The sequence below is a fragment of the Bidens hawaiensis genome, unplaced genomic scaffold, assembly GCF_021521415.1.
Source record: "Bidens hawaiensis isolate Kalapana, Puna unplaced genomic scaffold, B.hawaiensis_p1.1 tig00014913_1, whole genome shotgun sequence".
Taxonomy (NCBI): Eukaryota; Viridiplantae; Streptophyta; class Magnoliopsida; order Asterales; family Asteraceae; genus Bidens; species Bidens hawaiensis.
The window spans coordinates 286,562-430,740 of NW_027492324.1; the positions used below are offsets into that span (position 1 = coordinate 286,562).

A 144,179-nucleotide genomic window follows, 5' to 3' on the forward strand; every position below is an offset into this window, starting at 1 on the left:
AACACAGCTGCTATCTCAGTAACTAACAATCCCGTGAAGCACAGTAAAACTAAACATATTGACATACGTCATCATTTTATACGGGATTGTGCTGAGAAGAAACTGATTGTGCTTGAAAAGGTGGATACGCTTGATAATTTCGCTGATCTTTATACTAAAGCGTTTGACAAAACAAGATTTCAAAACCTTATCGAGCTGAATGGGATGATCAATCCCGAGTAACCATGCTTTTCATGTTATTTAAAAAAAAAAAAAAAAAAACGTCACTATCGCTTAAAATATGTCGGTTACCTCAGTTTGAAGGACTTGTCTTCGGAAACGTTTTGGTCCTCATTTTCTACTTGTAGATTTTGAGGATAGCCATTAACCAGATGACTGAAAGTGACCGGGGCGGTTTATGATGAGTTTTCATTCTTTCGCTTATAATTAGTCGATTATATTAATTAGTTAGAAGGACACATACTAGTATGTGGTCGGTCCAGCTGATCCATTGGATCTTCGGGATAGCCGTTTACCTGAAGACTTTGTTTTGGTCGGGGCGATTAATGTTAAATTTTTTTTAAGGGAAATGAAATTATTTTTCAAGTCTACTACTTCGTAAGAAGTTCGTTAGCTATGTTTAACAGAAAATTGATCCAACCTTGGAAAATGATAGATATACTGATTCTGTGTGCTTAACTAGTGAAGTTATTAGGCTTAAAAGGCTTTAGGACAGTTATTGTATGTCATGGTAACTTTTTATGGTGCGTAAAAGTAGATGTGATACAAACTAAAACTACTTGATTTTACGTGGAAACTCCTTACGAGTTTTGCATGTCTTCATATATATCTTTCCGAATGATAGGCAGAAAAGCGATTACCCAGTCATACAAGAGCCCGTAAGTGTTCTGATTCCCGTGAAGATAGCGTTTCAAGAAACTGCAGTGATCCAGATTCGGGACTTGCAGTTGTTTACTACTCTGAAGTCTATGTAAATGTTTATCATAAAAAAAAAAAATTATTATTATGAGTTATGAAAACATTCTAGAGCTAAAAATGTCAAGACTTCTCAATCATGGAGTAAGAAAGAGAACGGGAAGCAGATGAAGAGTACTTACAAACTTAATCAGACACTATGGGTCGAGGTCAATTCGGGGTGACTTGGGGAAAGCCAAATATGCTTTGAGAATAGATAGGAGGCATCATAATCTCTGAGTTGTTGCCCACTTAATTTTTGAGCTTAATTGAATCTAACTCGTATCACAGAAACGATGAAAACCATCTTAAGTTATTTACCTGCTTACAACCTGTATCTATATGTCATAATACAGCTAAACACGGATCTATGTGACAGTCACGTAATTAGTATGATTCCTGTTCGGATCTTTTCTAAAACGTAGTAGTCCCTATCGAGACTGAAATTTGATCCCTTATACTTTAATTGTTAAAGTTTTCTTTTTATGTAGTTGTATGCTTTTATAAATGGTTATTTGGACTTGATCGTGTCATTTAATTCTTAAAGGGAAGTTTTAGAACTTAATTGCAAAATGTTCAAATTATAAGGGTTGATTTTGTAAATATAGGCGATGTTGTTAAACAGGCGAACTTATGAATAACTTCGCCTAGGCGAAGTTAACCGTAACTTCGCCTGTGTAACTCCTCCCCTATATAAAGAATACTTAAGGTCAACAGTTTCATTATTTTCAAACTCAGCGAACTTAGCGAACTCAGCGAACTTATTCTCTCCGAGATCACAGCGAACTTATCGATCTATCTGTCAATCATCTTTGTTTTCTTTCTTCGATTTCAAACCGATTTAAAGGTTGGTTGGGTCATTACATCGTGTTATCTGTTCTTTGATGTTAATCTAAGGTTGTTTCGATAACCGGTTAATAACCTCGGCCGATCGATCCTTAAAACCGATTTCAAACCTTGTTTTCACGTGGTCATGTACAACCTGGTCGTCTAGTTATCCTTAAAAACATGTGTTTCAGAGTCCTTAATCTCCACAATCGTTAAATTCGCCAACGGCACGTCGTTCGAAATCCTTACTGTCGCCGATTCAGATTCAGGCGAACTTAAGGTTTAGGCGAAGTTATCCGTAACTTCGCCTGAGGCTCAACTTCGCCTGAGGCGATGTTGTGGTGAGGCGAAGTTATCATTAACTTCGCCTGGACCTTTTAATTTTTTAATTATTAGCCAAACTTAAAGATGAAGCGAAGTTGTTCCTTACTTCGCCCCAACTTTAACTTCGCCTATACAGATTTTATCACAACTTCGCACATGGTAACAAGCGAACTTGTGGTACGCCTTAATGTTTATCTAACTTGGTTCGTTTGTTGCAGATATGGCTGCAGCAGCAGGTGCTGGAGGTGCTGGAGGTGACGATGGAGATAATCAGAGACAATTTTTTCCGGGTCACAATATGTACATTACCTTAGACCCGGAAGCGAGCGGAGTTGAAGACTACCGTGAGATCATCACATTCCTCATTCGCTCGAGGATATTCCACGCAATCACGACGACTCTGCCGATATCCTTACCCAATATCGAGTATTTCTGGCAGACGGTGGAATACGATTGCCGTGTTGAGCCCCCGGTTATGCGAGCAACCGTCAACAACCAAGAAGTTCAGTTCTCGTCTGAACAAATACGGGTGGCGTTACGTTTTGGAGAGGAGACTCGGGACGACCCAACTGACTTTGTGGCTCCGTTTCGTGATGGAGCATTCCTACGAATGGGATATTCTGGTCCCTTGGGCGATACCCAGAGACGGAAGGGGTTCCTGCTCGATCAGTGGCGCTTCCTCATGAACGTCATGATTGTGTGTATGTCTGGGAGGAAGGCGGGTACTGACGGAATGGGTGCGACCATGAAGTCAGCAATGACTGCTCTGACCTATAACAAACGTTATAGCTTTAGTCAGATGGTCTTTTATGAGATCGACAGACAGAGGAGGGCGATGGCTCGTGAGCGGTTCATAATGTATCCAAGATTCATCCAGATGATCTTGAACCATGTGGCTCCAAATTTGCCTCAACGACGTCCAATACGATACGTGGAGAATGTGAGCAAACGTATCTTCGCTCAATGCCGCACATCCAGTGCGAGGAGCAAGCCTGAACTGCGTCCAAGGCATACTCCACTCTTTGGGTTCTTAATAAACCCGGGGTATGTGCCAGCTCGGGGGGATGAGTTCAGAGACCCTCAACCACAACAGGCAGGAGCAACTCGAGATGTACCTACTGTGCCTGTGGTGTCGGCTGAGGAGGATGTAGACCTTGATGCTGCATTTGGCGGCCAAGGATTCTTCGACATGGACCATTTTGATCCACAAGAAGAGGTGCAGGTCTCTGCTGCACAGGTTCGGGAAGTGAATGTTACTAGAGCAGCTACGACGGTGGCTGACTCAGATCTTGATGATGTTATGGATGAGGCGAGAAGGATGTTGGTGACTCGAGAGAGGACGTTAGGGAAGAGAAAGAGGACAGTTGATGATACTGAGTCAGAAGAAGAAGAAGAGGATATTCACAAGTTGATTCGACGATCAAGACGTGAAAGGATAGGTGCAGGTATGGGAGCTGGAGAGACTTCCAGAGTTGTACGTTTTGCTCCATCCGCACTGTCAGGTATGTCGATTGTTCCTACATCTGTCCAGGTCACAGGTTTAAGCGCCGCGGAAGTTCCCGTGGTGGCTACATCAGCTGTCGGCATCCCATCAATCACTACTATCCAGCTGACGACTCCGGAGATTGTGTCTTTACCACCTCCAACGCTTACTCCTTCAGAGGTGGTGGCACAATTTGTAGAGTCGACAGTCGTTGCAACTGCAGGGTTGTCGGTCACGATACCACCTGCGGTTACGTCCACAACTGCTTCTGATGTCCCGGTTACATTCGAGATCCCTGCTGAGTATACTCAAGACACATCTAACATGAGGTTCGATTTCGATGCAACCCTCTCAGACTCGGAGAGAATAGCTGCACTTGAACGGGTCGTGGCAGAGCAATCGAGGATAAACTTTATTCAGACCCAGGCTATTCAGCGCCTTGTAGCAGAGAATCAACTACAGTCGTCCCTCCTGGTTGAACATGGGCGAATTATAGATGCTATGAAGGAGTTCTTGGCATCTCAGGGGAAGACAGGCTGTAGAGGCGACGAGTTAAGGACAAAGAAGAGAAATAATAGAGACGATGATCCCAATGCATCGAAAGATACAGGTGGTGAGTTGCCAAGAACTACTCAAGCTCTTGGGACTTCCACAGCTCAGGGGGAGTCTGCAGGTGCAGTTGGTGGTGATGAGGTGGTGATGGTTGATGATGATGATGATGTGATCGATGCGTTGAAAGAATTGGATGATGATATGCTAGAGGATGATGTGATGTTTGATGATGATGTGCTGCCTATTGAGGAGATTGAGAAGATTGGAGCACAGATTGTGATTGAAGATGAGATTGAAGAAGGTGAAATAATTGAAGAAAATGTTGAACACGAGATCCCAGATGTTGAGAAAGCCGATATGGGTACTGAGATGGAAAATGATGAGACTGAGTGGGAGGAGCAGCCTAGGTGGAAGGAAGGCTGTGCTCATTGGTTTATTAAAACTAAGAAGCCTGCTGTTCCAACCATGTTCAAGAAGAGTTATAATATCAAAGGCTATGCTGAGTCGAAGAAATGAATTATTTGTTGGCTATATGATGAACAGATAAAGTTGTTTGTGGTGAAACGTTTTGATGGGATTCAGTATTTTAAAAGAACGTTGAGATCTCTCAATACATTTCCTGAATGTGAGGTGAAGGATTTGGCTAGATTGGGGCTGATTAATAGAAGCGACGACAACATGGCAAGGGTTATTGGGAAGATCGTGTGGAAAGAAAGCATAAAAGAGAAGAAGTTTGAGTTATTAAAGCCACAGAAGGGAAAGCTAGTGGAAGATAAAGAAAGGGGAATGAGAGCAGATGGCAAGCCATGGATGGTTATGAAGTACAAACCGATTCGATGCATTAAGGAGGTTCCAATGAAGATTATGCCTCAAGATGTGTTGAAGTATCTTAAATGGTGGTATGTTGATTGCCAGACTGCTGAAGCCGTGATGGAAGACGAAGACGAACAAGAAGTGCTGAGGGTGTATGATCCGATGCATCTTGTTAACTTATCGAAAGCTGATCTGCAAGTGTTGAATGAAAAGAAGATATTCTATATTTCTGCTTGGAAAGACGAAGCGAGGAAGTATCAGCGAGTAGTCACGGTATGTGTTAGAGAAGGAGTGCATGCGTGAAGATTACAAGACAAGTGCTTAAAGATCAAGATATGAAGCTACTGCCAAGGGGGAGTCTGTTGGTGCATAAATGTCAGTAGTTCATAGTCTAGTGTCTGTAATCGAGTCTGTAAAGTTATTTATGTTTTTGTTTAAGCGAAGTTGTTAACAAGTTCGCCTCGGCGAACTTGTTGAACAAGCGAAGTTGTCGTGTATTTATACTAGGTTACGGCTTAGTGTTTAAGATTAAAATTGAGTTGATCTAAGCTGGTTTGAGTTCATTGTAACGTGAGGACGAGAGTCTGTATCAGTGATTCATATCACGTGAGTTCAGTTATTAATATATAACGTGTTTCGGTTTATTCGTGTGTGTTTGTTTGATTTGCTTTCTACGCTCGTAACGATCTACGCAGGGATTCCGCACTTGAGTAGACCGAGATATCTCGTGTGATCCGTCCAGGGAACCTACAAGGAGTTGCAAACTCAACATGGTCTCATTGTTGTTTTATTTGAGATCCATGTTGAGTGTTCTTTGAGTCACAACTCCAACTTTTGCTAGGATTACAGCTTCCGATCCGAACACTAAGCTGTAAGGTGTTCATTTGTGGCTTGTTTTTTCGGTTGTTCTTATTGCCCATAGAACTTTTGTTTCCATTATTCGTGACCAACACTCCTGGCAGCCCAGAGCGACAAATGATGTTTTCCCATACAAAGTCGATGACTTGTTTGCCCGTTATTTTTGCAAGTGGTTTGACTTCAGGCCAATTGGTGAAGTAGTCCACGGCTACTAACAGAAATTTTACCCCACCCTTGGCTTGTGGGAATGGACCAACGATATCCATTCCCCACTTGTAGAATGGACAAGTCGAGGAGATGGGAACTAGATCATGTTTGGGGCTTTTGGGAACCGGTGCATGAATTTGACAAGCTTCACATTTCTTAAGTTGTTCTATTGCATCGTGGGCCAGAAGTCTCCGAGGTTCATTAATTTTGCAACCACCGTTCTTGGCCCAAAATGAGCTCCATATATCCACTCGTGAACCTCTTTGATCAGATATTGGCTTTGTTCAGGGCCCACACATCTTAGTTGTGGTGCAAGGTAACCTTTTTTATAAAGGGTTTCTCCTTGCAGCACATACTGTCGGGACTTGATTCGAACCCTTTCAGCCTCTGTCTGGTCAAGAGGTAACTCACCATTTTTGAGGAACTTTTCTATGGGAGTCATCCAATTGGGACCTTCTTCAGTGATTACATCTTGAACCTCCAATTCTTGAATTGACGGAGTTTTTAACACTTCTACCAATACTTTCTTGGTGAGGTGTGCAAATGTGAGGGATGCAAGTTTGCTTAGGGCATCGGCTCTTTTGTTTTGTGATCTTGGGACTTGTTTGATAGTGCATTCTTGAAACGTGTTCATCAATTCATTTGATTTTTCACGATACTTCTTCATGTTGGGCTCTTTTGCTACATAGCTATCATTGACTTGACTTGAAACAAGCAACGAGTCTATGAAGACTTGTAGTTTTTGGATCTTCATCTCTTTGGAAATTTTCAGACCAGCGATCAATGCTTCATATTCAGCTTCATTGTTGGTGGTCTAAAATTCAAGTCGGAGAACATATGTGAATTCTAACCCTTCGGGGTTGATTAAAATGAGCCCAGCTCCTGACCCTTCAATGCTGGAAGCTCTATCGGTAAAAAGCTTCCAGGTTTCAGGGTCAGAAGGTTCAGTGGCAGTGGTATGTATTTCCGGAATAACTTGCTTCGGGATTTCTACAATGAAATCTGCCAAGACTTGGGCTTTGACAACTTTTCTTGGGATGTAGGTGTTGTTGTGTTCACCTAGTTCCACAGCCCATTTGGCTAATCGGCCTGAATTTTCTGGCCTTTCAAGCACACTCTTGATGGGTTGGTCGATGACCACTTGTATAGGGTGTGCTTGAAAGTATCTTCGAAGCCTTCAAGCAATTTGAATTAACGCCAGACAAAGTTTTTCCAAAGGAGGATATTTGATCTCTACCAGTTTTAATGTTTTACTAAAGAAATAAATGGGTACATGAACTTTGTTTCATTCGATGGTTAGAACTGCGCTTAATGTTTCTTCAGCTACTAAGAGATAGACAAAGATCATTTCTCCTGTTTCGGGGGCTGCAATAGCTGGGAGTGAAGCCAAGTGTTGTTTCATTTGATTGAAGGCTTCTTCTGCTTCTTCCGTCCATCTGAAGTCTTTTTTATTGGTGCAAACCTTTAGTGTTTTGAAGAAGGGTAGGAATTTCTCAGCGAGCTTGGAGGTAAAACGCTTCAAGGCTGCAAGCCTTCCGTTCAGACTCTCCACTTCTTTTTTGCTTTGTGGAGATTTGGTTTCAAGAACAGCCCTGACCTTGTTGGGATTGGCTTTTATGTTTTGTTTCCCTACAATGTGTCCCAAAAACTTGACTTCTTCGAACCCGAATGAACATTTTCCGGGATTGAGTTTCATGTTGATCTTCCTCAAGTTTTGGAAGGTTTCTTGTACGCCGTCGAGCATTTGATGCTCGGTCTTGCTCTTGATTACCAAATCATCGACATAAGCTTCCATGATTTTGCCAATTTGGCTGGCAAATTCTTTGTCAATCAAACATTGATAGGTTGCTCCGGCATTTCGTAGACCAAAACGCATCTTTTGATAACAAAAAATATCCTTTTCCGTGTGGAATGCGGTTTTTTCTTCATCTTCCACTTTCATGAGAATTTGATGATAACCCTTGTAAGCGTCGAGAAAACACTTAAAGGGATGGCCGGTTAAAGAGTCAACATTGAGGTTTATCTCGGGTAAGGGATAGCAATCTTTTGGTCATGCTTTGTTCAAGTCTTTGAAGTCGTTGCACATCCTCCAAGACTTGCCGGGCTTTCGAACCATGACTATTAGAAACCCAAGATTGATATTTGATCTCACGTAGGATCCCAGCTAGGACAAGCTTTTCAACCTATTGGCATGCTGCCAAGCTTCGTTCAGGAGCTAGGCTCCGTTTCTTTTGGACAACAGGCTTGACATAGTTGGAAGGTATGTTGATAACCACAAAAGTGAGTGGTTTGGTTTTCTTCATCTTGCCTTCACTAAAACAGACATCAATGGTTAGTTGGCCCAAAGGCTTTAAGGGTATATCGGCGATACCTTTTATAGATGACCCAGAGGGTTGAAGCCTTGAAGGTTCTTCCTTGCTTAGTCGGTTGAATAACTTTTCAAACATGATTTCTGTGGCCGTCCCTGTGTCAATGTAGGCTTTGTTTGTTTTGATTGTTCCCATGTCCGCTTCTACCATCAAAGGGTTTGAGAGTAAGTCACCTTGAGGTAGCGGGAAACATACGCATTGAAGCTCCCAGGCCTCCAAGCGTTGTCGTTTGTGGGGAACACCTTGGTCTATATTCACATATTCACTTCTTTGCTTTTTCTTTCGGCCATCTTGTCCTTGACCCCCTTTACCAAATGGGTCAATTTTCCGGACTTAACAGTTTCCTCAATTCTTCTCTTGAGTTGAAAGCAATCGTTGGTGTGGTGACCTTTTTCTTCGTGGAACTCACATAACTGGGCTGAGCTTTCGTTTTTCTTGCTTTTGGGCAAGGGTCAGGAGGTCGGAAGCTGTATTTCACTTCTTCGATGGCAAGGATCTCCTGAGGGGTTTTGGTTAGAGCTGTGAAGTTCACAATCTTTTCCCTGCTAGGAAGGTTCCGACCTTCAGGCCTTCGTTGATCTGAGCTCCTTGGATGTTTATCATAGGGACTGAAGTTCCCTTTCTTTCGGCTGGGGTTGTTGCCTCGCCAACTAGGAGCTATTTTTCTTTGTTCTTTGATATCAACGGCCACTTCTCCTCGGATATGAGCCTCAGCTCGTTCGAGAGCTTCTTCAAGGGTTTTAGGCAGGCACTTGTTAAAGTCCCTTGTGAGGTATTTAGAGGTGATGGCGTTCATGAAGCCAACAACCCTTATTTTTTTCGTCGGCCCCCACATATGTCAACCCTTCCTTCTAATATCTTTCGATGAACTTTCGAAGGTTTTCATCATCTTTTTGTTTTATCTGAAAAATTACCGTGGCATCCTTGACGTACCTCCATTGTTGTGAAAAGTTGGCCAAGAATCCTTTGCTCAGATCATCGAAGCTTCGAACTCTTTGGTCAGGAAGGTCGTTGAACCATATCCTGGTTGATCCGACAAGTGTTTGCATGAACATTAAACTACATTCAACGTTGGACCACTTTTCAATTCTGGCAGCACTAGTAAAGATCTGGAGGTGGTCTTCAGTGTGGGACCACTTCAGGGTCCCATCATACGTTTTTATATGGGATGGCATCTTGATTTTCGTTTGAGAGTCATAATCAACGATTTGTTGAGAGAAACAGGATAGGTTACCGGACTTGTAGGGTTTTGCAAGGTCTTCTTCTACCCTTGTAGCGAGATTATGACTTGTTGCTCCTTGATGAGTACTCAGCGCTTGGTTGATGAGCTGGGTCCAAGGGAAGTGTGCCATCATTTGATCCAGCATCTGAGGCATGAGGTTAAAGCCTTGAAGGCTTTCAGTAGTTGTTGCTATTTGGTTTGTTCCCATGGGGGTGCTCATTGCTGCACTCCGAGCCAAGGGCAAGACCGTCATGGCTTGCTCCAATGTAGAGGCTGTAGGATGAGGAACACTTGAAGCTGGTGATTTCCATATTTTTTCGAGAGTGGTTTCATGCCCGAGGGGTTGTGAAGTGAACAAGGGGAAGACCATTGGACTTGGCCTCCCGTAGGCATAAGGAGTTGGGTTAAAAAGTTGGCAGGTCACACTTGGACCAGCTTCTAAATGAGAAGCAGCTGGTTGTGAGCTGGTAAAAGGGGAAGGTGGATGTCCGATTGACAGTGAGGGTTCCAGATCGTCATAATCCAGCTTTATTCTATCCCTTTTTCTCTTTCTTGGCTCACGTGTTGGTTAAGAAGAGATCTTAGTTGTAAGAAATGTTGTGATACCCCTTCCGGTGTCAAGTTGACACACTCTGGGATGTTTGTGGTTCCTAGGTGAGGAGAAGGAACTCCAGATCGTGAAGGGGTTGGAGTTCAGAAAGGTGAAAACTCGAGGAACAAAGGTCCCATCGGAGTACCTCCTGGAGTGGAAAAAGGTGTGGTTGCAGCCGGAGTTTGCTGGCTAGCATTCGGTGTTGGTGTTCTTGACACTTGGTCGACTTCTTCGGTAGATTCACTTTCCGACATGATGATTTTGATGAAAATGGAGCTACACTACTGGTCTTTAAGATAAAGTAAGCGGCGTAGCCCCACGGTGGGTGCCAACTTGTGCTACAACAATTATAAGACCAATGATAGTGAATAGACTGGTTAGGCTAACATGATTCAAGGGTTACGGTTAACCTAACGCAGGTCGTCGGGTCCCTCTACGTTTGCAAAACGTAGAGAGGTTCACTAGTTTAGTTGTTATTTGTTATGATTCACTAAGGATCCAAGACCGAGATGTTGGAGTCGGTTTTTGGATGTAAGTTCTTAGTGAAGCGATGTTATTTTTGGAGTAAGAAAGAAACATGCAAAGTGCAAGTTTTCAAGGAAGAAGAGAAAATTAGAGAGTGTAAGTTAACTCCCAGATCTTGTGTGTTTGTTATGACTGAGTTACATTCCTTTTATAGAGAAGGAATGTAAGGCTTTTGTCCCGTGGTTATACTAGTGAATCTCTGTTGCAGTAGAGGCCTAGCCCTTTTAGGCGCGGGAGGTTATTGACTTGTGGTTAATAGTATGCTTTCTGAGCATGTGTCCTTTTTACAGCTGAGAGACAAGCGAACAGTGATGTGATGCGTTACTATTACATGCTTTTTACTGTTCATGTACTTGTTCTCCTGAATTGGCGGTAAACGAACCTTTTAACTTTTTTAGCGTTAATGTGTGAAAGTCATTTTATCGGGCTTTGGGCTACCCCCATCATCACTTTCTTACTCCAAAAACAACATAGCTTCACTAAGAACTTACATCCAAAAACCGGCTTCAACATCTCGGTCTTGGATCCTTTGTGAATCATAACAAATAACAACTAAATTAGTGAACCTCTCTCTACGTTTTGTAAACGTAGAGGGACCCAACGACCTGCGTTAGGTTAACTGGAACCCTTGAAGCCTGTTAGCCTAACTAGTCTATTCACTATCATTAGCAACAACACTAATGAAAACAACTTATCTCATGATATTTATATTATATTTAGTTAGCCATATAACAATTAGTTAAACTTGTGACGTCATTGCTTATATTCCCTGGTATTAATCATTTCAATAATCGAGTTACAATTAGAAATTATCGAACAACAACGTTTCATTTATTTATAACTAGTTTGGCATTGATTTAATTTCACACCCCAACTTCAATTTTAACAATTGTATTTGCATCTACAATCAAAGAATTTATGGCATTTTGCGGTAGCTCCATTACCAAAATTTGATTTGCATGTGTTTCTACATATACTTTCAAAGCAAGCTATTGTTGTGATATCCTTCGTACATGTTGCTGCATTCGATATCACGGCCCCTGTGTTTTTATAATCACAAGACAAATGTTTATAAATTAATATTTCATAACTACAAACTAAAACTTTAGTTCTTATTATAGGAATAATACTAATAATTTATAATAATATATAAATATTTTTTAAATATAATTTGCATAAAAGAGTTTCGAAATATATTATATAACTAATTTTTTAGTTGAAGTTTTGAAATTAAAATAAGCATATTTGAAGGGGAGAAGAAATTTACCAAAAGCGAGAGAGCTTATAAGCACAAAGATGACAAGAAATGAGATATTCTTCATGGTTTATTGCAATGTTTTCATACTTGGCCCGTACGTCGACCCAGACGCCTTACCGGGTCAAAGGTCAGACTGACCCGGGAGGGCGGACCGGTGTTGACCCGGATGACTGTATATATATATATATATATATATATATATATATATATATATATATTTACTAATATATAAAACATAAGCCTAAAATATAAAAAAGTCTTCCAAAACATACAATGATTTAAACAATAATTTAAAAAAAACAATGATTTAAAACAAATATATATACAAACCAAAGTTTCCATTTTAGAGGAAAAAAACAACTCAAACTAAAACATATAATAAAAATATATGTTATTATAAATATTAAAAATATATTATTCTTTAGCCCCACTGTTAAATAAAACTAAAAGTCCAAATAAAATCAGAACACTATTCAGCCCATATGATATCTCAATCTTAGGCTGAGGGGTGTGGGGGGCTCTAATGGGGGCGCGAGTGGGGGCTCCAGCCAATAATATTGTGACGTGTGGCAGAGAGAGAAACTGGATAAGGGGGTGTTGGAGCCCCCGTTGGAGCCCCTGGCCCTGGTGTGGAGGGGCTCCAGCGGATTTTTTTTTTATTTTTTTATAAATATATTCAAAAAACGTATTATTAAAAAAACTCATAAATTATTAAAAAAAACACACATTAAAAAAAATACATTAATATCTAAAAATAAAATAAAAGTACTAAAAAAAACATTATTCTTATTCTTCGGCTTGGTCTTCTTCGATCAACCTCTTTCGGATACGTTCCTTTTGCTTTTCCATTAGCATTTGATCGACCGGATTTAGGTTACTGAAGTCTCTAGTAAGGAAGTCGAAATCTCTCATTCGACTTTTTTCCTTTTTGTCATTAGAGACCACCTCCATGGTTTTGTTGAATTTATTGAGGGATTCAACAAGATTGGCGATGTTTACGGTTTCCCCCTCAGCCGGTTTTTTCCCCTTGGCGTCCCGTCCCAATGGCCGCCTCCTCGGCGGTGAAGACGTTTCCTCCCCCGCAATGTTTAGGTCGAATCCAACACGGCAATCCGACCCGGCGGAAGTGCTATACGCTCCAGACGAACTAGTTTTAGTCCGTTTCGGCCCTACTTCCGCATCAAGGTCCGGCGCCACCAGCTCAACCCACTTGGAACACCTTTTCAACCTCTCCCACAACTTTACATCGTCCCACGTCTTCACCGTCCCATACCTCCGCAAACACTCCAGCTTCCACTCTTCGACAGTGAAATTGTAAACCGCCAAATCATCACTGCCACTTGGTCTCATACGACTGCTGTTCCTGTTGAAAAGATTAGTAAACAAGCCGACAAATTTTCTGATTTCGGACCACCGACCCGAAATCATATCGGCGTTCCGCTCTGTACTCCCAACGAGCGTATAGAACGTCTCCCTAACCTTTGTCCAAAAAATCTTGCTCTTTTGGTAGTCGGCTGCAAAATGAATAAATAAATTTGTAAGTCATTTAACTTTTTTATTAAAAATCATTTTTAAAAACGTTAAAACAATTACCGCAACGCCGATCCTCAGAAATGACTATCCAAGCCCGACACAAGGCTTCCTTCTCATCCGATGACCACGGAGTGGTTTTCCGTTTCGTCCTCGGAGTCGAAGCCGGTCCCGACCCGTCCGTTGCAACTTGTTTTTTCCGGTGGACGCGTCTTCTTTGTCCCGTAGCTTCACCGTGTGATTCTTGTGTCTCCGGAACAACAAAGTTAGGAGACGGTTGTATGTTGGATGGTTGAAAGCCGGATGATTGTTGCGGCTCCGAATAAAACATCGGTTGGTCCGGTGACGACCATAAATCGTCGTCAATATAATCTGAATCTAGGTTTGGGTACCAATTTCCAGCTATGTTTTTAAAAAAAAGTTTGGAAGATGGGTTGATTTTGGGTTTTTTTTTGAAGTTGTGATAATTGTTTTAGATGAAATGGGTTATATAAAGGAAGAAAAAACTTTTTTTTTATTAAATAATAGCCCAACGGCTCATTTTTAAGCTCCAACGGCTCTTTCACGTTTTCCCATGCCCCTTTACGCCATATTCGTCCCGCGAAGGTGCTTGCGCCTGCTTTGTTTTTCGTGCTCGCGCCCCTCTCGCGCCCCGGGGGTGTTGTGCTAGCTCCTGGGGGCGCGAGCGGAGTGGCTCTAGCGCCCCCATTGAAGCCCCACACCCCTCAGCCTTATGTTCACTACCAACCATAAATTTTTTTCATTTTTTTTACAAAAGGCTCTGCTCATCTTCTTCTCTCTAGCTTCCTACCAAATTCAAAATTAACTAGTTTCAATCCCCATCGGCCCATCTCCTACTCTATGGTCCATCATCTTCTCCCTGGCTCTATTATTTGAGCGGTGGATTAAGCAGCAAAAAATCCACAACTTTTTCACCGCTGGTGGCACCAAAAAGATGGGGGTGGCGTTTGACGGCGGTGTCGCTAAGCCAGCTAGACGTTTAGCCGGCAAAACAACATCCACATTCCAGACCGTTCAGTCTAGCAGCGGCGGTGGTGTGAATATATCCAGATCTTAAAAAAGCAGAAAAAAAAACAAAAACTGCCGGGCTGACCGCCGGGTCACCGGGTCCGGTCCAACCGGCGCCCGCGCAGACCGGCCGGCCCAATAGAAAACGGGTTATACACCCAGACCCGGACCGGTATTAAGGCCGGTCCCGTTCGGACCAGTCCGTCAGGCCGGGCCTGGCCGGGTTTCAAAACCATGGTTTATTGTGAATCGTTAAGACTGAGGGGTGTGGGGCTTCAACGGGGGCGCTAGAGCCCCTCCGCTCGCGCCCTCAGGCGCTAACACCACACCACCGGGGCGCTAACGCGAAAAACCATGCAGGCGTGAGCCTGTTAGCGGGAGAAGAGAGAGAAAAGCTTGTCTTGGTTTTAGAAAATGAGCCGTTGGGCTCTTATTAAATTAAAAAAAAAATTTCCTATATAATACCCCATTTCACCCATTTTTATACCACAACTTCAAACCTTCACCCAAAATCAATTCATCTTCTCAACTTTTTTTAAAAAAAATGGCTGGAAATTGGTACCCAAACCTTGATTCAGATTATATTGACGACGATTTATGGTCGTCACCGCACCAACCGATGTTTTATTCGGAGCCGCAAGAATCATCCGGCTTTCAACCATCCAACACACAACCGTCTCCTAACTTTGTTGTTCCGGAGACACAAGAATCACACGGTGAAGCTACGGGACCAAAAAGACGCGTCCACCGGAAAAAAAAACTTGCAACGGACTGGTCGGGACCGGCTTCGACTCCGAGGACGAAACGGAAAGCCATTCCGTGGTCATCGGATGAGAAGGAAGCCTTGTGTCGGGCTTGGATAGTCATTTCTGAGGATCGGCGTTGCGGTAATTGTTTTAACGTTTTTAAAAATGATTTTTAATAAAAAAAGTTAAATAAAAAAGTTAAATGAAAATCTAATTTATTTATTCATTTTGCAGCCGACTACCAAAAGAGCAAGATTTTTTGGACAAAGGTTAGGGAGACGTTCTACATGCTCGTTGGGAGTACAGAGCGGAACGCCGATATGATTTCGGGTCGGTGGTCCGAAATCAGAAAATTTGTCGGCTTGTTTACTAATCTTTTCAACAGGAACAACGGTCGTATGAGACCAAGTGGCAGTGATGATTTGGCGGTTTACAATTTCACGGTCGAAGAGTTGAAGCAGGAGTGTTTGCGGAGGTATGGGATGGTGAAGACGTGGGACGATTTAAAGTTGTGGGATAGGTTGAAAAGGTGTTCCAAGTAGGTTGAGCTGGTGGCGCCGGGCGTTGATGCGGAAGTAGGGCCGAAAAGGACTAAAACTAGTTCGTCTGGAGCGTATAGCACTTTAACCAGGTCGGATTGCCGCGTTGGATTCGACCTAAACATTGCGGAGGAGGAAACGTCTTCACCGCCGAGGAGGCGGCCATTGGGAAGGGACGCCAAGGGGAAAAAACCGGCTGAGGGGGAAGCCGTAAACATCGCCAATCTTGTTGAATCCCTCAATAAATTCAACAAAACCATGGAGGTGGTCTCTTATGAAAAAAAGGAAAAAAGTCGAATGAGAGATTTGGACTTTCTTACTAGAGACTTCGGTAACCTAAATCCGGTCGATCAAATGCTAATGGAAAAGCAAAAGGAACGTATCCGAAAGAGGTTGATCGAAGAAGACCAAGCCGAAGAATAAGAATAATGTTTTTTTTAGTACTTTAATTTTTATTTTATTTTTAGATATTAATGTGTTTTTTTTATTAATGTGTGTTTTTTTTTAATAATATATGAGTTTTTTTAATAATACGTTGTTTGAATATATTTATAAAAAAATAAAAAAAAAATTCGCTGGAGCCCCTGCTGGAGCCCCTCCACACCAGGGCCAGGGGCTCCAACGGGGGCTCCAACACCCCCCTTATACAGTTTCTCTCTCTGCCACACGTCATAATATTTTTGGTTGGAGCCCCCATTAAAGCTCCATTAAAGCCCCCCACACCCCTCAGCCTAATGTGAGTATAATTTTCCAACCCAAGGTTGAATTTATACAAAAAGAAAATGTCAACCAAACTAATTAATGACTTCCTTTCGTGTGTGTATATTATATTTTCTGTCGGTAGATTATAATCATTAATTAAATAACTTTAATTAGCTACCAAAGACCCTTTGGCATAACAGTTTCAAAATGTTGTCTTAAAATGTTTTAAAACAATACGTTTCAAAAATATAATATTAATGTTAATTAATGTACTCTCTTTCACTCATAAGTTACAACAAAAACAATAAATATATTTAAATACTTTTATAACGTGTTGTACATACCTAAGACCATGGGATATACTGTAACCTATTATGACTCCACATAAGTATAGCATCAATAATTTTTCTTTATTAATTTCACTCCATCTCATCCAAAGGATATGGTTTAATATTTTTAACTTCATATATATCACCCATATTAATTGTTGATTTAATGTAGTGTTCTTTGCCTTTTAATCCGTTAAAAGCATAATCCAATGCCCATTTTTAACAAATTTAACATAAGTGGAGAGTGATTTAATCCATTTTTAAAGTGTTATGTCATTTTAACCTATGATATTAGAGTATACCTCATGGCCTAAAAATGTTTTATTTAATTAAAAATATTAGTTAAATCTATACAAATATGTGAGGGGTCAGACTAAATGTACTTTCTTTTTTACGTGTCATAGCCCACCCCTTAGAGCATCCACAACAAGCTTATTTTTCCTATGTTTTAGATTTACATGGCAATTGGCAAACTTGGGATACACATACCTCCTTGTTTGTGGAGTGAATGTTTTTGGTGTAAAGTCCTTCCCGTGCAAACTTGTAAAGAACTAGTGATGTGGCACCCCCTATCATATGCACACACACACACACACACACACATATATATTATATGTATACACATTTAATATTATTTTAATGGGGGTTTTTGGAGGTTTGTTATTGTGTAAAAAAATGATGTTTTTAAGAAAAGTTTGAAATATGATGTGTGATAATGTGACGGTTTATATGAATTTATTGTTGTAGATGTTCTTATAAAAACATTTCAAAACTCGTCATATTCTACCATTAAAGTTTTTCTAAATGGTGTATTTTTAGAAAAAAAAAGTTTCAAAAACACTTTATTTAAAAAAAATAAAAATATTTTATTGAACTAATAAAAATGTTTTATAATTTATAAATAACTTAACTTTTTTTTTAATTTAAAAACGTTTTAATAACATTTCTCTAACTAGCATTTTCATTTTTTTATAAAATGCCTTTAAAGAATAATGATTATATCTTTACAAAAATGATTAATTTTTTTGTTAGATTCGAACGCATAACACATGAAAAAATAACCAAACTTGTTGATCAAGTCGTATGTTATTTTATCATATTTATCTGTTAAAAACAATACGCTTTTTTTCTTAAAATATATAAGTTGTCTCCAAAAAAATATCTTTAAAAAACACTCCATATTAAACATTTATAGAAAAATATTTGGTTATTAGAAAAATAAAACACTTTATAATAAGTATAAATAGAAAAATAGTAAAAAGACTTCAAAAAATGTTTTTAGAAAAATAATAGTGATAATAAAAGATTGTTAGGATAAAAGTGAAAGTTATATTTTCCAAAGAAATTTAAAAAGGCACAATATTGAATATCATTTGTCTAAGAGTCGGACCAAAGAGAAAGGGAAGAAATGTTTATTCTTTCTCCACATGTAATCACATGTCAATTAGTTTATTTTTTTAAATGACTATATCTTTATATACATTATTCTTTCTATAAATAATTACACCATAAAACCGTGCGTTTTTTATTTTTAATATAAGTATACTTTTGAGGAAATAAAAATTCAAAATCCTATACGCGTGAAACACAACAGACAAGTCAACATACTAAAACACAATGGAAAAAGACAATGGACAAAAAACAAAAAAAAAAAAACACAATGTACTGAAAACCTAATTGAAAAATATAATGACCAAAACCTATAACACAATGTATAAAAATCTCAATTGAAAAATATAACGGCTAACCATTAACATAATATATAAAAAAGCCAACAATATTTTTATACGCAAATATGATACTCATATTAAAGATAAAAAGATGTTTGTTATTATAGTGATTTTTTAACAAAAAAATTCGTATAAAAAACTATGAAGGTTTTGAAATAATAAAAGAATTGACATGTGTATTGTATATGGAGAGAAAGTCAGCAAATGTTTGATACTACTTTTATGTCATTCTCTCTCTATTTTTTTTTTCTCTTCAAATTACTATCACCCTTAAATTTTTTATGAACAGTTTAGAATCTTGAGTCGGGTTATTCTATACAAGTGAACAAAAATAAGAAGAATTTGTGACAAAAAAAATTAAAAAAAAAAATCATAACTCAAAATTTTTTTAAAAAAGTGAAAAAACAATAATAATTCTCCCGTCTTTCTCGTTCAAAAAAAAAAGACACAATGTTGAGGAAAAAAGATCATTGTGTCTTTTTGTTTATCAATATGTTTTTTAGTTATTTTCGCTTTTGATTGTGTTTTTTTTTACATTATGTTATATTTTGCAATATATTGTGTCTTTTTTAATTTATAATTGTGTCTTTTGTTAATTTTCATCATTGTGCATTTTATCTCGGCATTGTGTCTTTTCTTCGATTTCTTTTTGAACGGGGATGGCGGGGGAAACATTTTAGTTTTTTTTTTTTTTTATTTATACTTTGAGTTATGGTTTTTTTATTTTTTATTTTTTTTTAATTTCTTTTTGGGGTTTTTTTGTGTGGCCACATATCCTTAATTATCACACTTCTTATTTTTGTCTCATTTTGTATTTTAACATTACCCTAAAATCTTTGCTATATCTTTTATACAAATATCATACTTCTTAGTTTAATCAAACCCAATAAAAGATAACATAAATTGAAAAGAAATAAATAATAAAAAGGTCTAAATCGTACTAATCGGGTTTACTAATTCTAACAAGTTTTACCGGCTAGAGAGTTTTGCTCTTTTAGCGGCATAACGATTGTCAAGTGGCAGTCGTTCGTATCTTTTTCCGAAGGCACGTCTAAGCCATACTCTAAAGTAAGAGTAGTCTCGATTAAAATAATATAGTCAGGCAACACATAATTCAAACTGCATCCAAATTTAGGTCAAGACTCATGCATGCATGCTCCTCAAAACACGCTAGTTAATTTTCACCCGATTTTTACTCACATTATACCAATTTCCGGATCACCACACAACCATGCCCCCATTTCATTTCATTCCAATCCAAGAATTCTTAATTTCACCTCTTAATTTGTCTTTCAATCTCTTCAGTCCAACAATCTTTTTTTATTTGCTCAACCAAATTAACATCCACGATCCGCTACGTTGTGAACAGATTCTGTAGGATTTTTGTGGTGGTGTAACCTTGCTCGTCGTCCGTACAGGTATCCTCAACCCTAAAGTATACGTGTGCTTGTGCTCATCTTCTTTGAATACTTGGTTCTTGATCGTTTGTTGCACTTCATTGTTATCGGCAACAAACTATTTGGACCTACAACGAGTATCCGTGTAATTAACTCATACTTAAAATTTCAAATTTACCAATATTACCCTTGTCTTTATTCGGTATAATTGATATTATAATTTTAGTCTGAGTAAATATGATATTGCATAAGTTTTGAGCGGATATACGAAATTATCTTCTGTTTTTTTCTTATTGTGAGGAAATTTTGGTCCTTTATTGTTCAATCTCATTGGTCCTTTATTGCTCCGAATGCCGTGGACTTTTTGAACAGAGTTCGGAAGTCATGCATAGTAATTTATCGGCCCATAAGAACCAAAACTTTGTTTTTTGTAAAATTGAGTTTGCTATCCAAAAGAGGGTTGCGGCGCAGCTTGTTGCCCGCTTACCTGCCACTTCACTGTAAATTGTTTGGATGTTTTTTAATGAAAAGTTGGCTTGTTGTGCCAAAAAAACAATCTTATTTTTTTCTGAATAATGTGTATTGCTAATTTCATTGTATTATAACTATTTAATGATCTTGTTTTGTGGGTGATCTTAAAGATTTCACATTGTTCTGAAATTCCAACACAACCAACATGGGTGATGATAAAAATGAAGCAAAAGATGATGCTTCTGAATCTGGAGGGGTTCCAAGTACAGAGCCCAGTGAAAGCTCTTTTTATGCAACAGATGAGGATGAAGAGGCCCGTTTAGAATTGGGCCCGAAAATAAGCATTAGAGAGCAGCTTGAGAAGGATAAGGTTATCATTAACTCCTTATTCTAGATTATGTTTAAACGTGGGAAAATGGATCGGTCAGACGGGTTGGGTAACGGGCCAAACGGGCCAGGTTGGATCAAAACAAGCCCGGTTGGGTAACGGGTCAAATTGGCGAAATCCGGTCTCGTTGAGAAAAATTAAGGGAAAATTGTGAAATGAAGAAAATACCCCTAGTTCTGAAGCTTATATCACATTTAAAGTTGTAACATGACTAAAATTGCCAATGAATATACTCAAATAGAATCAACTATAGATATTGATTGTCAATATAGTTAAGTAAATGCAATGGCTTTTTCGTCATTTTACAACTTTAGCTAATGTAAGGGTAAACTTGTCTTATAATGTAACGGCTTCTATAAAAATTGTGCAATATATTTAGCCGTTAAAAAAATGTAACGGCTTCTAAAGGTTGTTATGATAATTGGCTCACCTTTGTGAAATTAAACTTTCGAATACTTGGATGACCTATGTGTACATAATCACTTATTTATTTGACACGTTTTATATGAAATGCAACGTAAATAAGCCTTACCATAAGTAAATATTGAAATTGTTACATTTAATTACGTGTGTTGTTTCAGGATGATGAGAGCTTGAGGAGGTGGAAGGAGCAGTTGCTTGGAGGTGTTGATGTCAATGAGGCTGCAGGTATTTCTTTAGGTGTCATGTTCTTTGATAATAATGGCATATGTTATGACTAACATGCATATTATATGAAAAAACTTTTAAATAAAATAGTTGATTTTGATTCTATATAATGTGCTGATAAATTTAGTTTTTATTAGGTATTGAAGAGCCTGATGTGAAGATCTTGAGTCTTAGCATAGTCTTTGAGGATAGGCCCGATATTGTTCTTGAGATTCCAGAGTCTGGGCACCCGAAGGGCCTTTGGTTTACTCTAAAAGAAGGTAGTAAATACAGTTTGAGGTTTTCATTCAAGATCAGCAATAATATAGTTTGTGGGCTCAAGTACACCAACACTGTTTGGAAAAAGGGTATTAAAGGTACATTCTTTTGCAGATTAACTAACATAACCCAAGTTAACCTATTTATTGCTAAACGGGTTTAAACCGATACCTTAAGTTGTTTAGATTTTGATCTATAATTTGACAACAAAACAAATATTGTAGTTGAAAGCTCGAAGCAAATGCTTGGAACTTTTAGCCCTCAAGCCGAGCCTTACATACATGTTATGACTGAAGAAACTACTCCTTCGGGTATATTTGCAAGAGGATCGTATTCTGCAAAAACCAAGGTATTAATTAATGTTCAAAAAGATCAAGATTTGTGCTTTCTTATGTTTAATGATGCTTTGAAAAACATCAAGATTTGTGTTTTTTCATTAGAGGTGGTAAATGGGCGGTCGAGTATAACTCATCAAAACATAAATTTTGTTTATTTGATTACAATGCACCAGGTTTAACCCGCTAACACATTCTAGTCTACTTTTTATTATTTTATTAGATTTGATTTTAAAAGCTATATAGTTAAAATAATAATAATTATCATTAATTAATTTTGTACAAAAGTCAGTTAATTTGTTTCATCTATGTTAACCTCATTTAATTTGAATCCAGTTTCTTGATGATGACAACAAGTGCTACTTGGAGTTGACCTACACGTTCGACATACAAAAAGATTGGGCCAACTAGACCGTTTTTTCAAGAATCTACGCTGTTTTTTTCTCGACTCATGCTCACTAAGAAAGTTTTAGGCTTCCGGCTACTACACATTCGGCATCAAGAAATATAATCTTTCACATTATCTTGTGGCGATCTTCTATACACGACTGGTATATCGTAACAAAGCATAGGTGCAACGTGCGAAGCTTATTTTCTTGATATTTTCAAGCAATGTAGCCTTTTCTCTAGTTTGTTTGTGGAACTTGATTTTCAGTTTTAATGATCACTGATTTGGTACCTAATATTATTGTTTTAGTTGGAAAATCAGTGATATGGAAGCTGTTACTTATGGATAATAAGGGTCTTGAGTTTAGCATTATTTTTAAGTTAAAATCGATTACTTTTATTTCTTTAATCTAAAATATGGTTATACAAAAGGGAAAATTTCCAAAATAAGCGTTTATGAATACATTTTTCAGGTTTTAGGTGTCATTTCCAACAAATTTCCAAAATAGGTATTATAAACTAGTCGTGACGAATATTTTATGATTACCCACGAGTAGTTTGTATAACCAATTAAAACTTGTCACGTGTCTATAAACTAACCGTAACGACCAGTTTCACTAATCATCTACTTGTAAAGATTAAATAAGTTTTAAAGCCTCGTAATTAACGCACACGAGTAAATAAGAAATCCTTTAGTCGCGACGAGTAGATTCTAAAACTTTACGAGTCACGAGTAATTTATCAAACTAACCACGACGATGCATTTAATTACCAAATGCATCGAACCAGTTAGTTTTACAAAATGCTAACCGGAATGGTTAGTTTGATTGGTCAACTAGTCGTTACGAGTAGATCTTGGTCAACGACTAGTTTATATTCACCATACGAGTATTTTATTGTAATTAACTCATCTCGATAAGTTTACACATTATGCATACGAGTTGTTTATATGTAGTTAACTCGTCGTGACTAGTTTACCTTGTTTACATTCCCGATACGAGTATTTTATTCGTAGTTAACCCGTCCTAATAAGTTTACCTGATTTACATTACCCATACGAGTAGTTTATAGGTAGTTAACTCGTCGTGTCTAATATCCACCGGATAAAGCTTACCCGATTTACATTACCCATACGAGTAGTTTATACGAGTAGTATATTCATATATTATTATAACCTTGTGTATATCCACCGGATATGAGTAATTACAGAACTTATAAGATAATTTTCATCCATTGATGTGCGGGTTCAAAACAACAAGAACATGACGTTTATATAAAATCAACAACTTCTAACAACATTGTAAAGACTAATTTAGACTATAAAGTAATGAGACGAGTAGATTGTTACGTTAAACTAGCCAAGACGAGTTAATTACTAATTAACTACTCGTATAGGAATGTAAACAAGGTAAACTAGACACGACGAGTTAACTACCTATAAACTACTCGTATGGGTAATGTAAATCAGGTAAACTTATTAGGACGGGTTAACTACGAATAAAATACCCGTATCGGGAATGTAAACTAGTCACAACGAGTTAACTACATATAAACTACTCGTATGCGTAATGTTTACTAGGTAAACTTATCGAGACGAGTTAATTACTAATAAAATACTCGTATGGTGAATGTAAACTAATTGTTGACCAAGATCTACTCGTAACGCATCGTGGTGGTTAGTTTGATAAACTACTCGTGACTTGTAAAATTTTAGAATCTACTCGTCGCAAGTAAAGGATTTCTTATTTACTCGTGGGCGTTGATTACGAGGCTTTAAACTTATTTAATCTTTAGGAGTAAATGATTAGTAACACTGGTCGGTACGGTTAGTTTATAGACACGTGACAAGTTTTAATTGGTTATACAAACTACTCGTGGGTAATCATAAAATATTCGTCACGACTGGTTTATAATACCTATTTTAGGAATTTGTTGAAAATGACACCTAAAACCTGAAAAACGTATTCATAAATTCTTAATTTGGGAATTTTCCCTATACAAAAACATGTTATTCTAATTAATTTAATCAAATTATTGTTATATAACTTGTATTCTTTTAGTTTATTTTCTATAACTTGAAAATGCACAACTGTAGTAATTTAACAAGCATTTTTAATAAACATTCTCAAACACATACCCATAGGCCTTAGGTAAGTAATAAGTTGGTGGTGGTTAATGGAAATTGAGGTGAGACACTACCATATACTTTGATAGATCTAACAAAAAGTCGCTATAAAATAAAAATAAAAATAATCCAAAAGATTATTATGAGTGATGTTCTATCCTTTAATGACATTCCTAAGAAACAAATTTAGAACAAGCTTGAATCTTATTCTACTCATATTTTTTGTATGCTTTGATTAGTATACATTTTGAGGTAGATGGAATTTCCTTATAAATTATATAATTTCAAATAAACAGTTATAAAATAATTGTGCAAACCTCCAAACGTCGAATCCGCATTACTTTCTTAACCGGAGCTATTATCAAACCAGCCATCTTGCCAATTAGTCGTTAAGCCGATGTAAATAATGAGATAGGATAATTTGAAAGAAGAGGTCCCAATTCGGCCCCTTTACTTATTATATGAATGGTTTGATTCGGGCTATGGTTGACGATTAAGTCCTTGTACCAAATTTTATATTTTGATGTTCCCAAATTTGAAAGCTAGTAGGGTTTTTCTTCAAAAAGAAATACCAACAAAATGGAAGTGACCAAAACCAGAATTTTGAAATTCATACATCCTAATTTCTAATCCATAATTCATAAGCCCTGAGTTTGGTAAATGACATTCTATTGTCACATGAAAACTTGAAGTAAGTTATAAGGTTTATGAACTTATGCTTAAAGCCTTAAACTAAGTTAAAGGGTACTCGGACGTTGAAAAGTTTATGCTATTTTATCCGGACCACCATAAACATAAAAATCATAAAGTAATATATAAACGTAAAATAAAATAAGCAAATAAAAAGTAAAAATCATTTTAAGCTATTAAAAACACTGATGAACTTAAAACTAAAAAGTAAAAATCATGTTCTCTTCCACGGTTACGACCCTTGGTACCTGGAAGGATCGGTTTTTCTTTGTTTCCGATTCTATTGTTCCCTTTAAGCTTGTTTGGAGGCAGCCCGATGCCGTTTTGAATGAGACGGAGCCATCTGATTCAGAGTTAGGCGATCTGTTTTTGAAATCCATTAGGAAGTGTCCGTCACGGCTTCGCCCCTTTCCCGAACATCTTCTCGTTTTGTTAGTACTTAGCAAGTTGTGGGATAAGTCTAATCGTGATCCCATGCTTATAAGAAATGATAAGGGTATGCATTTGCTTATCTTGCATTGTTTTGTTTCCACCGTATGCTTATTGACAAATTTCCTTTGTTTTTGTAGCCATGTCTGCCTTGGACTTTGTCAAAAGCGATGATACTTCTGATGTTGTAGTTGGAGATGTTACGGCTACTGTTGGTGAAAATGCTGTTGTTCGAGGGGCGAAGCATAGGTTCGAAGGTTCCGGTTACGTGGGTGTTCCAAATGTTAAAGGTTTCACCAAGTCTACTACTCCCAAGGTTTCTACCCGCCGTTCCAAATGGCGTTTGTTAAAGTCCTCTGGTCCACCGTCTTCACATGATCTTGTAGATGTTGGTGATGATGTTGAGATTGCTGTGGATCATGTTCAGAGTGTTGAGGCAGAGAAAGAGCAAGGGTTGGTTGTGGCTAAGAAGAAGAATTCAGTTGGTAAAAAGGTTGCGGCACCCACTGTTCAAGGGTTGGGTGGAGACGAGGTTTATGTTCTTGACTTAAGTGTTAAAGTTGGTGATAGCTTTAAGGACCCGGAGGTTTGTGCTGAAGTTTTGGCTAACTTTGCTCCCCCCTGGAGTTCGTAGTACTACATCTGAGATGGAGGGTGATATCATGCTCTCAAGGTTGATTCTTAGCTCTTGCAACCTTTATGCCCTTTTAGCTGAGGGTGTTACTCGCTTTCGGAAAGGGATGCAAGAGTATGACGAATTTTCCAAGAAAAAGGAAAGGACGAAAGCCTCCATGGCAGCGATGAAGAAGGATGTCGATGGTTTTTCGAAGAAGGAGGAGGATTGGGTGAAGAAAATTGATGAACTTTCCCGTTATCATGAGGTTGAGATGGAAGAGTTGAAAAAGAAGATGGAAGCTGATAGAGTTCAGCTGGAAGCCGAGAGGGAAGCCCTGGAGGCTCAAAAGAAAACCTTCGCTTTGGAGAAGGAAGGTTTGAAGGCTTCCGTCGTTCAAGCTACCAATGACAACCGATGGCTGATTGAGCATGGGTTTCATCAAGTTGTGACTTACCTACTTCACTCGTCCGAATTTAACTCAGTGTTGGGTGGTGTTTACTCAAAGTTGCTGAACTACTGAAAACACTTGGTTTTAGTTGCTGGTTTCAAACTTCATGAGTCTGGTCAAACCTTGGAGAAATCACCTATGTTCAACTCCAAAGCCTCCAAGCTTTTTGCGAATTCCGTTCATGCAATGGAGAGGCTTACTCACCCCTACGTGGGTGAAGTTTCTTCTTGTTTTGGTAAACCCATTTCTGTTTTGCAGGGTTTAAAACCAGCTGGGCTTGATGAGAAGATTTGTTCTGAGATGCTTGAGTCTTTATCCAAGAAACGTTCTTGCTCGGGTGACAGTGAAGAGACTTTGTCTGGAGATACTGGTGGATCTCATGCGGCCAGTCTCTAAGGTTCAGCTGTTGTTGGTGGTGACCCGAAAGTGAAGAGGTTTAAGAAATGCACGAGTAGTGGTGCCAGTGTTTCAAAACCTGCTTATGATGTTTGAACAATTAATTCGTAGCTATCTTAGCACTTTAAACAATGTGATGTACTTAAACAATTTAGGTTTTGCATGGAACCCTTAAGGTTTCTGCTCTGTGGTTGTGGTTGGCCTTGTTGGCCTTTTGAACAATTTTATGGGAATCTTTGTGATTTCCTTGTTTAGCCTGGATGGTTGTTGTGAACAATGTTGGTTATGGCCTTTAGGGGCCTTTTTATGAATCGTAGCATTTAATGTTTTGTATTTTTGTTGCTTGTCTTGTTTGTTTTATGTGTTTATTTAGCTAATTTTCCTTAAGAAGTTTTAGTGATGCAGTCACTTTAGCTTCAAGGCTTCATTAGGTAAAAAGCACATGTTATCTATCCTTTTTATCATTACTTAGTGTATATTTGTTTCGTAAACTTTTTTCAAAGCTTAAGGAACGAATTGATGTAGGCTGTTCAGACCCGTCTATGAGACAAGTTTTGTTTGAAAATATTTTCTAAGTCTCATGGAGTTTGATTGATATAGGAACTCACCCCTTATATAGGTTCATTTAACCCTTGAACCTATTGAGCGATGTGGCCTGGGAGCTCAGCTCTTACATGGCCCTTGCCATGGAGTCTCTTGCTAGGTTCTCAACCTGATTATAGGATAGTAAAGACAAGTTATAATAAAGACTTCATCATTTATTCAAGAGGTTTTTTTGTTTACAAAAAGGAGAATTCTACATCTCTTGAAATACATTTTAAGTTCTTGACTAGGCATGGAACCTTTTAAGGGTTTTGCCGTTCCAGTGTCTGGAAAGATTTTTGCCTTCTGCGTCGGCTAGTTTGTATGATCCACCTTTGTGAGTTTCAAGAATTGTATATGGTCCTTCACACTTTGGGCCGAGCTTTCCTTGGTTTTCTTTCTTGCTGGCCTCGTTGTTTCGGAGTACAAGATCTCCTGTTCTGAAACGTTCATGTTTCACCCTTGCGTTGTAATAAGCTTCCATTTTTTGTTTGTACTTAGCCTCTTGTACTGCTTCTTGGTTACGGATTTCTTCAAGGAGTTGCAAACTCAACATGGTCTCATTGTTGTTTTATTTGAGATCCATGTTGAGTGTTCTTTGAGTCACAACTCCAACTTTTGCTAGGATTACAGCTTCCGATCCGAACACTAAGCTGTAAGGTGTTCATTTGTGGCTTGTTTTTTCGGTTGTTCTTATTGCCCATAGAACTTTTGTTTCCATTATTCGTGACCAACACTCCTGGCAGCCCAGAGCGACAAATGATGTTTTCTCATACAAAGTCGATGACTTGTTTGCCCGTTATTTTTGCAAGTGGTTTGACTTCAGGCCAATTGGTGAAGTAGTCCACGGCTACTAACAGAAATTTTACCCCACCCTTGGCTTGTGGGAATGGACCAACGATATCCATTCCCCACTTGTAGAATGGACAAGCCGAGGAGATGGGAACTAGATCATGTTTGGGGCTTTTGGGAACCGGTGCATGAATTTGACAAGCTTCACATTTCTTAAGTTGTTCTATTGCATCTCGTTGCATCGTGGGCCAGAAGTCTCCGAGGTTCATCAATTTTGCAACCACCGTTCTTGGCCCAAAATGAGCTCCATATATCCACTCGTGAACCTCTTTGATCAGATATTGGATTTATTCAGGGCCCACACATCTTAGTAGTGGTGCAAGGTAACCTTTTTTATAAAGGGTTTCTCCTTGCAGCACATACTGTCGGGACTTGATTCGAACCCTTTCAGCCTCTGTCTGGTCCAGAGGTAACTCACCATTTTTGAGGAACTTTTCTATGGGAGTCATCCAATTGGGACATTCTTCAGTGATTACATCTTGAACCTCCAATTCTTGAATTGACGGAGTTTTTAACACTTCTACCAATACTTTCTTGGTGAGGTGTGCAAATGTGAGGGATGCAAGTTTGCTTAGGGCATCGGCTCTTTTGTTTTGTGATCTTGGGACTTGTTTGATAGTGCATTCTTGAAACGTGTTCATCAATTCATTTGTTTTTTCACGATACTTCTTCATGTTGGGCTCTTTTGCTACATAGCTATCATTGACTTGACTTGAAACAAGCAACGAGTCTATGAAGACTTGTAGTTTTTGGATCTTCATCTCTTTGGAAATTTTCAGACCAGCGATCAATGCTTCATATTCAGCTTCATTGTTGGTGGTCTAAAATTCAAGTCGGAGAACATATGTGAATTCTAACCCTTCGGGGTTGATTAAAATGAGCCCAGCTCCTGACCCTTTAATGCTGGAAGCTCTATCGGTAAAAAGCTTCCAGGTTTCAGAGTGAAAAGGTTCAGTGGCAGTGGTATGTATTTCCGGAATAACTTGCTTCGGGATTTCTACATTTAAAGAAATGAAGAAATAAAAAGTAAAAATCATTTTAAGCTATTAAACATAAAAATCATAAAGTAATATATAAACGTAAAATAAAATAAGCAAATAAAAAGTAAAAATCATTTTAAGCTATTAAAAACACTGTTGAACTTAAAACTAAAAAGTAAAAATAGTTTTAAAAAAACTCTTTAAAAAATTTTAATTAGATGAATGTATAGCTTGACAAAAGTTTTGAAGTGACCGTAGAGTACAAAGTTTTAAGTTGTTTGAAAAAGTTACATTAAATATCTTTTTTTCTATATTTAGAGGATGTTTGGAGGAGCTTCTAAAATTTGTTTATTTGTTTTTTGGTTTGTTAAAAAACAAAAGGTGTTTGGCAAAGCTTCTTCAAAAACTTTAAAGTTTAAATTGAAGTTTTTTAAAAGGTGTTTTTGCTTTTCAAAAAGCAAATTAGCAAATAAGCAAATTTAAAAGCTCACACAAACACCCATTTAAAGTGACCACAAACTTCTACTTCTCATCCTTTTCGTCACCCTGCGCGATTTATACGATCCTATCCTAATTAATATATTAATTAAGTTTATTAATTATTTGGTTTCTTTATTTTACTTTATTTTATTTAATTAGGGTTCCTTATAGTTTATCTCTACTTATCTTTATGCAATGTTTTCATATATATTGTAATCCCCGTTTAAGAAAAAGAAAAAGGAAAGGTAAAATAATTAGAAAAATTATCTCAAGTTTAGTTTCTCTTATTCTCTTTTATTCTTGGAAGTTTTGAGCATACCCACTCTACGAGTCTATCGGAAGATTGATCATCTCGAATCAGTATTCATCAGCTATTATATCCATTTTCACCTGTTGCGGTGTTAATATTTCCCGGAAAAATTTCAGGCTCATATTTTATTCAGTTTCTCGCTTCATTTTACCTACTTTGCCTGCAACTGCACCCCCCCCCCCCCCCCGCGGTTCCGCCAATGACTTCATTTATGTTATAATCCTTACTATACAATGCATTGGGTGTGGTTGACTAGCAGTGGTGACCCTAACCGACTAGTCCAAAATATTATTTCTCTTAGGTCTTAAATGTCTTAATGGACTAAATAATGTAAAATAGTTTTTTTTAAACAACGATTAAATTTATATGAATAAACGTAACACTTAGCACAATCATGATAATAGACTATATGGTATAGGTGATCAAATCGGGTTGGTCAAAGGAACCGGAACCGGTTCAGAACCGGTTCCATTAGTCAACATCACTGTTTAAACCGGTTCCATGGTCGAACCGGTTAGGGAACCGAACCGGTTCCCCAACCCTCGGACCCGGAACCGGTGGAACCGGTTCTGACCGGTTCCTAAACCGGTTCTTACACTGTAACCGGTTCCAACCGGTTACAGTGTAAAATATTATTTTTTTTTCGTTTTTTGTTTCCGCTGCTTGTGTAGGTGATGATTTGTGTTCTTCTGATTTCTGAAGAGACTCATGCTACTTTTGTTGTTCACCCACAGAGCAATGGTAAACAACATATTGAACTTAATGCTATGAGTGTCAGCGTGTTTGAATTGATTAGTCTGTATCGTGTATCGTGTAATGGTGAACTTAAATCTGTATCGTGTTACATTTGTTGATTGTGAGGCAGCCATAACAACAAATATGAATATAGAAGAAGAGAAAACAAGATATTAGAGAACTCAGAACGTTGTAATAGCGTTTTTTTGTATTTTTTTGCGTTCGGGTTTGCGTTTTGAGTGTTGTGATGAACCCATTACACCAAATACCTATTTATACTAGTAGTGGGGTGTTTGGGGAGCCAAAAAACGGCCATTTTTGACCCCAACGGTCAAAAAACGGCCATAAAACCGTTTCCCAACGGCTAGAACTACTCCAACGGCTAGAACCGGTTCCAGAACCGGTTCCGGTTCCTACCCGGTCCACCTCCAAAAATGTCAAACCGGTCCCGGATCGTCGGGTTGAAACGGAACCGAACCGGTTCCTACGAAAAACGGGTAGGAACCGATTCGGTTCCGGTTCGGTTCCACCGAACCGGTTCCAGGAACCGGTTTTGTTGTCCACCTCTACTATATGGTATAGGCATTGAAATGCCGCTCTTTAGATGACATGGCAAGCGGTGCCAGCAAACACTGCCCCGTTGTTGGGGCCGCCCAGCGTCGAAAATGTTGTGAAAAGTTCACCAATCAAAACGCCGCTCACATCCACCTTTATCAATAAAAGAATCAAACTTTTTCAATATGCTCCTCAATGTATTATTTCAGGTAAGAAGAAAAAAAAGAAGAAAAACAAAGAAGCCGTTAAAAAAACCAAATAAAAAAAAGAGGAAGATAATTGAATAAGATACTAATTTTAGGGTTTTGACTTTTTTAAAGTCCAATTTTATGTTTTTGGCCGATCTTAATCAATTTAACAGCTCCTTTTTGAAGCCTAAATTTAGGTTTAATTAAGTTTAATGAATGTAATTTAATTTTAGTTATATTAAATTAATTAATTTTAGTTATATAAATATTATTATTTTATTGGGAGAAAAAGAGAAGCGGTGAATTGGTAAATTGGTGACCATTTTCATGGTATTGTAAAAGATAGTGATGTGACGCTGACGTAGCACTGTAAATTGGAAAGCAAAATGACATATACATCCATTAGTCTTATAATACTTTATCAAGACGACGAACTTATAAATATTTGGGTATTCTAAATGTATATACATAAAACTGAGGATTTTTAAATTATTGTGCCTATGAAAAAACGTGGGCACCCACATTAGCGTTGTCACTAACCTAACCCGAAAAAACCCGAACCCGAACCGAAAAACCTGAACCTGAGAAAAGACTAACCCGAACCCGAACCGAAGTAATTCGGGTTGGTTTTCGGGTTTGATTTATAAGTTTCGGATCAACCCGAAAAACCCGAATAAAATTTAGTTTTGTAATTAAATATATATTAGGTATAATAGGCTTAGTCTTATCCAACTATTATGGATCGATTGTTTATTGTTAATTTATGTTTTCCGTTTATTACTAATAGCAACCATAATCTAACCATCAAATCACGTCCGATTGAAGAAGATTATGGTTCCTTTTAGTTACTTAGTTTTATTCCTCTTTTGAATTATTTTATCAAATTATGTTGGTTTATTATTTGATTATTTGCGTTATGAGCAAAGAAGAATATGTTGTTTTAACTTTAGCATTGAAGTTTTTAAATTTTTTTGTTTTGTTTTGTTTTTTTAGGATACTTGAAGTTGAAACCCGTTTAACCCAACCCAAAAAACCTATGAGAGATTTGGGTTGAGTTTCGGGTTAAAATTTAAAATTTTGAAACCCGAAGAACGAACCCAAAAAGCACCCCTAACCCACATTGCCCCTTTCCAAGGCCTCCCTTGTTGACTAGTTGGCAGTTGCTATGTTGTGGCAATGATGAATTGAGGTAATATGTTTGATCCATTTTAACCCTCCTATACTACTCTATAAAAGAAGAATGGGCCAAATTAAGGGGAAAGCCCGTGTTCCCCAAGGCCTTCCGTGTTGACTAGTTGCTAGATGTTTGCTTCTTGTTTTTTAAATCGTTCCGGACGCTTAGAAACGAAGTGTCTAAACTTATCACACTGTTAGCACTTAATTTTTGAGACCCCATTGGCATTTAACCTTTTTCTTTGGATCGATATCTTCGTTAGATCGATCTTGCCCAGTTTCTCAACCTCGACCCCTTCCACATTCTCGACCCCTACTTGTTTATAATTGCTATATATAGACCAAGCATAAACACATTAGGCTCCAATTAAAATTAATGAGCAATAGGATTAATTAAAAAAGTAAACTTATCCTAATAACTTAAATCAAGTAATGGCCTTATATCCCATCAACGTGCACCTAAGTTGTGCTCAAGTTTAAGTAACATATGTTTACGTAAACGACGATACACAATTAAAAATTAGTACTCAAGTGCTAACTATAAGTCTATAACGATACATGTGTACTTTAGGAGTGAGCAACATGTCTCACCCGTAATACTTGACCTGGATCCCATTAATGGTGGTTAATGGTATTCTCAGGACATGGGGCCATGTTATAGATAATAAGTTCGGATGAGCTAACGAGTCTTACCCGCCAGACCGACCCGGGCCAGGTTAATGATATTCCTAGGACCTGGAAAATCGATCCTATTATAATATGGTCTGATTGGTTTGAACCCCATATACATGTAATAAATTTGTTTTTACATAACACATACACACACAAAGATATAGGAGGAAAAGGGGACACGTGTAGAAATCTCCCAGGGTTCCGCGTTAACGAACATTAATCGACATGCATGCATGCATGCAGTTTGTTTGTTTCTTAAAATTAACAAAACAAAACGACGATGAAAATTAGAGGCGCATTTGTACGTTATCTGGTGTCCTCTCAATCATTCATGCCCTCATGAATCATTAACATGCATGCATGCATGCATAGCCCTATGGATGGACGTAATTCTTTCAAATAATTAATTGTAATAGGGATTTCATTTACGAATGTTTGATTCTGCAGGTAAGGTGTTCGATCAAATGCCTCAATGACTTTCGTAATTAATATATCTCGATCTTTGTTTTTTAGATTGCGGTTGTGGTACGTAGATTGGATTGATTTCATTTGATTTGAATTGATTCTTTCCTGGGTTTGCATAAAATTGTGAACTTTGGAAAGAAGAAGAAGAAGATGTCTAGATTTGAGGGTGTTCGTGTTTCTGATCAATCTATTCAGAGTCAATTCTCCCAAGCGCAAATTCGCAACCTTAAATCCAGGGTATGTAATCAAAAAAAGGTAGCGGTGTTTGCCTTATGTTTCGACGTAATCACCACTTTTTAAATAAATTACATAGTATTTTCCTATACCAAATACATGACTGGGTAGGAAATAACATGTTACATGATTACCAACATTACGTGTTTCCATCGCATCACGTGGGCACCTCTCTAGTATATTATATATATATATATGCACACTCCTGAAAGAAATATATAGTTATGTATATATATTTTAATTGTTAACCATCTTTATCATTTTAATTTATTTGACATAAACTAACGATTGTGAAAAAAGTCCGTTCAAACCGTCAAAACAGAACCGTTAAACTGTTGTAAACCTAGCCAAGATCGTAACTAACGGTTTGGTCCCGAAACTTTGTTGAATTTTAGTTGTCTTTATCATTTTTAATCCCGTTTTTGACATATAAGTCATGTTTTGTTTGGTTGATGTGTAGTTTCTACATATAAAGAAGGCAAATGGGCAAGTTACCATTGGTGACTTGCCACCATTGCTTTCCAAGTTGAAGCCGTTCAATGTAATATTCAAGGAGGACGAAATAAGGGAAATATTATGTGAGCCTGGTATAGATGAAGGCACCAAACTCGATTTTGATGGCTTTCTTAAGGTAATTTTGCTATTTAGTTAATTTATTCTTCTTAATTTAGGTTCTTTTTTTTAACAACAATTCCTAGCTTTTCTAGGATAAATACACCACAGCCTACACCCTGCAAGATTTGAACCCCGAACCTTTTGTTTGTGGCGGGCACACCACCAGGATGTCGCCTTGGGACACTAATTTAGGTTATTTAGCGCTTTCAGTTCGTAACCACTTTTATTTAGATGTAAAATGGAAACCCTTTTACAATATCTTTCACATTTTACAACCAAGTTACATTTTAATACTTAACCGGCAGTATGCCATTTTTCGTTCATTTTCAAAATTGTTAACGTGACATCTTATTTGTCATTTTAGTGCACAAGTATATGTCATGTGGCATATGATGTGAAATTTGTTGGACTTAATCGGGTTTTTCACTTGTGAAACGGGCTGGTAAACTATTTGACGAAGAAAAGAAGCTGTGAGGAAAGGGTTGATTAAATTAAGGGCGGTTTAGTTTACATCTGTAGTTATCTTTTAGCATTAACATATTGAGTCTTTCTTGAGTTTCCTATATAAGTTGATTTAGGGTATCTTGTAATTCAAGTTTGAGTCTATTATATAATGGGCCATGGAATCTATGGGTTTCTAAGTTAATCCCAGTTTTCATCTTTGATAAATAACTTCGAGGCGAGCAAATGTTCTTGTTATTTCAGTTTTGTTTTGTGCCTAATATAAAGTTGGTTGTTAAACTTATAAAAAAAATTTAAAATTTCATTTCTATTCTGTGCAGTTTGCCTTTTAAATAGCTGCAAGCTTTTTTTTTCTTCTTTGGATCAACTTTTAACCAATTGAATTATACTTGCAGGCTTACATAAATTTACAAGCGCAAGCTACTAAAAAAATAGGCAATTCGAAGAACGCGTCTTCTTTTCTCCAAAAGTCCACAACCGTACACACTGTGCAGAATTCTGAGAAAGAAGTTTATGTTGCTCATATTAACAGTTATCTAAGAGACGATCCATATATGAAGCAGTTTCTTCCTATTGATCCATCCACCAATCAACTGTATGAGCTTGTTAAAGACGGAGTTCTTCTATGGTATTTAATCAGGGTCTGCTGTTGTACTCTACTTTCTCATGCTCTTTAGGAGCCAACTGGTTTTTGGTAGTTTTTATTAGAGTAAATAGCTTAAAAATAGCTTTTTAGTCCAATAGCCTAAACATTATTTTTTCTGACTCTGATCTTTCATTCTCATTGCTATCAAGTCCAGTCCACTAACACCATCCAATTTTTACAAAATGACTAAATTACCCTTGGACTAAAATGGGACCGACCTGCTTATCAGTTCAAGGGTGTTTTGGTCATTTTGGAAAAAATAACAGAAAACTTGGATGGTGTTACTGGACTTGACTTAATTGCAAAGAGAATGAAAGATCAGGGGCTCACAAAGCAAGTTTTAAACAAATGGATTGTTATAGCTAGCTGCTTTAGTCAAACCACAGGGACGAAAACCGCAATTTGCTCTTTTGTATATTATAAATGCTATTATCATATCTTATTATGATTTTTAATGCAGTAAACTTATTAATCTCGCGGTGCCCAATACAATAGATGATCGGGCTATTAACACTAAAAAGGAACTTAATCTTTGGGAAAGAAATGAAAACCATACTCTTTGTCTTAATTCTGCAAAGGCTATCGGTTGCACGCTGGTTAATGTTGGCAGTCAAGATCTGGCTGAGGGAAAGGTAAGCTGTTTGGCTCCTTTTTTCTTTATTATTTTAGAGAGTGTTTGGATGCGGGTTTTATTGTTACTAAAGGCGGAAGTTTTGACCCGTTTGCTTATAAACGGGCGTTGTGTTTTAACGTAAATCTTGTCAAATGAGTGCAACAAGTTGTAACTTTAAAGTCCAGTTTTAATGCATCTATCCATACACCAAAGCTGAATAATCACTTTGTATGCACATCCAAACACCCTTAGTTGAGGCTTTTAGTTTATATAGTCTCACTTTTATTTCCTCAAATTAACTTGCAGCCTCATTTGGTACTCGGACTAATATCTCAAATCATAAAGGTGGGTCCTTTCAATTTGAGCAAGTCATCTAATCCTTTTATACCTTCTTTTTAGTTCTTCATTTTAGATGTTTATAATTTGCTGTTGTAATGGTGGGCCCATCAGATCCAACTTCTGGCAGATCTCAGCCTTAAAAAGACACCTCAGCTTCTTGAATTGCTGGATGATGATGATGTAATTCTTAACTTTTCTTTCTCTTTCTTGTTTTGTCATATTCAACATGCGGTCGTTTAATCGTATGTACATTTTTTCTAGGATCCTGAGGAGCTCGTAACATCATCTCCTGAGAAAGTCTTACTTAAATGGATGAACTTTCATCTTAAGAAAGCCGGTTACACTAAAACTGTAACAAATTTCTCAGCGGATGTAAAGGTAACCACTTTATTATAATTTTTTAATAACTTTTTTATTCTTCGTATAATAATGCCATTTGCTACATTTGTAGGATGGAGAAGCTTATGCTTATCTGCTTAATGTTCTTGCACCAGAACACTGCAACCCGGCCACACTCGATACCAAGGACCCAGCTGAACGGGCCCAATTGGTACTTGAACATGCTGAAAAAGTAAAATGTAAAAAGTTTTTGACTCCTAAAGATATCATTGACGGGTCAACAAATTTGAATCTGGCATTTGTTGCACAGTTATTCCATGAGAGGTTTGAGATGTCTATCTATTTTCATTCATTAAGATGCTACATGTAGCAAAAAATTGGGCGTGTAGGGCGGGTTCAGTAATGGGTCAAATCATGTAAATGTTTCAACAGGCCAAAACAGTCGAGTTGGTGTGAACCTCAATATCTTCTCTTCTCCATCTTTTGAATTCCATGAATTATTTATATATTTTGCTAACAACTGTCTTTTTTATTTTTGGTTTAACTACCAAGCATATTGTTTCCCTTTATGTGATATTTGTCCATCTTCCTATTGTGTTTTTGTCTTGTTACTTTATACTGGCTGATTTATATATTATAACCCAAAGAACATGCAAATTATTTACCATATATTAATGTTTTCTTTTCATAAACTACCAACGTGCCTTATCATTTGTCTTGTTCTCGCCACTGTACTTTTTTTGTAGATACGAGTGATTATATATGGTTGTGTATTGTTTAGGTCGTTTGTAAATGATGAATTTTATTTTTATATAAATTGGAAATTTTACATATCTATATAAAAACTATCATTTTCTATAGTTGGCTTTTTGCATATGAAGTGACTGAAACTAGGCACAAAGTCACTTATAAAGATAATATATATGTAGGAATGGGCTATCTAATGATAATAGCAAGGTTTGTTATGCTGAGATGATGCAAATTGATGAAGAATTGTCCAGGGAGGAACGATGTTTCAGACTTTGGATTAATAGTCTTGGAATTGCTTCATATATTGATAATGTTTTTGAAGATGTCAGAAATGGGTACGCATACGTTTTTATACAAACATACATTAGTTATTTGCCTTTATGTACATGCATTTTAGATTTCATATGCTACAAAAACTTAATGCACATAATTCTTTTAAGGGATTTGATCAACGTAGCCCTTAAGGCTATGGATAACAACTAAATAACCAATTTTTTTATTACTTAAGAAAAGTATTTATCAAAGAATAGTTATTGTTAACTACATGTTTACAACATTGTGTTCGATTTTTGTTGCATATTGAAATCAGAAACAATTGAGTGTGACTCTTAATTAGTTCATGCAGGTGGATTCTTCTAGAAATTCTAGATAAAGTTTCTCCAGGCTCGGTTAATTGGAAGCAAACAACTAAACCACCTATCAAGATGCCATTTAGAAAAGTTGAGAATTGTAATCAAGCAATTAGGATTGGAAAATATTTAAGATTCTCCCTTGTGAACATACAAGGTCCTGATATTGTAGAAGGAAACAAGAAGCTCATCCTAGGTGACAACCCATGACCTTCCACTCGTATTATTGCACAAAAGTAGAGGTCGCAGTTTTGACTCGTTTACTTATGAATAGTTTGATTCGGGTTTTGTTTATCTCAAACGGGTCAAATAAAAAATAGTAATAGGGTTAATAGTGGCAAAAACCAACCAACTTTCAAGATTATTTTTTATATCCCATTTAAATCTATGTTAAATGATTGTTGAAATATGTTATTTAAACTTTTATTTAAAAGTAGTGTTGAAGGGTTAAACCTCCAAAATGTTAAAGGTTGGTTGGTTGTTACTGACTTACCGTTATTAAACAACACTTTTATTCAAAGATTTAGGTGAGTATTGTAACAATATTGTTTTTGTTATCATATAATATCACACTAGTTTTTATAGAGATTTTGAGTAGTGGACGGAAAGGTGTTTCAGCCCGCCTCGCTCCTACTGAAATTGACGTACCCAATACCACTATCCGTATTGCCACCTCTACATGAAAAATAAGCATTTTTAACGTGTATATTATATATCTTTGGTATAATATGATTCAGCTTTTAAAGCACTTGAGAACTCGCTCCCAAGAGATCACTGATGATTATATTTTGAGATGGGCGAATCGAAAAATAAAATCCACAGGCAGAACTTCACAAATGGAGAATTACAAGGTCAATTATTAAAAAAAAAACAAGTTTTGGTTACTCGTTTATTTGTCTGTCATTGCCATAATATTGTTAACTGATTACAATTTTTTTGTTGATGGTTTTTGCAGGATAAAACCCTTTCTAGTGGGATTTTCTTCCTTGAGCTTCTCGCTGCAGTGGAGCCTCGGGTTGTCAATTGGAACCTTATAACCAAGGGTATAACTGGTATGGTATTTTACTTTTTAGCCCTGCTCAGTATGTTAGATGTTTGAACATTTTTTTCTTTTTGAATTTCATAAATAATTGATATGTTGAATATGGTTGCACATCAGTTATGTACACAAATTATTAAAAATGGGTGAAGTGTTTGCAGGTCAACCCGCCCCAGCCCATTTGACCAATTTTAGAAATAACCCATTTATGACTAATCATAGATGTGGCAATGTTGACCCGTTTACCAAATAATGGGTTGATTCGGGCCGGGTTTATCTCAAATGAGTCAATGGGTCAAACAAATAAATAGCTAAAAGGGAAACGGGTCAAATCGAAGAATATCACTCAAATCTGTTCCAACTTCCTAAAACGTGCATCAACTATGTTTTTGATTCTCAACCACCATCTTTTCATGATGCTGAAATTTAATTATTATTTGTTAATTGTGGTTATAGATGAAGAGAAGAAGTTGAATGCAATTTACATCATCAGTGTTGCCCGAAAGCTTGGTTGCTCAATCTTCTTGTTGCCAGAAGACATCATGGAGGTATATTGCAGCCCTTACGTAAATTATTATTGGAATTGCCTCAAAAATCCTATTATTACAATAATAATAATAATCTAAACTTCTAATATAGTGGTTTATAAAGATTTACGTGATGATTGTTTTGACAGGTGCACCTGAAAATGATGCTTGTGCTGACAGCTAGCATTATGTATTTTTACCTTCAACAGACTGACGAAGAACCCGAATCTGCAACATCATCTATTCCAGCCACACCGGATTTATCACCAGGGCCTTCTATTAATGGTGACGAAGACATTTTCGCGAATGAACATTTCAATATGACCATTGATGATGCCGCCTCAGATACCGCATATGCTACAAATCTTGAAGATATTGCTTCACTGTAAATCTTGTTGGTTTACATACATTTGTGAACAGATAACTAAATAGGCTAAAGTTGTAGATTTGATGAGAGTACAAAAAGGTCAAGGTCAGTTTTTCGGGTGGTGTGGGGGTTGTTAAATCTCTATTCTTCCATGTAAGTAATGTTTGGAGTTTAAACTTGCCTTTTACAGTTGTTTTAAACACAGTTTGTATTGCACTGACATAATTGTAATCAAGTTTCGCTTATATTCTGTTAAAAGTCATACAATCTTTAATTCTCTCTCTAAAGTCACTCAAGTTTATTACTTGTGTCACTCATGCGCAATTATCAGGTTTCCAGGTTACCTTTATGACGTGTCAGGTCGCATTTTATTTATTTTTTTACTTTTTAATGCTTATGTGGTAATTACATGTCATTGTTAATAAAATATTAATACAAAATTCTCGATTAAAATCACATCGTCGACTAAATTCAAGGTAACCTCTATCAAAGCCTCAGCCATCCAACATCGATCAAAACCATCTACTTATTCAAGGTAAACTCAAACAAAACCCTCGGACAAATCCTGCATACCCGCCAAGTAAATGTCATTCCTATCATCTGATATTGGCAGATTCACATTTTGGACTCAAAACGATTTTGGCATGACCATCGATTGTCTTAGCCGTTTTTGGTTCTCTTTCTCTCCCTTGTTATGTGTTTGAAGTGTTAATACTTGTAGGGATATATCATATATGCATGTTTTGGCTACTTTACGTTCAGTTATGTTAGAAGAGACAATGACCACATCCATTACTCTTTGTTTGAAGAAGAGTGATCTGATCCTGGACCCGGGACTACAAGCCTTGCAGAGTCCCACAACCCAGTGAAGACCCGGGACTCAGCCCATGACCAAATTAAGATGATCCATGCAGATCAAGAATTACTTATTTTCAGCCATATAGTAGTAGGATTAGTAGTAGTGGAGAAGAATTCAATGACAATAATAGATTCTCAACGTAAACTTTAAGTATGTAGTGTTAATCACTCATCATCAAAGTACAAATGGTTGTATTGTAAGGGGGTGTTTGTTTTTTCTTCAAACATCTTCAAGGGAGCTAATGTCTGCAGGCGCGCAGACATTACCCTTGAAGACTGTTTGTTTTTTTTCTTAAAACAGATCTGAAGTTATCTTCTTTCATCTTAAAAGAAAAGCAAGGAAATCTTGCTTAAAACATCTTCACAAAAAAACCCTACTCTTCTCCCTTTGCAGCCACCCTCTCATCCACTGCTCCTACCACCGTCCGCCAACACCACCACCCACCGTACGCCGCCACCACCACCCCCGTACCCCGCCGCCACCGTCCACCACCATCCACCGCCACCACCACCGTCCACCACCCACCATCCATCACCACCACCGTCCACCACCCACCATCCATCACCACCACCGTCCGCCACCACCACCACCATCCATCACCGCCACCACCACCATCCATCACCCACCACCACCACCATCCATCACCGCCACCACCACCACCATCCATCACCACCACCACCGTCCACCACCCACCATCCATCACCACCACCGTCCACCACCCACCATCCATCACCACCACCGTCCGCCACCACCACCACCATCCATCACCACCACCGTCCACCACCCACCATCCATCACCACCACCACCATCCATCACCACCACCACCATCCATCACCGCCACCACCACCATCCATCACCCACCACCACCACCATCCATCACCACCACCGTCCACCACCAACCAAAACCATCCATCACCACCACCCATTATCCACCACCACCATCCACCGCCACTACCCACCGTCCGCCGCCACTACCACCATCCACCACCACCACCTTCCACCACCCACCAAAACCAAATCGGCATGGCAAGCAAAGACTAAAAACTAGATGTAACTTGAATAAATGACTTCTATCTTGTGAGATAAGTTTGACAGTTATGCAGACAGTATCAGCTTATAAAAACAAACAGTCTTATATTTTCAGCTTGCAGATCTTCAGACCACATCTTCAGTTGCAGACATGAAAACAGATGAAATCAGCTTGCAGACAGTTTATGTCTGCAAAAACAAACAGCACCTAAATAGTCATAAATATGTTTAGTTGTGTTTTAACAGAGTCTGTAAAATCTAGGGTCTAGGGTGTCATTATGTTAACTTTGTAACTAGCAAAGTTAACGTGCATGTAGATATGTCGATCTTGAAACGTTGCAACCCTAGAGTCACACATGTTGGTGATCTATATTACTACATAATAATGGGGCAACATCAAATCATTTGAATAATGAAGAACATATTATATTCAGTTTCAATAAAACTTTGTTTGTTCAATCTCTGTTCATCTATTTGTTCTTATCAAATCAGTTGCAAAGATCATCAATTGGGGCCAACAAAGTAATCGGATGAATATAGGCGAATTATTCTTCAAGTTCTCACTTGATATTATAAGCCACATATTTTGATCGTTACACTCACCCCATGTTCTTCCAAAAAATACATATAGATTAGACTTTCATTCTCTGTTTAATTTTAGTTTTTTTAATTGCTTGCTTTTGATCAAGTGGAAGTCATTTCTTGATATTTAAATAAATTCAAAACCGATTATAATAACATGGCAGGTAAACGGGCAACAAGCTGCGCCGTAACCCCTTTTTGAATATCAAAGTCAATCATATTAAAAAATAAAGCTTTGAGACCTAGAAGTTGAAGATGTACCATGTACGACACGCTGAACCCTACTCAAAAAAATCACAAACTCTGGGGCCAGAAAACCAAATGTATCAAAAGCAAATAGGAGAAACACATGTTGATTCTCTAAACAAGTTTTCTCTTATTTAACAACTTTGTCTGATTCAGCCTTCAACGCAGCCTAACCCACAACAAATTCACGGTCCCTGAGCCCAACAAGAGGAGACCCTCTGCGTGTTTCTCCCTGCCCACCCGAATACAAGAATATCAGTTAGTCGTAAAGGAGATCTCTATTTAAAGCATTGTAAATTCAATTTCATTAATTTAGAGAAAATTGGCCCAAGATTCTGTCTCTTTCTTATAATTATTTGAAGAGTGGTTCTCTCAAAACAACTTGCAACACTTTGGTGCTTTCTTCGCTTTGCCAATGCCTCCCCTTCGCAAACCGCAGTCAACCAATATATCACAGCCGACGCCTTCTTCGCCAGCTCCACATCCATGCATGACCAATCCTCCAAACTACAACAAACCACCACCATTGGCTTTTCTGCCTTCAATAGTGACTAGGCTACTTTATACTAACTACAAAAAGTCACCACTGTCACTTCATATGTTAAGGAGTAAATTTGAACGAATCAGTAACCATCGGACGCCTTGCCTAGTCGTTTCCTCTTTGACCTTCACAAGGACATCCAACAAGAACCTGCCTTTTTTTAACCCGCCACATTTCAATAGGTTTTGGCCTTGCCAAACTGCTTAAGGATATATCCTGTACCACCACCATGCATCTCCCATTTCACTCACTTCATTTTTGCCGTCCCTCTTTCACCCCCATTGTCACCACTGGTTCCGTCCCAACCTCCCTTGTTGCGGTCCCAGTTTTCGCCGGCCCCGTTACCTTTTTCCCACTTATTCCCTAACACTAGAGTAATTATGATTACTAATTAGAACTAGAGCAATAATACTTACTCTTATTATTTGTATGCTTAAGTTAAAACTTAAAAACAATTTATATGTGGTTTGGCATTTTAAAGTTTAAACTTTAAATAATATAACCTATAAAGTTATATACATAAGAGGTTTTAATTGATATATCTATCATTAACACACAATCATCGAGTGAATTGAAAAAAATACTTATAATTGTGTCTCCTAGTGTTAGTGTTGATTAATAAAAAACTACTTATCCCTTTAAAACTTTTATTTTTAGTTCATTTTTGAATCAACTTCATCCTCACAACTTTTAAACTACTATAATTTTTATATACGTTAATATTTAAAAAATATATATATACATCATAAAAACGAGCGTGTTATACTCCTTAAACCGAGTATGGTATTGCAATAGCTTTTTGTTTTAACTAAAAAAGTTAACTTATTACGTAATTACCGGTATGTGTTTCCCGTCGCATCGTGCGGACACCTTTCAATTGTGTGTATACCTTTTTTGGCGACACTGAGTCCTCGTTCTCTAAAAATTCAAAATCTTATCTAGCGTATCGTTAAGGCCAAATACCCTTTGACACGTATTTTATTTGTATGACTTTTAGGTGCTAATTCTTACAAACAAAATAAATGTTATATAGAAAATAATTTATATAGATATAAAAACGCAACTTTCCGGGTCAGCACAATTGGTTATAGCCTTATAGTAGTGAAAATACATATCCGGCCCTTCAGGAGGTCGCCAATTGAATCCAAGCCACACATGGGTTTTAATCTGCCTGCATTACGCTAAAGGTTTTCGACTCCTGTGACTAGAGATGAATGTTTTCGGTACCAGTACAAAATATTTCAAATTTTTAGGAGTAGGATTTTTGGGATCGGTACCGATACTTTCCCTAGCTTATATCCACTTGTGGCGGCGTAACTAATGTAGGTGACGTCAGAGGAGAATGTTCTTTTTTGGGTGCGGGGTAAACTCGGGAGCCGGGGTACGCTTCCGGGAGAAGCTCTCTAAGGTTTCAAACCGGGATCGACCACAACCAGCTTCTAAATTAAAAAATATAAAAAAACTCATTTCTGTGCCCTGCTTGCGGTGCCCGCATATAATGTATATATGTGTGAACCCTCGGGTGGGTAAAAGTAAAATTGCACTAATTTTGACGTTATTTTACTAATTTTGTGAAAATAACGTTAAAAGTGATGGAAGGTTAATCAGGCATCATGTGGTGGCGTTGATAGCCGAAAGACAAGAGTAAATGCACCAATCAGCCGGCGTCCCGATGATTGAGTGCTATGTGCCTTATGTAATATGTCCAAGGCTTGATGCAAAACTACTATCGAGCCGGGGGTCTCACCGGAAGCAGCCTCTCTATCCCCATGGGGTAGAGGTAAGGCTGTCTACATCTTACCCACCGGAAGCAGCCTTATGTAATATGTCCAAGGCTTGATGCAAAACTACTATCGAGCCGGGGGTCTCACCGGAAGCAGCCTCTCTATCCCCATGGGGTAGAGGTAAGGCTGTCTACATCTTACCCTCCTCAGATAGCTTTGCTATTGGTGGGATATACTGAGTACGATGATGATGATGATGAAAAAAACTCATTTCTCGCGGTTTCTCCACTCTAGACTAACGTCGACATATTCTTTCTTCGTTCTCGGTAATCTCCCCTGATTCTTCTTCGACGATTCACTTTCTCCAAACCCAAAATCCTTTACAAACACACAAAGGTATCATCTTATCTATCTTACGCCATGAATGCGTGTGCTTATTATATACAAGTGTTTCTAAAGGTTTCCGACGCAACACTGAAGCGTTTATTTACGATACTCAAACCACATTTTACCGAATCGTACTTTAGGTCTGAGAATTAGGGATTTGTGAAAACGCGATAGTTATTTTCCATCATCTTACTCTGTATTATTAGGTTTTAATGATCAACGATTATTTAACTACTGTTTCATACTGTTCATTTCCTCTTATTATATTGCTGGTAACTCGTTGTGACGTTAGTAGTTACTTGTTGTTCGTGTTGTTAAAATCGCTTCGAGATATGTGTGATTGTTGTTTTACTATTCATGCATTACATATTTACATTGCATATGTTGAATAAACCCTATGGTGTATTAAACTTGTTGGCAATTTCGGACTCCAAGTCACAAGTAGGTGAACTTGAGGGACCGATATTGACAAGTCGGTCATAGTTTGTTATGCTTTTTAATTGATTTACAATTTATTATTGGTAATTTAGACATTATAGAATACATGAGATTTAACCGAGTTAGAGTTTGAGAGATTCTAGTTTTTTGAGTTAAATTTTCTGATTGATATAAACGAGAGTTATTCGTCTAGTTTGTGTTTGATTATCGACCGGGTCTTGAAAACTATTAGAAAAATACGAGTAGCAACCATAAATTGTTAATAAAAGCACAATGTGCACTTGTTAACACTGATATTTGAATTCCTCGGTGCAACGTTGTGATCTCTTGCTCTCTTGTTTTCACATTTGAAGATCAACCCTTTAAACAACTCGATTGAAAGACTCTTATATTGGTTTTATCGGCCTTAATCACTAGCAGTGTGTATTATAAAGCTATCTCACGTGTTATTTGTGTATCATATCTACTTTTGAACTATTTCATGTTTGTGTTTGTTGAAATGGCCAATGTGGCTAGCATGTGGCTCCTATGGTGGTGTAAGTTGATACTCTTGAGTCTTGATGCTACCAATGCTATTTTTGTACACACTGTTACATTATTATAGGAAACAAAACCATGCAACTTATAAAACCTGGGTGGCTTTTGTGTTTCGCTTACAATTTTCTTTTGAAAGATTATGTACTTCATACACACTAAACTGGACCATTGTTTGCTGATTTCACCATCTTACCTAAATAAATGATATATTTAGTTTTGAATAATTCATTGTTTGGTTTAAAAATGGTCATTGTGGTTATTTTTTTTTATCAATTTTAACTGTGTTTTTTTGACTCGGATGTTTGTATAGTGATTTCTTATTGCTAGTGAGGGAAGCTTAGAACATGGCGTCTTCAGATGATGAGGAAAACACACTTCCAAATGCTATACTGGATTATATTTTTTATGATAAAGATGACAGACCCGTTTCTTTCATAAAGTTGCCTGTGCATTGGAATGAAAATGAGAGATCAAGTGCTAATTCAGGGCCCATTTTTTTGGATGGTTTTGTTGACAATGGTCTGAGAAAGTTTTACCAGCAGGTGAAAGCATGGAAGTATGATATCTTAACGACAGTTCCTGAGATTTCAGTGCTTTTCAAAGATAACCACTGGATCAAGCTAAGAAAACCTAAAAAGTGTTATGAAAAATTAATCAGGACAATATTGATCTCTGTGCATTGCCTATGGTTTTTCAAAAGCAATCCAGAAGCATCAGGGAAATCTTTATGGAATCACCTCTCGAAAGTTTTCAGATATCTCTAGTTACGGTGCTAATAGGATTTTAATCTTTATTTGTATGTATTCTTTAGGATTTTTTATTTTCATTTTGCAGTTCGTATGATGTAAACCCGTCAGAGAATGATCTCATACATCTTATAAGCTTCATTAGAGAAGCTGTAAAGAGGGACGAAACATTGGCAAAATCCAAGGTTTGTCTTGTTTATATGTTGTGTTATGTGTTGTTTTGGTTACTAAACATATTTTTGGATGATTACTTGTTTAGGGCAGTTCACCTTTGTCTTTCTTTATTTATCTTGAATCATACTGACCTTTCATGCCAACTTTAGTCATCAAACTTGATATTTTTATGGAGGGGAGGATTTAGATAGGATTAATTATGTCATTTGTTTCTTAATATTGTTAACTAGAGGTGTCAGTTTCAAGCCACTTGTGAAAGGGTTGTTTGGGTTATATTTTGTCTCTAATGGGCCTAACTGGAGAAGTCAGTAAAATAGCTTAAAAAGAAATGGCTCGAATGTGTAGGACGCTTTTCAAAGTTATTTTAGTGCATAGATTACCGTAAATCACTTCAAATAAAAATTTAGATTACTATAAAACTAAAATAATTTAGTAATCATATTTGACACATTAATAGTTTACAAAAGATCAACGTATTTGAACAATAAGTGGTTTGGGTCAACCCAACCCGGTCTAATCACAGGTTTTGGTAGTAACTTGACCGCAAATGGTTTTGGGGGCTTGATGTCTGTAATATAGATGAAACCTCTAGTTCAGGATTATAATCTGAAAGGAGTTAGGTATATAATGTTTATTCCAGTTAACATTAATTGATTGTCTGATATAAGCAAGAGTGCAAGATGGCATTTTTTGGAGTATATATTGTTGATTAAATTATGTCCACAATCTATGGCTATTTTATCCATGAATTGTGAACTCCTAGTTATAAGCTGTTACAACTTGATACCAGTGTTGTATAGTTTGGTTATTCTTTATTTTCAAAACATGGTTTGAGTTTAACTATAATGCGTGGAACAGTTTTTGGCTGCATTTTTGGATAATCCCAGAAAGAGAAAATCCCCTGATGAGGTATATTATGGCTTCTGGTTTGTCTCCGTATCTCCCTCATTGATTTGTTATTATGTTTTTACATTCTTGAAATAATTGGTGTGCAGGATGTTAAAACTGCTGCAAAACCTAGCTTTATAGTTGACGATATGAATGGTGAAGCGCAAGGTGATGACATCATCACTAATCAGATTGAAGATAGCGAATCTAATAAGGAAGATGATGATTTCGATTCAGTTTGTGCAATATGCGATAATGGTGGTGCACTTACCTGGTAAGCTTATTTGTTTTGTTAGTAATTGTTACTAACTAATAACAATAATTGTAATCTTTTTCCTCCCATATTTTGTGGTTAATGAATTCCTTATTTACAGATTTATGCTTAGTAACTTCATTTGTTATACATGTGGCATATCAACCATATTGAAGAGACTTTGTAGAAACCAATGTTTTTAATAGACTGTGTCGAATATCACCCCAAGTATATATATACGTTTACAACATCTTAGACCATTTTTATAAAGTAAAGCAATGCATTAATAATATAGTTCTATAATCATTTTAATACTTATGGACAAGGAACAGAAATGCTGAAGGGTCAAACCGAACATTTTGACCAGCATTAAAATTTACCTGTTTTACTAGGAGGCTATTACATGTGTAATTTTTTATTTGATGGTTTTACTAATGGACTTTGTCATCCTTTGCAGTTGTGAGGGGGAATGTTTTAGATTGTTTCATGCAACCCCGGATTCTGAGGAGGCACAAGATTCCACGTGTGAATCTCTTTGTTTAACGTCTAAAGAATTGGTGGGTCTGTTATCTATATATTAGTTTGGATGATATGAATTTTGTAAATTTTGTTTTTTTCTATTGTTCTTTTCCGTCTCTTCTGTTTTTGTGTTGATTATTTTTTTGTCATCTTTTATATGTATCCTTTTGCAGGGTGTACCACAATACAAATGCGAGAATTGTAAGTATCGTATACACCAGTGCTTTGTTTGTGCTAAACTAGGATCTTCTGATAAATCTTCGAATACAGAGGTATGCAATACTTGAGTCAAATCTATTTTAATGGTCTGTTCTTGATCATCTTTAGCGTATGTTTGCATGCTCTGCTTGAGAGAGCTTTTGTTTCTTGATATGTTATTGTTATATTCACTTGAAAATTATATTTATTTGCAATTAAGCATCTACAATGTCAGCACCAACTTTTACACAAATTTACTGTAAGAAAGGAGTCTTTTTGTAATTCCTTGAGCCCCAAGATGTACACTAACTAATTCTAATTAAATATTTATGTATCTCATTTCTTTTGTTTGATTAGCTATAAAAACTTATAAATGACAATCATAAATAAGTATTAAGAGCAAATAAAATGTCATAATTCTAAAGGGGCATTAATGAATATTTGTAATAACATATTTTTAAAAAAGTTGTTAAATGCCTGGCAGTTGTACTCATTATATATGAAGGGTTCAAAGTAAAAGCTCATAAATTTGAGTGTCAAGTCAACCTTTTAAATTTTTTTTGGCGTAATGAATAGTATTACACCAAATTTTGTGTAATATGGCAACTACTATATTACTATTGTTAACAATTACAGTGTTTAATGTGGATGTTAGAAGTTGAAGTCTTTTGGTCTTTCCACTTATTTTTTTTACTTTTCATTACACTGAATTAGTGTTTAAATTTATTGTTGTGATACTCTTTTGGTCTTTCCACTTATTTTTTTTACTTTTCATTACACTGAAATGGTACTGTTTTGTAGGTATATCGTTGTTGTTCTGCAACTTGTGGCCATTTTTATCACCCACATTGTGCAGCAAAGTTTCTCCACAAAAATGATAAAGCAGAACAACAGACTCTAAAAGAAAAAATTGCTGCAGGGGAACCCTTTATATGTCCAGCGCACAAATGTGCTGTCTGTAAGCAAACAGAAGACGAAAAGGTGGAAAAATTGCAATTTGCTACTTGCAGGCGTTGTCCAAAATCCATATCACAGGAAGTGCTTACCGAGGTAGTATTTTTGTTTCTGTTCATCTCATACATTCTTAACATAAGGTGTTTTTGTTCGGGACGGAAATTGTTGACACGACCGAATCCGACCTGAAAAAAGGTATTGGGTCGACCAACACGACTCGTTTAAAAAAACGGGTCGGGTTTGGGTTGACTAGCACAACGCGTTTAAAAATGGGTCAGGTTCGGGTTAACCCGTTTAGCTATTAAAATAAACTTTTATAATTATAATTTTATTTGTTTGTTTTTTTTTTTCGTGTTCCATTTTTCTTAAGATACACTGTAATTTTAAATTCATTTTTAAGATTTTTAATAATTAAAAAAAAAATATATTAGTATTACTCATTTACTCTACTAACTTTAAATCATATCAATTTTGTTTTTTTTTTGAAAAATGGGTTAAAATGGTTTGTGTTTGGGTTGCCCATATTTATGTGTGTGCGGGTTAGGGTTGAAGTTTTTGACACGAATAATAATATGGGTCGGGTTCGGGTTGCACATTTCAACTCGCAACCCATTAACCCGCCAACCCGGCACAATTGACACCCCTAGTTTTCATCATTGTCTTGTTTTAAGTTTTGATCATTCCCGTTGTGTTTTTTGGTCTTTTTGCAGCGATATTATGTTTGATCATCAAACTGGTGATGATGATGAGTCAGGGCTTGGAATGGACTTTTACCTAAGTCTCGTGCATTGATATATTGCTTGTAAGTTTGTAACCTCTTAACCAAGGGCAGCGGTTTCAAACCTGTTCATCCATGAATTAGCCAATTCTGAACCAAAACTAATTAGCTTAAACGAAAAAAAAAGGAGAAAATGGGTTGAAAGTTGGCCAGAGTGTAGCTTTAGTTTTAGTAAATAAAATTCTGAAACCTCATTTTCACTCCTACTTTCCACCCGAAGCTATTATGATTGTTTATTTATGTATGATTTGAGTTGAATACAATAAAATTAGTTAGCTAAAAAGGATACGGGTATATATGGCTGAAAAATGCTCAAAGTTACATTTTTCCAAAGAAAAAACCCCAAAAGCATTTAATTTAATAAATGAGATTCTTACTGAAATTTTAAATATATTGGGCTTAGGTAAGCATGTGTTACACTAATAATTGATAACGCAATAAAAGATTGTAGAAGATGAATGTTGGGTTGACCAACTTGTATGACCTGTTACTTTGAACTAATTTCATTTTGGAACTTGTCAGAGACCATGAGATTGATCCTGAACTCGACTGTCCTGCAAGAACTATAATAGTTCAGAATGTTCTATATATAAAGTCACAGCAACCAAACAAGAAGAAAATCACGGTCAAGTTAACAAATGGCGATTCAGAAAACTCATCCAAGAAGTATGTTTTGAAGTCAAAAAAAGGTGTTGAAAAATCTTCTACAATTAAACCGGAAGGCTCTTCCAAAAAGAGAGCAGAACCTTCATTATCAGAACACTCATCCAAGAAATCTGTTTTGAAGTCAAAAGAAGGTGCTGAAAAATCTTCTACCATCAAAGCAGAAGGCTCGTTCAAAAGGAGAGCAGAACCTTCATCTTATCCAGAATCTTTTAAGAAAAAGAAAGTTGGAGATACCTCTAAGAACCCTTTAAGGAGGAATTTGTCAACAAAAGTCAAGCGGCCTGGTCAACCAACCTTAGGGAGTAGATTATTTGATTTTTATAACGAGACAGCATCGAACAAATTGGAGAAAGATAACACTTCTGTTGATGACTACAAGCAAGTTGTAGTCTCAACAAATAGAAGTTTTACCTTCTTTAGATGACGAGTCTAAACAGAGGTATTCTTTTGTCTCTTTATTTTCTCCCTATTATCTATTAAAGAAAACATGTAAAATGGGCTAAACAGGTTGAACTGGATTAACCATCAGTTTTTGTGGTTATGAACTTGTAGCACTTAAAACCCACTTTTTACATTGTAGAATATTGGATTTAGTGAAAGAAGTTACTTCTTCTGTTACACTGGAAGAGGTAAAGAAATACCATCAAGACAAAGTGCCATCTACACATGCAAATTCATCAAGAGTGGATAAAACAATTATTTTAGCCAGGGTGGAAGGTGCTGTGGAGGTATCTTTTCCTTACCCGTTTGCATACCTACCGGTCATTATGGGTTATGTTTTATGATTAATGGGTCAAATAGGCTAAGTTAAAATAGTTAACTAAACTACTTTATTACTGCAGGCTGTTAATGTGGCTGCACAGAAGCTTAATGAAGGATGCAGTATAGAAGATGCAAAGGCTGTCTGTGACCCTAGTGTCATTGATCAATTAATGAGGTGGAAGGTAGCTTTCAAAACATGATTCTTCTTCTCTTTCGCTCTTCTTTAGTAATTTGTGTGATTTTATATTGCCTTATCTCTATTAATATGCGTTTTGGTTTGATATATACATTTTGAATTCTGAGTACACTTTCCATGGTTTCTTTCTGTTTGTGCCATGTAGGATAGACTCAGAGTGTACCTTGCACCATTTCTGCATGGAATGCGATACACATCTTTCGGTCGCCATTTTACTAAAGTGGAAAAACTGGAAGAGGTGACCGACTATTGCTCTATTTAGACTCATTAATAATCACTACTTTTTCACTTGAGATTGTCTAATGGCAATGTAGTTCTTATCTGTGTTAATTTGAATGTGCACTGTGCAGATAGTTGATAAGCTTCGATGGTATATTGAAGACGGTGACATGGTAAGAAGTTGCCAAGAATATATAATAATTTCTGGATATATATTTCATTTTTTTACCAACATTAAGTTAATGATATGATATGACACAACCGTAGTCGCCTAGAACATATTGTTTTTCTGGATATATAAGTTACTTTATCCTTGTGTAGGTAGTTGATTTTTGCTGTGGGGCAAATGACTTTAGTTACCTTGTGAAGAAACGGCTTGATGAAATGGGGAAAAAGAATTGCTTATATAAAAATTATGACATTGCACACCCGAAGGTAGGTTATACTAGCACTTTTAAACTTTATATTTTTGTCGATAATTAGTTATTGGATATGGATATAAATATTATAATTTTCGATAGTTATTTAACTTTCTAACTAAAATGATTTAAGGTTTATCTTCTAGTTTATCTCCAATTTTACTCTTGTCCACTTTATCTGGTATATATATTTAGTTTTAGTTTTTTATTTTTAATAAAATTCTTGGCGGTTTCTAATATTTATCCGCCTGAATGCAGAAGGATTTCAACTTTGAGAAGAGGGATTGGATGACGGTTTCCCCGAATGAATTGCCTTCTGGGTCTCGTTTGGTAAGGCTATATTTGTTTTCATGTGATAAGTATTTTTTTTTAATTGTTATCATTTTTTTTTACATTATTGATGTATGTTGAGCAGATCATGGGACTAAACCCTCCATTTGGGACGAATGCTTCTCTTGCAAATACGTTTATTGACAAAGCTCTTCTATTTAAGCCCAAGCTTATTATTCTCATTGTTCCCCCCGAAACAGAAAGGTAGATACCTGCACACACTCCACCCCACGGCGGAACTTTTATCACCTTAACACAGTAAAAACTTTGTGGTTCTCATGAAAATGATGTACCTCACCGGTAATATACACACGTATATGCACATACATGTAGAGGTTGTGTATATTCATTTGTGCGTATGCATGCATTTTACCAGGTTAGATAGTGCAAGGAGGAGACCTCTATATGATCTGGTGTGGGAGGATGTTGACTTGTTAGCTGGCAAGGTATGCATATATTTAATCCTATTGGTTGTCCATCTTTTCTAGGGTCCAAAGAACCTTAGATTTTTTTTAAAAAAATTAAAGAATGTTGATAAACGTGGTCATTGGTAGGGGTGTAACCGAGCCGAGTCAAGCCCAAGCCTGAGTTGTTTAACTTGTAGGAGCTCGAGATCGGCTCGTTTATATTTAATAACTAATTTATGTATATCTATAATTCTTTTTTTATGCAACCATATTATGAATTACTTGTTTTTATTATAGTGTTATGTATGCTAGTAATTAGTACATAAATATATATATTTAATATATTAATTATTAAATACCAGTTATATGAATAATAAGCTTGTTTAAGCTCGAGAGCCAACTTGAGCTCGATAAGTAAAGCTTGGGCTTGGATTTATTTATTAAACAAGCTTATTTTCAGTCTCGGTCATAAACCGCGGCTCGATTCGAGCTTTTAGCCAGCCAATCTCGAGTAGCTGACGAGCGGTTGGGCTTGTTTGCACCCCTGGTTAGCGAATCCCCTTGACCTGCCATTATAAGCGTCCGATCTGAAACAGTCATCAAATTTGAACAATTGTAAAGCTAGTTTTTCATTCTTATAGATAATTTTGTAAACTGTAATAACATTTATTATATTATTGTTTCCAGTCATTTTATCTTCCTGGATCTGCTGATGTGAATGGCAAGCAAGTAGATCAATGGAACAACATTGCACCCCCACTATTCCTTTGGAGTCGGCCCGATTGGACCAATAAACATATGACTATAGCCCAGAAACATGGCCACATACCTCAAGTTCATGAACCGCTACAACCCAGTGAATTCGGGCCTTCATTTGGCCTTCCAGTTGGTAACAAGTTAAAACGAAACACACATAACCGGGACGAAAGAACTTATCAGAGTTATGGATCAGAGATGAAGCGTGTGAGAATGAGTGGAGTGGGAAGGCATGAACCACCTATGGGAAGTCGTGGTGCTGGCGGTTATGGTCCACCTTTAACTGGACCGGGGTCTCATATGGGTTCTGTTGGATTTGTACCAGGTTCAAACCACCTACATTCTCACCAAAACTCGTTTGGTCGTTGGTTGGACGAGTGATCAAGTCTGGTGTACTTCTCTACTGATGGATTCTGGTTTTTTGTGTTTTGGGTAATTATGTCTCTGGAATTTATGGCTGTTTGATCACACGGTACAGAAACCATGTTTCTAGAAGATATGGGATGGAATACCATATCATATTAAACACGTTCGGGTAATGGACTAACCTAACATTGTAGCTAAGTATGTTTTTATGGCTGTCTTAGAGTTCCATATGCTCAACGTGTTGTATATCACAGTATAAAACGGCTGAAAACTTTAGGATTCAAGCAAAACGGACATGCAACGGTCGAATGGGATACAGAAATCACCATGCGAGTAAAACCGAGGAGCAATCTTATACGGGTTTAGGGTACAAAAATCACCGCCTAAACTTGTGATTAGGTTTCAAAGAATACCACTCAAACTTGCTACACTTGAATTAGCAATGGTACAACTAGAGTACTCCCTACGAAACAAAAGGTACAACAACTAGAGAAATGACCAAACTAGATTAGAGTATAATAATTTACCCAAACTAAGAGCATCCACAACAACAAACATCAACAAACTGTCACATCAGCGCCACATCAGATCTCAAACTTTTCTTAAAAACTCACACTTACTTCCACAACAACAAACCAACACATCATCACCTACCACTTTATATTTAACCAAATAAAAAACCTTTTATAATATTTTAATTTTTATATATAATCAAATAATAACTTTTAATATATTAAATTATCTAATATTAACTTTAAATATAATCAAGTGCAAACCCACCGTCAGTACACCTTCCCCCTTTTCCTTTTTCATAGATCTGAGAACTGCATCCACCTCTCGCCGGATTTTAGAAACTGATTCATTCAAACCGTCGCCGACAAACATAAATCGATCTACTCATAAATCAAATGGCAGTGGAGAAGATGAAGGGGATCTGATGGTATTTCTTCAACAGGATGGAAACGGGAGAGGATGAAGATGATATGGGCCACCAAGCAAGTTTTTATAAGAGAGAAAGAGGGACCCACGCTTCAAGTCTGCTGCAGGTTTGCAGATTCGGACCTGCAACGATCCTCAATCCTCCACAACGGTAGAGTCCGACTCCCGTCACATCAGTCGACTGCCACATCGGATCGGACCTCGGGGCGTGTAGCCCGTTGCTGATAGCATCAACAACAACAAACCTTCACAAACCGTCACATCAATGTCACATCATATTCCAAATTTTTTTTAAAAACCTTATTTTCTTTCACAACAACAAACCTTCATTAAAATAATATATAGTATTATATGTGTATATATATAATATATGTATGTGAGTGTGATGATATAGTGGGGGGCCACAAAACTTGTCCTTGACATCATCCAAACCTTGGTTTTGAAACCCATTGTGGATGCTCCAGGGGACTCGGGGTGGTGCGTGATGGGAAACCATCATGCGTGATGGCATCACAAGCACCGCCGCCACCCCTCTCATCACGTGTGATGAGAGGTTTACGTGATGGCCATCACGTACACGAATCCTCGCACAAAAGGGTTTACGTGATGGCCATCACGCACACGAATCCCCACACAAAACCCATCACACACACAAAAACCTATATATATATATATATATATAGTGTAAGGATCCTAAGAGAACCATTTGCAAATTGAGAACTTTGAGAACCATTTTGGACCACTAAAACCACCTTTAAAAAATATTTAAAAAAATCATAAAACAAAAAATAATAAAAATTTTAAAAAAGTAAAAAAACCAAAATTCTTATATTTCATACCAGTTTCATTAAAAAAATAAAAAAAACGTCGTATTATACACATATGTATAATTTTATTTAATCTTTAGTTATGTAATATACACATATATACAGTATCATTTATCTTAAATTATACACATGTGTATAAAAAAACATGTAAATGTACATATATGTATATATTATACATATGTGTATATAACTTAGCTAAACCGAGTTTTTTTAATGAAACCGGGATGATAAAATAATAATTTTGGTTTTTTTACTTTTTTTATTTTTGTGTTTTTTTTTATTTTTGGGTTTTTTGTGGTCCAAAATAGTTCTCATTATCTCAATTTTAAAAAGGTTTTCTCATGATCCTGATCATATATATGTATGTATGTATATCAAAACTATCACATTAACACAACCCCCACTGAATTCCATCACTAGTGATGGAATGTGGTGGGGTGAGGTGGCACACCACCATTGGGTGTGGTGGGTGATAGATTTGGAACCACCCCATCTCCCCTAAGAGCACCCACAACAAGGGTACAATACCCTAGGTTTGGATGAGTTGGCATGAGAGACAAACAGGAGTGAGTTTAATATTTTGCTGTGCTGCAAAGTTTGTGAGAGTAGGTTTGAATATGCAAACCTGCAACAAACAAGGGGGCTGTGGGTCCATTTTTCCACCCTCTCACATGCATATGTACAAATACTATACATATATGGTTTTAATAATATTTTAAGAAGGTTTGTAAATATTTGTTGTTATGAAAAGAAAGTTGGGGTTTTTAAGAAAAGTTTGGAATCTGATGTGGCGTTGATGTGTCAGTTTGTGAAGGTTTGTTGTTGTGGATGCTCTAATACCCAGTGTTTTTAAACCCGGACTAGACCGGCCGGTCCGACCGTCGGACCGAGGTCCGGAATAAACAGCGGTCCGGTTCAGGTATTTAACCCGGTTTCTAAAAACTCGGCCGGTTCTTACAGTTTGCGATTGAACCGGACCCGGTGAACCGGTAAAACGTATAAAATCTAATATTCCGGCAACAATTCCGGCCGCAATTACATCCGCTGATTACAGCGGGACTGCGAATGAAAGAAAAACATAGAGGTGCGAAGGAGATGGAGATGAAGATGGTGAGATTTCAGACATAAATATCAAGTATTACTTGAGGTGTGGAGAAAAACATAAAAGGAACTCACTAATAAAAACGGCTCTTGAGGTGTGAGATTAGATTTAGGTTAAAAACCTTTCATTTTTTAGGTATGTCAACCTTTTATTTGTTGACAGAATTACAAATTTTGTCCTTTAAAAAAAGCCAAATTACGGTTCGTGTCATTTTCTAAGTTTCCTTGCAGGCGGTGTACTTTAAACTTTTTTTTCCTACAAGTTTTGTCCTTTACGCTAACTGGGTTAGAAAAACTCAGTTAAATCCCATCACGTGAGGCGCATGTGAGGGTAGTTTTGTCTTTTCGTCTTACATAATAAAAAAATATAAAACCCTTTCTCTCTCTTCTATCAAACTCTACTCTCTCTCCCTGCTTCTCTTTCTTTCTTAATCACCCACCACCACCACCAACTCACCACCACCACCAACCACTACCGGAATCAAGATCTGGAAGGCGTAAACCCTCTAGCGAAAAAGAAAGCCAAAGCAATTAACCAAGGAATCGGATCACCGAAAGCCGAAAACGCAGCTGCGAAAGTTAGGGTTTTGGTGAGAACACACGCACCGAGTCCCATTAACGCCACGGCACCAAGCGGAAGCGGCTGAGTAATGATTCCAACGATAGTCGCAAGGAATATTGATAATAATTGCCACGCGTTTTTCGATACACCTGCAGGTACAGGAACAAACCATAAAATAACACCAGTGGCAATTGAAGCAATTAGAGGCTTAATCGCAGCTCCTTGCCACGGTGCCGGCGCCGGATCCGGTTTGGCCGGAATTACAGCGGATGATGCTTTTACGGTGAAATTAGGGTTTCGGTTAAGTGATTTGAGTTTGAGTAATGGTAATTGAGAGGTTAAATTCGAACATGATCGGAGATGGTGTTGACCGTTGGATCTATGATTTAACGGGTGAGATTGATTTGAGAATAAACGAGTTGACCGGAACCCTAGGTTGACGTTGACGGAGGTGGTTAAAGCTACTGACGCCAACGTTGGATTAAAACGATGGCGTTTTGCGGCGGAATACGGGATCTTGATTCCGGTAGTGGTTGCTGGTGGTGGTGAGTTGGTGGTGGTGGTGGGTGATTAAGAAAGAAAGAGAAGTAGGGAGAGAGAGTAGAGTTTGATAGAAGAGAGAGAAAGGGTTTTATATTTTATTATGTAAGACGAAAAGACAAAACTACCTTCACATGCGCCTCACGTGATGAGATTTAACTGAGTTTTTCTAACCCAGTTAGCGTAAAGGACAAAACTTGTAGGAAAAAAAAGTTTAAAGTACACCGCCTGCAAGGAAACTTAGAAAAGGACACGAACCGTAATTTGGCTTTTTTTAAAGGACAAAATTTGTAATTCTGTCTTATTTATTTAATTTATTTATAATTTAAATAAGTTACAGATTCAAATACACCAATCTAATTAACATCCTATTTTTAGTTTATTACTTGTTTTTATTATATAAAGTGTATTAGTTATATATATATATTATTTATGAGTCATCCGGGTCAAATACCGGTCCGCCCTTTCGGGTCGGTCCGACCTTTGACCTGGTAAGACGCCCGGGTCAATGTTCGGGCCGGGTCTGAAAACATTGCTAATACCATATATGGAAACAACGTCCAAGGACTACCAGATAAGTGAGGGGAGCATGTATGGCCTCCCCAACAACAAGAAGAAGATAATAAAATGAGTTCTTAAAATATAAACTCAATACATATATATAAAGTTGATAATACGACTACAACATGCATTAAACACCAGCTACCGCCACACTATAATGTTGACCGCTTTGGCCAGGACGTACCGCCATCATAGAACGCTCAACTGTGTAGTTCTCCTATCTATTACCATTAAGCATACACAACACGTTATGATGGGTAAGGTATTCACCTTCTTATAAAAAAGGTTTTGTTCTCCTCTCCTACCGATATAGGATGTCACACAAACACAAGGCATCAAAGATCGGTTGGTTCATCACTCCTTAACTTTTCTTATGATAACTCGTGGGTTGGAGTCTCGCCGCATGTGATTTTGTCGATGAATCCTTTCAAAAGTTGCAGTTGACGTGCCCCGCGGAAACATTATTAATCTAACGCGCAATGATTAATAGAAAAAAAAGTATGAGATAGGATATGCAACACAATATTGTAATAAGGTATCTTGACCAAACCGTTCAATTAAACATGTTTGTAAACCTAATAATAATTAATTTACATGAGATAAATTGACAAAGTGGAGATCAAATACAACAAATATGATTCACAAGTTATTTTTATTTATTATTTATTTTTTTGACTTTTTGGTTTGGGTCTTGTTTGTATAACCAACCATATTAACAACTAACAAGCTAGCAAAGGAAACTAATGTAAAAGTTAATAGTAAAATAAAAATAAAAAACTACAAGTTATCAACCTTTTTATAAGGCCCCGAACCCGGTAGCCCTACTTTAGCGTCGGATTTACTCATAAACACAGTTCTTACAAATCAGAGTAATTAAAACTTTCGCGGAATATAAAAACTTTCATAAAACATTATAGCAATCCAAATCTTGCCTTAATTAAACATTCTTGTCTTTCAAAATAAACGTCAATTAACATTAAAACATCTTGAGTCTTCAGATGCCAGTCACCTATTCGCCCACCATGTGCCCGCTCAAGCTAGCCGTCTCATTCTACTCACCTGCGTGCATACTAAAAGTCAGCTACGCTGAGTGAGTTCTAGTTAATCGGAAGTCATACAATACATACACATACATACATATCCGAAGATACATATCCATACTTAATCCGTTACCCTACTACCATACATACATACATATCTACAATCACTAACCTCAGTCTACCGAGAGTACGTTCATAGTCCGCCGTCTATACCTGTACTCAAGATCGTGAACACGTAAAAGGTCCGCAGTCCTTACCTATGTTCACCAGTTATGGTACGTGCAAGGTCCGCAGTCCTTCCCTGTACCATCCTATATTGACAACACGTACAAGGTCCTCAGTCCTTCCCTATGTTGCAACCTAACCCATAGCACGTGCGAAGTCCGCAGTCTTCCCCTATGCTACCAGAACACAAGTATAGCACGTATAAGGTCCACAGTCCTTTCCTGTGCTGACGCCTATCTATAATACGTATAAGGTCCGCTGTCCTTATCTACGTTGGCGTCTATCACCTATAACCATAGCACGTACGAAGTCCGTAGTCTTCCCCTATGCTACCACAACACAAATATAGCACGTATAAGGTCCACAGTCCTTTCCTGTGCTGACGCCTATCTACATTACGTATAAGGTCCGCAGTCCTTATCTACGTTGGCGTCTATCTCCTATAACACGTATAAGGCCCACCGTCCCTATCTACGTTTACATCTATCACCTACATCACGTATAAGGCCCACAGTCCTTAACTACGCCATCACATGCCAAGTCTAAGCCCAACGAAAGTTAGAGGGATTTGCCATCCTAACTTACTGCGTCAGACGTAGAACTCACATACCATTCCTGCACCTGCATACACTTACTTCGCATATACAATAATTACATCATATCATAAGAACACTCTAGGCGTTCTTCACATCATTCATTTAACAATCATACTCCTTGTCGGTACGTGCAATATCCGAAGATCGTTCACGCCCCGACAAGCATTCATTAATAACGATCATACATCATCCATATATAACATTCATATCTTTATTTACAACCCGACAGTACGCGCAATACCGAAGATCGTTCGCGTACCGACAATCAATCATTCATATCTATCACATATATCATATATGGCATACACTTACCATTTAAGGTAAATGTATTAACTAATCACATCGAGTATGCACACAGCCCCGAAAAACATAACAAGGAACGGGGCTAGAAACTCACCTGAACTCGGTTACTTCTTCTGCTAACGGTTACTCCTTCTTGAGCTGTGCGCGTCTAACTGTTTAATAATTACAGTATTAAGTACCGCTCTAGTCATCTCATTGCTACTTAATTAGTCTTACACGTCTAAGCTGTTTTACTTCATTAAATCATTACCTGGTTAGTTAATCGTTACTCATTAACCTTTAAAGGTATCTTTCATAAATTGCCAAACTCCAAGGGCTGTTATGTAATTATATAATTCTTTTCTAAGTCCAGGGACCATTCTGTCTTTATATTAAACTCCTAGCTCGTTACTTTTCCCTAAGCTCCCATAACGAACTAGCTAACGAATCATCCTCTGATTCGCTAAGCTCCCATAACGAACTAGCTAACGAATCACCCTCTGATTCGCTAAGCTCCCATAACGAACTAGCTAACGAATCACCCTCTGATTCGCTAAGCTCCCATAACGAACTAGCTAACGAATCACCCTCTGATTCGCTAAGCTCTCATAACGAACTAGCTAAAGAATCACCCATAACGAATCACCCATAGTTCTTATCCAGACTTTGACTCAAGGGTCAAAGTCAAAATCGTCAAGAACAACCCAAATAGTCAACAGATCTTAGATCTGCAATTAAACCTTCGTTTCTTAACCAAATATCACGATTTTGGTATCAACGGAATCGTCTGACCAGCGCCTACAAACCCCAACCATCAAATCGGCCTAACATCGATGTTTAAGGGGTGCGATTTAGGCATATAGGTTACGGGTTCTTTTAGGTTAACAATTAACCTATCAAATGCTAATCAATTTCAGTAATATTTGTTGTTTTGGGTTCGTTTATAACAAACTAACACAGATCTATGATTTCCCAAATCAAACCGAACCTATACGAACAATTTCTAACTATAAATGTACCTTGAACGAGTCGAACTACGAACACGGTTAAGCCTTGATGTTGTTTTGGTCCGTCACGACGTTCCAACACCAACAAGCTCGGGTTTTCGCCTTCGGATCTTGGTTCGGGTTATAAGATGGTGTTGTGTGTGTTTTCTAAGGTATAGGCTAGTGTGTAGATTAGGATAAAAATGGAAATGATTAGGGTTTAAGGGGTATTTATACTCCCTTAAGCCCATAGACCTAAGGCTCATCTTTCTCTTTTAGTCCATAATTAAGTCCATCTAAAAGCCTACTTATCCTATCATATTTTATTATTATTATTACTATCTGAAAGAAAAATTGGGATGTTACACTTTTATTAAACATTTTTTTAATTATTATGAGACTTGAACTTTTACTATTTAAAAAAAGAAGTCCGTCCAAAATGTTAATGCCATTATATCAAAGACACTTTGGTTACGAATTTATCATATCAAACTAGGTTTACTTTTTTACATTAAACATTCACATTAGCTTCTCTATATCTATATTTATATTTAAAATATATATTTTTTAAAAATTTTACATTTCTATCTCAATCTCTATCTGTGTACTTAGATTTTAATTAATCTAACTATAGAGAAGAAAAAAAAAGATTAATAAAATAAGTGCTTGTAAATAAGATATAAATAGAAATAAAAAATATAATGTTGTAGATTAAATATAATCTATGTATATAAATATTACAGAAAAATCATATATGTTATTCTCAAGTTGGCTCCCACACCCTTTCAAGCCATCAAATTGCTTGATTTGTGATCTGAGACTTCACATGCATTTGAACCGATGTGCGCGTATGGTTCTCACCAAACCCGGGTGGTCTTTAAATGAGTTATAACATCTCATTTATTTGTTAAACTATTTGATAATCAAACAATAATTTTCGCGGGTTATGGGTCTTCCCAAAATAGCCCGTAAACGAGTTATAACATCTCATTTATTTGTGAAACTCTTTCATAATCAAACCAAAATTTAATTTCTCTTATCTACATGTTCTCCGTCATCCGTCTATGATCTCCATCACGAGTTAACTTTCGATTATCACTCACAATCGTCAACCTCCCATCTCATGTATCAACCACCCTCGTCACCTATATCAAACGCCCTTTTTCATAAGATAAATATTTGTTTTCATGTTTGTTGGTTTTAAAAAATCAAATGCTCGTGTTCGTTTATATTCGTTCGTTAAAAATCTAGAAAACCTACACATCTCAATTGAAAAAGCTCAAACATTAATATAATGAACGTAAGAAACTAATATACACCTCTATTAAATCAAAACAAAAGTACGTTAAAAAATAAAAAATAAATCATTACAAAATATAAAATAGCAAAACGAACTAGTGGTGAAATGGTAAGGGAGAGACTTAGTGTTCCATGTGACCCGGGTTCGATTCCTGCCCCCAACATTTAGTTTTAGAGACACCAGAGTGATGATGAAAGACTAGATGAGTATGTGGATTTCACTTGTTGAATCCTTGAACTGAACATGCTTTATCTCACCACACCATCGTGCCTTCAGACGAGTGTTCACGGGCGTTGGCCTTAGGTGAGAGTTTTCCCCGAATTGAAAAACGAGTATATCCCGATGTGATGAATTTAGCCGGTAACTCATTTGAAGGAATCATTATACGTTTAAGAAAACCGAATAAAAATAAAAACATAAATATAAATAAATTTAAATAAATGCGATATTTATTTAAGTTATAGAGATGAGATCGAGAAATTTAAGAAACTATAAATTAATTTCATAATTAATAAAGATAAAATCGAAAACAAAACTTTTTAGGTGGAATGTTGTTAATTAAATTAATTATAAGAAAATCATCAGCCAGCCGATAATAATAGTGTGTCAGTGAGCAGTCGTACAAAAGTCACTAGTCACCGTAGCGCCGATCGGAGAAACCCCAGCGGCGGCGGCGGTGTGAGATATGTCAGACCTAGACCGGCAAATCGAGCAGTTGAAGAACTGCGAGCCACTCAAGGAGTCTGAAGTCAAGGCTCTCTGCCTAAAGGCTATGGAGATCCTCGTCGAAGAAAGCAACGTTCAGCGAGTCGATGCTCCGGTCACTGTAAGTTTAATTACGATTCTATGCGTTCTGTTATGTGTGATTTGGTGTTGCTAGTGATTAATTTATCTGTTTAGGGTTTTACCAGCTGATTTCTAGGGTTTTGTGTCATTTTATTAGCTGGAACTAAGGATTGATTTGATTTTAGAAGAGATATTGGATGTGTGATGTATCTCATTAAGAGAATTTGTTTATTTGAACAATTTATGCTTATAAGCTGAAGCAGGCAATCAGCTAATGCTAAGGTGAACTTGTAATTTTGAGTTATTAAGAATAATGATTTAGAAATAAGCAATCTCAGAATGTCTTTTGAAGGAAGCTTATTTCACTCTAAAATAAGTAGACATGCATAAGTACTTTTCTTCACCCCCAAACACTTAAAAGGGCTTACTTGCAGCTATTTAAGTATGTTATTTGCTGATCCTCAAACTATAGGTTTTAATCTATGCAGTCGATATCGCCGATATATCAATGATATATGGGTGATGATACCTGCCGAACAAATCAACAACATATTAATCACGTTCATTTGCATGCTTAAGTTATGAACCTTTAATTTAGTTTGCATGTTTCCATGTTGCATGTTCCATTCCTAGAATTTAGAGTAGTGGAGTAGTGTTGGTTTATTAACTCCTTTGCATTGTAGCCTATATAAGGCATTCTAACTTTGTTTAATGTTAAGAAGAAAATTGATAAAACAATGTCTTGTTCTCTCTATTATTTCTTTGGAGTCTAACCCGCTCAAAGGGTCACTATCTTGGGAGATTAGCCATCTCAAATCGGCTTCTATCAGGTGATATATCGGTTATCGGTCCCTTGGTAGAATATTGGTCAAAATATCGATTAGAATATCGGTACCGGTAATATCGGCGATATTGACCGATATATCACCGATATTACCGACATCAGTGTTTTAAGTCTTAGTTATCAATTTTTAGTGTCCAATGTTAGTGTTTTAAGTCTTAATTATCAATTTTAAGTCTTAAATCAGTTCTTACTTCCTACGATTGTTAGTGTTTTTCAAGTTGCAAAAGGTTAATTTGTTAATGGTAGGAGAGTTTCTTGATTATTAGTGTTAAATTCATAGTTATCAAATGCACTAGCCGCACTCAAGGCGCATAGGCAGGGCCGTCTCCGAAAATTTAAATACCTAGGCCGAGCCAAAATAAAGGCCCTTGACCTTAATGAAAATTTTTTATTCGCTAATGTATATGAATAAAATTTTATCGACCGATTTATTATAAGCAGAAACCATTCTGAGCATGTAATTATCTCATAAACGATTGCAAATAACCTTATTTTTAACACCAAAAAACATATATATGTAATATGTATAAAAAAAGTTTGTGCCCCCAAAACTTATGTGCCCCGGCCGATGGTGCGGCTCGCACACCCTCCGAGCCTCCCCTGCGCATAGGCCTCGCCTAGGGCCTAGGCGCAAAAAAAGCGAGGGCCTGAAGAAAAAAAGCGCACTTGAATAAAAAGTTTAAAATATATTATGTATATGAAAAATAATACTATTCTTCAAATAAAATAAACAAAAGCTATTATATAGCATTTAATATCATCTAATTAGTACCAAAGGTTCTAAAATATTCAAGATTCAAAGTGTCATTCCAGAACTTGAATAACAAAATGTATCAATATAATGCCTTTGACCTCTCCTAGATCTAAGTTTTAATAGCACTCCTTGCGTTTCTTTTGCTCGGCTTTTATCTTCTCATGTTCTTGGCATAGACAATGCTGAAGCGCTCGCCTAGGAACTAAAAGCGCATTTATTGAGTCTCGCCTGAAAAATGGGCTTAGGCGCAAGAAGCGAGGGCTTTTAATAACTATGGTTAAATTGCTATATATATGAATTTTACATGATATTAAAATTACCGAGATCCCACCGATATCTCACTGTGATAACCGATATCCGGTATTTTTGCGCATTAACTTCTTAGGTTTTAATGACTATATTATGTCTATATGGGGATAGATGGGAGGTGAATAGGACAATAGGTGATGGAGCCATGTGAGTTAGGAGTTAGGACATGTTCTATAAGTGTGATTACAATTTACAAATGATTATTATCAGCAATGAACTATTTTGGGATTTAGGCTAGTTCAGTTTATTTACATATCATGATAATAGTCAGTATTCAGGGGAATTTACGTTTCTAGTTTTCTATTCTATGCAGTCGTTGTCACCGATATATCGGTTATCGGTCCTTGGTAAAATATCGGTCAGAACATCGGTACCGATAATATCGGCGATATTGACTGATATATAACCGATATTCCCGGTGTCAGTGTTATTATCAATTTTTAGTGTTCAGTGTTAGTGTTTTATGTCTTAATCGTTTCCTACTAGTGTTTTGCAAGTTGGAAAGATTTATTTGTTAATGATTGAGAGTATACTGAATTATTAGTGTTAAATTGCTATATATATATGAAATGATATTAAAATTACCGATATCCCGCCGCGATAACCGATATCTTAAATATCAGTCCTTGACCGACACCGATATTTTTCAGCATTAACTGCTTAGTTTCTATTAGCTTTATTGTTTTCTTGTTATAATTTGTGATACCATAGTTCTATACTATGGAAGGTAACTTACGCATCTGATTGTGGAAAGGCATGTAACATGTTTTCTGCCAAACCTACAAGGCCCACAGAAAATTCTCTACAGCTAAGACTGAAAATTATACTAATGTGAACTTGTAGCTACAAGTTTGAACCGTATTTGAGGATAATGTACAAAGGAGAAACTAAATTATGAATAACACAAATCAAGTTTCTTGGCTACTTTCTTTAGCACAGACCACAACCACACTTAGAATATAGCAAAGTAACCAATAATGAGTGAGGTCTCAATGAAAGAAGTTGATGAAAACAATGAAGTGATTAAGATTTAATTGCTGATGTGGATCCAATGATCAGTGGTAGAAGGCACAAGAATTAGGGTTATTTCAAAGTGTACTTAAGGTATGACCGTATGACCATCTAAAAACAAAATTTGACTTCTATTAGACAGTGATTATAGATTATAGTTCTATATATGTTAATGATTGTAAATTATCTCTTACTATTATTAGCTTGATATGGCTCTACATATAGAGTCCCCCTGTACAGAGATTAATATCATCAAAATACAATATACAGCTTTCATACCAAGATTAGTTTGGTATCAAAGCCAGGCTCCAACCCTAATTTCAGCCGTCTCTCTTGTTCCTCCTTTTTTATTTTTCTCTGGTTGGCCTCTGCTCTTCCCAATCGGTCCACAATGGCCATCATAGCCTTCACCACGGTGGAGAAAACTAATCACAATTCTCACAAATTCGGGTTTAAACTTAGTCCTACCAATTATGGATATTGGAAAACAATGATCCAGCCCTTCCTCATCACCAATAGAATAGTCTTTTTGGCTATATCGACGGATTTGTTTCTTGTCCATGTCCAACCATCACTGTCCACTCTTCTTCTAACAAAGATCCAGCGCCGCCTGCAATACAACCAAATCCTGATTATTCTGCATGGATGTTAAACGATGCTCACGTCCGTATGCTGTTGCTTTCAACGATCTCTGAAGCATCGTTCCAGCATGTACAGGGTGATACCTCTCGTGACTTGTGGCTGTCCTTGGAACGTGCTTATGCACCATATACATCTTCACGAGAATACACCCTCAAAACCCAATTGATCAAGATTGAGATGAAGCCCGAAGAAACTTCTGCTGCCTATATTACTCGAGCACAAGAGTATTCAGATGCTTTAGCAAACATTGGTGAGCCTATGAAAGAAAAAGATGTCGTTATGCTAATTATTGCGGGTCTTAGGGAAGAATACAATTCGTTGAAATCTACCTTGATTGCAAGACAGCCTCCTGTTGCTCTTTTGGAACTTCCTGGACTGATTGCTGATTACGACTACATGACAAAGAAGTCTGATCCCACAATTGCTGCTACTCAAGCCTTTATGGCTACCAGCAGCCGTGATTCAGCCTCTTCCACCGGATTCCAGCTTCCGCCTGAAACAGTACAATCTCTTCAACAGTTGATGACCAAATTAGGGTTTACCGTGCAACCTGCACAACAGCCGAATCAGGCTTTTTATACCACTCGTGGACCAACCAACCGCAACCGTGGTTCCTCTAATCGACGTGGTCGTGGAAACTACAACAACAATCAATCTTACAACGCCAACCAATCCTACAACAACAACAATCAAAACAACCCAAACACTACAGGTAACAATTCCAGATTTGCTTGGGCAACTAATCAGAATACAATCTATGGTTCATGCAACAGGTGTGGCATTGCACACATTCCATCACTCTGTCCCAATCGTGCACCAAGACAGGCTCCACAAGCAAACTATGCTGATCAGCGTTCACAATCATCATCTTCATGGTTGCCAGACACTGGTGCAAATAGTCACGTGGCACCCGATCTCAGCGGCTTTGACAACTTTGAACCTTATAATGGTAAGGATACACTACTTGTTGGTAATGGCAAAGGTTTACCTATTCTTCATATTGCTTCTACCACATTTAATTCACCAAACAAAACCCTTTCTATTCAAAAAATTCTACATGTTCCACAAATCAAACGAAATCTTCTTTCCGTACAACGTTTTTGCGAAGACAATCATGTATTCTTTGAATTTCACTCTACCTTTTTTTGTGTGAAGGATACGGCTACCCAAACTATCCTCCTCATGGGTCCAAGTAAGGATGGTCTCTACTTGTTTTGCTTGCCAAAGTTTCATCCAGTTTCCAATGTTGCCTTTTCCACAATTCGAGCTTCCCCAACAACTTGGCATCAAAGACTTGGACATCCCCACAGGAGCTTTTACGGTCTATGATTTCCAAAAATTACCTTCCTGTTACAAATAAATATGTTTTTCCTTTTTGTAATTCGTGTCCTATGGGCAAGTCTTCAAAACTGCATTTATCTTCTTCTAATTATAAAAGTACACATGTCTTGGATTTGGTTTATTGTGATGTTTGGGGACCCGCTCCCGTTACTTCTTTTTATGGTCATCGTTATTTTCTACTTTGTGTTGATCTTTATACCTTTCTACTTTGTGTTGATCATTATACCAGATACATGTGGCTATTTCCCATAAAACAAAAATCTGATGTCTTCGGAACCTTCAAACAATTCCATACAATGGCCGAACGACAATTTAAAACACAACTCAAGTCCGTCCAAACAGATTGGGGCGGGGAGTTTCGAAACCTATCCTCATTTTTCACAACTCTTGGGATCTTACATCGTCTCTCTTGCCCTCATACAAGTGAACAAAACGGATTTGTTAAAAGACGCCACCGTCATGTGGTGGAAACCGGTCTCACCCTCTTGGCACAATCTGGTGTTCCAATGCGTTTCTGGAACTTTGCCTTTGAGACCGCCACATACTTGATAAACCGCATGCCTTCTCGCACATCATCAAACATATCTCCCTTTGAGCCTCTTTTTAACCGCAAACCTGATCTGTCCTTCTTACGTGTTTTTGGATGCCAATGTTTCCCTCACCTTCGCCCATACAAGCCACACAAGATGGATTTTCGCTCCCTACCCTGTATATTTTTAGGGTACAGCCCCTCTCACCACGAGTATATTTGCCTTGACCCCACTACTGACCGTATTTATGTTGCTCGACATGTACGGTTTAATGAAGCACTTTTTCCTATTCTCCAGCCTTCCTCTCCAATTACTACACCCTCACCAGATCCATATTTTTCATCCTATCCAGCCCCTGCCCTACATGAACCATCCAGCCTATCAAATTTAAATACACCAGACGACCCATCACACATCCCTAAAAATAACTCAGCTAATTCATCTCCTTCATCCATGGCCCAACACACAACACCTACCAACATAGTTCCTGCCCCAGATGCAACAAGCCCAACACAAGATTTCCCCGTTCCTACCCAAACACCTACCACCACCGAACCTAACACCTCAGCTCCACCCAACACCCATCCAACCCCACCTCTACAGTACACCTATAGCCGTCGACAACCCACCCAACCCACAACCAATGACCAATTACCTACACATTCTAGCACCACCGAAAGCCAAAACCGTACACGCCCACCAAACCTTCGACCCAACCCAAAGCAACGTACACCGTACAATGCTTCTGCCTTTCACGTTTCCACCGACTCACCTTCCACCGAACCCTCCACCTTTGCTATTGCCAACAAAAGTCCTCGATGGCGTGCTTCCATGACTGAGGAATTCAAAGCTTTAATGAGAAATGGTACATGGACTTTAGTACCACCTGTTCCTAATGCTAATGTTGTTGATTCTAAGTGGGTATACAGGTTGAAACGAGATGAACACGGAACTATAAAACGTTACAAAGCTCGTTTGGTAGCTAAAGGTTTTCACCAACAGCCGGGAATTGATTATCATGAGACGTTTAGTCCGGTTGTAAAATCTACCACTGTTCGTGTGGTACTGTCACTTGCTGTTACAAGGCAATGACCTTTACGCCAGCTAGATGTACAAAACGCTTTCTTACAAGGTGACCTCCAAGAAACCGTTTATTTACGGCAACCACAAGGCTTTATTGATCCACAAAAGCCGAATCATCTGTGTCTGCTCCATAAGTCCTTGTATGGACTCAAACAAGCCCCACGAGCATGGTTTAATCGTCTTTCGGGGGTATTATTTCAGCTTGGATTTCATGGGTCCAAAACGGATCCCTCGTTGTTTATTTACTCTCACAATGGAAATTTACTATATATGCTCGTGTATGTGGATGATATTATCTTAACAGGCAACAATCCCCGCCTCATTGATCACATCATTCAAAAGCTTAGCACTTCTTTCGCAATCCAAGACATGGGGTGACTTTCATATTTTCTAGGCATTGAGGTGGTTTTCAAAGGTAATGATTTGCTTCTCTCCCAGAAGAAATACATATATGACATTATTCATAAAGCTGGTCTATCTCAAACCAAACCAGTTGACTCCCCTATGGCAACTAACTCAAATCTGGCTCTTGGTGATAGTCCTCCGTTTGAAAATCCTGTTAAGTTTAGACAAACTGTTGGTGCTGTTAGGAACAAAGCGGCGCGCGGAAGCGAAACAGCACACACATGCACAACGATAAACACGCATAAACGAAAATATAAACGACACAAGAATTTAACGTGGTTCGGTCCCCGCGAGGGGACCTACGTCCACGGGCTGCAACTAGGTTTTCTTATTAGCTCAGAACAAAGATTACAATTACATGATGGGATATATATAATAAACAATATTAGGGTTAAACATAATTAGGAACCAAAACTGGGCCTCCTAATAAAACCGGCCCAAAGGCCTTCATAACCCAACAATCTCCCACTTGAAGGCCTTGCGATAAATTCCAGCCTGCCATCCAAGTAAATATAACAATCTCATTCATCCAGTAACTCTAGTAATCTTCAGTAATAGAAATCTACCAAGCCTCCAGTTCCAAGAACAAGCTAAAACTTCAACAAAAGAAGTTCTCCAAGCCTCCAGTTCTCTAGGAACAAACTAAGATTTCTACCAATCCACACCCTGGTTGCATCCGCCCTTCTCATCAGTTACCTGAAAGGCCTATTGAAGCTCCCGAGAACTCCAATCCGGTCATCCCAGACCCAGCCATGACAAAACTCGCCAATGACTCATCCTCAATCTTAACCGACCCTCACTTACTCACACAACCGGCTTCAAAGACTTCCAGAGGATAAACACTCTCCAAATCAGCAGACTATACCAGGAGAGATTTTCACATTCAGATTCCTGGTCCTCCGAACCCAACGTCCCTTTGGAAACAAACCTAGAACACACCTGCGTGCTCCCACTGTTACCAAAACCCCGAACATGTTCAGACCTCCTCTGAATACGCTCAAACTAACATCACTGTGGCTCCAGGCTTCATGTCTGCAAACTGAAACCCCTTAGCTCTACCCGATTCAGCGAGCCAAGACCTTATAACTCGGAAGTTGGTTCACTTCTTCCGACGATACAAAAAAAACTCGTATCTTTCAAAAGTCTTTAATTAAAAGATTCAACAATGCTTCATTGAAGTGAGTAACAAATAAAGCATACCATAATCTTGAACCCAAGAGTCGTCACCGCCTTCACTGAGTCCCAATGCATCAACCTCAGATACATTCTCAAAAGCAGAATTCCAAACCTTTCGACATCGACCCTTAAAATGTCTCACCTCTACGCAACCTACCAAGTCGACTATGCCCAGCCCCCACTGTCTCTGTTATCCCAACCCATGCCACACCAACACTCCATGAGATGAACCCCACTCGTACTATCCCGGCAAATAACTTTACCCAACACGAGATTATGAACCTCTCAAATGGTGTACCACTGATCACCACCAAACAAGATATAACTTCACAATTCCAAACGAACAAGAAGTAATAATCACAGTTTCGAACCAGCTAACAGGCAAACAGCTATAACAACAGTAGAACTTTCATGAAATCAAGCGGTACCAAGGGTTCTATGACCGTACACACGATCAGTTAACTCAAACCCTAACCGAAAGATCATCCAAACGAGCAATAGTTTACATGACTTGCCACTAACCTCATTTTTTTTTTCACTTATGCCGTCACCAGCACACCCGCTGGTTCCATTTTCTCCAAGTTTATCCATCACCAGTACTATATCCAAGTTCACATGACAAACCAATCAACCAAAATCCATAACCGTCAACATTCCGATCATAACCACCTCGTCTTCAGTTATAACAATAACAAACGAGAACAAATCGAAAACAGTGAACAGACACAACAAGGGCACGGGCCTAAACTTGACGATTGTTCAACAGAACACTGCCAAATAAACCGATTTGCTCTTGCAATAACCGATAAATCAACTAACTGTAAATAAACTATATAAAGTTACCTCAGACTAATCTCTTGCAAACAAATCTGAACCCGAACCTAAATGGTCTTCACAAAACCCGGTTCCCTAATTTACGGTTGATAATAAATAGTCAAACCCTAACTCAGCCTGACAGCCACCAATCTTGACTGTCGATCACTGATGAACACGAACCAGAAATTAACCCTGCGATCTCCAAGAGTTATTCACGGTGACGGACCTACCCAACCCTAATCACCAAAAAACAGATTCGAACCAAAACCTTCTGCGAAATCGTTACCAGTGCAACGAACCGTGTGTCCAACAAGCCAAAGCTCTGATGCCACTTGTTAGGAACAAAGCGGCGCGCGGAAGCGAAACAACACACACATGCACAACGATAAACACGCATAAACGAAAATATAAACGACACAAGAATTTAACGTGGTTCGGTCCCCGCGAGGGGACCTACGTCCACGGGCTGCAACTAGGTTTTCTTATTAGCTCAGAACAAAGATTACAATTACATGATGGGATATATATAATAAACAAGATTAGGGTTAAACATAATTAGGAACCAAAACCGGGCCTCCTAATAAAACCGGCCCAAAGGCCTTCATAACCCAACAGGTGCACTACAATACTTGACCCTTTCGAGACCGGACATTACCTTTGCGGTTAACAAAGTGTGCCAGTTTATGCACTCCCCTACAGAACATCATTGGTCCGCAGTCAAAAGAATTCTCCGGTACCTTCAAGGAACTACTCATTTTGGTCTCCTGATTCAACAAAAATCAGCCCCTATCATCCACGCATACACGGATGCCTCCGATCCATCTCTCACAGCCTTTTCTGATGCAGACTGGGCTGGTTGTCTCGATGACCGTCGGTCCACGGGGGGATTTGCTGTCTACCTTGGATCTAATCTCATCTCGTGGTGTGCTCGTAAACAACGTACTGTCTCTCGGTCATCTACAGAGTCTGAATACAAAGCTTTAGCAGACACGGTTCTTGAGTTAACATGGTTAGAGGCGCTTCTAAAGGAACTTCATGTATCTATGACATCAGTTCCTATTTTGTGGTGTGACAATCTTGGTGCCACCTACCTTTCAGCTAATCCGGTTTTTCATGCTCGCACAAAACACGTAGAGATTGATTTTCATTATGTCAGGGAAAGAGTTGCTCGAAAACAGCTTTCGGTTCAGTTTATCAAGACAGATGATCAAATTGCAGATGTGTTCACAAAGCCTCTTTCGTCACAACGGTTCTTGCTTCTTAGATCCAAGCTACAGGTCGCTCCCCGGCCTTAGCTTGAGGGGGAATATTAGACAGTGATTATAGATTATAGTTCTATATATGTTAATGATTGTAAATTATCTCTTACTATTATTAGCTTGATATGGCTCTACATATAGAGTCCCCTACAGAGATTAATATCATCAAAATACAATATACAGCTTTCATACCAAGGTTAGTTACTTCAAACTCTTACTACGGATGCCTTTTAATCTCAAATAATAAAATGTTCAATAAAAAAACAGCATATCATGCTCTGTAATTTGGGACCCTATATGCTATAGTTTCCAGATCGTTGGATTTTCAAAAATTTCTTTTAGGAGCAACACGATGGTGTTCATGAATCTCATCATAATAAATAGTAGAAAATTAATTTTTTTTTAGAAAGGTACCTTTTAGTAATTTTATTTTGTAATGCCTGGCATTCTTTTTCTGTTGTACAGATATGTGGCGACATCCATGGGCAGTTTTATGACATGAAAGAACTATTTAAAGTCGGAGGTGATTGCCCAAAGACTAATTACTTGTTTCTTGGAGATTTTGTGGACAGGGGGTTTTACTCTGTAGAGACCTTTTTGCTTTTACTTGCCCTAAAGGTAAATTTGTTATATTAATAAATTTTGCTGATAGAAAAATAAGCAAATATTGTTACATAGAATTTAAAATGCTTGTTATAAGTTACATAACATATATATTTCATGCATTTTATTCTGATAATTATCTTATCATTTGTTGCTGTCTTTAAATAATTTCTTTCATTAAGTTTTATTTTTCTATCACCCGCGTTTTATCTCTGCAATAACTACAAAATATTGTTACATAGAATGTAAAATACTTGTTATAAGTTAGATAGCATATCTTCTTCATGCATTTTATTCTGATAGTTATCTTATCATTTGTTGCTGGCTCTAAATAATTTCTTTCATTAAGTTTTATTTTTCTGTCACCCTCTTTTTATCTCTGCAATAACTACAAAATACCGTTCTCAATTTGTGCATGTCTAGAATAGCGCCATATTACATAATTTGGTGACATCACATACAAAGAATATTTTATAACAGAATACCTTTTTTTTTATTTTAATATCTACAAAAGTGAAAATGCTAAACATAACTCTTAAGGCGGTTGTTGGTGATTGAAGATTATGTTTGAAATTTTGAATATTAGTATTTAATTAATTTTTAGATAAAAAAGGTATTTATTGGCTTTTGTTTTCAAAACCCTTATCTTTTTTGGCTTAGTTAGTATTGGAAGTAGAACAAGGTTTCAGTACTGATCTATTCATACTGTATGAGAGCAATTATTATTTCAAAACCGTATGTTTTCTTTTTTCTGTTCTCTAATATAGCACTGCTATAATCAGGTGAGATATCCTGATCGGATAACATTGATTAGGGGAAACCATGAGAGCCGTCAGATCACACAGGTATCCTATTGTAAATGATTGATGGATTAACATATTGAATTTTTTGATAGCTTATTGCTATTTTATGAGATAGGTATATGGATTCTATGATGAGTGCTTGAGGAAGTATGGTTCTGTCAATGTTTGGAGATACTGTACCGACATATTTGATTACCTAAGGTGTGCTAATTTCTTTCAATTGCTTTTCTTTATAATTCACCATTGTCTTTGACCATCAACTGAAGAACGCTTTTGCAACTTGTAAATTATCACACTTCTTGCTTCAAATATTCATTGCACATTTTCTGGTTCACACTTTGTATAGTTTATATCACTTGAATCATCTGAGTTTTGACATTTTTACAGTTTGTCTGCTCTCATTGAGAACAAAATATTTTCAGTTCATGGTGGTCTCTCTCCTAACATCAACACACTAGATCAGGTTTGAAAAAGCTAGTTCTGTATACTTTAAACATTTTGTTTTTAATCTTTTACTCTAATTTTAATTTAGAGTTTCTTATATATATGTATGCATTTGTATGTGTATATATGCATGTTTACTCTTTCAAAAGTAAATATATCATGTTTACATGTTCCATGAATCATGATGAATAAAGCACATACAATACATATAACAAAGCAGAAAACAATGTTATTACCTCGACATGGTAATAACATGTTTTTCACTTTGTTTACTCAGTTTAATGCTATAACTAATTTTACTTTATATTCTATGAAATAGGTAAATATAATATTACACTATTACTAGTGCTTTAAAAGGGTAAATCTGAGATTATGAAGTTTAGGATGTATACGGCAATTTAACTTTTAGAAGGATGCATATGAAATTAAACCGTTTATTTAATAACAAAAATGTTTTCCAGATTCGGACGATTGACCGGAAGCAAGAAGTACCACATGACGGTGCCATGTGTGATCTTTTGTGGTCTGATCCAGAGGACATTGTGGACGGCTGGGGTTTGAGTCCGCGTGGTGCTGGGTTCCTGTTTGGTGGCAGTGTTGTTACCTCTTTTAATCATACTAATAATATTGATTATATTTGCCGTGCACATCAATTGGTAATGGAAGGTTTTAAATGGATGTTCAACAACCAAATAGTTACGGTCTGGTCAGCCCCAAATTACTGTTACAGGTGAACTTTTAGTTCAGGTTTATTATTCTTGTCTTTTGTTTGATTAGTAATCATGTTCCTAAATCAAATAAAGCTGAAAAATGGGCGGGCCGGGTGACAAGTCAAAGTAGGCCATTCTGTGGTGCGGGTCAAAATTGACTGGTTTGAAGTACAAGCATTTTTGTCTTTTATAACAAAACTAGCACGCTGGTAATGATTTATAAAAACAGATTTGTTACAAAAAAAATAAAATATTGAATGACACAGTATGCATCAAAAATGGATTTTGTGGCAACTTTTAACTCTTTTAACATGTCAACCCTTTCACTTTTCACTTTGTGTCTCACCTCAATTTTTCACATGGCCCCATTCATAAGTATATGGGTTAAAAACATAAAATACCACCTATACTGATAAAGTTTTTTTTTCCTTTTATTTGAATATGTGCTTCAGGTGTGGTAATGTAGCTGCCATTCTTGAGCTTGATGAGAATCTTAATAAACAGTTTCGAGTATTTAAAGCAGCCCCACAGGTTTGTTACTAAGACACATTCCTGCTTTATAAATTGCAATTTGGGTAACTTTAGAATTTAAATCCCATGATTCAGTCTGCAAAAAAGTTATTATTACAACAATGAATTCTTTTTAATCGTATATTAACCATTTCTATGGCAAATTACATAAAGTCATCCCTGTGGTTTATATAAAATTGCGATCAAGTCTTTGAAATTTCAACGATCATCTGGGTTTTTGAAACTTGTTACACTCATGGTCCGTAAAATGTATGCTTTGCTCATGAGGATAAAACAGTGTTTTACCGTTTTTTTAATGAGGACATCCACTCTAGGGTACTATGAGTACTACAAGTTTCGAAAATAGGGACCATTGGTGCAATTTCGAGAACTTAAATGATGAAAGCGTAATTCCACATAAATCATAGAGGCCCATTTTTGCCAATCCTACTCCGAATGCTAGTAGACAATAGTTGTGATTGTGAAGGTATGTGTGTAGACAATATATGTATTAACAGTGATGTTAAGAGTTAAATTTTTGTGGGGATAATTTCATTTGGTTATATTAAAATGCAGGAATCAAGAGGGGCTCCAGCTAAAAAACCACCACCAGATTACTTCCTATGAGGAAGATAAGTTTGGTCGTGGCATGGAAAATTTAATGAACCGATCTTCCCATTGACTCGTGTGGACCCGCTGAATCCCTGGTTATCGTTTTGGGCGGCTATTATCATTTAGTACCATTTACACCGTCATGGGGTTCATCTCACGAGTGTTAGATTGTGTTTTGTAGCGATTATTTTTGTATGTACACAAGTTGTATTTACATCAGCAAACCGCCAAAAACCACCATGTTTGGTTTTGCAAGTAACTTTGGATGTTGAAGTTTGGGTAGTTGCCTTTTAAAGTTATTAGTGTGATCTAGCTTCTGAACTTGTTTTGAGAAAGATTATTACATTTAATGATTATGGCCTATTGTGATACATTTCCTTGTGTGTGTGTGTATGACAAGCAATGCGGTTTAGTAAACTAGAGAGACCTAATGATGAAAAGACACAGGTCTCTAAAGTAAATATTAACGGCAAACTTGAGGTGCATACTTGCTAAAGATACAGTATAATATATATTTTCCAATATACTGATTCACGTTTATTTTTAGTTAATGTTTCTTTATATACGTACATTTATGTTCATGATCATATTAATAGGTGTACACTATAAACATACGTATAAATGAACATGAACATAAACATAAACAATGTTTATTTCTTAACAACCGTTCATTTAATTACGGGTGGTGTTGTTGATGTTTGTATTACGAATATTGACCCCAAAGATTGACATTGGGATAGGTGATGGTTAAGAGCTTAAGGCTTGAGATCTAATGGAGTAATGGTCTAATGTTTTTCCACAATGATGAGTTTCATCTTTGAAGATATTTTTGGATAAGTCAAGCCTGAAGTGTCAAAATCAGTATGGATAAGATACCACATTGATATCCCGTCTAAAAAAGGCTCATTGGATTTTAACAAGGTTTATTGGATTTTAATAATCACAACTAAATGTTATTGGCCGATAACCATTCCAACTGAGTTTATCGTCACTGGTGATCCCAAATTTTTAATAAGTGGCTCTCAGTGGTATCCCGTTAAAAAAACCCTAACGACGTTAACTTTTTTCTAGTTTCAAACTGATTTTTAAGGATTTTGATTGGAAGGAAGATACGAGTCGATTGATGTAAAACTTAGCTTGAAATGATGCTACAAACGGTTTTATTGTTGTTAATTGGAAATTCAAACATTCGATCTGAAGCACTAATCAAACTGTTTGGAGCATCGTTTGAAGCTAAGTTTTACATCAATCAAATCGTATTCTCTTTCCGATCAAAATCCTAAAAATTCGGTTTGATTCAGAAAAAGGTTAACACTTTTATGTTTTTTTTAACGTGTGGCCGAGCCAATTTTTAAAATTTTTAAAGAAACAGTGACGATATAAACTAAGCCGAGTTTATTATTGACGAATAATCTTTTGGATTCCTAAAGTTGGTTACTATTATATGAGATATTCCCTTATTAAAATCCAAATAGGCAAATAGCATTAAAACAAGGGATAATTCCCAAAATAGTCCAAATGAAAAACGAGAATACCATAATAGTCAAAAAGTGATTAAAATTCCCAAAGTAGTCCATACAAACTTATATGCAGCGTGACATTGGTATTCGTGACGTGAGATTTGAGTAGCCAATCACAATCTGACACGTGTAAAGGAACGTGAAAATTTCAACGAAATCTGTTTTCGCCGAGAGTTTTCAACCCAAAATCATTTTCTCAGAAATTCATCTCCTCCGACGCATTTCAGGTGAATTTCTTCTCCTATGAGAAATTTCAAAAAAGTTGCAAAAAAAACCGATACTTTTCCAATGAATTTAGTCTTGCTAGATGATTTTCAAAAAAGTTTAAAAAAATGATAATTTCCCAATGATGGTGGTGGATGATGGCGGTGGGTGGTGGTGGTGGATGATGGCGGTGGGCGGTGGATGGTGGTGGTGGGTACTGGATATGATTTTCAAAAAAGTTTTATATACAACTATTCTTTTTATGCAAAAAAGATAACTTTCATCTAAAAACCATCGAATTTAAATAATTTGTAATAAAATCCATCTTTTCTGACAACTTTTTTTTTTATGCAAAAAAATGAAATTCACCTGAAATGCGTCAAAGAATATGAATTTCTAAGAAAATGATTTTTGGTTGAAAGCTCTCGGCGAAAACAGATTTCGTTGAAACTTTCACGTTCCTTTATACGTGTCAATCTGTGAGTGGTTCACAAAACTCACGTTACGAGTACCAATGTGACGTTGCTGATAAGTTTGTATGGGCAATTTTAATCAGCTTTTGACTATTAACATAAAACTAATGATGAGATTTCTTAATTAAACAAGAATAATTTTGAGAATTATCCCTTAAAACAATTCCCACAGATTACATAAATACACGTGTTAATCAGCAAGTCAACAGTATGATAAGCCGGAGAAAACGTAGGTAACGCCGTAAACGTAACAAATCGAAGCCCATTGAATTGAATTGAATTGAATTGAATTGAATTCACGTAACCATCTTCATTCAATTATTCTTATTCTCAAATCAAATTCAACATGGATCGAACACTTCTCTTCTTCCCAATACTTGTGTTATTATTATTATTATTATCACCTACCCATGTCCAATCAGACGAAACCGGGTTCATATCCTTCGGTATTTCCCAACCGGGTCTCGAATTCGCTAAGGATTTGCTGATCAACACCGCTATCTCCTCTCTGATTCCGCTTCAATTGCCCCAAATCCAACAGACGGTTAAAATCCCAGTGGTGGGCAAGGTTACTATGCGTCTTTCGGATATTGTTATCTACCAGGTTAATGTTTCCTCTTCGGTTGTTCAACCGGGTCACACCGGGGTTACTATAGTGGCTTCCGGTGCTACTGCTGGGTTGAGGTTTGATTGGAGTTATTCCTACACCACTTGGTTGTTCGAGTTTACCGACAGCGGAGTCGCCTCTGTTCGGGTAAGCATTTAGTGTTGGAATCATAATAATATATATACATCAATCAAACAAGTTAGTTAGTTAGTTAGTTAGTTTAAAGTATTTAGGAAACTCATTAGTTATTAAATCCCAATGTTGAACTGGGAATCTATCCGTTTGCAAGAAAATTAGAGCCCAAGCTCGACTTACGTTAGCTCGAGCTCAAGCTCTCGTATCGAGCTTCTTTTTTTCTAAAGTTTCGTGCTTTTTTTTTCTAAAGCTTGGCCTCGGCTCGTGAGTTGTTTTAACAAGCTCGGGCTTGGCTCATTTGTTATTTATTAATTAATTTATATATGTTTTTAGTTATTTTTATGTTTTTTGAGAAAAACCTTAAACGAGCCTAAGCTTGCCTTGAGCTTGTGTAGTATCTTAAATGAGCCAAGTCTTGAGCTCGGTTTTGCAGTGTGAAATTAATACATCGAAGTCCAAAAGAGGTTTAAAAATACACAAGGCTCATTAAGGATAAACGAGCTTTTGTACAAGGCTCAAGCACGGGCTTGATAACCAAACGAGCTTTAATTCAGGCTCAGGCTCGGCTCATTTCGAGCGTTTTATCAATCTGAGAGTAGTTCACGAGCACCTCGCCTTGTTTTGCACTCCTAATGAAAATCCGACCCAAAATAACTGCTTTGAAGCATATTTTGCTAAAAACTGAACGCGGGAATCTTAGTCATCTTTTGGGTACGGAACAAAAGAAATCAGTTTTTACATATTTGTTCTTAAAAATCTCATTGAGTCTTATGCGAGTGAAATTTGAGTCTACCATTGAATTGTTTCAGGCTTAAAGTGAATCGCGATTATCATAGAAATCAAGTGCCGTAGAACTACGAACACAACTCTAATTATTTTAACAATCAATTTGGAACTTTATCTTTATTTATTATGTAAATTTTGTTAAAGATATTCATATTTTTGAGATGTGTTATTCGTTTGTATGATCCTCATGTGGTTAATTGCCCTGATCTTGTAACATTGATATGCGAGTTTTTATTTTTAGTGGAAGCTAATGAATACTTAAAATTAATATCTTAAGGTTGAAGGTATGGAAATTGGGATGACTCTTGATTTATATAACCAACAAGGGACTCTTAGACTTTCACCTCAAGAGTGTGGATGTTATGTCGATTATATTTCCATAACGTTAGACGGAGGCGCATCTTGGCTTTATCAAGGGTACGTATTCGACCCTCATTATTAATAATCTTTATTCATGTTCATCGGTAAAAAGAAATAAAAATTGCTTTTATTTTTATCTCAGCATAGTTGATTTTTTTGAAGACGATATAATATCTGCGGTTGAAGATACTATCACCAGCAAGGTTACTGATGCGATTAGGAAACTCGATTCAAAGTTTCAATCATTTTCAAAAGAAATAACTTTTGGGGATTTTGCAACTTTAAATGCCACAATTACCGATGGTCCTATTATGAGCAGCGATTCGGTTATTATTGGTATCGACGGGTTATTTACACAAATTGATAGTGAAGTTAGTTATGGTAGTCATGGGAAAAGTTTATTATCAATGAGCTCGTGTAATAGTGCGGAAAATATGGTTGCAATTTCGGTTCATGAAAATGTTCTCAACTCAGCATCGTTGGTGTACTTTAATGTAAGTTTATGAACGAGCGATTACCTATATATTTAACATTAATTTTATATTTTTATTGCATTTATAATACGGTAGGTAATCTTTTGTATCTTGTGTTTCAGACAAATAAGGTGTATTGGATTGTTGATAACTTACCGGATCAGAAGCTAATGAACACTGCTGGATGGAGATTTATAATTCCAAAGTTATATAAAGAATTCCCAAATGATGAACTGAGCTTAAATTTTACTATTTTATCGCCTCCAGTTATAAAGGTTAAAAATGAGGGTATTGTTGCTATACTAGATTCTGATGTTATTATTAATGTTATGGATGCTGGTGAAGTTATTCCGGTTGCATGCATCTCAATGGTATGTTACAATCTTACTATGACAAAAGGTTAAAATGGTAAATTACCTATATAACGAGTTGACTAATTGACTCACATTTTTCAGAATATTGAAGCTTCAGGATTTGCAGGAATCTCATTAAACAACACTCTTTATGGTGGTATTAGCTTAAGCAAACTCACAATGTCTTTAAAATGGAGCAAAATTGGTACCATTCACACGGTTCTTGTTCAGGTAATGATCATATTATTTAATGATAACGGGTCAAATGGGTTAAAAACTAAAAATGGAATGGTTTGAACGGGTCAAAAGATGCCTAATGTGTATTCAAATGCATGCAATATCTTTAAAAACATTGTTTTGGCAATCATATGTAATACAAATGTTAAATCAAAAGGTGGACAAAAACGTGTTGGTTGGTCAGTCCAGCCCGACACTTTTTGGGTTTTGACTCACAAAATTACCATTTTGACCTCAACCATTTTTTGCAGTCTGTGATGTCAACGCTTATAAAGACGGTCATTGTACCGGTTGTGAATCTATACCTCAGAATTGGATATTCTTTACCTGATTTCCATGGCTACGGGCTTCAAAACGCTTCAATTGTGTATGGCGATTCCAAAATTATTATTTGTAGCGATATTGCCCATGCATATGAGTACATTCCTCACCGGATATTATCATGAACAAATGCGGTGTAATCGTATGCTGTGTGTTGTATTTATAATCTGGATGCCATGAATATGGATCTAGTGAAGGGTCTCTAGCTAGGATTGCGTATTCGTGGTTTTTGTACATTATATTACTAGTTGTAGAAGTTATATTGTAAATGTAATAATAAACACCATTATACACTTTTAGGACATTTGACAAAAACAATAATCATTGTAAGTGTTGTTATGACATCCTTAGGATGTGACATAGCTGGTGTGCTTATGTTGTTTATAAGTACAATGTAAAGCTATAAAATATGTTAAAAACATTTTGTCTGGGAAACAAAGTATGTGAAGGTATATGGGATCTTAGGTCGGTGTGATGCGATCTGCAATTCTTGAGTTGATAGTAACAATTGAAACTGGTGATCGAGACTAAGAATCAGTGGTCAATCACTCGATTAATTTAAGCATCTTGAAGAGCCAGGAATGGAGATAAGAGAGAAAAGAGTGATTTGCATCTAGGTGGATTTCATTCAATATATGTTATATCACATACATTGCATCAATATTCATTGTTGAACCTTTAACTTATTTGGTGCCCAACTACTATACTAACTAACTCAATTAGTTACTAACTAAAATAGATACGCATCACGGTGGTACAAGATTCTACATTATCCTTCCCTTGTACGTACTCTTTCCATGAGTACACTCTCATGACCCTTGTGCACGTTATTTGTTACCCTCGAACTTTGTTCTATTTATTGCTTAAATTAGATTACAGGTCTTATGAAAAAAGTGTACTCATTTTATATGTGTTTAATTAGTCACAAAACAAGTTGATCATTTGGCCAGAATGATAGTTCACTTGACAGTTGTACCCGACTGATAAAACACTGCACAATTAGTTAAAATATATATATATATATATATATAATACAAAAGAATCTATGAAATATAAAACAAATTCAACGTCCAAACATAAGATTTCTTGTGAATCAAATCAATCCTTGACAACCAACAATTTGTTAAAAAGACCAATCCAACCGGCAGGTTGAACCAGAAAACAAAAACTGAACGGTTCAATCCATGACACGCGTAACATGTGAATCAAACCAACGAGGTGGCTGCTCTTGGCCCGACCAGCGTGTCTTATCTAGTTTCAAAACAATGCATAACTGCTTATTTACTAAGAACACGTAAGCAAAACGTTAGATATTGTAGTTCTTTTATTTTTTTTTTCCAGAATCAAGAACATGCAATAACAAATTTACACCATTTTTTAACTTCAATGATGATCATGATCAACTTGTAGGTCAACAGACTCATGAGCAGTTGTAGGAGAACCAGCCAATATGAAAACATCCTCAATTTCAGGCATTCTAAAACTCACCTTCTTCTTTGTCCTTTCTTTTGACAACATATTTTCCTCGGTTTTCATCATCATTTCGTCGTCACCACCACCATGACCATCTTCTATTCGCACATCCAAACGACCCCCTAATACACGCCTTTCCTTAGAGGCGCGATCATTGACAAAGAGAGGGTTAGGATAAACCCTTTTGCTAGAAGCAGCATGCAACTGTGATGATCTTGGTGAACTTAAAATATAATCTTGTAAAGTCAACCTACCCTTGTTCAAAATGCGCTCTTTCTTATCATTTTTGTGCATCGGGCTTTGTTGTTGTCTTCTCTCGGGTTCTATCTTCTTATTATTACGACACAAACATATCGGTTTCAAGCATGAGAGGTGAGATCCCATGTGTTTTTCCGAATTCAAATTCAATATAGTTATAATGTTTGTTTGGATTAGGGAGAATTTAAGGAGATCCTTGGGAATCTTTTGGAATCTTGGATTTTGGTGTGAAGTTGTTGTGTTTTTCAAATGATGTTTTTTTATAGGGACTTTCCTAGGTATTATTAATTATATGACTTTGGACCAATTATGGGAAACTAAGGTTTCATGTCATTGTACAACTGTAATAAGACAAGGTTTAAGCCTAGGTGTTGCACTTGTGTTAAGGTTGATCTTATCTCAAATTGTGTAGGTTTGATTCCTAATGGGGCACATGAATATCATGTTTGATTATTTGTACATAAACAAAGTGCAAGCTGAGATTCCAAGATGATTTGAAGTGAATGAGCAACAGTTATTGAGGTATGATAAATTGATAATAATGATCTTTAACACAAAGTTAAATATTCAACGTTTAAACTAAACAAGATAACATTTATTTTTACCATGAAAACCCGTTAAAGAAAAGAAAAGGATTTCATTTGAGTAGAAGTAGGTTGCTAGGATTTGTAAAAAGAAAAACACAATTTATTTTAGAAGTTAGTTTTTTAGTCATGATCCTTAGAAGTGTGAAACTACGTTGTTAATATTCGCATTTAGTTCTTTTGCTTATTAATAACTTGACCGGTTTCGTTGTTTTCACAACTAAAGTAAGTCATCTAATGGAGCCCCGAAAATACGTGGGTGAAAAAATAAAGAATTAAGTTCATTAAATGACGCACTGCGGAACAGAGAATGTATTCTTAAGGATAAATATTTTTTGATAAATTCTAAATGAGAAAAAATTTACACAAGTTTTCGTTATACAGGGATTTCTAATTTTGGCATAAATTATAAACAGCAATTGTCACACCCTGACCAAAGGTGGCGGAACATGCCGGGGTGCAACGATTGCTCATAAGTGCATGACACTATTTAAAGCGACAATATTTAACAAACTCATTTCATTTCACAACATCGAAAATGTCACATAACCAAATATTCATAAGTCAAATACAAGAAAATATAACAAAATATAGCAAATCAAATATTGTTCATTTTTGCTAATTCCTAACGGTATTTGTGACGTTTTCTTCACCGAACACCAAAATCAACCTAGATGCAAACCTGTAACATTTCATAAAATAAAGTTTATCAACACAAAGGTTGTTGAGCAATTCATAAGTTTGAACAATAGATATATAGTATGAAAAGCCACAAAACTAGTATACAAAACCATAAATAATAGCTATAAACTTGGATAAATAGTTATCGCTAACAAGTTAGCGACACCCAACTATAAGGGGTTGCCAAATAGTTTAGGATTTTATAGTTATCGTTAATTGCATTACGTTAACGACACCTTGCCATGAGGGGTTGCCAAATGGTCTAGGATTTATAGTTCCACCATCCAAAAGCGATAAACACATAGGCAAATAAGCATAGAACACCAAATCGAGCAATTATTCAAGTAAAGTATACAACAACGTTTGTGGTTTAAGACCCAAGTATAAAACATTTAGTTTAGATAAGATGAAATGTCACCCCCAAAATTAAAGATAGAAAACGGGGTATGAAGTTACTCACGTTCAAGTATAAAACTTGATCGGTAAAAGATGAATAACCGGATGGATGAAGTTTAACGAGCAAGGCCTAAATGACAATAAAATCTTGGATTTAGAAAGGTTGCCTTGGAGATCTTTAAATAAAATAATTGTTGCAAAAAGTAAACAATTTGAAGTTTGAGGTTTAAAATGTAACTATTTAGGAATTTATAATAATAACCTTTTAAAAATGTGAGTTTGCTCAAAACCAGGTTAAAGTATCTAACCTTAATATTTACTTAACTAATGTTAAGTAATAAGGTGGGAAAAATGCTAAAATGCAAGTTCCTTTGGGACAAAGATACTAAAACGGGTCTTTAACGAATGTTCGGGTTGTCGGTTCGGGTCTTGACGAATGGTCAAATCAAAGTCAACTTTCCAAAATATTAATTATTATGAGATGACTCATTAAAACATAATAACACTTAACCAAGTATGTAGATCTATTGTTTTAGAACTAACAACGTACGTTAAGCGAGTGTTCGGTTTTGTCGGTCCAACCATGTTATGAGACCAAGTTGGATCCAACATTTCCAAGTACTTAAGAAAATGATTAAATCAGTTTGTAAACTATTTTTAAAGAAATATACAAATCTTGATAGCTAAAAACACACTTGTGTGTCTTAAGTGAGTAAATCGGATCGGTTCGGTTTCCATCTCACAACAAGTTCATAGATGGATTCTACATACCCATACATCATAGATCTTGTATAAAAAAATGTAAAAATGAAATTTTTAAGTTCTACAACTAAAAAGGTCAACCACAAGTCTTTTTAACAAAAGTTCAGTTTGGTTTGGTTTCTATCTCACAATGAGTTCATAGATGGTCTCCACATACCCAGGACTTGTAAATGTGACTAAAAAACTAAAATGAGCAGAAGTTAAGCATAAATAATATGTATAAACAAGTTATGTGTGTGTATATATATATCAAGAACACGAAGTCCTCTATGAAGCCTTGCCTTATGACGTTCGGAACTTAACCAACCGGAGTCGGTGAAGTAACTAACAAAGGTAACAAGGGGTGTGTATTATATATATGTTGTACCACCATATTCAAGTGTTAGTAATATTAGATGAACAATTTAAAATGAAAGACTATAGTTAGTTGACCTTAAGAAATCAAAATAACAAAATGGTGAAGATGAATACTTGGATTTGAGAGAGATTTGGAGAAGATGAACAACCAAAATAGTGTATGGAGCCTTGCTTTTATAATGGTAAGAGTATCATTCATACAAATAGGGTAAAGATGCATGTGATGGTTGAAATGGTCAAACAAGTTTTTGGTAAATGGCAATAATAGTCCCCAAAGTTTGGTTTAAGTCATTTTTAAAGAGTTTTAAGGACCAAAAAGAATGTTTTCAAGACCCAACAAGTGTAAAACAATATTGTAACATAAAATCCATCATTTTGATTATATCATAAGCTTTGGTTTACAAAATGGGTCGGTTTACATGATAAACGAATACAAAAACGAATACAAACGAGACCCGAAATTGACGAATGTCACAGTATCTACTACTTTAGGAAATTTCGTCCCGAAATTAAGATGAAGATGATGATGCAAACAAATGTGGATACTTCTCTTTCATTGCGTCTTCTCGTTCCCAAGTAAACTCCGCGCCACGCCGTGATTCCCATCGAACTATTACTAACCGAATACGACTACGCTTGGTTTTCTTCTCGTTGCTATCCAAAATCTCAATGGGTCGTTCAACCATAATCATAGACTTATCAACATGAACTTCGTCGAGAGGTATATGGAGATGACCCTCGGCTAGGCACTTTTTAAGATTCGAAACATGAAATGTCGGATGAACACCGGCAAGTTCTTGCGCTAGTTCAAGTCGATACGCTACTTTCCCAACACGCTCAAGAATTTTGAAAGGACCAACGAAACGAGGAGCTAGTTTACCCTTCTTTCCAAAACGGACTACCCCCTTCCAAGGGGATACTTTTAGAAGGACAAGATCGTCAACATTAAATTCGATCAGTTTTCGCCGTTTGTCGGCGTAACTCTTCTGACGATCTCTAGCGGCTAGGAGATTCTTACGGATTTGATTAATGACATCGGTGGCTTCTTGGACCATTTCGGGTCCCGTGATTTGAGCTTCACCGATTTCGTTCCAACAAATCGGGGAACGACATTTACGATCGTAAAGAGCTTGAAAAAGAGCCACATCAATGCTAGAGTGGTAGCTATTGTTGTAGGAGAACTCGATGAACGGAAGATGAGAATCCCAATTCCCACCGAAATCAAGAACACATGCTTGTAGCATATCCTCGAGTGTTTGGACTGTACGTTCGGATTGACCGTCCGTTTGAGGATGATAAGCGGTGCTAAGATCGAGACGTGTTCCCAAAGCTTCTTGAAGTAAACGCCAAAAATGAGAGGTAAAACGGGCATCGCGGTCGGAGATGATAGAGAATGGCAAACCGTGTCGGCATACGATTTCCCGAACATAGATTTGAGCAAGCTGCTCGACATAATACTTCTCTCGGATCGGAATGAAATGAGCAGATTTGGTTAATCGATCGATGATCACCCAAATGCTATCGTTGCCTTTTTGGGTTTTGAGTAATTTGGTAATAAACTTCCCATTTCCAAAAGGGAATCGGTGGTTGCTCGAGTAGACCAAAAGATCTTTGATGTTCGGCTTTGACTTTCGAGCAAGTAAGACATTTAGATACAAACAACGCTACGTCCTTTTTCATACCCGGCCACCAAAAGGTAGTACGAAGATCGAAATACATCTTATCCGCATCGGGATGAACGGAATAATGCGAATTATGAGCTTCGTCGAGAATACAAGTACGAAGGTCATCGCGATCGGGAACCCACAAACGATTGAGAAAATACAAAAGGCCAACGGGTTTGGTTTCGAGTTGAAGTTCGGCTCCACTTGACATTTCGTCGTACATATTACCTTCTTCTACGGAGGTACGTTGAGCTTGAAAGATACGAATTTGAAGATCGGTTTGAACAATGACGCTTAGAAGCAGAACGGATTTAACATTAACCTTTCGACTTAGGGCATCGGCGACAACATTCGCTTTACCGGGGTGGTAGCGAATCTTGCAATCGTAATCACTAAGTAATTCGGCCCATCATCGTTGTCTCATGTTGAGATCTTTTTGGTCGAAAATGTGTTGAAGGCTTTTATGATCGGTAAAAACCGCACATTTTGTACCATAAAGGTAATGTCTCCAGATTTTGAGAGCGAAAATGACGGCACCAAGTTCGAGATCGTGAGTCGTATAGTTCTTCTCGTTGACCTTAAGTTGCCTTGATGCGTATGCGATTACCTGACCTCGTTGCATGAGAACACAACCAAGGCCTTGATGGGAGGCATCGCAAAATACAACAAAATCGTCGTTTCCATTGGGAAGGGTTAGAATGGGAGCATTGCAAAGCATGTCCTTGAGAGTACAAAAGGCTTCCTCTTGCTTCGAACCCCAATCGAAGGGTTGTCCCTTATGGGTGAGAGAGATAAGAGGCAAAGAGATTTTGGAAAAATTCCGAATGAAACGACGATAATATCCGGCCAAACTGAGGAATGATCGAATTTCCGTGGGAGTCGTTGGAGTTTTCCAATCCTTAACGGCCTCAATTTTAGCGGGATCAACATGAATACCTTTGTCGTTTATGATATGTACCAAAAATTGAACTTCCTCGAGCCAAAATTCACATTTGGAGAATTTGGCATAGAGTTGTTCGTTTCAAAGGAGCTCGAGAATGGAACGCAAATGATGTTCATGTTCGGCTTTGGATTTAGAAAAGATAAGGATGTCATCAGTAAAGACAATAACGAATTTATCAAGGAATGGTTTGCAAACGCGGTTCATGAGGTCCATAAATACCGCGGGTGCATTTGTTAACCCGAATGGCATAACCAAAAATTTGAAATGTCCATATCGAGTACGGAAAGCGGTTTTTTGGAATGTCTTCTTCGCGAACACGCAATTGATGATAACCCGATCGAAGATCAATTTTGGAGAAACAAGTTGCACCTTGAAGTTGGTCGAATAAGTCGTCGATACGTGGCAATGGATAACGATTTTTAATAGTAAGCTTGTTAAGTTCACGATAATCAATGCACATACGAAACGCACCATCCTTCTTTTTCATGAAGAGAACGGGAGCGCCCCAAGGAGAAGAGCTTGGACGAATGAAGCCTTTATCGGAAAGTTCTTCGAGTTGGTTTGACAGTTCTTGCATTTCCGACGGGGCTAGACGATAAGGAGCCTTGGCCACGGGCATCGCGCCGGGCACAAGATCGATTTGGAATTCAATCGGACGAACGGGAGGAAGACCGGTAACATCATCGGAAAGACATCAAGGAAATCACGAACAACAGGAATATCTTGAATCTTCCTTTCCTTTTTGTCTTTTGTCACTGAGAGAGCTAGAAACGGAACATACTTTTGGCGTAAGTACTTTTGCGATTGAGCACACGACATGAGATTTAGCCTTCGGGGCGTTGCGTTTCCAAAGACCTTAAGAATTTTACCGTTGACGAGCGGGATGCGAATGAATTTATCAAAACAAACGACTTCGGCACGGGGCAAAGATAACCAATCATGCCTACTATGACATTGAAGCTACCCATTTGCATTCAATGGAGAATTTATGCTTAAAAAGAATAAGAGAATAATCGCGGACGACGGAATTTATGGTAATAGAATTTCTATTGGCGACTTCAACAGAGAACGGTCGGGAAAGTTTAGTTCGAGGCATCGCAAGTTTCGACTCAAATTTCAAAGAAATAAAACTTCTATCGGCACCGGTATCAAATAAAATAGAAGCCAAATGATAGTTCACCAAAAACATACCGTTCACAACATCGTTTGCCACTTGAGCTTGATTTGCATTCATCATAAAAGCTCGCCCTTGATTACCATGGTTGACTTGAGGTGCTTGTTGTGGAGGTGGAGGTGGTTCTTGGATTGCTTGGATGGGTTGGATGAGTGGTGCATTGAGTTGGGGAATTTGGGGTTGGTAGGTTTGAACTTGATAAGCTTAGGTTTGGTAGTAAGGTACGGTCACGGTTTGGTTAGCAAAGGTGAGGCGAGGGCAATTGTTGCGGAAATGGTTTGGATCTCCACAATTGTAACAAGCTCGGGGTGGTTGGGGTTGGTTTGGTGGGTAGGGTGCATATCGGTTTTGGGAATTTTGGGGAAAATTTCTTGGTTGGTTTGGTTGGTTAGGTTGGTTGGGTTGGGTTCGTAGTGGGGATCGGCATGTGGTGTTGAGATGGCCAAGTCGGTTACAAATGGTACATTGGTGACAAGGAGAGTTTGTTGGGTGGTGAAGTTGGAAAGTGTTACATAGCGGGGAGTTCCCAACATAAGGTTTTCGGTTTTGAGGGAGGGTTTGGGTTTGTTGTTGTGGTTGAGGTTGGGTGACGGCATAATTTCGGTAGTTGGTTTTGGGTTTCTTTTTGTTGTTGTTGTTGTGTCGGGAAGAGTTTGAGTAGTTAATGGCTTGTGGTGTGGGTTCTACCTTGGTTTGGGGAGCGGGCTCGGGCTTGTCTTTCTCACTTGCTTTCTTGAGGGTTAGGGTACCCGCCTTCACGTGATTTTCCGATAGCCAACCGGCTAATGTGATGGCTTCCTCAAGGTTTGCGGGTTTGCTACTCATGACCGAGTCCCAGATTTTCATCGGTAAACCCCCAATATATTTATCAATTTCACGTTCGGTTGGGGTAACCAAATGGGGAACAAGGATGCTCAACTCATGGAAACGAAGTGAGTAAGCGGCGTTATCACAACTTTCTTGCTTTAGGTTCCAAAATTCTTCCTCAAGCTTTTGGAGCTCGTGTTTGGGACAGAATTTCTTCTTCATAAGCGCCTTGAGCTCGGCCCATGGAAGAGCCATGGCCACATCCGTACCTTGGAGGTGCATAACACTACCCACCATGTTAGGGCGGTTCCCCTAAACATGCTTGAAGCGAAGTTTGTCTTTTTCGCTTCGGGGCATTCGCTGTGTAAAAACACATTCTCTACAGATTCGAACCATTGCAACAAGGTGGTCGCACAGTTGGTTCCAAAGAATTCGGCCGGATTGGCACTAGTAAATTGTTTAAGCAGGTAGGATGCGGGTTTGGGTTCAATAGGTGCAACAACGGGTGCGGGTTGGTTTGCTTGTATTTAGGTCATAAGTTTGGGAATCACAGCGGCCATTTGCTTGGCGACAAGAGCGGCCATACGTCGGGTGGAGTCCCATCGCGGTTGGCGTCTTAGCGGAGGCATGCTAAAATTTATAAAGAAAATGGGATAATTTTTGGGTAAAGGAATGAATACCAAGGTATATAAAATAAAATAAGATTTCGATTTTTTTGATTTTTGTGAATCCTAGAGTTAGTATGGAGAATATGTTAGTGTTAGATAAAATATAAAACTTTGTTTATAAATAACAAAACCGTAAACAAAACGTAAATGATTTTGAGATAGTTAAAGCTTGAAAATTTGAGATTTTTGAGATTTTATAGAGTCGGAAAAATCGCGCGTGAAATCACCACGACTTGATATTCCAACACTAAGTAAAAGGTTTTATAAAACACCACGTTGGAGTCTAAACATGTGCACGAGATCACCGCGACTTTTTCATGTTTTAGAATCAAATAACAATGATAACACAATAAATCGAGATACAACGTCATGTCAAAACACTAGCACACGAACCACCGTAGTACTATTGTTTTAACACCGAAAATTAGGATGACGACCGGAACGCTCGCATTCGACTACTTAAAGAATTGACATTTATAACACGGTTTATGGCCTAGAAAACGAGCATTATAACTCAACCATCCCAGGTAAGTAAATCACCTTTGATCCTTGGAATCTTTTTGTCAAATGGTCATTTTATAATGTCTCGTTTTCAATGATGACTACAAACCCGATATAAACGCAACCTTTAAGGGATTTGAAACAACAGGATCCAAGTTAATCTTGTAATCCATAAAACACAATGAAAAATATACTTTTTGCGTTGTAAGGTAAGGATACCTTAGAAATACTATGAAAGTGTGTGTATGTGAACATTTAGGATATTGGTGAATTTTAAACAAGTTTATAAATAAACATAAGATATGAACAATTAAATAGAGTAAACATGTATGAACACACGTATAGGACCCTAAGCATAAAAATTCTAGGTCGTTACGTCTAACCACATATCTTAATTATCATGGCTCTGATACCAGTCTGTCACACCCTGACCAAAGGCGGCGGAACATGCCGGGGTGCAACGATTGCTCATAAGCGCATGACACTATTTAAAGCGACAATATTTAACAAACTCATTTCATTTCACAACATCGAAAATCTCACATAACCAAATATTCATAAGTCAAATACAACAAAATATAACAAAATATAGCAAATCAAATATTGTTCATTTTTGCTAATATCCTAACGGTATTTGTGACGTTTTCTTCACCGAACACCAAAATCAACCTAGATGCAAACCTGTAACATTTTATAAAATAAAGTTTATCAACACTAAGGTTGTTGAGCAATTCATAAGTTTGAACAATAGATATATAGTATGAAAAGCCACAAAACTAGTATACAAAACCATAAATAATAGCTATAAACTTGGATAAATAGTTATCGCTAACAAGTTAGCGACACCCAACTATAAGGGGTTGCCAAATAGTTTAGGATTTTATAGTTATCGTTAATTGCATTACGTTAACGACACCTTGCCATGAGGGGTTGCCAAATGGTCTAGGATTTATAGTTCCACCATCCAAAAGCGATAAACACATAGGCAAATAAGCATAGAACACCAAATCGAGCAATTATTCAAGTAAAGTATACAACAACGTTTGTGGTTTAAGACCCAAGTATAAAACATTTAGTTTAGATAAGATGAAATGTCACCCCCAAAATTAAAGATAGAAAACGGGGTATGAAGTTACTCACGTTCAAGTATAAAACTTGATCGGTAAAAGATGAATAACCGGATGGATGAAGTTTAACGAGCAAGGCCTAAATGACAATAAAATCTTGGATTTAGAAAGGTTGCCTTGGAGATCTTTAAATAAAATAATTGTTGTAAAAAGTAAACAATTTGAAGTTTGAGGTTTAAAATGTAACTATTTAGGAATTTATAATAATAACCTTTTAAAAATGTGAGTTTGCTCGAAACCGGGTTAAAGTATCTAACCTTAATATTTACTTAACCAATGTTAAGTAATAAGGTGGGAAAAATGCTAAAATGCAAGTTCCTTTGGGACAAAGATACTAAAACGGGTCTTTAACGAGTGTTCGGGTTGTCGGTTCGGGTCTTGACAAATGGTCAAACCCAAAGTCAACTTTCCAACATATTAATTGTTATGAGATAACTCATTAAAATATACTAACACTTAACCAAGTATGTAGATTTATTGTTTAGAACTAACAACGCACGTTAAGCGAGTGTTCGGTTTTGTCGGTCCAAACTATGTGATGAGATCAAGTTGGATCCAACAATTCCAAGTACTTAAGAAATAATTAAAATCAGTTTGTAAACTATTTTTAAAGAAATATACAAGTCTTGATAGCTAAAAACACACTTGTGTGTCTTAAGCGAGTAAAAGTCGGTATAGTTCGGTTTGGTTCGGTCTCCATCTCACAAATAGTTCATAGATGGTTTCTAAATGCTCAAATATCATAGAACATGTATATTGGTTTATAAATGAAGAAAACTTAAATTTTACACCTAAAAAGTTAATTACAAGTCTTTTAAGCAAAAGTTTCGGTTTAGTTCGGTTTCCATCTCCCAACGAGTTCATAGATGGATGCCATATGATTAATATCAAAGAACTTGTAAAAATGATTTTTGAAACTCAAATCTAGCAATAAACATGTTTAAACAACTATTTTAACAAAACTAGTAAACAAAAGTTCGGTTTCCGGTTTGGACTAGTTTCGGTTAAACCGAGGTTAGTCTTATACAAACCCACACCATGGAACTTGTAAATAAGATGAACAAACTAAAAAGGGTTAGAAGTTAGTCATAAGTGATATGTATAATAAGTTATGTGTGTGTAAATATATATCAAGAACACGAAGTCCTCCATGAAGCCTTGCTTTATGACATTCGAAACTTAGCCAACCAGAGTCGGTGAAGTAACAAATAAAGGAAACAAGGGGTGTGTATTATATATATGTTGTACCACCATATTCAAGTGTTAGTAATATTAGATGAACAAGTTAAAATGAAAGACTATAGTTAGTTGACCTTAAGAAATCAAAATAACAAAATGTTGAAGATGAATACTTGAATTTAAGAGAGATTTGGAGAAGATGAACAACCAAAATGGTGTATGGAGCCTTGCTTTTATAATGGTAAGAATATCGTTCATACAAATAGGGTAAAGATGCATGTGATGGTTGAAATGGTCAAACAAGTTTTTGGTAAATGGCAATAATAGTCCTCAAAGTTTGGTTTAAGTCATTTTTAAAGAGTTTTAAGGACCAAAAAGAATGTTTTCAAGACACAACAAGTGTAAAACAATATTGTAACATAAAATCCATCATTTTGATTATATCATAAGCTTTGGTTTACAAAATGGGTCGGTTTACATGATAAACGAATACAAAAACGAATACAAACGAGACCCGAAATTGACGAATGTCACAGCAGTAATAGGAAATGACACATAAGATGGTAAATGACAGCCTAAATTATGGGTGATAGCTGGAAAACGCGTCGTTTTATTTTTGAAAAGTTTTTAATGCCACAAATCTTGCATGAAAAGTCCTCGGGTGAAATCAGAGACTTAAATGATGGATTTTGGGCTGACAGCTGGGCCAACCCGCCTACGGCCAATTGCCACAAGATCCGGCTCGTCAAGACCTTTCCGTTAACTGCTAATTGGCCTTATAATTTCCGTATCCCAAGTTACACATGTTTTAACTTTTAAGTTTGCGCCCTTTTGGCCCTATTTTAATAGTTGACCTGCTAATGGGCCTTATATGGATCAATTTGAATACCCTATCAAATTGATCCATATAAGAGTTGGATCAATTCCTCATAAAATAATAAAGTTCACTTTTGTCTCAAGGTTGAACATCTACCTATTCTAATATCAATAATATGGATTTTGTTTCAACTAATAATATTAGTAGTGTTGATATGTAATCATGTGCCGGCCATATGTTACTTCCAACAATCTTCATACAAATCATATCGTTGATATGTAACCTGCTTACGTTAAAAGTTTTAATACGTAATATATATAATGTACGGTTGTGTAACACAGATTCTTTAAAATTGAATATCCTTAAAGAATGTCAGGTCATTCCAGGATACATACTCCTTGGCATAACATGTGTTTTTAAAATTAAAAATAGTGGAACAGGTCGGTAACAGATTGCAAAAACAAGAAAATCTCGCTGTTGGTGTTGCTTCCCTCAACAATGATATTGGTAACTAAATTAGAGATTGTCAAAAATATCATATTAAAACTGATAATAATTAACATGTATAGAATGCATAGAGTAGAATTTTGTAGTTTGTAATTGGGTGGATAATCTTTTTGAATCATGTTCAATTAATCAGTGTCAGATATTGTATTCTAAGAATTATATTTTTACATCTATATATGTATTAAATTGGACTTGAAGGTAGTTTTGAGAAATGTGAAGGTCACAACTATATAAAAACTAAGACACCCTCTTCCAAAATTATTGTAACAAAATGAATTATTAATTATAACTATAGTATAAAAACAAAGTTTGGCGCCACAGTTCCGGTTAAGTGATAAAATGCTTAGCCAATCCATCTGTTGTTCCCACTCGCACCACCGCCACACCTGTAATCTTCCCATATCAACATCTGTTCCATCTTCAATTGAAGCCACCTGCAACCTCTACTCATGTTTATTGTAGCACGTTTGTCTCATCGCTATTGGAGCCACACGCTCGATTTTAGGAGAGTCATGGTGTTCCTGCATTGGCAAAGTACAAAATACAAATCATATATGAAGCAGGGAGGTTTACTCTCTGTTCAAAACGAGAGATCACAAACCCTGTAGCATTACATCGACTTTTAAGAAAGATAGCTCAATTAATAATCAATTGAGTTAAACAAACACTCAGATCTTATGTACTTGCTTTTAGCTTATTTGGTTACTTTTCAATGTTCTCTGTTATTCATTTTGGGCGTTAGGTGAAGTCTGTTATGTTTATCTCCTTTTGGTCATATATGACTACTTAATGGAATTGATATTTATTGATACTAATTCTAAACATCTGTAACAAATGCAGCTACAACTTGTGGGGAATCTTAACCTATCAAACAGGGACAATATACAGCTTAGTTTTGTCTTGAAAAAAAATATCACCATTCAATCATTTACTTATGGTTACTATCAGTTTAATTAGGATGCCAAGATCCATGTATAGTAATACATTTTGTTTGAAATATTTTGTAGGCAATAATGTGTCTAATAACATATAAATTGAGAACATGAAAAGTAACCAAATAAACGCTAGCTGCAGTTAAAAGGAATTCATGACACATGCAAAGGAAGGCTGCAGAGGTTTCATTATGATGCATTTTAATATCTTCTTAACTGTTTGCTTGTGTTGATTCTATTATTTCACTTGTATTTGATTATTTTTAAATTTTTTAACCAGCCATCGATCTCTACATGCCTGCAATTTATTCTCCTATTGTTAGACAAGCCCATCCTACGGAGGCAGCGCCTATCCTCTTTACAGTTTTCTAATACCAATAAAAGGTAATCTATTTTTTTAAATATATAAGAAATTGTTAATGTTACAAATTGAAGCGTTATATTGCTATCTATGTGGTTATTGCAGTCATGGGATGCTTGATCTTAAAAAGTTGTCATTGGTCAGTAGCAATGCATGTATGATTATGTGTTTCGGTGGTAACTTTGCCTATTGTTTATGTATTTTGGTTGTTCTCTGTGTGGTTTGCAACATTCGTGTGATGATTTCTAATGTGTTTCTTTTGCTGTTGCTATATTGTAGTGTAAGGTTTCCGTGTGGCGTTGTTCTATATGCTGTTGTTGCTTAGAGATTTAAAGGTAAATGCTTCTTATGCATGTTCGTTTCGTTTAATATTTTGCATTCTATTTAAATTAATATAAGATCCACCAGCAAGCCATAATAACAGCAGATCCACCGGTTTTTATTTGCGCATAGCCAGATAAAGAAGACTCATGGATTGGGGCGTGAGCGTTTGTTTATATAAATTTTGCAGAACTATTGGACAATTCACTGATTGAGGTACTCTCGAATTATCTTACATTATCTATTATGCATCAGATGAAAATCGAATGGTCGATGGCTCGATGCCACATAATGTAATCTTGCACTGTGATGCTAACCTACGTTGTAGACGTGTTATACTCTAAAACCCACCGTTGCCAGATTTCTTTTTAGGTTTCAGTCTGCATCTTCCAGTTCACTGCATCTGCGTTTTTTCTTCCCTATCCTCTTTTTCGTCGATGGAATCCATTGCTTACCATTTTGCACCCCTCTGCGTTTTTCTGATTATTTCGGAATACACCAATTATGTTTCGATTCCATGGGCTGTGATTTGTGTGCTAGGCTTATTCTAAAGGGATTTATGAAATCAAACTGCACAGGCTTATTCTATTGGGTTTAAATTACATGTTAATTACCATGAAGGGATTCAAAACCGTTTGATATCTTATATCTTGAAATCCGACTAAAGACTCGTGAATTTGTGATTTGTAATATATTGAAGTATATTGCGAAAGTCAAACCGTGATTGAGATGTATCTAATTTCTTTTTACGGAGGAACATTTTTGTAGTTCTAGCTTAGTTAGACTCATAACTGTGAATCTGATTTTGCAAGTACTGTTATAAAACCAAAATTTTATATATATATATTTATATATATATATATTTTACTAGTTCAAGTGAATTTTATATATTTATATTTGTTTTGTTTGCTTGTATGCATTGTTCTTGTTTGGTGTTCTAAATCAAATTGCCGTATTGAAGAATTCACACCATCAAGAATTGGAGATGGAGGCTAAGATTCCAGTTATAGATGAAAGTCAATTCAATTGGCTTTGATGCTGGCTCAAAACAGGCAACGGGTCAAATGATTTCGGCGGGCTTGAGTTGTTTCAAGGTCTGCATTACCAATAAAAGATTGTAAAAGACTTTATATGCAGCAGTTGAAGTTCTATGTTAATGTTATTTAGGATGGCAAAGGGAATTGTTAAGTGACACCAGACAACTGGAATAGAGCAATCATGTATATTTCGGTTAAAATTAATTAGGTGAACATATATGGTGTTTGCTTTGCCTATTTGCCTAATGGTATGTATATATTGCAGTTGAAGTACCGTGTTTCAGCACAGCCCCGGCGCAACGCGCCGGGCAAAAAACTAGTTAATTTATAAAATGAAAGTTGGGCGCCGCAGTTCTGATTTAATTTATTTTGATATTTAGGATTTGTTTTTGTTGACTTTGGATAAGATTGTTGGGTGGTGAGTTGGATGGGTATGTTTGTGCTAAGTTTCCTGGCCGGTTATTGCGCAAGTTCAAGTCCAGTCACCTGTAATATATTATCTAACTTGATTTTTGATAAATTGTAATTTATTTTCGATATATTATGTATTTTTTTGGGTGGGGCCTAGCGATTACATGTTATTATTATTATATATAACAAATTGTAAGTTTGGTATCGCGTAACCATGATTGGTCCATGTGGCACCCTGTGATTGGACTAAGCAATTATCCTTTTGTTTTTTTTTTTTAATTTGATAACTAAATGGTTACTCACATTGACTCGCTATCGTATTGTCCATGACTGGCAATTTCAGGCATTTGGGGGACAAAAAATTCTGGAGAGATAGAACGTTCATCCGTCAATGGGCTAAAAGAACTAAGTGTAGCATATTTAGTGCTTATCATAGCCTTGGTATGACTCTGCTTGTTAGAGAAGATAGACATGGCAGAAAAGACAATAGAAATTTTTTACAAGAGACCATCAGGGTGAATTGTATTGATGTCTTGGGTTGTTATTATAGTACTGTTGCGTGGTGGAGCATTTAATTAGTTTGGTGAATAATTAATGACATTTTTAAATAGCAACCTTAGACTATCTATTGTAGTTGATCAAAAGTGATGTCATGTAGGCAATGAAGCATTGAAAGCCTTCACCTCATCATATCCTCATTTCTATAATAACACTAAATATTACTACATCATTTCTCTTTTTCTCAATTAAATAATTTTTATAGCTTTATTATTATATTTTCTTTCTTTTCCACTCACATTAACTTTCAAAAAAATATTAAAAAAATAATGGAGATAAACAGTGTCTCTTAAATATACAGATAAATAGTAAAAATTTATCTCTCATCTATTTAAAACTACTCACAACCACACCCTACAAAATGTAGAACTCACTCACATATACATAGGGGAAGGGATGTGAATGCTTTAATTAACCAACCAAAAAAACAAGTGTCATAGATATGGGTTGCTTAGCCAAGTCTTTAATCTTGCTAATAAGTGTTTTTATATATTTCCAATATTTTTTATTTAAAAGTTTGGCGCTACAGTTCTGATTTTATTTATTTGATATTTAGGATTTGTTTTTGTTAACTTTGGATAAGAATGTTGGGTGGTGAGTTGCTAGGTATGTTTGTGCTAAGTTTCCTGGCCGATTATTGCGCAAGTTCGAGTCCAGTCATTTGCAGTATATTATCTTACTTGATTTTTGGTAAATATTAACTTCTTTCAGATATATTATGTATTTTTTTTGTGGGCCTAGCGTTACCTTCTAGATTAATATATAACAAACTGTAAGTTTGGTGCCTGGTGCCGCATGACCGTGAATGGTCCATGTGGCACCCTGTGATTGGACTAAACAATTATCATTTTTTTTAATTTGATAATTAAATGGTTATTCATGTTGACTTGCTATCGTAATGTTCAGGACCGGCAACGCTGAGATTTTACCAACCTTTTTGTTTAGTTCCGGTACAATAAAAAATGTAACCAAAAGTGACTGACAACGCTAGGGTTTACCAACGCACAAGATTTACCGACAGAACAAATGTCATTTTAAATATTTTATTTTTTGTAATTTGACGATTTTTTTAGTTTTAAGCTATTTTTTTTAGTTTTAAAGCTTAGACTTTACCAACGTTGTTTATACAATATTGTAACGAATTTAACTAAAACCAGCCAAATTTGCGTCGACTCGGCGCCGCAACGTCCAGGATCGATAACGCTCGGATTTTACCAACACCCGATTTTTATCGACTCACCGCTACGCCGACACCGACAATGCTCGGGTTTGTAACAACGCCCAGATTTTACCAACCGAATAAACATTTTTTACATATCTTAATTTGTTTATAAGATAAATTGACAAATATTTATTTTTTAGGTTTTGACGTTTGGGTTTTCCCAAGGTTGTTTATACTGTAACGAACATAATCAATCCGAATTAACGTGGACTTGTTGTCGTAATTCTCGGTTTTGACCCCATGGGATTTGCCAACGCTCTAGCAACAGCGTTGAAACCTTTTCTTACCTCAACTGACCGAATGCCGAATTTTTTAGTTCCGGTATCGTTAAAAACATGACGGCCACCAACCGAATTTGCGTAGACTCACCGCCTCAACGCCCAGAATCGATAAAGGACGGGTTTTTACCAATGGTCGAGTTTTACCAACCGAAGCTACCCCATTGCTTCATCTCAAATTTTATAACTTTTTGATTTATTTTGCTTTTTACGATACAATAACGCACATAATCGTAAACGACCGAATTCGCATCGACTTACCGCCTCAACACTTGGGACCGACTTGTGTTTTACCGCCATCTAAGTTTTACAGACCCGCCCGACGCGTTATTTAAAACAAACGTGAGGCTAACATAATATTCTTGAAAACAAAGTTTCGCCAAGCGGAAAAATTCTCATATCTTTGCATTTTTCTCATATCATCTTGTTACCTTCTTTACAGGCCCATTGCTACTAGCGCTATTGTTACCAGAGCAGCCGCCAAGTGGAAAAATTCGGTCATTTCACCTTCACTCTATCTTTCTCTCTACCAACAATATATTGAGGTGTTCAAAGTGATAAAGTTCTATATTTAAAATTAAATATATTATTGGATTTTAATAATCACTATTAAATAGCATTGACCGATAATAATCCTAAGTCAGTTTAACGCCACCGACGGTCCCAAATTCTATAAAGTTGACCCCCAACGGCCCCCCGTTAAAAAACTTAACGGTGTTATGTATTTTCCCAAATTTTAAACTAATGTTTTAAGGTTTTTGATCGGAAGGACACGAGTTGATTGATGTAAAACTTAATTCGAAACGGTGATCCAAACGATTTGATTTTCGTTAATTGAAAGTTCAAACACCTGAATTAAATTTGAGATCTCCGGTTGCGATAAGCTGACCTGAGATTATTATCGGCCAATTCCGTTTAACAGGGATTATTAAAACCCAAAAAACCATATAAATATAATCATGAAAATCATGTGACCAAACATACAACTTTTTAAACGTAAACCCAAATATTTATATTTTACAAAACTACAAGGACTAGTTCTGTTAACCAAATCTTTAAAAAAATAAAAAAATAAAAAACAGATTGAAGCGGTTAAGGTTAATTCAAATGGTCGTTACCCTGTTCTTACCCAACGGATGATTCCTTAACAATTGCAAAATGCTTTTCCGGTGAATTTCCCGACCGCCCGTGAACGACGCCGACAAAGGCTACGTATATTACATATTCATCATTTCTAGAAATCAAGTGTAAGATCTCTAAGGATTTGTGTGTGCATGTGCTTTTTTCTCTCAAATTACAATTATACAATAATTTCTCTCGATTTCTTTTGCGTTAGACGCAATTCGTGAATCCTTACCAATTAATATCACAACAGCTTTCTATTTTCGCGTTGAATCAACACACATTTTTAGTTTTGAGGGATCACGAATTAGTATTCGATGCAATGGAATTGATTGTGCGGAGAATAAGGATTTTTAATCGGTGAATTGCATTCGTTTATCATGATAATGATTAGGAGCAATAAATTATAGTTTAATACCTAACAGGACATTGATTTGAAAACTATGATCATCTTTTGGTTAATGTTATTGTTGAATAAGATGGACTAATTCCAGTTTATTTGAGAAACCATCATGTTTACATTTTACTTGCTTTATGCAATAAAGGGTGAGCAAACACTGAACCATTAACCAAAATAATTAACCGAAAACCGACCAAACAGATCAGTTATTTACTTTTATCGTACATTTGTGATAGAAGTATTTTCCATGTGTAAATTTCTACTTTGATCATATTTATTTTTCCATATTTTCATCAACACACATCAAATAAAGTTTATTTGTTTTCCATATTTTTGCCTTCATAACTGACATCTGATTCTAATTATCGATAAACAGGAGTGGAAAACTTAGGTCTAATATGCACCATAAACTCAAAACGCAACAGAAATAAAATAAAATAACCGAAATAATCACAACCAAACTACTGTTAACCGACCATCGGTTATGGTTATGGTTATGGTTATGGTTATGGTTAACACTCTTTCGAGTAACCGACCCACGGTTAACCGGCTTTGCACACCCCTAAATTGCAATTATGCAGTAAGAAATGCTCATTCTCTTTTTTTAAAATTCGGTATGCTTCTGTAGGTGCACATAAGCCTCAAAAGTGATTTTCAGTGAAAATGAATGCTAAATTAATGGAAAGAGATCTTCAAAGCCCCAAGCCTTCTAGTGTCCGATCTCGGCATCACAGAAAATCAACTGAGGTTTGTTTCGAATGAATTTATATAGACTCCAATTTCTATTGCTCTGATCCTTTCAATTTGTATATTTTTAGTTTGTTTTCATTTTTGTTCTGGGATTATGCAGGCTTTTCCAGATGTTGTGAAATTAAATGCAGGTGATTTGCTTCTCAATGATCAAAACAAATATAAATCAATGTGGATCCGAACATATTCGTCTGTTTGGATGCTTTTGGGCTTCATAGCGGTTGTTTACTTGGGCCATCTTTATCTGTGGGGTATGATCGTCATTATCCAAATCTTAATGACGAGTGAGCTTTTTAATTTGCTTAGACAAGCTCATGAAGATAGACGTCTTCCCGGATTCAGACTTCTCAATTGGTAATAGTGTTACTGTTAATTATGATTATGATTACACTTAATATCTTTTTATCAGATCAAACTTCATATGAAATTTACAAGTTTACCCTTGTGGTGAAATAAGTTATTGTCAGTAAGTTGATTATCTGTTTTACAGGCACTTCTTTTTCACTGCAATGCTGTATGTGTATGGTCGAATTCTCGGTCAACAAATAAGGCATGCTGTAACTCCTGAAAAGGTTTTCTACAAGCTTGCAACCAGTTTTATGAAGTATCAAATGGTTATATGTTATTTCTTATATATTGCAGGTGCATGTTAAAGTCTTTCTGAAGTTAGAAATATGAATGTTTTCATCTTTGACTTTTTGTTTCAGAAAATGGACTACTTTGGTAATTATACTTGTATGCTTATACTATAATTCTTATTTGGCACAGGGTTCATGTGGTTCATTCTTACACTAAAGAAGAAGATGTACAAGTATCAATTTAGTCAGTATGCATGGACACACATGATTTTGATAGTTGTATTTACACAGTCAGCATTCACTGCTGCCAATATCTTTGAAGGGATATTCTGGTATTCACACTTCAACAATTTATTCTCTTACTCTTCATTTATAGTTTTATACTATTAATATTGTTTCTGATTGTTCAATTTGCATAGAAGATAACGTATTTTAAGCGATGAACTTTGTTTTTTAACCATAAACATCTATGATTCTATGAACCTTTTCAAGAAAAAAAACTAAGGTAACCAACTTACAGAAAATTGATTTTAAGGAAATGTGATTTGGTTGCCCTGTCAAATGATGACTTGGCTGGCACTGTGTCGGTAACTTTGACCATGTTGACTCTAGAAACTAGATATGTTATTTATTAGTGAAAGTAAAATTTGTAACCTGGAAATCTGGATGATGTACTTCACCTCTTTATGCAATATTGTGCAAATTTCAGCTAGTTTGCATGCTTATGTTTATAAAATTTAGTTTTAATAGGTACCAGACTTGTTACAATTAATCGTAAAAGTATTTTTTACAGAAAATATTTAGTATTAGCTTCTGTCCAATTTATAATAGCAATAATAATCATAATAATAATAATAATAAGGAAAATTGGATTTAAATAATCCCATCTTTAATGGGTTGGCCAATAATAATCCCACCCCCGGTATTTCCCGCTGTCCCACCTTTTCAAGGTTTTTTGTTTTATGATCCCCCGTTAAAAATAATTAACGGGGCTAAGTTTTTGCTGATTTGGCTAATGACTTGGCTTTTTCACTATCCTACATGGCTTTTCCCTTTTTTTTCCTCCTTCGATTACTTACGTGTAATACTCACATCAGCAAAAACTATATAAAAATTACACACTCTCTCTCCATCTCTTTCTCTCGCCTCTCTCTCTTCTGGCCACTTTCACCAATCACCACCCCCTGCCACCATCACTCTCACCTCTCGTTTTCCGACGACCAGACGATGCAAGCCCCACCCGCCACTTCCTCGGCCGCCACAGTCACAGCCACCACCACCTGCCACCGTCACTCTCTCACCTCTCGTTTTCCGGCAACCAGAAGATTCAAGCCCCACCCGCCACTTCCTCCGCCGCCACAGTCACAACCACCACCACCTGCCACCGGCGACCAGAAAATGCGCCCCACACGCCAAACCCCTCCAAACCGGCTTCCCAATAAACTCACACTCCAGTTTCATCTTCACCAAAATCCCTCAAATCCTCACCTCCCCTAGCTCCTTCAACCTCTGATTCGCATCTTTCCCCCAATTAAAACCACCAAATCATTTCCAACATTCAAAATCATAGCTTAAATTACATTGATGCGGCGGTGGTGGTTTCGAGCAAAACCTAGATCTGGTGGTTTCATAACCAACAACAGATCCAGATCTGAGGTAAGATATTGTTTGTGGCGCATGAATAAAACCCATATCCGGTGAGTTCGAGCTTGTTTCTTCTTTTTTCCAGCCATGATCGTACACCACATCCGATGGACAACAATTTGTTAATCGATTTCTTCGAATTGGGGATTTTAACGATTGTGTTCTTCGAATTTGGGTTCAGTTACTAGCCACATCAGCTAAAACTTAACCCCGTTAATTATTTCTAACGGGGATCATAAAACAAAAAACCTTGAAAAGGTGGGACTGCCAGCGGGAAATACCGGAGGTGGGATTATTATTGGCCAACCCATTAAAAGTTGGATTATTTAAATCCAATTTTCATAATAATAATAATAATAGTAATTATAGTAATTATAATAATAATAATAATAATAGCAACCAAATAAGTTTTATAAGTTAAAATGCGTAAAAGCAACAAATAAACGCAGAACTAACGCATATACGTAAAAAATCGACGAAATAAACTCTAAAATCATAAAAATATTATTTTTACAGTAAGTTAAAGTTAATGAGATGAAATATGTATACAAAGTACGGTTAGATATGACCTACTTTAATTAAACGTTTATAACCGAACCGAAAACGTTGAAATCTTAAAACCTACCAAACAAGTGAACCACCAAACCCAAATGTTCATGCAGGTTTTTTTCATATTCCTTTTTCAAAATTTCATGCAGGTTTCTCCTTCCAGCAGCACTTATCGCGATTAATGATGTAGCTGCTTATTTCTTTGGTTTCTTCTTTGGAAAAACGCCTCTTATAAAGCTTTCTCCAAAGAAAACATGGGAGGGTTTTATAGGAGCATCAGTCACAACAGTTATTTCAGCATTTTTTGTAAGATTCTTTGCAAGTTAGAAGTCAACCTCATTATTATCATTTTATCTGGTTTTAAAGTGAAATTCATTCTGTTATTCTAATTTCTAAAGTGTTTAGTTAATCTTTTATGTAGCTTGCAAAGATTTTGGGTCGTTACCAGTGGCTGACATGCCCGAGAAGGGTAGGTCTAAACACTTATATCTGCATGACCTGCCCGTTTTGCCACCTATATTACAAACTATTCTCTTATGTTGAACCTGCTATGTAGGATTTATCCACAGGTTGGCTTGAATGTGATCCAGGTCCTATTTTTAAGCCAGAAATATTTGAGTTACCCGAAGAAATAACTCGATGGGTGGGTTTAAGATCCGTCACTTTATATAAATCTTAACAATTGTACGAAAATAATAAGCGAACTTATATGAATAAAACATTGCACATGCAGTTACCATGGAAAGAAATTCTAGTTTTACCAGTGCAATGGCATGCTTTATGCCTCGGTTTATTTGCATCGGTTATAGCACCATTTGGAGGGTTTTTTGCAAGCGGGTTTAAGAGAGCCTTTAAAATTAAGGTGTGTGCTGATTTTTATGATTTAAAACAGAAATTGTGTGCTGAGTAATATTAATATGTTGTCCAACTTTTTATAGGATTTTGGTGGCAGTATTCCAGGACATGGTGGCTTTACTGACAGAATGGACTGTCAGGTAATGTACTTATAAATTGTGTTTACTAAGATTTAAACTGATATTGTAACAATATTGCATAATTAATGTATTTGCAGATGGTAATGGCTGTTTTTGCATACATCTACCATCAGTCCTTTGTTATCCCACAATGTTATCCTGTTGAGATTCTCTTGGAACAGGTATGCTATTTTCTTCTCTAAAACATTTTTATTAAAATAATAAAATATTTAAATTCATATCGCACTAATTACTTAAAAAAGAAAAGAACAATAACTTTACAAACAAAAAAGTATAAATATTCGTATTAGACATACTAATTATTTATTAAAAATATATATATATAATTTTCTTTCTGAACAAAAAGACATGCTTAGTATAACTTGTCATATTTTCTGTAACAGATATTAAGGAGTCTCACATACGAGGAACAAGAGTTGCTTCTTGCAAAAGTGAAGGAGGCAATAGTTGCAAGACATATGGAGTTAATTAATTGAGCGTCACGTGAATTTTAAAACCGATAGCATGTCAAGAATCATGAGAACCGCGTAATCTACTTATACATAGCGCATAGAAGATAATCAAAGTAGTAAAAGAGAGTGTAACTTTTACATAACCATCTTATATTGTTAACTTATATATAATGTTCAAAGCACCATGTACACATACATTATACGGTTCTCATATTTCTCAACATAAATTTTTGATAATATGTGATGAACATTAGTCTAATTGGATCAACTCATGTGATTAAAAGGAGGTATTTGTTCTTCATTTTGTTAGAGTTCTGTTAATCTGTTATGCTTCTTATGTATGTCTAAAATTAAGATGAAATCATATGCAGTTGCTTGTAGATTTCAACATGAATCATATTTAACATATTTTAGACTTCTTTGGTGTTGGCTTGGGACAAGAGAAGAACTTCACAATTAATCATTCAAACACTAGGCTATAATAGCGTTGGATGTAGCAAAACTAATAATCAATTGATTATTGATTTCATTATCATACCAATTATCAAACAAGTGTATCAAAAATTACTCAAAAAAATGAACTTACAATACAGAGGGTAAGCACTTTAACTATCGTCATCTTCCTTTTTCGATGGTTCAGATCTCACGGTTCTAAGATCCTTTCTATACTCGGGAGAACTTAACCGCCTCTCTAACGGTGTTTTCCTCTTGCTAACCACAAACCGGTTGACCCCTTTTCTCATTGGCATAATCGATGGGAAATCCTCATCGGGTATCTGACTTAATTCAGAAATATCTTTAATCTGTGCAACCCGTCTAAACCATCTTTCTGCTTTAGCCTCTTCAGACATATCCAATGGGTCGGTTTCCTTGACCGCTGACCCTTCTAGGCTCGGCCCTCGAAACCCATTTCTCGAATTCGGGTTGACCCGATCGCTATTCATGGTCTCCGGTCCATTTTCACTTCTGTCAACTTGAGAATTTCTTGTTTCTTCTACTAGATTATTATCATTTGCAGCTTTAATCGAATTCCTGTGTGACATTTGAGGTGAACTTGTGCTTAAAGACGTTTTAGCCTCTTCAGACATATCCAACGGGTCGTTTCTCAAATTTGGATTTCCAGGGTTGACCCGATCACCATTTAAGGTTTCGGGTCTATTTTCATTTCCATTCATTTGAGTATTTCTTGTTTCTTGCACATGATTACTGTCATTTGCAGTTTCAATTGAATTCTCGTGTAACTTTTGACTTGACTTTGTGCTTATTGACTGCTGATTATCATCTTTTTTAGCAAAATAACCAGGTGGAAACGGAACAAAAGGAACAAAGTTGGTCTTTTTTTCTTGTTCAATTGCTTGTTGTTGTTTATATGTCGGGGAATTCAGCGATCGGTCTTTCTTTTTACTAACCACAAACCGGTTTTCACCTTTACGCATAGGCATAATTTCGGGAAAATCATCGTCTGAAATAACACTTGTTAAATCCGTGACATCATGTAACTCAGCCACTTTGTTGAACCATTTTTCTGACTTCTCGTCTTCAGCAGTATCTTTAATCTGATTTTCAATTTTAGCAACTGATTTTTCAGAATTGGTATCAGAAACATTAGATTTTGGCTCAAAAATTCTTGTTTTTATATATTCTGGTTTTTTTGCAAACATGTCATCTGGTAAAGGCACAAACGGTGTGTAACCAGAATTTTTGACTTGCGTAAAGGGTAACGGAGCCTCACCTGGTCTCTTACACTCGCATTTTAAGCATGTTGCATTTCTTCCATGATTAAAAAAGCTACATCTGGGGAAAGAAGACAGATCAAAGCCTCAATATCATGATATGATATATAGCTAATAACATAAAAAATCAACTTTCAACATTTTTTCTTTACTTTTTATTTTTTTACTTAGGAAACCTGAGTGTGTTTTGTAAAATGATTGTACACCCCTAACAAACAAAGGTACCCAATAAAATCCTACTAAAATTTAAAAAACTGTGATTTAAGGTTATACTTACAGGTGATCAGGTAAAAAATGATAAATACTGTTGATAATATGGCCATGTTAACTTTTCAGTAACTACTGCCAAAGGGTGAAGAATACCTTAAAACCGAATTCTGAAAATGAGAATTTTTTTTCTTATAGAATAAATAAAGTTGGTTACCCTAAGTAAAAATAGGACCAAAGTTGGTTAACTTTTTATGCAACTAGCTCTTATGTAATTTTTATTTGATAGACTTGTATGACAATTTTTATTTAACAGTTATATGACACACAGTTTTTTGTCTTTTTTTATAGTGATCATTGTTTGTTGTGTACAAATCAATTTTTCTAACGTAGAACTAGCAATTACAGTTTTACCAACTAGCAAATGTAGAATAGAACAAATAGAGGAAAGCTCACTTGGGACAATCCCACTCATTGCCAGTCAATTGTCTTTGTGGTCTTAACTCCTCGCATTCAAGGCATTTAGTGTTCGTTGCAACATTCTTGAAATTGCACCTGCTCGATACATATTCCAACAAATTTAGTTCGTGTTGGATTCACTCAAAAACTTTTGTTGTCCAATTTTTTAATATATACATTGTTAGAAATACACCAAGCAATTAACAACTATTGGTAGCATTCTGAGACCAAAAGTCGGTTAAAAGACGAAAATAACCCTTAAAAAAGATCTCTGTGTCAAGAAAAAACTTACTTTTGGCATATCCAGTCACCTCTCTTGATGGTAATATTTTGTTCAAGATTTGTTGGTGTTTGATCATCTTCCTCCTTACCATTAAAATTAGTCATCTTCCTCAACAAATTTCTGGCAGCTAACTCGGTAGCTTCCTTAATGTTTCTTTCAGGATAAAAAATAGGATTGCTTGCATAACTCAATATGTACTTCATCAAATCCAATGTTGTTGCTTCACTTGATTCCTCCCCCTATATTTCAAAAGTTTCACTCATAATTTAGTTTTGATTAAGAAAACACAAAAAAATCAATCATAAATGATCACTGCACTTAGGCAGCATTCTTACACCTTATCAAGAGGGGTTATTTCTTCTTTATTTCCAATATAACAAGGACTTTTTTCTAGTTTTGTTCGATTTGCGTGTTTTCTCTTCGTATATAGATATATGTATTTTTTTTTTGCATTCATTGTTTCTATATTATATACTTTTCCCAATCTCTTATAACGTTTTTTTTTCAATTCAACTTCCACTGAAAATAAAAAAAAAATGAAAACTTTGCTTATTTATTACTTTGATTTATTAATTAAGAAAAAAATTAATATTAAAATCAGAAACAAACCTGTAAGAAAGACCTGATTCTTTTCTCAGTTTCAATAGCATTTTTGAAAAGAAATGGAGTCCCATTGTTTACAAGCACCTGTACATCATTCTTAGGAAGCCACCTGAACACAACAAAAATCATATCAACTAGGGCTATTCAAATTTCGGATAGTGAAATTCAATGTCCGAATCAGTATCCGAATAATGGATTAGGATATCCAAACAGATATCCGAATCACGGAAAAAATATTTAATATTTTAAAAAGATAAGAATTTTAACAAAATGTAATTCGGATATCCGAAACTTCTAATTAATATTTATATTTAATAAATTTAAAATGACTATCCGAATTTCGGTTCATCATCAACAAATTATTGAGAAATGATACAAAATTAGGGCTTATGAATAATTGGTACAACATAAACAGTATAAAAGAATAGAACTGATTTAAAACAAAACAAAATGAATAGATTTGAATTTAGGAAGAGCTACAAACCCTAAGATATCAGGTCTGTTGCCTGCAAACCCTAGAAACGAACACGCGGCATCCACAAACTCCATTGATAAGCTCTCATTCGGCACAAGCTGATCCTTAATGCTCCTGCCTGGATTGAGGTTACCGGAGACTGAGATGAATTGGAGTAGTTCGGACCACTCCGGCCACGGGTGTGACGGCGGAACATCATCGGCGGGAATATTATTGTTGTTTTCAGGTGTGTTACTGGATCTGGATTTAAACTGTTGAGATAACTTGATCGGAACATAATGTAAATTAGGGACGACGGAGAGTGGAGTTGAAAGATAGTGGTGGTGGTGGTGAGATAACCGGAGAGTGGACGACATGCGGTTTAAATTAAAAAGAGGAAGTGGGCCGTCGAATAGTTTTGATGAAGCCGCCAACATTTGGTCGGAAGTGGGTGGATAGTTCGCCGGATAAGAAGATGTTGTTAAACCCAACACGGAATGTCGGATGTTTTAGACTCGCATTATTTTGAACCGTTTAATGTTGCTTTACGTTTATTTTATGTCATTGGTTGTTACGTCGTCTTACATATAATTTGTTTTTACTTTGGGTCCACCTCATCGCATGAACCAAGACAAACCCATGCTCTTGAGCTAGGCGCCTCATCTAAGGGTTTCTTCAGACGGATAAGCTCAACGGCTAATCTCTCAGGTCTCGATAACCCATTAAAGAATCTTATAAAACTTATTTTGTAAATAAAAGCCTAAATACTCCATCCATCCCATTCCATTATAAGTGTCATAGTTTGACTTTTTAAGTATTTCTTTTGTAACGTTGACCGTAAATATTTTTGTTCGTGTCATATAATACTTGATGAAAATTATATCAATGTAAAATACATTTAAAACCTAATTCATTCATATATTTTACATCAAGTATTATATAACACAAACAAAAATATTATTGGTCAAAGTTAAACAAGAAATACTTGTAAAATCAAACTAAGACACTTATAATGGGACGGAGAGAATATTAACTACCAGTGTATAGAGAGTTCATTTAACGCACAAGTCATGTTAGTGAGTCTCATTTAATTAACGAGGAAAAAGAATTAATTTGAAAGAACATCAGAAAAATTCGTGTTCTGTAATTTTCCCTTAAGAAAATAAATGAAGAGAACACAAAAAATTGAAGGAAAATGGATGCTTATGTTTTCAAATTTTACGAAGGAATTTTTGAATTGATCTCTTAACAAATCCATGCAATGAAGGACATACATTTTGATGAAAAAAATGGTTTTATTTAAATAAAAAAAGATAAATAAAAAGGTTGCCTTGTTCTATATTTTGAAATTGTGACTTTCCTGTGCGTTAGGCGAGCTTCTTAAATTTGAAGAGCGTTGTTCCATCCAGGTTAGACTATGTTGTTGTAATCAGATTTTTACGTTTGCTTTAGAGTTTGGTTTGAATGTTCTAAAAATCCATACAACCGGCTACCACTTAACAGCCATTGTGCCACCACGAGAGTAGATATATCAGACGTAACACATGGTGAAACGGAAATCCGGATACATTAAGGATTCAAACATAAGTGGCCTTATTCTATCCTATTGATAATGAAAACTTAAATATCAATATTAACATTTATTTATTATATTTCCCTTACAAACCAAAATAACATATTTACATACCCCGTAATTCATAACCCAACATTAACATGTAAGTTACACGAAACCAAAAAACAAAACAAGTGTTCATTTTGTGCTTTGATCAGAATCTCCGGTGTTTGTAGAATTACCAACGTCCGCTGCCTCCTTGACACCATCTTTTCCATTCTCGACCGCCGGCCTCTCAACTCGTTGACCCGCCTTTTCTTTTTCTTCCTCCAACCTTTTGAACTCCTCTAGCGTCGACGGTGCTCTCTCGTGGCCGATCGGTTCACCGGTGTGACCGTATCCCTTCCAACATACATCAAATCAAACACACATCACCAGTTTATTGGAACAAATTATTTTTGAGACTATTAATTAATAGAATCTTACCCTACCTATTAGTGAGATTTTCTGAGTAAGATGATAAAATAGAATTACCTTGCGGAAAACTAAGGGTGGCGGTGAAGTGAGGAGGGTGGCCGGGCGGAAGAGGTGTAGAGAAGGTACAGAAGATGGCGACGGACCATGTCTATCTTTATACGTACCGGAGAGTACTTTTGAGATAGATAGATAGATATAGATAATAAGGATGGTTGAAATGAAAGCTAGATGAAATATTATTATTATGGGAGCTTATCATATAACATAACAAGCTGGAGTAATGCATGCTAGGAGGATGACGTCAGGTTTCAGTGAAACAGAGTGGCCGGTTGACACCTCACCTCTTATAACTCCACCTGTACAAACATCTTTGGCCCTAGTATGAAAGTCTATACATCATTTTAGATACAGTACGGTTATTAGGATAGGTGTAGCGGAGAAGCTACAAAATGAGATGAATTGCGCCATGTGTCGTCCGGTAATTAAATATTTGGTTTTTTTTTTTTTTTTTGTGTAATGGCGTTGTAGCCCCCTCCTTACCACATCACCTTTTTTTTATTATTTTCTTTTTATCATTATATTAAATAATAAAATAAAAATACACTAAAATTAAAAAAAGAAATACAAAAAAAAACATATACTAATTAATATCAATAATATTCGTGCATTTTTTGAACTCGTCGTTGTTGCAATAATGCGACCTTTTCGTCTAACCAGAGCCGCGACAAGGAAGTCGTAGTATTTACCCATTTGTTGCAATTCAAACATAACGGCAATCTTTTCGTGGTGTTTGTTAATTTAGTCTTCGTTGGCCTCCACATTGACTCGTGACGACGAGCCCTCCTCATTTTTCGTATTCTTTTTTCTTCCTCTCCCGCGGGGTCAAGCCAACTCTTGTACGTCGTCGCCCTCGTCTAAATTAACCACGTCATATTCGTCAACGAGGTCTAAATTAACTTTTTGATGTGCCTCGTAAATCCGTTGTAAACCTTGCACCTTTTGATGCGCCCCGTAAATCCGTTATAAGTCTTTCCAATTGGGCCACAAAACTAACTTCTAACATCTTTGATTGTACGCAGTCGGCTATATTGATACATACACTCATGTTGCTAGAATATTCACTATTAAGCCGTTAATTGTTCTAACTATTAACAACCTTGTCACTCACAAAATAGATATTAAAACAACATTCTTGAATGATGAATTTGATGTGGAGACATATTGGAAGCAACCATGAGGTTTTGGGAGCTGATTAAATCACGTTATGGATTAAAACAATGAGTTTGTATTTAAGATTACATTTTCAAGGATCAAGGTCATAAACTACAACTATATAATATTCAGTTAAACATACAAAGATCATATTTACTTTTAAAAGATACAGCACCATGCACCCGATTCTTCACAAGACGCCTTATAATCCTAAAATGGCTGAGAAAACCCTTCTCATTTCTACCCTAGCATCACCAACCACAGCTGAGTTCACACGCCATGCAATATGATCATCAGGCCTGACCAAAATGGCACCCCGATGTGTCATTTTGCATATATCCCACCACGATGATGAGTTTGACGGTTGCCTAACCTCGACAACATCAACATAGTTTTCCCATGGTGCCAATGATGTTTTAGTTCTTGCATCCCCGCTCACTAAACCGTTTGGCCACATAACACAAACCTTAACTAAAATGTTATGTTCGTTTGCAACTTGCAGTACAGCATGAGCTAACCTATAGGATGAATCTATAGGTGCAATTATGAGAAGAAACTCGACTTTGTCTCTAGATATAAGATCCAGTGTGGAAATTATCGCCTACAACATGTAATAAGAAACAAAGGTCAATGAAAACATTAGATTTCTACAGACGGCTTGGGTAATGGACTAATGGGTCAAACCAGGTTTGGTAAAATAGATTGTCTTTATATAAAGTCAATTCAAGCGGAGTCATGTTGAATTGACCCACAAACGCTTTTTGTACATCGTTTAATAAATAAAAGCAGTTGGTTTGTTAATATAGCCCTTAAGGCTATGATTAGCATTTTCCATAAAAATAATCTAAATCTTTTAATAAAACATTTTAGACAATGCATTTATCCCATCCCAATCAAGCTAATTTAACTATGTGACTGTTTTAAGGTTAAACACGACCCAACTCAACCCACTGTCATAAGTAAATGGAACTACCTCTTTTTTGACTTCAGATAAAACCCTAACATTCATATGAGGCAACCTTGAACCTGGATCTGCTGAAGGAATATACTCCCGCCTACGGCCCGTAGGTGGTTCTGGTTTAATTGGTGAGCCCTCACTATCAACTTCAGGTACCAGTGCTCCTTCACGATACCTGTGATGTATATCTTCAAGTTAAAGCCAAATTGGCGGTTTGACTTTTGACCAACTAGAGTTTTTATTTTTGTTATGAATGATTAGTTAGTCAAGTGCGACTATGAATATGTCAATTCAATAATAATGTGACCCATTAGAGATAACATATAGCCTGAACCGGCCCATTCACAAGTCAATGGGCCAAAAAACTGACCGATTAATAAAGGTCATACCTGAAACCTAAATCCTCTGCAGGGAACTGAAGTTGAAGGCTTTTTCCTTCCTCAAAAATACGTCTTACTTTAGCGAGTCTAGAAGCTCCAAGAGGATTATTCTCGTTTAGAACAAAATCTGACAGCTGTGCACGACCCAAACTGAAAATTCCATCTAGCAGAGTCTTTTGAAGTGTTGATGGTAAGATTGAACCTACTGTGTTGCTAATAACTTGATGTACTACAAAACAAAAAAAAAAGTGAAATCACATTTTATGAACAAATAAAATCCAAGATGATAATATAGGAAGACTAATTCACTGCACTTTGATACGGTACCTGAATTTGCAGTAGCTGGATCAAGACCAAGTGCAGCAGGAACTGCCATTGCTGCTTGAAAATTTTGGATGCTGAGATCAGTATTAAAGAGTGCAATCTGCCGGTCAAATAACCATATTTAGCTTTAATTTGGGTTGATACTTAACTCCATTTAAAAACTATATTTCTCATTTTATACGGAAAAAAAAACCTTTTTCAAGTCCTTGAACTTGCTATATTTATCTAAACCTGTGAAATTAATAGTAAATGCCACTTATTTGCACAGTCATCATAATAGTGAATGCACTTAGACTCTTTGCTGGCAACGATAACCTTTTGATATCAATATTCTAAGATTATAAATATATCTATTTGACAATCATGATCATTTCAAGTAAACTAGATAATAGATATATCTATTTGACTATTATTTTAGGTATTTGACATAAAGTCAGCTTCTTAAAAAAGAGTGTGAACTCAAATATTGCAAATTTCATGGGAAAGATAAACTACAGGGAAAATATATGAATGTAAAGCAAGATACCTATATACCCAACAAAAATACTAAATATAAGAAAATAGTACCGGCTTACGCTCCATCTCATAAGTGGGAAGAATAGACATTGGAGCAATACCCTTGATAATTGCAGCCAGTTTCCATGCAAGGTTATGAGCATCTTGAATACCAGTATTCATCCCTGCATCAATTAAAATTTTATCAATTAATAATTTCACCTGCCCCAATAGCCACAATCCAAAACATAATCTAAGAAAATATTGTGGATAGTGTATGCAAAGACCATTGAATCGATTGCATATCAAGCACGTTAAGAGCAGCTAAAAAAAACAAACTCCATTGGATTTACGAAATATATTGTTATGTTGTGGTCTCCGATCCATCATGGGTCGGGTCCGGTTTAGACGAATAGACAGAATTAAAAGATTAAGCTGTTTGAGTTTTGGCCAAGCCCAAAAGCTCTAATCAGGCCCAGTTTAGTTAAAGGGTTAAACCCTAATTGTCTAGTCTATATATTCTCTCCTGTACTTGTAAGTTTGTATCACTCAATAATAAGAAAACCCTAGTTATCGACAGTGGACGTAGGTCATACACCGTGACCGAACCACTTAAATCCTTGTGTCTCTTTCGTTTATTCTTTCGGTTTTACTATTGTATTCGTGTTTGTGTGTGACTCCGAACCTAACAATTGGCATCAGAGCCAGGTTCTCGATTATACACACAGTCCGCCGCCGCTACAGTACCGCCGCCGCTGCTACAGTTCCGCCGCCGCTGATTAGGGTTCCGCAGCTGCTGGTTCGTTTTTTTTTATCAGTTTCCAGTCCTTTTATTCCTTGGGTAATTTGGTTGTTTGCTGTAATCAAAACTCAGTTTGGATAATGGCTGAGGACGGAAAGATCAAGATTGAGAAGTTTGATGGTCAGGATTTTGGATGGTGGAAAATGCAAATTGAGGATTTGCTATGTCAGAAAGACTTAATGGAAGCACTAGAAGAGAGGAAACCGGAAAGTATGAAAGATGATGAGTGGAAGGTACTTGACAGAAAAGCCATAGCTGTTATTAGACTCTCACTAGCTAAGAATGTGGCATTCAATATTGTAAATGAAACTACCACGTATGGTCTTATGAAAGCCTTGTCAAATATGTATGAAAAGCCTTCTGCATCAAACAAGGTATTTCTGATTAGACAGCTAGTTAACACCAGAATGAAGGAAGGGGCATCTGTTACCTCTCATGTTAATGACTTCAACACTATTATTTCTCGTTTGTCTTCTGTTGATATCAAGTTTGATGATGAAGTTCAAGCGTTACTCTTGTTATCCTCGTTACCCGAAAGTTGGTCAGGGACTGTTACTGCAGTTAGTAGTTCTTCTGGGAATACTAAGCTTACTTTTGAAGGAGTCCGGGATTTGATTTTAGGGGAGGACATAAGAAGAAGGAATTCTGGTGAGACATCTAGTTCTATATTGAGCACCGAAGGGAGAGGTAGGAGAAGAGAGAAAGGTAATGGCAGGGGTAGGTCAAAGTCTAGAAGAAGAAGTCAGTCAAAGCCCAGAAAAGACATTGAGTGTTGGAATTGCAAAGAAATGGGGCATTTCAGAAACCAATGCCCTAACCCCTCAATTTCAAAAGAAAAGAAAGAATCTAAGAAGGAAGTTAATCTGGCCACCGGTTCAGATGATTCAGAAGGTTCAGAAGAGACTCTTATCTGTTGTGTTGAAGAATCAACAGATTCATGGATTATGGATTCTGGTGCATCTTTTCATGCCACTTATAGCACGAAGAAGATGAAGAATCTCCGAACAGGTAATTTTGGTAAAGTTCGTTTGGCTAATAATCATGCTGTTGATATCACGAGGATGGGGGATATTGAACTAAAAACTTCATTGGGCACCTCATGGACTCTAAAGGATGTTCGGGTCGTTCCTAGCCTTAGAAGAAAGCTAATTTCTGTTGGGCAGTTAGATGACCAAGGATATGATGTTATGTTTGGTGGGGGTAAATGGAAAGTTGTGAAAGGGAATCCTGTGATCGCCAGAGGTAAAAAGAAGGGCACTTTATACATGGTTGAAATTCCAGCTAATGGGGTAAATGCAGTGACCAGTGGACCGAGTCAGTCTAGTCTGTGGCACCAACGACTCGGCCACATGAGTGAAAAAGGGATGAAAATGCTCGTTGCTAGAGGAAAAATTCCAGAACTGAAGAAGGTTGAATCTGAATTTTGTGAACCATGTGTTTTCGGTAAAAAGAAGAAAGTATCTTTTGTGAAGACCGGAAAACAACCGAAAGCTCAGAAATTGGAGCTTATTCACTCTGATGTCTATGGACCAACTTCAGTCTCTTCTTTGGGAGGATCGCACTATTATGTCACCTTCATTGATGATTCGACACGCAAGGTATGGGTTTACTTTCTTAAAAATAAATCTGATGTTTTTGATACTTTTAAGAAATGGAAAACTGCTGTTGAATTGGAAACTGATTTGAAGGTGAAATGCTTGAAGTCGGATAACGGTGGTGAATACGTTAGCAAAGAATTCCGTGATTATTGTGAAGAATACGGTATTCGAATGATCTTTACAGTCCCTGGCACTCCTCAACAAAATGGAGTGGCAGAACGAATGAACAAGACGTTAAATGAAAGGGCAAGAAGTATGAGACTTAATGCCGGGCTTCCAAAGACGTTCTGGGCAGATGCAGTTAACACTGCAGCTTATTTAATTAACCGGGGATTGTCAGTACCGCTGGGTTTCAAGACACCAGAAGAAGAGTGGAAAGGTAAAGCTACAGATTATAAGCATTTGAAAGTCTTTGGGTGTAGCGCTTATGATCTAGTGAAAAATGACAAGCTTGATGCTAAAGCTAAAAAATATGTTTTCATTGGATATGGGTCAAACGAAATGGGCTACAGGCTTTGGGATTTAGAAAGCAGAAAAGTAGTCAGAAGCAAGCATGCAACTTTTAATGAGGCTGAGTTATACAAAGATAGAAACACTTCAAAATCAAGGGTTCAGAAAGAGCAGGTTGAATATGAAATTGATGCTCAGAAAAAGACAGTTGAGTCAGCTACCGAACCCGAGACAGAAACTGAAGAAACCACAGTTCCTAAATTTGAAGATGATATTGGTGGAAATGAAGAGTCAGAGGGAGTCTCTGACAGTGGGAGTTCAGAGTCTGAGGATGAACAGTCTCCACAAGAACCTGACCCGCCTCAGCACTGGGTTAGGAGGTCCACCAGAGTTTCTAAACAGCCGGTACGTTACAAACCTTCAGTTAATTATCTCCTTTTAACTGAAAATGGTGAGCCAGAGAGTTATTATGAAGCACTTAAGTTGAAAGATTCGCTCCAGTGGGAGCATGCTATGAAGGAGGAGATGAACTCTTTGAGTAAAAATCAGACATGGGTTTTAACCAAGTTTCCACCAAATAAAAGAGTTCTACAGAATAAATGGGTCTATAGAGTCAAGGAAGAACATGACGGGTCTAAACGATACAAAGCTCGTTTAGTGGTCAAGGGTTTCCAGCAAAAGAAGGGAATTGATTATAATGAAATATTCTCTCCAGTTGTGAAGATGACCACCATCAGATTGATCTTAAGTATTGTTGCTGCAGAAAATTTACATCTAGACCAATTAGATGTTAAGACAGCATTTTTACATGGTGATCTTGACGAGGAGATCTATATGGCACAACCTGAGGGATTTCAGGTTGCCGGGAAAGAAAAATGGGTCTGCAAATTGAAGAAAAGCTTGTATGGTCTGAAGCAGGCACCTAGGCAATGGTACCTAAAGTTTGATGATTTTATGGTGAGAACTGGGTACAAGAAATGCGAGGCCGACCATTGCTGCTACTTAAAGAAGTTTAAAGGCTCATATATCATTCTACTTCTTTATGTAGATGATATGTTAATTGCAGGATCTGATATGAAGGAGATTCGCAAGTTGAAGAAACAGTTGTCCAGAAAGAAAGATGGCTCCATAACATTATCCCAAGAGAAATACATAGGGAAAGTGTTAGAAAGATTCAGGATGAATGATGAGAAGACTAAACCGAGAAACACACCTTTGGGAAGTCATTTCAAACTTACCAAAGACCAGTCTCCCAGAACAGAGGAAGAAAGAACAGAGATGGCTAAAGTTCCGTATGCATCTGCTGTTGGCAGTCTCATGTACGCCATGGTTTGTACACGGCCAGACATTGCTCATGCTGTCGGGGTAGTTAGTCGTTTTATGTCGGATCCGAGAAAGGAACATTGGGAAGCGGTGAAATGGTTACTCAGATACTTAAAGGGTACTTCCAGTTTGGGGTTATGTTTTAAGGGGAAGGATACAATTCTCAGGGGTTATTCAGATGCTGATCTGGGTGGATGTAAGAAGAAGTTTAAAAGCACTACTGGTTATGTTTTCACAGTTGGGGGAACAACAGTATGTTGGATGTCCAGACTTCAGAAAAGTGTTGCTTTATCAACCACTGAGGCAGAATATATGGCAGCAGCCGAAGCAAGTAAAGAATTAGTATGGTTGAGAACTTTTCTTGAAGAGTTGGGAAAGAAACAGGCAGAGTTCTTATATTGTGACAATGAGAGTGCAGTGAAACTTGCGAAGAATCCAGTCTATCATTCGAAGACTAAGCACATCGGGAGGAGATATCACTTTGTCAGAGATTTGATCAGTGATGGTGTTTTCAGTTTGAAAAATATCTCAGGTGCTAAGAATCCAGCAGATATGTTCACCAAGCCGGTGATGCTGGATAAGCTGAAGCTCTGCAGAGCTTCAGCAGGCCTTCAGGAATAATGTTGAGAAGGCGAAGGGTAACTAGGAGGTGCAAAACCAGATGGGTTTTATTTTACATGTACAAGGCAATGCAGGTGAAGACATTTTACGTCTCCGAATGGGAGCAGGTTGAAATGTTTGACGCATCCAAGTGGTGGTTTAGAGAAGATGTCTCGAAGCCCAAGTGGGAGATTGTTATGTTGTGGTCTCCGATCCATCATGGGTCGGGTCCGGTTAGACGAATAGACAGAATTAGGAGATTAAGTTGTTTGAGTTTTGGCCAAGCCCAAAAGCTCTAATCAGGCCCAGTTTAGTTAAAGGGTTAAACCCTAATTGTCTAGTCTATATATTCTCTCCTGTACTTGTAAGTTTGTATCACTCAATAATAAGAAAACCCTAGTTATCGACAGTGGACGTAGGTCATACACCGTGACCGAACCACTTAAATCCTTGTGTCTCTTTCGTTTATTCTTTCGGTTTTACTATTGTATTCGTGTTTGTGTGTGACTCCGAACCTAACATATATTACCTATATTTACACAAAATGAAAAAAGAAAAAAAATCTGCATACCAAAACCACCAGCTGGAGGAAACCGATGAGCAGCATCACCAGCTAGTATTATACGATTCTCACACGCAAGATACTTCTCGGCAACTTCAGCATGCATCACCCATGGTTTTATGTCCACCACATTGATGTCTGCCAGCTCATGCCCCACTAATTTGAAGATTAACTTCTTACATGTCTACAAGAAGTTGAACTTGTTTCAGTGAATAAATATTTGCAACTGCATTCTCAAGAATACTGATCAATCTGGTTTTTATGACAAGTAAAAGACTGTGACACCAACTTTCACCCATTGTGGAGTTTGGGCAAGTGAGAAACATTAGTAGATACTTTATATTAAGTTCAACAATTGCACATGCAAAGATTTAACAATTGCATTAAGGGAAGAAAAAAAAGTACCTCAGATATGAAATCCTCAAACTTTTGTTGTGGTGGATAGAACGGCATCTGTAAAAGAGTATAATGGAAACAGAAACCATGCTTCAAATGCCATTGAATAATAAACTAGAAAAACTAAAAAAGAATAATAAAAAAGACAAAAACTCCAGGACCTGCAATATAAACTCTCCTTGCTTCAAATCATGAGCAACAAGAACGCCAATGGCTCCAGGGTTAAAAATAAAAAATAACATGCCTGGTTTCTCATACATTAAATACTTCCCAAGTTCTTGACTCAAAAAATGGACACTAACAAGCTTTTGAATATCTTTTTCACCTCTCAATTCTATTCCAACCAGATTTCTGACTGTACTTCCTGCACCGTCAGCGCCAACTAGAAATCTACACGGGATCTTACTCTCTATGTGCTTCCCTTCCTGAACAAAATACGTAGTTACATTAATAAAGTTATCAGTCGGTTCAACCGATATACAACTGTGTCCCATCAGTATCTCCTTTTCCGCCAGGTGTCTACGATTCAACCCCTCGTTACCACGAATCGTGAATCCAATGGCTTCAAGTTGCTTAATTAGCAACGCGTTAAGTTTGTACTGTGAGAAATGAGCCACGGATACCGGACTCACAATCTGGTCAAAATCTGCATACGATAGAACAATTGCCATATGATATTCAGCTCATTGTGGGTAAATGTGTCAAAAAAATGTTATATACGGGCCAAACAAACATATATGTATTTGCATTATAAGAATGTCATCAATAAGCTGCACGAACCTTGAGTTTGCATATGGTCTACCGACCCTATAACAGAACCAGTTAGAGACGTGCAGTATATAAACTTCCTCCAAAGTTCTACAGGCGGTTGAGACCTTTGAATCTCCTCCGCTAAACCGTCTAATTTGCGAAAAACCTGACAAGTAAATCTACATCAAAACAAAATACATATGTTCAAATCTAATGATACTTTAACTTCTATAACTAACAATTTCACTGCTTAATTATTCAACTAACATAACCTACATACCTCCATAGACCTATTGTTGATAAAATGTGCCTGCGGATGCTTCGAGAATGCCGTGTTTCTTTCAACAACTGCACACTTGATACCTAAATCAACAATAATTAATATGTAATTGAAAATAATAAATATGTAATTGAAGAATTTGTGATCTCTAATTGAATACATTTGCATTGAAGGTTATACCTAATTTGGTGAGGAGAACAGAGAGAACGAGTCCAACCGGACCGGCGCCGACGATCAAAACTGGCAGAATTGAGTCGTTCGCCGAGTAATTTGATGATAATTGCCTCTTTTGTATATCATAATAATAATCACATGAAATTTGTATACGAATTCGATTTTTAATATGAAGAAATGGATTGAATCTCTTGCTTGTGACTTCTAAAACCCCCATTGCAGCTAGAGAGTTGTGAGGGTTTAGGGAGGTGGTTTTCACCTTATGACTTCATTTTGATTCTTTTTTCTCTTTGATTAAACTACAAATGTGGTCCCTGTAAGTATTAACCTTATTAACTCTATTTTATTTCACTTTTGCCATTTTTATCATGAATATATCCTTCTAAGCGTTTAGTATTATATCATTATATAATATTATCTATTTTCAAAGTTGTGATATTTGTACATTTTGCTTAATAGGATATTAGAGTTTAGAATATGAGGGAAACTGGTTTGTTATAAAAACATATCCTTTAGAAAGAGTAGGAAGGTAAATATATAAAAGAAAACAAACATTGAAACACCATGTTCTTTTGTTAGTGTTTATTTGCTTAAACACAACAAACATACGTAAAGGGACACACATAAATGAACTTTAAAAATTTAGCAAAACCTACTTTGCTTGGATCAAGGATCCTCATGTATGATCTTAAGTAGTTAAAACTGGTTATTATTGTACTAAAGTATATAAAAAAAATTACTTCAGATATATAAAAGACTCGTATAGTTATTTATGGGATTTACTTCGTATGGTTATCAAGGACGGACCTTTATAGGGGCGGGGAGGGGTCGAGCCCCCCTGTTTTGCGACCAAGACTTTCATTAGTATGGGTTTTTAATATAAGTTGGTTTTTTAGGGTTTGATCTTTGATCCCTTGAATCGTTGTGTTTTAAATAATTGATAGTAAAAATAGTATAATGAAAAGAACATAAATTGTTTTCTTACAAAGAACAAGGAAATCCATGGTTGAGAGATGTAGTTGCAGACTTGCAGGGTGTGAAGATGAATAAGAATGAAATAAAAGATTATTATTTTGAATATAAAAAATAAAGAGTTAAAAGTCAAACAAAATGATGTTTAACTGGTTGAAAGGATTGATGTCTTTGTAGTCTTTTAAAAAGTATTGTAACTTTTTTATTTTACTTTGTCATACATATAATGCGTAGTAAAAAATTTTTTTAACTTAGTTTAATATTTATTGAATCTGTTTTCAAGCAATTTTTTAAAAAAATTGCAATTATGCTAACTTTTTAGAGAAAAATATAGTTTATGCCTTTTATGAACGTGAATCGTTATTTAAGGGGTGTGATTCAAAGAAAAAAGGTTTGAAGCAGTTGAATTTTAATGATTTTCGCCCCCTCAATTTCATGGTTCAAGTTCCGTCACTGATGGTTATTATTGTGTTTGAATTAAAGACTTGAATAATTTCAATCTTGAGTAATCTCAATGATAAATATTTTACACATTATCATCATTGTAATGTAAAAGCAAGCATGTTAGTGTATCCAATCTCGGTGTGTATAAATATGGTAAACCGGTCAAATAAGTTTTTTTCTTCTTCTCAGTAATCACACATTAATCCTTTCAAATAAGTCATAAGTGAATAACATAATCAGTCATTTATTCAAAAAGAATGCTTGGCATGATGCCCTACCTAAATGTGTTAGGTTTTTGGCTTTTATGTCGTGTGGTATATAATCATTAAGAAAGCTAGACATAATAAAACTTGAGGGACCATTTATTAAGTTAATTTGCTTGATTTAAGAGTATATGGGTTATAGCATTGTACACGACATACTTGTCATACCATTCTAGTTTATGCTACGTGGTCACCAAGCCACCAATCATATATATGGTGGATCATATCATATGAGACCTGTTTTAAAAGCAAATTGTAAATGTTTACAGTTGAATGAGTTTCTTTAGATTTTAATTAATATAATTATATTACGAGATAATGAATTGATATCAACTGATCAACATCGACTTGTTCAAGAAAAATAAAAAGAAATGCTAAATACATAACAATTTTTAGTATAGTATCTAGTAATTATACATATATTTAAGATCAGTGGCGAAGCCTGAAAACGCGGGAAGGTCGGACTCAATATGTAAAAAAAAAATTCATAAACGGGAGGCCAGACTCAAAATTTCTGACGAAAACGGGTAAAATCACACTAGATATAAAATTTTCTAGACAAAAATACGTAAATGTATACTGCTGCCAAAAAAACAGGGAAGGGCAGTCACCCCGCCTTGTTTATGCTTCGCCTCTGTTTAAGATGCGAAGTGTGAGATTTGCTTTCTTAGACTTCTACCACCTTAGTTTGTTTCTTCAATGTTTGACAACAAAACTATTCAGTTGTTTCCAAAAAAGAGTTCTGGTTCATTAGACCATTAGACTTTTGAACATGTAACACATTTAGGGGCTGTTTGGTTCATTCAAATCTGAATAAGTCATGTCAGAATGAGTCTCTGTCCCATTCAGCAACAACACCAAGTCTGAATGATTGATTCAGACTTAATTTTAATCATTCATATGTTTTTATGTTTAGAACCAAACAGTCTAAAGTCTGAATGAATCAGATGTAAACATCTAAATAGTTTCATTCAGATGTAAACAAACAGCCCCTTAACCCGCTTCGTCGCAACATGCGGGTAAAAATACTTGTTATTAACATCATTATTAGCTAATGGGTTTGCGTCAATGTAACTAATAAGCCTCCTAATTTTCACTTTCATCAGCTAAGACAAAATTCGCTCTAACCGAGATAAAAGACATGAAGTGATGAAACTCTGAATACATTTCCATACAAAACACACTATAAAATTAACTCTAGTTCCAACTTCCATTGTTGAAAACCAATTCATTTGAAAACTTTTAACACTCATAAGAAGCCATAGCACAAATGATGTCTTAGAAGCTTATCATACGCCCACCTGGTCCAAAATTTAAAGCACAAATGCATGCAAATATGCAATTAAGCAAGTGCCGACTGATCTGATTCATGCATCATTCATACCAAACATTATTCATTCTCAAAACTTAAATTATCATCACCAACCAAGAAGTAAGAGCTTCAACAACGCCATTCGAATAAATAGTCCATTTTTCGCTTGTCTAAAGTATGCCGCTCTTGGATCCTCATCTACCTCCACTGTGATCTACATATAATCCAACATTAAAAAAAAGAAGTAAACCTCATTATGTGCATGATGAAATAAACAAACATCTTCATTATATGTACATCCATACTGAAATAATTGTTATTTTTATTGTTTTGTAATATAAAAAATAAAAGTTCAAGTTTGTGATTGTTATGCAAGCCCAAATTTAAGTCTAGAGCTAATTGCATATATATACTAAGTTACTAACGGATGAGTAAATATGATATTCTTATTGTTTTGAAAGAGTAAATACGATATTATTATTGAAGATATGAAATAGAGTGTTATTTTTATGACGGGTCGGGTTTATGCTTACCTCATCAAGCCTTGGAAGAGGATGCATGACGACCGCATGCTTTTGCATGACACTCAACACATCACGGTTGACAATGTATTTGCCACGAGCTTTATCATAAAGATCAACTCGCTCCCCAAACCGCTCTCGTTGGATACGAGTTTGATACACAACATCGCATTTGGATGCCACTTCAATTAGATCTGCACTTTCTTCCCATTTGATTCCTTTTGATGTTAAGTATTCCTTAATGTCATCCTACAAGCCCATTTTTAACCAAGAAAATATAAATAAGCACATAATTTCATAAATAGATGTATGATCTATTATGTGTATAAACCTTCATTTTGACGACTTCTGGAGAAACAAAGTAGATTTTGACATCATTGTATTTGGCTAAAAGATAGGCAAGGGATCGAACGGTTCGGCCATTGGCAAGATCACCTACAAGACCAACTTTAATTCCATCTAACTTTCCTATCTCTCTTTCAATAGTGTACACATCAAGAAGAGCCTGTTGCATATGTTACAAAATAAGTAATCCAAATATAATAAAACAAATGCATGAAGATTGTGGTGATTAATGACAAAGAAATACCTGAGTAGGATGTTGTCCTGGTCCATCACCAGCATTAATAACTGGAATATTAGCGGTCAAGGCGGCTCTTCTAGCAGCACCACTTTCAAAATGCCTCATTACAATTATGTCTGAATACCCTTCAACTGTCCTTATTGTATCTAAAAAGAAGTATCAAAACAAAATGATTTGAAAGATATAAAGGTGGCAATTTCATCCCATTTGCTTATAAGTGAGCTGATTTGGTTTCTGCTTTCTATATCTCAAGACTCAAGCGAATCGAATACAAAAAGTTAGCTTAAAAAGGAACAGGTGGATTGAAAGTCATATGAAGTATGGTCTTAACGAATACAAGTACACAACCTCCTAACTCATTTTATTCCGAGATTTAGACGATTATTATATTATGATAGTATTGTTTTTGTAAGCATAAATGACACATTATCCGTAAAAGTTCTAGATGATGGACGAAAAATCTATAACCTTAAATCCTTAAAACTTAAAAGGGTAAATCAAGGTTTTATTACATCTCAGACGGGTTAAAAAATTAGATAAAAGTGAAATGGGCTGAAAGTCATCCAAAGTTTGTTCTAATGCGTAAGACTTTGTGAATCAATTTCCTCAAGAATTTTGTTATTCCCATGATAATATTGTTTTATATTCATAATCATCTCATAAATAAAAAATTAAAAAAGGACAAAACATGCTTTAACACAATAATCATAATGACTACTTATAAAGAAGATCTTTAAACTGGAGACAAAAATCTGTGTAAGTCAACACAGCCTGACCCAACTAGCCCATACTAAAAGACGACTCATTCCAACTCGAACTGTTTTCACGTTACTGGATCCACTAATCTCTTCACTTCAAATAAAAGTTTGGCTAAAAAGGGGACACGTCAAATGGATTGAAAGTGTATAATTTTTAAATTCATACAACCTTCTAACCCGTTTCATTAAAGATTCATATATCAATTGTAATAATATTGTTTCTCACTTCCTGTAGCTATAACTAACACACTAAATATTTACAAAAAAATAATTAACATTACCTTCAAGTGTCTCTCCTTTCGCAGCGGATGAAAACTCACGTGCATTTTCAGTTGTCAAAACTTCACCACCCAACCGTTTCATTGCAGACTCAAATGAAAGCCTGGTTCTTGTTGACGGCTCATAAAACAGAGTAGCCATCAAATAACCTTTCAAGATCTGGTTTCCACGTGACTTTTTCTCAATCGTTTCCATTTCACGTGCCACTTCAAATATAGCACTCAAAAACTCTCTATCAAACTGTTGTGCTTCAATCACATCATCAAGTTGAAACAATTCCCCTTTCAAGAAAGCATGGTTCTTTTCAACTTCTAGCACCCTGCATTTGAGCCTGCTTCCAGTTTGTTTCCATGTCATCGAGTTATTCCAGGCCAGCTTCATACCAGACACGTCAACAGAAAGGCAGTTTTTCTTTAAAAAACTTGGTTTTTTGCATATTGATTCGTGATTTAGCAGGGTCTCACGCCATGTAGATGCAGAAAATGCAAAAGATGACATATTTCACCTGAGTAGTGTTTTTCACAAACTTGTGATTCTATGTATATTTATAAACTTACAGCACTTTTTTTTTTTTCTTGAATGTATAGAAACAATGAAAAGAATAAACGAATATGCATTTAGGTTTTTACATCTAACCTTGTATTTTTCAAATGTAAGTCGATATATAAGACACCAACATCAATTTAGCAACACATTAAAGTCATATCAACTTCCATTTTTATATGTATTTTAGAATTAATAATAGAATATGTCACATTGTCACCTAATAGCCTGATAGTGACCAAGTGTCTTGACTATCTTACTAAAGTCAATCGAACGTTTTTCTTATAAAAATCACTACCACTGTTGTGAATTGTTTTATAAAAGTTAAAATTTAAGTTATCTAAGTGGAACAGACTGAAACTTGGTTGCTATTTAGCGAGTATTTTTCAAAGTTTAGACTGAAGTATAAGGAAAAGTCACCGAATAATAACCAAGATTCACAGCCTCATTAAATTTAAACAAATATTATAAGAATAAAAGAATATTGAAAGTTGGGGTTAGAAAAGAGTACAACAGAAATCATATAGCAATTTTATTTTATAAAAATGTTTAGAAGTCATCTCAAGATTTATGATTTACTAACATCTCGTTTGACTATGAAAAAGTCAAAGTCCAAGCTGATTTTAATAATAATATTTTAACGCAATAAGAATCAATTTCCTCACTGAAAACCGAAGCGTCCTTAATAATCTCCAGAAACAGTTGTAATTATCTCTAAATGATGGATTCTTCTAACGATTACGTACGAAGAGCGATTGTAAGAATTAGTGAGCAAGGGTTTTTCATGAATGAAATTGCAACAATAATCAACAAAACATCGATGATAAGCATATAGATAATCAACCTTAGGAAGATGAGAAGTTACCACGAATATTTCGAATTGATTGATACTCACTACTGGTCACTAGTCACGATTGAAAAAACCTTCAATTCAGTCTAGTGAAGATTTTTAGGGCAAAAGACTATCATTTACCTCCTTTCTTTTTTCTTTTTTTTAATTTTTTTTTTGTTTTTAATATTAACGGAAAAATGCAACATGTGGCATTGATGTGTATTAGGAATGAGCATGGTACCGGACCGGTCCGATCCTGAAAATCTCTAATTTTTGGTACCGGTCCCGGTACCGAAATATTCGGTTCGGTACCGGTACGGTACCATGATTATACCGATACCGGAGGTAAATAATCGGGAAATACCGGTACCGTACCGATCCCGAAACTTTAAACTTTGGTACCGATTCGGTACCGACGGTACCAAATCGGTACCGATTTAGGTACCGGTCCCGATTTTGCTCATCCCTAATGTGTATAAACCGATTTAAAACTCAAAGTTGGTTTGGGTTGATTTTAATTGGTTTCGGTTCGGTTAACTGGTTTGAAATCGTTTTGGTGGAAAAAATTACAAACCTATTTCGAACCTACGGTTTTAATCGGTTCCAAATCGGATTATGCATATTTGGTTTTGGTTAAATTTTCAGGTCGGTTCGATTAACCGGTTTATTTGTCCACCTCTATTCATGTGAAGGTGTTTCAATCATTTCAGGTTAAATTTTATAAAATTTTTTAACCTTATATATCATCGTACGTCATGTGTACACTTAACGCAGTTATCTTCTCGTTTGGCTTCTTCATCAGCTTATGCCTCATTCATTGACGTTTGTACAAGTGTTAATATCCTTTGTAGATATTCAAAGGTTTGAGCTTGAGAATATCATACACGGTTGAGTATGTGTTGGCACATGAGTTTGAGCACTAAACTTGTACCACGAGAGGTTTAAGATACAACTTTTTCTCTAACTTTTTTTACTTATATAACGGACCATGTATAAAGATAAGTCTTTTATAAAGAATAGTAGTTTTTACATGAGACTATTATTGAGTCTCTAGGCAATGAGGCTACTAATGAAGGCCATGACGATGACAATCTAGGTGATGAAGCTTCCAATCAAGTTGATGTTGGTGATAGTTTGAATGTATGTGATTTTAGAATATAATTTTATTGATATTGTCTTTTCTAGAGACTATTTCATGTGTTACGATGCTTTGTGGTGTTGACTTGGTGATAGTGACTGTATATTTGATAAAAATGATGAAATTGATTAAATATTGATTGACGTGAAAAATTTTCATGATTTTATTAATACTAAGGAAGAATTCAAAGAGAAAAGTAGTGATGATCATGCTCAAGTAGGGAATCATGATGGTAATGAGGAGTTAGAAATTAATCCTTTAGGTTTTGAGTCATTCAAAGGTTTATCAAACGACTCAATGGATAAGTTGAAACAAACAGATGTAGAAAAAATGAAAGAACTTTGACAAAAAGGAACATAATCTAAAGTAGAAACTAGCTTATATGTTGGTAAATTTATTGGTAGGTCAGCTATTTGGCAACCCTCTGAATCAGTAAGTGCTAAATGATTAAGAGGTCTGAATGATTAAGATGATCTGAACCAATAAGAGCTGAATAAAATGTATTTGTTTGGTTAGACATCTGAATAACTATGCAAAATTACTACGTTACCCCTTTACGTAGATTTGGTATTAATCTTATTCAAAAGTTCTAAAATATTTTAATCAAACTAGATTTGTAAGTGTATTAGTTCTTTTAACAAAAAACTTAAAATTAAAATCTAAGAGTATTATAAATTTAAAAGTTAAAATATTTTAAATTAACAATTTTTATACAAATAATATAATACTAGTTACTAAACAAATTGTAACAAAATTAGATACAAATAATATAATCCTAAACAAATCGTAACATATATATTATTATTTATTAGTGTTGTTTCTAAAATAAACATAATATGAAATAAATTGGTCTGTATTTTCAAGAACCCTATTTTTGCAATTCTTGACTTCAACGCCCAAAATCCAAAACTCCGACACCGGCACCGGATCTTCACCGGAGAACCTCCATCTCTCTTCACAGTTCACATCTTTATCAATCACCAAGTTTGTCTCTACTTTCTACTACTCAGGTAACCAGTGCTCGTTCCATCAATTTTACAAAACAAGGTCGGGTTTAATCCAAGTCTAATTCCTGTTCAATGTTTCAATTAAGATCATGGAACGCCAATTTCTTCATTCAAATCACAATCGGAGCGAACCCGAACCTGGAACGTGTTCGTACCGTGATTTGGTACGGGCCTTTCAGATCGAAATTCGTGGCTGTAATAGCGATATATGTGACTATGGAGGGTATTTTGGTCGTGATTCCATTCAGCAATAGTCTGTTGTCATTCAGTATAACAAACCATCAAAATAAATAAAGGGACAAAAGAAAGAAAAAGTAAGGAAAGGAAAGAATGGAAAATTCCATCCCATATCGGTGGAGGAAAGTAAAGAAGAGTTCCCACCTTAGTATAAATAGGTTTGTAAGTTTCTTGTCCCACATCGCTAGATGATAAAACTAGTGAGCTTTTTATAAGAAAGGAAATTTCTATGTTAATGTTCAAGACATATCACACCCAGTGGTCCTAGCGTTCGCACCCCAAACGCGAACGGGCTCGGGCGATGGGCGCACTTTGCACGCTCGCAGAGCCGCTTAAGGGCCGCCTTAGTATTTTTGTTGGGAATTAAGAAAAATAAAAAATAAAAAATAAAAATAAAATAAAAATCCTTCCATCGCTTGTTGGGAATTAAGAAAAATAAAAAATAAAAATAAAATAAAAACCCTTCCATCGCGATACGCGACGGGTTTGGACTGCCCATCGCGTACCGCGACGTGGAGGTTACGCAGTGGACACGTAGCCTACCACATAGCAGGCCTAGGGCTGACTCATCATAGCTACATGCTTCTTCGCGATACGCGATGGCTTTCTATTTATGGCCATCGCGTACCGCGATGGGGTCCAAAAGCTGCTATAAATAGATTGGCGACGGGACGTTCATTTCTTGCTCAAAATCTCACATTCTCTCTATTTTCACACACATATATTAATATATATTAAAAGTATAATGCCCGAGTCGTAACGATACCCTATCCGATCGAAAGAAATATACACGAATCCAAAAGCTCTACCTGTTAAAGTATGACATTGTGTCATCGTGTAAAGTTTCTACTCTCGTGATTATCGTTATGATTGTTGGTTTTATACTAATCTAGTTATACTACATTGTGATTATTCTAGGTGCTTAATACCAGGAGGTGTTACTTAATTGTAAACTTGCAATGTGAGACATTCGAGTTTTTGTACCACTCGCATTTGCGTGAGACAACTGTTTTTCCGACACTGTCATGATGATTTCAAAACATATAAAACTCATGGCAGATGGTCTAAATATTTTCAAATATATTTTTAAAAGTATTTTAAATACATTACAGTGATTAAGTCTCTGTAGACTTATGATGGTGCGTGTGCGCGGCTTGTATAAATATAATAGATTGGATATTTAGCTTTTGCACAAGATCGTGTTTTAAATTTATAAAAGTGATATCTATAAAGACTAAACACACACAAAATAGGCAAGTGAACCTATCGTATATGTATGATAGTATTGGTAAGAACCAAGTATCGATCCGTGGACACAAAGGTTTCTAATAATAAATCGTTGTTTTGCTTTAATCGGAGGTTTTAATCATTTTGGGGTTAATTTTGAACTTTTTTTAAAATGTAAATACTTATATATAATATATAGGTGACCAAGATAAGAAATTCTAAACGAGTTGTTCAATTATGCGAAGGTTACCATCTAAGATCAAGAATCCACTCCATTTTAGCATTGATAATTAATATGTAGACATGTTATAAACTTGTCGTAGCAATATATGATAGATAGCTTCTTAAACCTTAAGTGAGCATCTTTGGCACTAAGGAGACGATATGCGCATTTTAAAGTCCACCCTTTCCTAATGTCATACCATCTCAATGATGTCAATTTAAGTTGGCAAGTAGTTTCGTAAAGTAGAAAGATTAAGATTGACTTCAATTTCTCGAATACCAATTCTAACAACTTCGGGTGGTTGTAGTTCATCACACAACCTCCCCTTGGTTGATTTATGTAGGCTATAATTACACATTCCGTTAACATACGGTTTCTTTAACTAATTTGATATCATAATCAAAGCCATTTTCGGATTACCAAGGTTTAGAAAAATACACCATAACTTATATCTCATCATTTCTAAGTACAATATAAGGATCCATGTTTCGATAATGTATCAAAGTATTTCTATCTTTCAAGAACATGAATCGATCATAAACGATTGCCAATAAGATTGACAACCACCAACTTTGAATTAGTGATTTAATATGGTGAAACATTTCTCATCAAAAAATAATTGTAATATAACCATGTACTTTACTAGACTACATCACATGTCTTAATTAATTATCAAGTAAAACAAAGCTTCTTCATAGATTTTAGATGGTAAAAGGAGTTTAGCTCATAATGAGCATGATGATAAACATTAAGATGATTGATAATAACAAATACATGATTAAACTTGGAACAATCTAACCAAATGTAGATGAATCTTTCTTCTTAATGATTGTAATAATGGTTGATGATGATGATTAGTGGTGATAACCTCCAAACCTTCAAACTCTTCACTAGATCTTCAAAGTGAGTGTTAGTGTGTGTTCTTATAAGTGAAAACCGGAGAGAATTCTTTTCAAGGCACACCAAATGAATGCAACATGAGCCACTATTTATAGGCAATCTGGAAGGTGAGGCACGACCCCGTGCATGATGAGCACGACCCTGTGCATTTTTATGACATGTGCCAGATTTGTTTTGTCTTTTCTGTGAGGTGGCAACGGCCCCGTGGTTGGTAGGGACGGCCCCGTGTTTTTTAGTGACATGTGCTCAATTCTTTTTTTGTCTTTTCTGCATTCTCGTCCACGGCCCCGTGCATGATGAGCACGGCCCCGTGCTTTTGTTTCCAGATTTTGTCTTTTCTTGTGTCAGAAGCATGAAGGCGTGTTTTTTGAGGCATGGGGGCGTGCTTCTTTGTTTTCTTGTGTTTTCTTCTGTTTTTCTTCGTCTTTTTGCTTGTTTCTTCGTTTGAGGCTTGGTTTTACCTGAATTTATGTTTTATTATGATAAGTAGCCTTTTATGCTATGTTTTTAGATAGAAATTGCAGTTTTTAGAGATTATTTGATGCCGAAAATATGTATATTTATATGTACATCAACTTACGATATGGTTACAACTGGTATTGTGGGGTTTTGTATACAAGGCTTGCCTACTGGGCTATTACACGTTACTTACTGGACAAGTGTTAGCCAATAAGTAATATGACCACAGTCATAGATACGGTCGAGTGACAAGTACCTTTCGGTAATTTGTAATCAGACAGATGTAAAAACATCTTAATGATGTAACTGTAAAATGTGTCATTTACAAATGAATGTACTCACTAGTATTTCTTGCTGATCAAATATTTTAAACATGTTTCAGGTGACTTGTTAGAGACAAAGGAATGATGTCTGCGGGCTTCCAGCTTAAATAAGTGGCTTGTCACCAGAATAAAGAAACATGTTTTGTAAATTAGGGTTTGACCCTATAAAACTTATGTTTGTATCAAAAAGGGATTTATTTCCCGTTTTATAATAATAATAATCATGGTGTTTTTATAACTCTGATCATTTTTCCTAACTACGGTTCTGGTGAAAATTTCCGCTGCAAAATAATTTAATAAACACCGATACCACCAATCAATGTTCACGGCTCCCCATCCCGGGGTATAGGGGTTGGGGGCTGTGACATTCAGCTTCCATTTCAAGCTGAACCATTCAGAGGCAAATGTCTGATCGAATCAGATCTAGTGGTTGAATCAAACGCTCTGAATCTGACCGATTCAGACGTTTACCTCTTAATGAGTCAGATTCAGACTCTACCAAACAGACCCTAAAGTGAATGAGAGGATTAAGAGACATGTTATTGCATGCTTATTCATATACATTGTGTACTTACAATGTGACTTTATTGATGCACATACCTCCTGTCGGTTAAAGTTTAAGTTTGGTTTTGGTTTTGGTTTTGGTTTTGGTTTTGGTTTTGGTTTTGGTTTGTACATAAGTATAATTATTTTTATTTTTTTTTACAATGAGAATCAATATCATAAACTCTAGACCCCACTTGTATCTAGTAAATCAGTTTACCGTATAAAACAACATTTTCCAGGGTTTGTCCTCTTTAAAAGGGTAAAAGCCTGATAGAGAGATTCAAACACTTACAAGTTACAAATGAATGGATTTCAATTTTATTACACTTTTTAAATATATAACAAAACGTACTTGATTTATGGTCAACTGGATCAATTGTAGTCCAAAACTAACCATCCATTGATAATTGATACGTTTGGGTTATCATTGTTAATATTTATGCCTTTTAGGTTTCGTTTATATCAGGTACACACTTCTATACGTGACTGGTATCTTATTGTATGAATCACCACCATTTAAAACATTCTATAACTTTTTCATTTCTAAAAGAAAAAACTAATCATCATACTTTTAAATTGAAAAAAAGTTATTTAAATCATACTATTGAACCACCTTAAGAAATCATTATTATTCATAAATCGTAAAACCTTCATAAGCACGGTCTCCTTTTAGTTTCTTATTTGTTGATATCATTTAAAGCCAAAGTATTTATAAATAATAAACAATTTTTATTATTAGTTGTTTTTGGTTATCACATAGCAAGAAAATACAACTTTATAACAAAAGGGTTTGAAAAGTCTTGCACAAACAAGATGTCTCGCCAAAATTCTAATAGGAAACTTGATTAAAAATACTTAATCCTCATCTTTTTTTATTCCAAGTTCAACAATTCAACGATTTAAGTGATGGATCTAGAAATCTTCAATGATAAGGCTGAAAATGAGTTGCGTATAGAATGCCCACATTAAGTTGTATCTAAACAATTTTATCAAGGATCCAATAATAAAATTACACAAAATCAGTTAAAGTTACTTGTACCATTCAAAACTGACATGACTTTGTCTTCTTTTTTCTTTTTGGAAATGGGTCTAGTTTTAGACTTTTGGTCATGCTTTTGTAATCACAAACTCATACGTATTATAAAATTATATCTCGTCCTATTAAAAAGTTGCCCGATCCAGGCGAGTTTCACGGGTTGCCCATTTATGGTAAAAAAATATATATATCGATTGACATGTCTATTACCTAAGACATATACAAAACTCACATAAAAAACAACTTAAATATACAACTTTCAATTAAGTTTTCTCACGATTCTTTAATTTTAATAATTTCAAGTTTCTTACAGCTTCAACACATCATTTATTATATTTTTAAGATTATGCAGTATATTAATATATCGTATTCAACGTGGATAAACATGTAAGGCAACCAACAACTATTACCTAATACCATACTCGTTTCATTCCAATAAATTTTAAACTCAGTCCATGTTTTCTCCACACTAGGCCAGTAGGCCCAAAGTAAAAAAAGAACGTAATGTTATTACAAGCGTCGGTAGCCCTTCTATTTTTTTCGGTTCTTTACAAAACAACTCACAGTCATAGACTCATAGTAACTGAACTACTTGTCACGAGCAGATCGTTTACATTTGGTGTTCCTTTGTTTCATTTTTTTCGCTATTTAAAAAATTATATGTATAGACGTATTTCAATTTTCTTACGAATTATAACATCCGTTAACTAAACGTCAACAACTGAGTTCAAATTATTTGACAAACATGTTTCTAAAACTTACTCATTAAAGAGCTCCATAAACCAATATGTGTCTTTTTTTTGTAAACCAAACACACTCGATCTCTAACCGATTCAGAGATAACCTCTTTATATGTTACCAAACAGCCGATTGTTTATAATTTTAAAGTGAATTGAACCAAGACACTTATTATATAATCACCATGGTTTGTATTTTTCAGTATAAAATTGTTTATAACTTTCGTGATGGTAAAAGAGAATTTCTCACACCCGAATACATGAATACTGACATAGAATGACACAAGGATGAGATCAGTACCATACCGGTACCGACCATTATCGTTATCGGTACTGAAAATCGCAAAATTTTGGTACCAGTATTTTGGTACCAAATTCAGGAAATACTGGTACCGTACCGAGTTACCGACTCGGTACTGACTGTACCAAATTAGTGCATGTTCGGTACTGGTATCGGTACCAATCGTTAATCGTGACGAAAACGCTCATCCATAGGGTGACACCTTATGAATCTACCACTAACGGTATAATATGACAAAAATATATACTTCATATAGTATAATTAACTGCAAAAACCGATAAAAGAATAGTATAATCAACAAATATTTTATTAAACAATACACACACCAAATAATTCCATCCCAAACGTAGACAAATTTACATCAAATATATTCTTTATTCATATTATATGCCATGAATTAAACACCATAATAGCAATAACTCACTGACCATATCAGACCCAAATCAACTTATTCTGGTGGTGGTGGTGGTGGTGGCTGAACATCAGATGGGGGTGGTTCACCACCTACATATGGAGGCGCTTCACCCGGAGGTGGACCGCCTACTAATGGTGGACCTTCTGGCGGATCAAATACAGGTCCACTAGGAGGCTTTGGAGGTTTGGGAGGAAATGGAAACGGTGGCTTCGGGGGTCGAGGTGGGAACGGCGGCTTTGGTGGTCGGGGCGGAAACGGTGGCTTTGGCGGTCGGGGCGGGAACGGTGGCTTTGGTGGTCGAGGCGGGAACGGTGGCTTTGGTGGTCGAGGCGGGAATGGTGGTTTTGGAGGGCGAGGCGGGGAACGGTGGCTTCGGAGGTCGAGGAGGGAACGGGCCTGCGTATCCACACATACCATAGGTGCAAAAAGTGAGAAACGGGCACCGATTAAAACACCGACCGCAATTAAACGGATTATTATTGGTATCGATGCATAAACCTCGACAGCACTGCCAGCTAAACGGGCACCGAATCCCACACACCCCGCAATTATTCACATCGGATGTCACCTCAACACAACGGTTTCCACAACACCGCCTTCTAAACGGATTTGGAAACCCACCCGAGTTACAAATCCACGGTTGATTCGCACATCCGGTGGCTTGGAGCCTAACCCGCCTAACCCATGGGACTGCGAGTGATTCATTTGTAGCATTGTGGTCCAACCCAACAAGCCATGTTCGGTTGGTTTTGTTCCCTTCAGTTTGTACAATACACAAAAGCAGCAGAACAAGAACCGAGAGCTTGATTCGAGTACATGTTAATCGAACCATTTGTAGGATACATTAGTTTGATAAAAATTTTCAAGATTGTGAAAGGATATATATAGGAAAACGAGTCACAACTCATGAGTGATTTCATGTTTTTCTTACGGACACGAGTTTTAAGGCTTTCGGTTGCGTGTGGGATGCTGCGCGAGGGCTAATGATTATTAATGTGTGTAAGAAAGGTCTTTCATTTCTTTACAAGTTGTGCTTTGGGTGTCTTAACAAAGACTTTTGTGCTTTATAGTTATACAGTTTCATGTGATTAAAGCAAGACTTATAGCCTATTATCTCCCCTTTACAACAGTATATTCACAAAGCTAGAAAGATAATGTACTGGTAAACATGGGCCTAAATAATGATCTAAGCCCAACTAGATACTCGATCAGTTGATTTGAAATCTTAAAAGTTAACACATTGACTAAACCATAAACAAGCCACCCCTTCAATCTTATAACTAATCTTTCTATAGACGCTACGATTATTAACCAAATTGGGCTAAAATATCATCAAACGCAATATCCATTTGAAAACTCGCAAACGGTATTTTGATTCAGTGAAACAAAAATACTAACAAATGAGGCAAAATATCATATTATGTGGAGATAAAACAAAATCTAGTGCATGTTTATGATGAAAACTTTAACTAAAGTAAAAAAGGCGACATACTGGTTCACTTAGCCTCGTTCTCGTTTTCCTTTTCTTCTTCAACTTGTCCATAACGACGTTTGAATTTGGCAACCTGGCCGATACTTTCAGCCATCTGTTTCCTTGCTCTAAAGTGATAAACTTTGCCTGCTTGGTGGATTTTGGTCATCATAACGTGCATCAATCGGCCACTTTGTGTCACGTAAGAGATCCATTGCATCTGAGGGTGAATTCCTTTCTTCATTTTGTCTGCAATCGAAAAAAAACATTAGCAATCACATGAAATTCAATGATTCATCATAAATCTAAGTAAAGGTAACTACTTGACATGAGTATTATGATCAATCAGTGGTTATTAATTAGAAAGTATAAAACTTTTTTGAAACAGTGATGGAATTAAAAAGCAAACTTCATTGAGGCAATAGGTCGAACACATGGTGGGCATTCAGCAAAAGCTTTCATTAGTGATGAATTGAACACATGGAGCTTAAAATGATCAGATTACGGAAGCTAATTTCATATCAGATTGTCAAGCAACAACATCAAGATCCAAAATCATTTTGTTATTGAACATCAAAACTGATGAAATTGATTAGGGTTTTCATTAAAATGCACAGTACAGGTATGATATGGCTAGAAATACATATCATTTTCATAACGCATATGAAATCTTGAAGATTAATGGATTCTACAAGGATCAAATGAAGCAAAAGGTATACCTGCTGAAACAATGGAACTTGGGTACCTTCAAGAACTCGCCGCAAACCTCAACTTCTTAAGTTGATTAAAGATATGTTTAAATGACACTTATAGTCCCTAGTGAAAACTTTGCATTTTTTATTATGGTTTTCATTAATACTTATTTTTTATCAACGAACCACTAACTTGGTCTAGTGGTAGCCGGTAAATTAAATAGTTGTGGGTTTTGATCTCACTTAAGACATGAAAGTAAATAGGTAAAATAGGTTAAAAAATATATAAGAAAATTTTCTCATCAATTAATATATGTTATGCTGTAAATGGTCAACTACACAAGAAAACTGACAAAATTTATAAAAAAAACACATAAATAAACGTACTTGATAAAGTCGCATTAAAAAATCCTAATCTAATTTGAGTATCTAGATCATCAATTTCAATTGTCATTTTATTTTAAATCAATTATTTGTATTAGAAAAAAGTATGAATGATTATGAAGCAATAATCAAGTTACTATAGATGATAACCGGTGATTGACGATGAAGAAACAAGAAACAAAAATATAAAACCAAAAAGCACGAATAAAACCAAAAAAATCTTCA

General features: G+C 36.4%; 8 protein-coding genes, 1 long non-coding RNA gene and 1 pseudogene across 14 annotated transcripts; 7 read left to right on the forward strand and 3 right to left on the reverse strand.

Moving 5' to 3' along the window:
• The first annotated feature begins 20,551 nt into the window (after nucleotides 1-20,551).
• LOC143548133 (rho GDP-dissociation inhibitor 1-like) lies at nucleotides 20,552-22,896 on the forward strand. The gene is made up of 5 exons (XM_077039379.1): nucleotides 20,552-20,828; nucleotides 21,428-21,494; nucleotides 21,632-21,850; nucleotides 21,977-22,101; nucleotides 22,424-22,896. Exons 1-5 carry the CDS (start codon nucleotides 20,664-20,666, stop codon nucleotides 22,496-22,498), a joined length of 651 nt encoding a protein of 216 aa, XP_076895494.1. The 5' UTR covers nucleotides 20,552-20,663; the 3' UTR covers nucleotides 22,499-22,896.
• An 11,318-nt stretch (nucleotides 22,897-34,214) lies between these two features.
• On the forward strand, nucleotides 34,215-40,752 carry LOC143548135 (fimbrin-1-like). Its single transcript, XM_077039380.1, has 14 exons — nucleotides 34,215-34,407; nucleotides 34,865-35,035; nucleotides 35,877-36,109; nucleotides 36,588-36,759; nucleotides 37,047-37,085; nucleotides 37,191-37,259; nucleotides 37,341-37,457; nucleotides 37,531-37,742; nucleotides 38,348-38,503; nucleotides 38,794-38,993; nucleotides 39,509-39,648; nucleotides 39,753-39,849; nucleotides 40,293-40,384; nucleotides 40,513-40,752. Exons 1-14 carry the CDS (start codon nucleotides 34,321-34,323, stop codon nucleotides 40,750-40,752), a joined length of 2,025 nt encoding a protein of 674 aa, XP_076895495.1. The 5' UTR covers nucleotides 34,215-34,320.
• Nucleotides 40,753-47,418: 6,666 nt separating this feature from the next.
• Nucleotides 47,419-55,836, forward strand: LOC143548122 (protein ENHANCED DOWNY MILDEW 2-like; annotated as a pseudogene). Its single transcript, XR_013137888.1, has 19 exons — nucleotides 47,419-47,820; nucleotides 47,886-48,005; nucleotides 48,853-48,903; nucleotides 48,990-49,156; nucleotides 49,593-49,692; nucleotides 49,828-49,926; nucleotides 50,654-50,902; nucleotides 51,517-51,608; nucleotides 52,107-52,214; nucleotides 52,323-52,689; nucleotides 52,831-52,978; nucleotides 53,093-53,194; nucleotides 53,354-53,446; nucleotides 53,559-53,600; nucleotides 53,749-53,862; nucleotides 54,105-54,176; nucleotides 54,262-54,380; nucleotides 54,553-54,622; nucleotides 55,271-55,836. The product of XR_013137888.1 is annotated as a protein ENHANCED DOWNY MILDEW 2-like (transcript).
• A 9,448-nt stretch (nucleotides 55,837-65,284) lies between these two features.
• Nucleotides 65,285-79,613, forward strand: LOC143548156 (serine/threonine-protein phosphatase PP-X isozyme 2). Its single transcript, XM_077039401.1, has 8 exons — nucleotides 65,285-65,490; nucleotides 76,086-76,238; nucleotides 77,006-77,068; nucleotides 77,142-77,227; nucleotides 77,414-77,489; nucleotides 77,932-78,200; nucleotides 78,633-78,711; nucleotides 79,267-79,613. The coding sequence occupies exons 1-8, from the start codon at nucleotides 65,350-65,352 to the stop codon at nucleotides 79,315-79,317; spliced, it is 918 nt and encodes a 305-aa protein (XP_076895516.1). The 5' UTR covers nucleotides 65,285-65,349; the 3' UTR covers nucleotides 79,318-79,613.
• A 2,209-nt stretch (nucleotides 79,614-81,822) lies between these two features.
• On the forward strand, nucleotides 81,823-85,101 carry LOC143548151 (putative BPI/LBP family protein At1g04970). Its single transcript, XM_077039395.1, has 6 exons — nucleotides 81,823-82,253; nucleotides 83,305-83,444; nucleotides 83,530-83,881; nucleotides 83,983-84,231; nucleotides 84,316-84,444; nucleotides 84,702-85,101. The coding sequence occupies exons 1-6, from the start codon at nucleotides 81,846-81,848 to the stop codon at nucleotides 84,894-84,896; spliced, it is 1,473 nt and encodes a 490-aa protein (XP_076895510.1). The 5' UTR covers nucleotides 81,823-81,845; the 3' UTR covers nucleotides 84,897-85,101.
• Nucleotides 85,102-99,649: 14,548 nt separating this feature from the next.
• LOC143548136 (uncharacterized) lies at nucleotides 99,650-101,314 on the forward strand. Of its 4 annotated transcripts, XR_013137894.1 has the most exons (6): nucleotides 99,650-99,784; nucleotides 99,882-99,985; nucleotides 100,068-100,117; nucleotides 100,242-100,297; nucleotides 100,416-100,499; nucleotides 101,245-101,314. It is a non-coding gene; the product is annotated as an uncharacterized LOC143548136 (long non-coding RNA). The 4 variants fall into 4 exon arrangements; XR_013137893.1 differs by having other exon boundaries at nucleotides 100,068-100,135; nucleotides 100,242-100,499; XR_013137892.1 differs by having other exon boundaries at nucleotides 100,242-100,499.
• Nucleotides 101,315-105,974: 4,660 nt separating this feature from the next.
• On the forward strand, nucleotides 105,975-110,566 carry LOC143548123 (phosphatidate cytidylyltransferase 1-like). The gene is made up of 11 exons (XM_077039371.1): nucleotides 105,975-106,058; nucleotides 106,162-106,415; nucleotides 106,552-106,703; nucleotides 106,830-106,971; nucleotides 108,982-109,138; nucleotides 109,254-109,301; nucleotides 109,389-109,475; nucleotides 109,566-109,694; nucleotides 109,771-109,827; nucleotides 109,905-109,988; nucleotides 110,211-110,566. Exons 1-11 carry the CDS (start codon nucleotides 105,975-105,977, stop codon nucleotides 110,301-110,303), a joined length of 1,287 nt encoding a protein of 428 aa, XP_076895486.1. The 3' UTR covers nucleotides 110,304-110,566.
• Nucleotides 110,567-110,756: 190 nt separating this feature from the next.
• LOC143548152 (zinc finger protein VAR3, chloroplastic-like) lies at nucleotides 110,757-114,491 on the reverse strand. Of its 2 annotated transcripts, XM_077039397.1 has the most exons (6): nucleotides 114,049-114,491; nucleotides 113,571-113,673; nucleotides 112,971-113,200; nucleotides 112,676-112,774; nucleotides 112,012-112,073; nucleotides 110,757-111,855 (listed from the first exon to the last, which is right to left on the reverse strand). In XM_077039397.1, exons 1-6 carry the CDS (start codon nucleotides 114,453-114,455, stop codon nucleotides 110,885-110,887), a joined length of 1,872 nt encoding a protein of 623 aa, XP_076895512.1. In that variant the 5' UTR covers nucleotides 114,456-114,491; the 3' UTR covers nucleotides 110,757-110,884. The 2 variants fall into 2 exon arrangements, with proteins under 2 accessions (XP_076895512.1, XP_076895511.1); XM_077039396.1 differs by having other exon boundaries at nucleotides 110,757-112,073.
• A 2,559-nt stretch (nucleotides 114,492-117,050) lies between these two features.
• On the reverse strand, nucleotides 117,051-126,595 carry LOC143548153 (uncharacterized). Its single transcript, XM_077039398.1, has 11 exons — nucleotides 126,358-126,595; nucleotides 126,178-126,260; nucleotides 125,928-126,063; nucleotides 125,309-125,793; nucleotides 125,157-125,204; nucleotides 124,761-124,935; nucleotides 119,489-119,601; nucleotides 118,925-119,021; nucleotides 118,607-118,826; nucleotides 118,233-118,392; nucleotides 117,051-117,860 (listed from the first exon to the last, which is right to left on the reverse strand). The coding sequence occupies exons 1-11, from the start codon at nucleotides 126,566-126,568 to the stop codon at nucleotides 117,462-117,464; spliced, it is 2,127 nt and encodes a 708-aa protein (XP_076895513.1). The 5' UTR covers nucleotides 126,569-126,595; the 3' UTR covers nucleotides 117,051-117,461.
• Nucleotides 126,596-129,098: 2,503 nt separating this feature from the next.
• On the reverse strand, nucleotides 129,099-132,056 carry LOC143548154 (aspartate carbamoyltransferase 1, chloroplastic-like). The gene is made up of 5 exons (XM_077039399.1): nucleotides 131,486-132,056; nucleotides 130,453-130,592; nucleotides 130,195-130,368; nucleotides 129,876-130,112; nucleotides 129,099-129,556 (listed from the first exon to the last, which is right to left on the reverse strand). The coding sequence occupies exons 1-5, from the start codon at nucleotides 131,979-131,981 to the stop codon at nucleotides 129,449-129,451; spliced, it is 1,155 nt and encodes a 384-aa protein (XP_076895514.1). The 5' UTR covers nucleotides 131,982-132,056; the 3' UTR covers nucleotides 129,099-129,448.
• Nucleotides 132,057-144,179: the final 12,123 nt, after the last annotated feature.

What these genes read in the sequence shown, in the direction of transcription:
- LOC143548154 (XM_077039399.1), bottom strand. Translation starts at nt 131,981, where the DNA reads ATGTCATCTTTTGCATTTTCTGCATCTACATGGCGTGAGACCCTGCTA. An exon ending in GAAAGGAGAGACACTTGAAG is followed by an intron (nt 130,593 to 131,485) that starts GTAATGTTAATT and finishes ACTTCTTTTTAG; the next exon opens with ATACAATAAGGACAGTTGAA. An exon ending in CAGGACAACATCCTACTCAG is followed by an intron (nt 130,369 to 130,452) that starts GTATTTCTTTGT and finishes CATATGCAACAG; the next exon opens with GCTCTTCTTGATGTGTACAC.
- LOC143548123 (XM_077039371.1), top strand. Translation starts at nt 105,975, where the DNA reads ATGAATGCTAAATTAATGGAAAGAGATCTTCAAAGCCCCAAGCCTTCT. An exon ending in ATCACAGAAAATCAACTGAG is followed by an intron (nt 106,059 to 106,161) that starts GTTTGTTTCGAA and finishes GGGATTATGCAG; the next exon opens with GCTTTTCCAGATGTTGTGAA. An exon ending in TTGAGATTCTCTTGGAACAG is followed by an intron (nt 109,989 to 110,210) that starts GTATGCTATTTT and finishes TTTCTGTAACAG; the next exon opens with ATATTAAGGAGTCTCACATA.
- LOC143548133 (XM_077039379.1), top strand. Translation starts at nt 20,664, where the DNA reads ATGGGTGATGATAAAAATGAAGCAAAAGATGATGCTTCTGAATCTGGA. An exon ending in TTGGAAAAAGGGTATTAAAG is followed by an intron (nt 21,851 to 21,976) that starts GTACATTCTTTT and finishes CAAATATTGTAG; the next exon opens with TTGAAAGCTCGAAGCAAATG. An exon ending in CGTATTCTGCAAAAACCAAG is followed by an intron (nt 22,102 to 22,423) that starts GTATTAATTAAT and finishes ATTTGAATCCAG; the next exon opens with TTTCTTGATGATGACAACAA.
- LOC143548135 (XM_077039380.1), top strand. Translation starts at nt 34,321, where the DNA reads ATGTCTAGATTTGAGGGTGTTCGTGTTTCTGATCAATCTATTCAGAGT. An exon ending in GCACAGTTATTCCATGAGAG is followed by an intron (nt 37,743 to 38,347) that starts GTTTGAGATGTC and finishes ATATATATGTAG; the next exon opens with GAATGGGCTATCTAATGATA. An exon ending in TTTGAAGATGTCAGAAATGG is followed by an intron (nt 38,504 to 38,793) that starts GTACGCATACGT and finishes TAGTTCATGCAG; the next exon opens with GTGGATTCTTCTAGAAATTC.
- LOC143548156 (XM_077039401.1), top strand. Translation starts at nt 65,350, where the DNA reads ATGTCAGACCTAGACCGGCAAATCGAGCAGTTGAAGAACTGCGAGCCA. An exon ending in GACATATTTGATTACCTAAG is followed by an intron (nt 77,228 to 77,413) that starts GTGTGCTAATTT and finishes ACATTTTTACAG; the next exon opens with TTTGTCTGCTCTCATTGAGA. An exon ending in GCCCCAAATTACTGTTACAG is followed by an intron (nt 78,201 to 78,632) that starts GTGAACTTTTAG and finishes TATGTGCTTCAG; the next exon opens with GTGTGGTAATGTAGCTGCCA.
- LOC143548153 (XM_077039398.1), bottom strand. Translation starts at nt 126,568, where the DNA reads ATGGGGGTTTTAGAAGTCACAAGCAAGAGATTCAATCCATTTCTTCAT. An exon ending in TGTTCTCCTCACCAAATTAG is followed by an intron (nt 126,261 to 126,357) that starts GTATAACCTTCA and finishes TTGTTGATTTAG; the next exon opens with GTATCAAGTGTGCAGTTGTT. An exon ending in TCCAGCTACTGCAAATTCAG is followed by an intron (nt 118,827 to 118,924) that starts GTACCGTATCAA and finishes TTTGTTTTGTAG; the next exon opens with TACATCAAGTTATTAGCAAC.
- LOC143548152 (XM_077039396.1), bottom strand. Translation starts at nt 114,455, where the DNA reads ATGTTGGCGGCTTCATCAAAACTATTCGACGGCCCACTTCCTCTTTTT. An exon ending in AACAGACCTGATATCTTAGG is followed by an intron (nt 113,674 to 114,048) that starts GTTTGTAGCTCT and finishes TGTTGTGTTCAG; the next exon opens with GTGGCTTCCTAAGAATGATG. An exon ending in GGTGACTGGATATGCCAAAA is followed by an intron (nt 112,775 to 112,970) that starts GTAAGTTTTTTC and finishes TGTATCGAGCAG; the next exon opens with GTGCAATTTCAAGAATGTTG.
- LOC143548151 (XM_077039395.1), top strand. Translation starts at nt 81,846, where the DNA reads ATGGATCGAACACTTCTCTTCTTCCCAATACTTGTGTTATTATTATTA. An exon ending in CGGTTGCATGCATCTCAATG is followed by an intron (nt 84,232 to 84,315) that starts GTATGTTACAAT and finishes CACATTTTTCAG; the next exon opens with AATATTGAAGCTTCAGGATT. An exon ending in TTCACACGGTTCTTGTTCAG is followed by an intron (nt 84,445 to 84,701) that starts GTAATGATCATA and finishes CATTTTTTGCAG; the next exon opens with TCTGTGATGTCAACGCTTAT.